The following is a 144,179-nucleotide window of genomic DNA, read 5'->3' on the forward strand; positions in this document are numbered from 1 at the left end:
GAAGTTTTCCAGCAGCCGGTCTGTGCATCTGTTGTTGTTGGCCTTGCATGGTGAAAAGATCCCTGAGAGGATTAATTTGCTCTTTCTTCTAATGAGCAGTTGGACAGCCATACCTGCCCTGTCGCTACTCCTCTGAGGATATAGGCATCAAAACAGGATGTGTTATGCTATACATCAACAGGCAATGTACAGAGGAGAGAAACACATGAGAAAATAGAGTATTGCCATCGCCACAAAATGTTTATTGACATGTTTTATCTGTATATAAAAACTACTTTAAAATGACAACTGGTTTCAATCAACACCAGCATGTAAATGTTATTGTAAAAAGGTTCAATCTACAAGTCAAAAAGTAACAAAACTAATGTATTGAGATGTTTTGGGTCAGTAATACAATAATAAAAGACCGATACATGAATCAGCCTAGCTTTGAGAAAGTAGGATAATTCAATTACGCCATTTTTACATTACTTCACATCAATCACTTAATAATCATGACAGCTACATGTTTATGTTTTTTTTAAGATGCTACAAAATCCTAACAATCATGTTCACCATCAATCCACAGGAGGGCAGCAGATAGATTTTGCTAATTCAAGTCTGCTCACAGTCCTGGCAGACCGTGAGGTGTTTTTAGCCATCTTGTTTCAATTGTGTGGACATCCAGCAGCTGCAGCACTGCTGGACTGAAACAGACAGCAGACGGATTAATTGAAAATGACAGCAAAAGCTTAGTAATGCTTTTTTTCTTATCCCGCTCATGTGAGAGACTGACCCAGCAACCTGAGTGTGGATTAAGGATGATTGAACTGAAAATCACATGCTCACTACAACCTCAGAACCTGGGGTCTCAGAGGCCAAGGACACGAAATGTCTTTAAATAAACGTGAAGTTACACTTGGTGCACAAAGGTCTGTGTTTACTCTTTAGGATAAATCATCCATGAGAGTCACAAACTGGATGGTGAACATATTATAATAATATATTCAATCAATATTCAGTGAGTGGTAGCATCTGTTTGAATGTTATGTTTCTGGAGAAAAACATACATACATTTACATTTGGGACCACTGGGACACTATGAATTCCAAACAAAGTACTACAGTAAATGACCAGCCATAAATCATCTACAGTACATCAACTTTTAGAGAACATAGCTCAGACTGTGTTTAAAACGCAGCCGTGTTGGGAATTATGTTTATGTAGATTCGACACATCTGGTGCACAGATTTCCAGATGTTTGGGAGACATCTCGCCAGTTAGTTTTCATGCTACAAGTGGACCTAATTAAGTTTAGTTGTGTGGGATCAAGTCAGGTAATTTTTAAAGAATTGCATTTTATTGTACATGAGCTCTGAGTCAATGGCAGATATTTAGAATGAAATATAGAATAGATCAAATAAAAATATAAAATAGAATGAAATGAATAAAATATCGAAGAAATGAAGACATAAAATAATGTATTATTATTTCGCCAAAAACTGGCTTAAGTAGTAAACTACCAAAAGCTCCACAGCTTTTTCATTTTCCTTCTGCATAAATCTGAATATTTCATTAGATTGTAGATAATGTATCTTGTTTTCACATCACTGATCAGCGGTGGTGATGATTCCTGCTTGTGTATATCTACTAAAGCATGATATAATATACCGTAGCTATCAAATGTATGATCATGCTATGGGTGTTATTCATTTTAGTGCTGGTTCAAATACTGTTGAAGGTTTTATATCACAGAAAGCACTGTGGCATGACTTGTAGCATTATTGAGGACTATATTTTTTTACAGAGAGGTTTTTGTCTGGATTTACAGACCCTTCACTGCTTCCACTGGTATTCCACAGAGGTACAACTCTGGCGAGATCACATATTTTTTTAAAACATGCACCTGATAGAGTGCATGAACATAAGCTTAGAGAGGAAATCTCTGCTTCATTTGGTATGCTGCAAGAAATCTCAGATCTTGTCAAGAGAGAACCACATCATGGACTAGGAAGAGTCCTCTCACATCTGAATGTTATAGAAAGTAAAAGTAGGTATCACTGCTGGAGAGATTAGAGACTACAGAAATTTTAAAATGCATATTAAGAGGGCATACCAAGTACCCAAAACCTGGGATGTCCTAAAAAAAAAAGCTGCATGACATCACCGGGAAGTCAGCAACTTGCCAGTACCAACATACCCGACCACCTGGTGAAGCACATCGCGCTACCACTGGTGATGCTTGTGAGGCACCTGATGAAGAAATAAGAACTTCAGCATTGGACGATTCTATAAAACTCTGCATTGTATTCACTGCCAAGGTTTTTTTGGTTTTTTTGTTACATCCGCAGCCAACATTTTTCACAATATGGCAGCTACAGTATAGTTAAGTTCAGGCAACTTAGGGTTGGGGAAAAACCAGACCGGGGGAATGTTAATTGCAGGTCTGTGGCGGGACACAACTTCGGTCTCTGGTGCGAAAGTTGGACTACTACCAGCCCCACAACCACATGCGTACATTCTACATTTGCACTAAATGTTGGCCCTGGATGCAAGTCATGAGGCACGGATCCCTCTAATGTGAGCATAATTCCTTGGATATCGTTGGACTGTGCAAAAAAGGAAGCGGAGCAATGCTGAAACAGATAAATATTCCCATATATAACGTGAGAAATCGTTCACAAACTGAGATGACCTTTTCTAACTAATGGTTGTCCTTTTAGCTGAGAGAGAAAGATAAATATGCAGAGGTTCCCAGGATAGAACAAAGAACAAACAGGAGAAAGATGGCAAAGATCAGACAGGAAAAAAAAGGACAAAAGAGTAAACAGGTCTTAGGCTATATTTTAAGAACTCAGCTCCAAGTTGGCTTCAGTTATTGTTACTGCTGACACAATAGTCTCTTCTTTTCTGTGTCTTCTTCTCTCCCTGTCAGGGGTCTTTGGGAAGAAAATAGAAAAAAAAAAAAAAAAAAACTGAGGACACTTTGTTGGCCCTAAACGTTCAGTTTTTACTGCATTCATCTGATCCAAGTATCTGTTACCAAAACATGATGGGTGAGAAAAAATCCCTGTAAAGAGACACAGGCCTGTTTCCCTCTGTGTGTCTTTATTGGAGGCGGAAAGTTTGATCACATACACAATTTCAAAAGGTTGGAGGGTCATCTGATCCTCTGTGTGTGTGTGTGGGGTAGTGGGGGGTCCTAAATGCCTTGGGGCAAAAGTATCATAGGCACCAACTCACCCCAGGGGCCAAACCTCTCCAGCCTTTGGACAAAGTGTCCCGCCTCAACTATATTTGATTTCAAGGGGCCAATGTTTGAACTGATGGGTTCTGGACAGGAAGAGAAAATAATATACAGTAGTGATGTGGTGGGACACATACTGGGATCTATTTTCTCACTCAGCTCAGTTCTCTTATCAGATCAAGGACATGCATATCAAGAAAAGGCTTAAAGCAAAAGAGGAATTGAAAGTTTGTGAAAGATGTGTAAGCCTCATGAGACATCGTTACAGGGTCCTCTCTGACTCAGACATTTGTTCACCACTTGAAAGGATTGGCAATGCTTTTTTTTTTATTGTGAGGCACTTTGTGATGTCTGCTCTTGAAAAGTGCAGTATAAATAAACTTATTATTGTTATTATTATTAGGCCTATTATTTTTTATTATTATTAGATATGGATTTTTAAGTTCACTGATCTTAGGGCAGTTTCAAGAGGTGCAAAGAATGGATGAAAGTAGCTAAATGTAAAAATTTCAAGTATACCTTATTATTTTTTAAGTGATTTGTTTATCTTGTAAACAAGAGCTGACGTTGGATTTTTTTCCCCATGTACTATGGAAATAAATTTTACAACTCAGTTGAAATGGAAAACAGTGGCTGCCAGGGTTGCTCTCTAGAGAATGGGTGCTTGAGATTTTACAAACAAAGATGTCTGTAGCCATATGAGGAAATGGCACTGAATAATACAGGCAATTTACATCAAGTATGTTTCATATAGGGAAACATTCCAAGTGGATGACATAAACATTCATGGAAAAATCTTGGTGTGTGTGTGACAGCAGAGTCCTCTGTCAAACTGTGTTTTCCACGAATTCATATCACCCTTCGGCACTAAAATGCTGGGCAGTGACAATGAATCAATGCCGCAGGGCATCAGTCGTGGGAAGTGAGCCGATCCGCAGATATAGTGCCTTGCAGAGAACGGCAGACTATATCACAAACCCTTATTGTGGCCACTTTTGCTGACGTACATCCTCTGACACTGAGATCACTCCGAAACCAATGACTATCTTGATTTCATAATCAAATTACACAATACATCACACGACTGTTCCAACATCAACAATAACAACTGATATTTTAAAAAGCATAGTTATTTGGATTGAGTTCCTGCCTTCTAGGCAACCATTTTTTAATCCTTAAAGACATGTTTTTATATTTCCACAAAAACGTTCAATAATCTCATTAAAATTCTTAAAATTACACCTACTCCTTCGCCCTCATTAAAAATTCCAGAATCTATGAATATGCAAATATTTTTAACTTCAAAAGTTTGACAGCTGGATACAAAATGTCTGCTACTTCATTGAAAAGTCCATTTTCAGTGTATGTGCACTGGAGGTTTTCAGTTTTCCACATCACACTTGTGTAAGTTGCATACTGGACAATGATTTGCTTCAAACTGGTTATGATATCACAAATCACGCTCATAGATACACCCCTTTAAAAGGGAAACGTCAGTATTTTTCAACCTGGACCCTGATTTCCCATCTTTTTGTGTCTAAGAACTAATGAACAATTTTTGAAATTGGTCCAGTATTGAACGAGAGCGCTGCCGCCAGCAGCCATGAAACGGGCTGCAATATAATCCCGCAATTGCGCCCCGTCAATGTACGTCCACTAAAAGTGCTTGTTTTTACCGCTGACAGGCTCAGATTGATATCATAATTGTCTGACAACACAGTGAAAAGGATTCCTACAGAGAAATACAATGTTTTTCTTTACTTTCATTTTTTATTCTGTCTAGCCAAGTTTCACTCAAGGGGGAGTCTCGTTCTGAAATTTTGCAAGAGGTGAGTTGTTGCCAGAAGACGACGGTGGAAACATGAGTGACAGTTGGAGAGAGGAGTGCTGGGAAGAGTTTGTTGTGTTGGAGTACAAAAAGCATAGCTGAGTGTCATCTAAAAGATTTTCAAAGTCATGGCTGAATATTTAGGAGATTATTTAGCAACAACTCAACACAGCCACTATCATTACTTCAGTCAGGTGGTCAAAGTGTCAGCATTTGAAAAGCATTGCCTTCATGAGCTATGAAAACAAACATAGAAGGAAAAAAAGTATATAATATAAATGCTGTGAAGGAAAATGTGACATTGTTTTTTTCTTAAAAAGTTTATGGCATTACTATATGGTGGTAACAAAAAATTAGAAGTGGCAAATTGTCCATAACGGTAGTTTAACTGTCTTAAGTTCTCTGTACGTTCATATTTATATCATAGCAAAATAAATGAAAACCAATGACTTTGTGGAGGGTAGGATATCAGTTTAAAATGTATTGTATGCTTTAGAAAAAGGTAGTAATATAAAAAGTAATGTTAAGTATATGCAAATTGTAGTTCATGGGGATAAATTGCACAAAACCAGCACAGCCTTTGAAGTAATAACAGTGGCACTCAGGTAAACACGCTGGGAAGCAAAGTCCATGTACGCAGACAAATTGTATACTGCTCTAAAGTGAAAGCTTATAACTGAAGTAAACAACATCAGAGTTGATACTAAACATTTAAATTTTAAGCATTTAGCCTTCAGTGAATACGCAGCGCTGTTGAGGAAAAACACGAGAGGAGAGGTAAACACTCACAGGAAGAAGTGAAAATACTGTTCTAGTGTGACAGCTCCAACCATCAGCGCTGTGACAACCGTGGTATATGAGAGATCATCTGTCAGTAGTCAGTCCTCACAGAGCAACACAACCTCCCACCAACCTCACACAGACTGAACCCTTTGTAAACAAACACTAACTAGTGAGAATAGGTCCCTCGATCATCATCATCATCATCATCGCACAGCTGTAAACACAGATGTGCCGAGAATCATGTCATGTAACAGAGAGAGACAAAGCTCGACAGTGAGTACAGTAGAGTCTGAACACATCACACATGCAACAACTGGAGTGGTCTATATATAATGGGAAACAGTGGAGAATTAAATACGTATCAGGTGCAAATATGGATTCAGATTAACATCGTTAGTTGAGAACATTAAGCTGCCGAGTCAGTAAAGACTCACATGTAATTACATAGAATGGCGATGTGACATTTTTTGAATTCTTTTGCTCTATAAGAAATTTAATCCGACGCAGAAATGGTCTTTTCTGTCACAGACAACACAGTCATTGTCCTCAGGAGTTGGGGAGCCTTTTCCTGAAAGGCTATCTGCGCGGTGGCCTCGGGGGTAATCTGGACTGGGTGCAGCGGAGGTCACAGGGCACATGCTTAGCCTGGTTTTGGCTGGTGGTCTGAGCATAGATCCTTCAGATCACTACTTCAGTCAGGTGCTCAATTTGCTTGAGATAATCTGACAAAAGAGCTTACATACATTTCAGAGGTTGTGGTTTTTTTTTTTGCCCCAGTATTTTTGTTTCAGGAAGAACAGGCCACCGCTGACTGTGAGACTCAGTTTCAGATCAATGGCTGAACTGAAACCAGATTAAACAACCCGAGGTCAAGAGTCAAACACAGAGTCTACTCACATGCACATTGAAATTGTAATAGGTCTGTCACTTTTTTTAAAATCAAGTTTAAACAAATTCAAACTAACACATACTGTTAATATGTTGAAATTCATTTGTATGCACCCCACGCAGCCTTTACTAAAATACGCTGTAATTGCAGTCACACCAGATTTTGCTCCCCATTCATTTCCATGAGGAACCAGGCAGGAGGGACACATCAAGTCTCAGATGAGGACTGAGAGCTTCTGAAAGTGTTGATATCTTTAAAAGGAAATTTAAAACCTCTCTTTAGCCTGGCTTGTTATTATAATGTTTTATGGCCACTGGTGATTTTATTTTTTTATCATTTATTTCATTGTATTCATGATTGAAAATGTTTTTTCCCCCCTTTATCCATTTCATCTGGTATTTATTTTATTTCATTTTAGGGTCTATTTTGTTTTATTACATTTTCATCATTTTTATTCCACATGTGCATTAGTCTCAAATTGTTTTACTGTTTACACACAACCAGCAGTGCTGAAAGCGAAAGTGACACTGCTGTCGGCTCCTGAAAAGGCAGCAGCCTGGAAAGTGGAAGTGTGGTTTAAATATAAAATGTTCAACAAATCATGGTAGCATGTAAGCATTGGAAGAAGAAAATAATAGCAAAAGGGTTCAATACAAAAAAATTATTTTACTATATTTCACCAAACTGAGTACAAACAGAGCTAGAAATCACATCTACAGCTTATTGTAAGTCCAAACAACAAAGTCCAAACTGCAATTAATAATAAAGGCTTTTCTGGATTTTATCATATTGTCATGACTATCCTGCAATACTGTGATATAATTTTAAAGCAATATTATCCACTTGTACCATGTTCTCTTCATTCACATCCACTGCTTCTCTTAAGTGACAAGTTAACATTACACAGCAGTTACATTTCACAAAGTCAGGAAACAGATGGACACTGCTGGAGTATAAAACCTATAGCACTTACACAATACTACACAAATTTGTAATTCAAATTGATGATTACCGATCAAATATTTAATGAAATCTGGTTGGAATTTTGAATAATCAGTGACAACCCTACACTTTATAAGGATTTAGGATGTGCACTGATGAATATTCAGATTAAATGTTAAAAAATTCACACCCAAGATGCCTGAGAGAGTTGAAAAATATCGCCTGAATAATGAGGCTGGTAAACATCTTATTACATTCAATTTACATTTTTATGGATTCACAACTATATATATATATATATATATATATATATATATATATATATATATATATATATATATATATATATATACACACACCTCATTTGGGATGTTTGCAAGTTAGCATCCTAAATTATGTGCAGCACATCCATCGTTGACCAGGAAAGATAATGTTGGCTGACCTGCGATACATCTCGCTCTATGTCTCTGTGGTAATCAAATCTGAATGTTTCATAGAATGAAGATTAAGCCCTTACTTCCTGCTCAATTCCACAAAGTCAGCTGTCTCTTCAAACGCTGGGTCTGAGTTGATGCGGCTGATGAAGGCCAGATGTGCATCGCCACAGCACATTTTCTTTCTTCGGAGAAATTGAGAGTTACAGTGTTGCCTTACAAAACAGACAAACTGATCTGTGTTCCTCCGTGAAATACCGTTCATGTCACTGGTAGTTCTCACTGTATTAAGCAACACCTTGGTTAGATTTTGGAAGGGATGTGTTGGTTTAATACCACACGTATATTATTATTATTTTTTATCATTACTGGTTTCTATTTCTTTACCAGGAACTTCTCATATCATGAAGGATATTTTTCTCTTTTTGGCTCAACCTCCTGCTTTACTTAGAATTGAACACTGTCAGCAACCAAGGTTTCTTCAGACAAATCAAGCTAAAGACTTTTGGACCAGAAATATACAAATAATGGGACTCAAGCTATTAAATCCTCGTTTATTTCTACTTTACTTTAGAGGTTGAAATAAGAGAAAAGATCACCTCACATCCCCCTTAAGATCCCCACTGGAGCTACTGTAAACATGAGCCCTAATGCTCTTCCTGTCATCTACTGTGTGTACAGCCAATAGCTTATCCCCCCCCCAATAAGACAGAGCATGACTGGTCTGCATCCCATTATATATGAACAGATCTGGATGCTCAAATTACATTGATTATAAGATGAAGTAATGACGTACAGTATACCATCCTGACCTTCAGTCAACATCACAGTTACTGGAATAAGAAAGGCTCATAAAACCCACATAGGCCTAGTTTCCCATAGTCTAGAACTGTCTGCGTGCCACTGCCACATTAAAATTTCAAAACTGCTTTGTGCTTACACAACATGCTATAATACCAAAAATAACAATAAAATAACCTTCTGGGTATTTTTTTTCCTCGGGTGACCTGCTTGGTTAAATAAAGTGCAGAAGAAAAGTTTCTGTGAGCTACAATCTGAACACACAGATCTACAAATGTGTAGCTTATGTTTCCTCCTTAGTTATCCTATCTATTCCCGACCACATCTAAAGATGTCCAGAGTCTGTGATAAACAGCAGAGGAGTCTGGTTTAAGTGACTAAATGGGCTCCTGCAAATGAGTTTTACAGGAGATCAGTGGGAGGCCAGGACTCAAATCCCCAAAGCCATGTAGTGCCAAAGCAGGAAGAAGCCACTGATGTAATTTGTCTCTCATGGGTGTCTGGTCAATCAGATTCCCTGAAGATGGGCCTGGACTGTAACGTTCATGGTTGACAAATTGAGTCTAGTTCATTCTGTAGGACAAAAAGGAGCTGCGAGAAGGCTCCTACTAGCTAAAAAAATATCAGAAAACCAGAAGGCAGCTTTTCAAAACATGACCATGACCACTCTTAAAAATACTCGCCATGCCATGAAGAGTTCAGAGCAATAATCAAAGCCAGAGAGTAATCCTCGTGTAATATGGTAAGCAGATTTTGCTTCCATATGTTCTTATTAAGATCCAGATGTGCGAGGCTGGTAGTGACATAAATACGAACACACTCAAGTCCTTATTTTGGGAAAAAAAAAAAAAAACCTCAACCATTATCTAATTTATGAAGAGAACGGGGGTAAAAGAAACTTAAAACACAGACTCTCCAGTGACCTTGTGAGAGAGGAGAGAGAAAGGACACATAGATCCATACAAACACTCTCACAGCCACATATGTACTTTTTCCACACCTGGATTAGTTTATGCTGTCTCACCTCTAAACTCAAATCTTTTCTTGAAACATTAGCAGTATTCACACACACACACTCTTTCTCTCAGTGCTTCAAACATGGATACACTCTGTAACTCTATCTGCCAAAGTGTTGGCGTTGACAATTACGTCAGTTTAAAAAAAGGTGAACAATTTCACCAGTTTACCATCTGGGGAAACAAACACCTCTAATGACTCTGAGGAGAGATGTTAATGAATGAATGAATGCTGAAATTCCTGGATAGCAAGATATCTTACATAAGATTTTATTCCAGCATTATAGTTCACAAGTTCACCAGCGCTGACTCTTGTCATGCAAAACTGACGGAAAAGTTCGGATCTGTGAAATTAACTCCTCTGAGAAGGTGATCTCATAAACATCTGCCTCTGCGAAACCCAAATCAGAACAGACTAAACATTTTTGAGATAACAATACTTTTGGGAAATCGTAAAGAACAGAAAACATTTTTTTGTCTGGCATTTGTGTATTTTTTATGTATTACATCACAGAATATGGCTCTTCTTGCAACTACACAATCTAATAAAGGCCACTTGTAGGGTTTACAGAGCTGGATTATAAAGTAAACACTAGCAATGTTCAGTTATGTTTAGTTCAGTTGTATCAAGTATGCTTCAATCAGCAATAACATAAACTAAAAACAGTTAAGATGGGACTTTATTTATTCTTCCCAAAGGAAAATTTTCGAGCCATTGCAAAAGGAGAGGATGCAGCAACATGACGTAATTAAATTAGCTTCAGTCAAACCTCAAACGAGGGAAAACCATGTGGAAAACATAATGGAAAAGTGGCGTTTCTGTTTGTTTCATGCATCAGTTTGAGGAACATTACGGTCTCCTGATTGTTCCACACAGATCTGATGTTTACATCAACTGCTATTTTTCATCTCTTTAGTAGAGCAGAAGCTTGAGTAGCATTTATGTCACATGTTTCATGTACGCCATGATTTATTCGCCAAGGGTGTTTCCATTGCACTTTAGTGATTTTTCTTTTAATTGATACAACTTTTCCAACCTTTTTGCTATATCTGCACTTTTTTTTTTAAAACTCTCCAACATTTCCATTCAGGTTTTTTATGTGCAAATTGAAAATGCACATAAAAACAAGTGAATGGAACCACAGTAGTGTTACTGATATATGGAGTATAAATGGAAAAAAAGAATAAACTCTCACTATTACAGATATTGTATTACATTAGATTACATTCATTTTGCAGATGCTTTTGTCTAAAGCAACTTACATTAGAGATAGAAGTTAACAGCATGGATGGAGCTTGAGAGAGAAATAAAGAAAGCAAATTAACACCAGAATAAAACTAAATCTACATTATATCCTGTTTATAGTCCAGCAGTCCAACTGATAATGATAACTTGCTTTCTTCTGTTTTTTCAAGTGGACCCACAGTAGCAGCTATGACAGCGTTAGTAGTATTTGTGTCATTCACATAAAAATGACATGAATCAAAATTTACTGGTGGCTTTCAAAGGGGCAGGCACTAGGACCTGCAGCACTCCGCAGTTGGACAGAGCCTGCAGTCTCTGGGACGCTTCTCACTTACTTTCAGAACAATTTTCAAACAAGTGCAAGACTCTGAAAGAACTGTTTGGGATAATTGACAAAGAATTTGTTCTTCCGCTATTTGGCATCCTGAGGAATTGGACACAAACTGGAATATATTTCGGAAATCCTCGGGAGTCTTACGTCAGCGGAGAGAAGAGAGAAGCTTTTGCAGAGGTAGAGGACTATTTTACTTTCATCTATTCTGCTTGAATATACAGTAACTTACTACTGTGCAAAATGAAAAGCAACAAAATAGTTTTAACATGTTTTGCATAAACCAATTTACGGACAAAGGAAAGGATGCTTGTTTAGAATGATGAACAGTTTTAGATGTGCAGCTTTTAAGTTAAACTAAAACCTCTGTTGACAAAGGTGAAGAAAAGTATTCAGCAAGGTAAACTTTCACATGTAGCACTTTGACATTTTTTGTATTTCTTGCTTCTGTATTTTATGATGTTACTTGCTGAGGATTTTAAAGAAATTGCTGTATTTCAGACTACTAGTAAGGGTTCTGTGTTGCAGATTAGGTGGAAGATCAGACCCAACAGGGAACTGATCATCTCCTCCATCCCCTCAGAAACTGTTGAAGCTTAGCCTCAGGCTCATCAGGTTACAATAGCACTTATCAGTCCTGCACTAGTGTTCTTGGGCTAGGTAATATTCTCAATGCATTCCTTCAGAGTTCTTGTATTTGTGTGGTATTTGGAGTTGGAAATGTGGAGCTTATAGCTGCAGGGTAGTTTTCTCAAATTTTGCCACAGAGTTAAAACAAATTATTGCATTCTTTACATAATAGCAGGTGATTATACTTGCTGTGCTATTGTGATAAAAGCTACTTTTTCCATTCTTTGTATAAGAGTCATTTTAGAATTGAAATTCAAACAGACTTTACATATATGTATGGTTTACACATGCACACTTTTGATGATATCTTGATGAACTAATTTATACTTTCCTGGACTGAAAATCACTCAGACTTTTTCCAGGTGTTTGCTGAGGTGTAGTGTTACATGGTTTATATTAGTGTTTATATATTGAACATCATCATCCTCTTGGCACAGTATGAATAGAGAGTGGGTCTGTATTTCAGCTAGATAATAAATGAGGGAACAGAGCAACTAATTTATATACTAAACCATATGGTTGTAACCAGCTGGAATGAAAAATAAACTCTCTAAAGCTCTATGAACAGTGAGGCTTCTCTTCATTCAGACAAAAGAGCCAGTAGTCAGTTTACAATGACAAAGAGAGTGATGAAGTCAGAGTGATGAAATCAGAGGGGGGGTGGGCTGTAGGTAGGATGTTGGTCTCAGTGCTTGATTAAGGTATTTTGATTAGCAGCAAATAACAAAAGCCGATTTAACAAACTTTTCCTCAATGCATCTCTGATGGTATCTTGAGTTGGTCAGAAGTTTTTTTTCTTATCTACTAAATGTTCATTTTTATCAATGGCAGCCACATTTCAAGGCTAATTTTACACTCTGCTACGAGGGGTGGTGGAGTTTCTAGTCATTTAGTCTTTTGATATATTTCTGAACTGGCAACCACTTGTTCTGTGCAGTTGGATCCTCTGTGCTGCCTTCAAAGGGAACTTGAAGGTGTGTTTTTTGTCATGGGAACTTAAGACCACACTATGCTTGGTGGTTGTGGTTAAATGCTACATGCACACTTGCTCTTTTTTTCCACCAATGGTGGTTTTCATGTTTTCTGAATTTAAACCAAGACAAAGAAAACTGTAGACAACCAAGCTAACTACCCTCCACCGGCTGCACATGTGAAAACTAAACTTTTCTGTAAACTTCTACACTTACCACTTTATAAATTATGAACACCACAACAGTGAGTTAGTTATATGAAGTCTTCTTATCAACTCAGTAAATGCAACCACATTCCTCATTGAACTCAAATAAAAGTGAATTTGTAGGGAGCCAAAGTACATGCCTGAACCTTCCAAACGAAGGTACTAATCAGGATCTTCGGAAGGTGTTTTCCCAACTTGTCCTCATCTGGCACGTCTGTCTGAATTTACAGTTGTGAGAATTCCCTCTCCTTCTTGTTGAATAATTGAGCCTGATGATTATTGATTATTTCCATAATTGATAACCTCTATTGGATTATTTTTTTCAATTAATTGATCGACTGTTAAATCTATAAAATGATAAAAAAGTGAAAATGTCCATCACATGTTCCCAGAGTCGAAGGTGAAGTGTTCAAATTGCTGGTTAGTCCAACCCAAAATATTTAATTTATAATTATATAAAACACAGAAAGCAGCACATCTGCATATCTGAGAAGCTGAAACTGAGGTGAGAATGTTTGTCATTTTTTGTTGAGAAATTACCATAAAAATTTCCCGTAAATTAATTTTCTGTTAGTCGACTAATTAATTAATCAAATGAATCTTTCAGCACTACTCCAAACCTTCCTCTCCTTGATCCAAAGATAACAGGAGTGCTTCCCAGCAAAAATGATGAATTTGTATCTACAGTTAACTATAAGTGACTAAACAATAATTATCAGCTAGACCAAATATTGCAGCCTTATCATTCATCAAAATTTACATTATACACATACTTGGAGTTGTTTGTTCCATGTTGCCAAAACTATTATTATTACTTGAATGTGAGAGAAATATTTAAATAGCAACTGCCACCTCTTGTCTGACCCAAAAACCTTTTTATATGACTGGAATCTAAAGGAAAAAGACAAGATGTAACTATTCCACAATTTTAGATCTGTTCACAAGTCAATTGTGAACAAACTGCAATGTGTTCAAATTTTGGATGAATGTGGATCTCACTTTTTTTCTTGTCCATTATTCTTACAGTCTTTTTCTATCTTTTGTGGTATGCAGTGCAACAATGTTTATCATTGGAGTTTTTCTGCAAACCAGCTGTTATTCCTCATTACTCAACAATCGGTTCCACAGGTGGACGAACGAGGGAACAGACCAAACTCATATTCTTAGGTTACAGATGCGGTATGGTCCATATGAGTAGAACCAGGGTGTTACGGCTTGCCTAAAACGAACCTGTTATTGCAAAGAAACATCTGTCAGTGGACAGCTAACACCTCTTCCAAACAAGCTACACAATGTCCATCATAGAGACTGTTATAGACATGACTAGAAATACCGCCTCACAGTTGTATGCCTCTACCAACCAGTCAAGTTGCAGTTTACACCCACATCTGTCCAGACTCATATAATATTTGTAGTGAAGACTTTGAAGGAGTTTTATAAGGTGTATTAAGTGCATTTTCCTTGTATGTCTTCATATGTTTGGCCAATAAAGCTGATTTAGATAAGTTGTAGCCATGACAGTAGACAATGCTTCTGATATCAATGTTGCTGCAAAGAAGCTACAAAACTTGGATGCTTCACACACATCTTCAACCTGGCAGCACAGGTGATCTAAACAATCATAACAGTTTCAAGGTGGCCACCCAAGATTAGTGTCACCAATTCAGTTTCCGACCAGATGTGAAATGTGGTCACAATCTCGCCTTCTGTCCCTGAGTTATGGAGTTGAATAATGGCCAGAAGAGTGTTTTTGCTGAACATTATGATGTCACAGTGAAATTGACCTTTGAACTTTTGGATATAAAATGTCATCACTTGATCATTTTATCATATCAGACATTTGTGTGAAACCTTGTCATAATTAGCATATGAATTCTTGAGTTATGGCCAAAAACGTGTTTTATGAGGTCACAGTGACCTTTTGACCTTTGACCACTAAATTCTAATCAGTTCATCCTTGAGTCCAAGTGGACATTTGTGCCACACGTAATGAAATTCCCTCCAAGTGTTCCTGAGATATCGCGTTCAACGTGAGGTCACAGTCACCTTGACCTTTGACCACCAAAATCTAACCAGTTCATCCTTGTGCCAAATTTTGGTGAAATTCCCTCAAGGCGTCCCTAAGATATCGCGTTCATGAAAGAATGGGACAGATGGACGGATAACCCGAAAACACAATGCCTCAAGCCATGGCTGTTGCCAGCAGTCATGCTGATTTTTGTTACGACTGTTCTTCCTGTTTCTGATAGTGACCTGGCTATTTCTCTTCAGCTTTCTTGCTAGGGAGTGGACCTCATTACAGATCCAAAAACTCATTCTTTCATTTACATTTGGCACCTGATACATGCAGTTTATAACTTTTTGACCAAACATAACACTTGTGCAGCCAAATCATAGTAAAACTTTACTACTAGGCCCTCTATGTGCCATGATTCTTGTTCCCCTTTTGCTGGATTCCCAGCAGAAAAATGTGCATCACAATTACACACTTCATTTACAAAGCAACTGAAAAGCAGAGTAAAGCAGGCTCTTATCTGTTAGAGTAAAAATAGGGATGTATAGTTATACAGTTACAGTTTTGTTATAGTATCCCCAACAGAGTTTTATGGGGAGCAGCTGAGGAGTACATTGGCATAAGTAACTGTGAAGAATGAGTGAAAGAATTTACAGACTGATTATTTTCATACATACATATGAACATCTGGCCAATCACTGTGAAAAATGGAAGAACTGCAGGTTAAAACATTAAATAGCACAAACTATACATAACTATTTATAGATGACTGTTTCTTACCATGTTTACATGTAATAATACAAAAGATGAATATTATAATATATATAATTATAATTTTCCTTTTATCCTGGCCCCCAAAAGAGCAAGACTGTAATTGCCTACAATTAGAGAAGCTTGTGTTATTCCCCTTCACTCACTGGTGTCAAACCTGATTAACTAACCTTCATATATAATCGCCTCAGCATCTATCCTACCACGCCGACATGTCCCATCATCTCTTGCAGCCTCAGGCACAGTAGGAAGATGGTACCCATTTACAAAACACAGAGAGATTAACATATGATACTGTTAAAACCTATTCAAAACAGCAGACAATGTTATCTCTCTTAACAATTATTTTACTGCCAGGAGCACCTGCCTCTGAAATCACAGTTGATATTACAACTTATTATGTACACCACCAGTTGACATTCATAACTGAAGACAACAGACAACTGAATACCACATGGAAACAGCATCAAATGAGCAGCAGAAATACAACAGGCCTGTGCCTGTGAATGAACTGTATTGCCTCTCTCCAATCAAGAGTACCTCTTCATCTCCAAGTGAAAGTTACAGCAAGGCCACACACACAGTGTGTGAACTGTGACTCACTCCCCTCGTTCAGCACGCAAACTGACACTCAAGCCAGGAACCCAACTTCTGCACTTTCAGACACAGTCTACTTTCCATTAAAAAACAGGTTCACATTTTTTCAAGTCTGTCTTAAAACAACAGTCAAGTGCCCATATGAAGACTGAAACAGGTTTTTCTTTCTGTAATCAATCCTCCTGTTTATACTGAACATTAGAAAATCCAAATGTCTTACAATTTAAGTGATAGGGGACAAAATCCAAAGTCCTTGTTTTGAGCAAAAATGTATTTAAAAGTTGCACAAGGCTTCAACTGTCTGAGATAGTCAAATAAAGTGAATATCTTCCACAGTTTTTTAGTAAAAAAAATTCCCTCTTTGTGTCTTGACAGGCAGTGTTTTCCTGATGAGCAGCAGTGGAAAGACTCACAAAAAGAGGGACTTTGGCACTAAAAAGTACTGAAACTTTGAAAGATATTGAATTGATTGACGGCTAAATCCTCATACTAGCTCCAAATAAAACTTTAGATATATTTTGGCACGAAAGGAGGACTGGATTTTGTCCCCCATCACTTGCAAGTGCATAATGAAGGGATCTCTTAAGGGTCAGTGGGACCAGGAGGAATGATTATAGCAAGAAAAACATGTGTCAGTGTTCATTTGGGTACCTGGCTGTTGTTTTAGGACAGACCTGAATTGTGAACCTGTGCTTTAAAGCCATTTTGAGAAGGGAAACTTGGTTTTTCAAATGACTCCTGTTACTTTTTTCATTTGAATACAGAAAGTGTTTTAACTCGGCATGTTTATCCAAATTTGTATTCTCTCACTGTCAGCTGCACTTTTTCAAGCTTGTAATTTATTTGCCTGACTCATCATAGATATAAAATATATACTAATTGTTTAAGGAGTCTTCATTTTGAATGGAGCCACTGAAAACAAATACGGCAAAAGCCCAGATGACCGTTAAAAGTTACAGGATACAAACAGTCAAATTTGCTTGAGACAGAACATCAGACACAGCACCACATATGTATTTTTTATAGACACACCATCGTTTCTGTGGTGTTACTTTATTTACCCTCCATAACAACAGGGGCGAATTTATTTGGAGAAGGTGTAACCATAACATAAGATACGGAAAATTGCAGTAACTGAAACAAAGGCTGCAGTAAAAGAGCCACAAAGGTGTCAGAGTGAAGTGAGGAGCTGTTTGATTGGCCATAAAAATACAGATATATGACAAGAGACTTTAAACAATCAATTTGGAAGGCGTTAACCCCAAAATGTCAAAGTAAAGACGAAAACAAAGCCAGACAGGGAAATGGGAGTCCCTTTTTCAGAAGGTAGCAAAACAATAGTGATAGATCAGACCAACTTGGACTGTCTTGCACTTTAAGATTTGAATTATTCTGGCGATGGAGCCTTTCGTGGCATTTGACAAGAGTCCAAAGATAATGTTTGGTGCTTTTTCTACAAATGTGACCTTTCATCTGTAAAAACTTGCATTGTGCTGTTTTGCATTGAGTGGTTTTCATTTGGTCAAAACCAGGATACAGAGAAAACCACAGTTTTTAAGACACTTGGGTGACACACACAAGAAAAGTCACCACAAGCACAACAGAAAACAATTCAATATCTTCAAAAACAACATATGGACCTCAGGCTTGTTCTAATACCAAGAATCTATTGTGGATCATGTTTTCTGACTAACATAGCCATTTTAAAGCCAACATGCAATCTGAGACTGTTTGACCTGGAGTTCCTTAGAAACATAGCTCAGAGATACAAACAGCTATAAAGTGTAAACAGTTTCAACAGTGTAAACAGATGAGTCCTCTTATTTCTAGGGCAAAATAGTTGAATGTAAAAGATGTCTCTGACACTACATTTTTAAAAAAGGATCGGCGTGATTGTTGTTATGACACTGATAGACTTAAGATCAGCCAAGTGTGGACACAGGAGGATGTAAAAGTCTGGCCAAATAATTTCCTTGAGTGAACAGAGAAATCAAAGCAACCATTCTGTCCAATTGTTGAAAACCGTATCTGATCTGGCATCTGCTGTTGTAATGTCCTCCAATAACTGAATTGGCTATAATGCCCTATAAAAAAAATAAAAAAATCAGAGGGGTTACAATTATTATCAGCAGGAGAACCTGAAGCAGCTCTGGGTCACCAAGGCTGTTTTAACTCGTAAGTGGACCAGAGTTAATTCACAAGTAGGCTTGATGAAAACATACGGTTCATCTCAGGCTACTCAGGTCTGCCAAAGTTTCGAGCAAGCTGCACAAACCAAACTTCCGCTGCATTGTTGAGTGTGTGCCACTGGATGATGAAAACAGGACAAGATATTATTGTTACTGTTGTAAGACTTTAGTTAACCAATTTGGAGTACTTGAATGGAGCCTGTTTCTCCAATGAGTCTATTGGGTATAGTTACATTAGAGAGAGTGGGGTCAGCTGTGTTTCCTCAGCACAGTAAGACCAAACACAGACAGTGAGTAATCAAACTGCCTTTTTACCATTTGCCATTCTCATGCGGTTGTTTCTGTCATAGTCAGTGATTATATGTTATGTCTTTGGATTGGGGCAATATAGTATAAAGTACACTTTATGACACATTCTTTCTGTAGCTGGTTTTTACTTATCTTTGATGTTGAATTGATTAAAAGCACTTTCTATGTCTGCTGTATGACCATTCTGAGCAACAGGAAGTAAGTCCTAAGTCTTCTTGTGGGAACTGTTCAGCTTGTAAATACTAAATCACAAAGCTACATTATAAATTCTTCAGATTGTGCAGGGTCCTGTCTGAGATAACTTTGAAGTTTCTATCAGTTGCATCACTAAAAAGTTTTAGATGAAAAGTTCAGTCTTTGGTGCTTGCTGATGGACTGGTCCTCCCCTATTTGTTCTTTGGCTGTTTGGTTCTAGTTTGGACCTGATGTGGTATTTGGGTCTAATCGCCAGGCAGATTTTCACACATCTGCCTTAAATCACAACTGACTGCCAGTAGAGGCCCCGTTTCTTTACCAAAGGTCATATTGTGTTTGAAACAGTTCCTCACATAGCTGTCTGATAACAGTAACCCAGAAAATTGCCTCAACTAGATGCAACAGGACAGCAGTTAGGAAAAATGGGAAATTATGTGTGTCAATTGCATGCTATTATCCTTCTTAACTCGTTTCCTTTGAATTAGTTGCCAAAAGACAAAAAAAGACATTTCACTTCACTACAACTCGTGGACAAGCTGAGGCAGGTATGCAAAGGTGGAAACCTTAAATATGTTGCATATGTGTCCTTAAGTGTTGCATGTTCAATGTTCACATTTGTGTTGGAGCAAACCATTCAATATCACATGTAAGCATGTGTGAGATAACTGCATATAAAAAGTTATTAGATTAAGACATATTTATGTGCTGTGTTACATTTAATTGTATCCGTAGTAGCCTTAAAAACTGGCCTTAAAAATAATTTTCCTGTTTCCATCCAGTCAGTTCTTTATGACCAAAGAAAATAAATGCGGCAAAATTCAAATTCACATCACGTTAAGTTAGACTGATGCTCTGGCATAATGCTATTATTTCTAAAACTTACTCAAAAATTGCAAATAATTTTTCTCAATGAGGATTTAATGGGACATTTACTGACCTCATCCTGAACCAGCGCCTGTGTTACATTTTAGCAGTTTATCTCAGGTTTCCCAGTAATTTCTGGTCAAAATGGCATGCTTGACAACTGAAGATAAATAACCATATCTCAGTGATGGATCGACTTCTCTGCAATTTATCTTTCGCACTAAGTCATGACTATGTCTTATTGTCTTTAGCCCATTGTCAGCTATGACCTGCTGCTGTTTCTGCTGTGCTGTGTTGTGTGTGGGTGTGCTGAGGTCTTTGTCAAACAGACTTAAATTTAAATACACTGAGAGCAGCCTCATGCAAGATCTGTATTCTGAGAGAACACCATTTCTCCAAGGGGAGTATCAATGAGAGAACAGGAACTGAACTGTCATTCACCTTTTTGTCCAATCCTCACTGTGTGTTTTAAACTAGAGCTGCAAAAATTAGTCGATTAGACAATGAACAGAAACTGTATTGGCAACTATTTTGACGATGAAATAGTCATTTTTTCAATTTAAAATGTCAAATCTTCTTAAATGTGAGGTTTTGATGCTTTTTTGTCGTACATGATAGTAAACTGAATATTCTTGGTTTTTGGGCTTCTGCAAGACATTTTAAGATAACACTTTCTGCTCTGGAAACCCTTCCTTTGTTTAGTAGTAAATCAGAATATAGATGCACACACGCCGTGTGGGTACTTAAAAAAAATGTCCGAAATCCCATACTATAATGCTACTTAGTATGCTGAAAGTATGTGAGATTTTTTAGTATGTCTAAAACCTTATTATGAAACCAATAGTGAGTGAAGTGCATCCTATTCCTGGGGAAATGGTATAGTACGCAAGCACTGGACATTACGCCGGCATAGATATCCCACAATGCAATGCAGTAGTGGTGACAACAACAACAACATAACAGACAATGGCAGGCAGAGACCAAGGCAGCGTAACATCTATAAAACTTCAATTTGAGTAAGGTTTCACTTTGCTAGGCATAATATATTTTATAAATTAGCTCAGATTTTATGGTTGGCACTGGCTACCATGGTTATGTGTCTCCAACTGGCCAGGGGGCTCACCGGAAGTGACGTGATAATTACAGCTCAGACTACTGTTTATTCAAACAAAAGTATGTTGAACAATAGTACACATATTGGGTATGTAGTGAGTAGTATGTGATTTCGGTAACGCAGTAACTTTCTTGTGGCTTTTCTTCATTTTAACACTACCTCTTCCTGTGCACCTTCTCTATGTGGCTTGTATAAAAAATAGACTCAGGGAGGAATATACTGCCTAGTTGCCATAGCAACAAAATTATGCTCAATTTACCTCTGTCTGAAAACACTATTATTCCTGCGTCTTCCTGCCTCTCCTTGTGAAATCACCACAGCAGAGTTGCATGCATGGTTAATTGATGGATTCCCATCCATTAATTAAGATGTAAGTGGCTCAAGAAACAGGACATTACTTCTGCAGAAATGCTTTGCCAGTAACAAAGTCTAATTATAGTGGCAAGCAGCAATAGCAATTTACTCACAAACATGGATGAATGGGGGAAAAAATCATTTAAAGATGCAGTGTGTAGAATTCAGTGGCATCTAGCAGAACGGACTTGGTTGAAATGGAATATAATATTCATAAGTATGTTTTAATTAGTGTGTAATCACCTGAAAATAAGAACCAGACTAGAATGAGCTCTCTATATCTAGATAGGAAGCAGGTCCTCTTCCACGGAGCCTGCCATGTTGCACCACCATGTTTCTCCAGTAGCCCAGAGCGGACAAACCAAACACTGGCTCTTCAGTTGGTTGTACTGCATTTTGTTATGTCGCAGACACCGTCATATTTTGTTGTTATGATTGGGTAGTGTTACCAACATCGCCATGGAGATTGTAGTTTTGACTGAACTTCCTTATTGATATTTTGTCTGTCACTTACTTGTAAAGTTCCTGTTTAATTAGTCCCGGTCGGGATGATATAGGCTAATGTAACTAAACAAGCTGGCTGGAGGATAGCGTCTGGTTACCATGGAGACGACTGAAACCTTTCGTCTGAGGCTTAAATTGAAAACTTTGTGCAACTCTTTAATTTCTGTTGAGCGATACTCATCAAAAGTTTAGAGCAACCCGCCATAAATCAGCCTTTAGTCTGCTTCACTGTGAATAAGATTGGAAAAGTCTGCAAAGTTGCAGTTTGGTAAATTGTCGTTCATGGGAAGTCATATTTTTGTCAAAAGGCCAAAAGAAGAAAAGAAAAAGAATATAAAGAAGCTAAACTACATAGTACATTTAACCATGCTGAAAATATTTATGTTTAAATTGTTTTAAAACCTGCCATGTGAAAAATATATTTTCCAATAATTCCTATCATGAAATCAGTACAAAATTGAACATCTCTCATTTCAAGATAAATTGATACATTTTTCCACAAGTCATCTACCACATGTCCTCTGTCTAGCAAAGTAATTTAACATAGATTACATAAATATTGCCTTAATTATGACAGGAAATGTAGCATTTATGGTTAAAATTTTGTGTTAAAAGGTTACATTTTGATGAATTTTCTCACTAAACAGAATAATAACTTAATTAGAGCTGCAAAGATTAGTCAATCCACAAAACTATTTTGATAGTAGAGTAATTTTTCAAGCAAAAATGCCAAACATTTGATGGTCCCAGGCTCTCAAATGTAAGAATTTTCTGCTACTCCTTGCTCTTACATTATAGTGAACTATAATACAACTACAAAACTAGATATTCTCAGATGTTACATTGGGCTTTAGGAAATTGTGATGGGCATTTTTCACTGAAGTTTTACAGACCAAGCAATTAATCAAGAAAATAACCATCAGATTAATCAATGATGAAAATAATCGTCAGTTCCAACCCTAAACTTAATATGTTTTAAATAATCAAAGTTTTGGACTTCATCATTTCCACTAGGTTCCAGTTTATGAAATATTCTTCTTAGTTGGACCTATGTATTGGTAAAACCCTCAAAACTATAAGATCTGATTCTGTAAAATGAGTGATTCTGTAATTATTTTCTAAAGTTTGAATATTTGCTACAATACAACCATGCGCAAAACTATCCCATTATTTGAGTACATGTTTTGTACTTTTTCATTTATGATGCAGTTTTAGAGGGAAGTAAATAGAGGAAAGTAAACAAGAAAGCAAGCTTAAAAAACATTCAAGTGTATCATTATCAGGGTAAAGACAAAATATATTTTATCGATGTCTAAGTTTAACTGTGGCTGTCATTCCAGGAGCCTTTGAGTTTGACGGTTTAAATTGAGCACAAAGATTCAACCCGGTGAGCAGTTCTGCACGAATGACCACAGCAACGTAATCAGCAGCTTGTCATTCAAAGCCTGTTGCTTTCAGATAAAGTCACCTGCACCTCCCTTCCTCTTTGAATGAGAGCCAGCCCCAGTCTATCAGGTTACAGGAGGGACTGTGTGACTTTTACCATATGAATGAAGCCACTGCCATTTTTTCAGACGGAGGTAGATTGTTCCTGGTCTGCAGACTGGATTGTGTGCCACCCCAGGCTGGGGTGTCAGTCAACCCAGACGGGGTTCATTAAGCTGACTCCATTAGAGCTAATGAGTTGTAGGTCAGCGGTTGTGGGTGGCCTCTCCATTCATGACTAACAGACCACATAACTGACTGGCTTGCTGATTCAGTTAAATCACACTGACAAAAGGAAAACAACTATTTTGCTTGCTTTCAATGCATACCTGAATCCATGTGAGCCTCAAACTACTCAGCAACAAGAAATGTTAGTCAAGTTAAATCTTGATCACATAATGACAATAAATACACATATAAAGTTGATGTATAGGCTCTGCCCTCGTCAGTCTCTGCAAGAAAACACCAAGCTCAGCAACAGAAATTCAGGAATGATGTTAACAAATTCTCCCTGAGGGAAACTTGGACTCAGAGCCAACAAGTGGATGCTGAGGCAAGAGCTACAGCAGACTTTTACAGTGGAGACAGCATTACAAAGTAGGGCTGCAACTAACAAATATTTTAATTATCAGTTCATCTGCCGATTATATTCAAGATTCACTGATGAATCATTTGGCCAATAAAATACCAGAAAAGAGAGAAGAATTCTCATTACAATTTCCCAAAGTGCAAGATAATGTATTCGTATTGCTTGTTTTGTTTTTTTAAACCAACAATCCAAAAAACATATTCTGTTTACTATCATCGGAAACAAAAAAGGAACAAATTTTCACATTTGAGATGCAATTCGAGTTGTCTGCCTGAACTTGTGCACAGACTTTGCCCATTTCAGTCAGCTAACTTATATAAAGCAGATTTATAGTATGAAGACAGGTTAAAAAGGATAGGCTCACAATTTTCAAGTCTGTCTAAAGACAACAGTCAGGTGCCCATGTGAACAGTGAAAGCAGTTTTCCTCACAGTTAACATTCCTTCTGTTCATACTGGCTATTAAAAAATCCCCTTAAAATGTGCTTTCAATGTAAGTGATGGGGGGCAAACTCCAGTGTATCCACACAGTTATTTTATACAAAAATGTATTTAAAAGTTTATCTGAAACTTAAATGAAGCTTCAGCCGTCTGAGTTATTCATATGAAGTGGATATCTGCCACATCAACAGTCTTTTTAGCATCAAATTCCCTTTGTGTTTCCTCGGACAGTGTTTCCCTGTTGAGCTGTGGTGGGAGGATAGAAACAAAAGGAGGGACTTTGGCACTAAAAAGACTGTAATGTTGAAAGATATCTACTTGATTTGACTAATTTGAAAGGCTAAAACTTCATATTAGTTTCAGATAAACTTTTAAAAACATTTTTGCACAGAAGGAGGACTGTGGATTTTGGCCACCATCACTTACATTGTAAGTGCATTATGAAGGGATCTTCTCATGGTCAGTATGAACAGGAGGAATGATTATGGCAAGAAAAACCTGTTTCAATGTTCATTTGGGCATCTGACTGTTGTTTTAAGACAGACTTGTGTTCACCAAATTGTGAACCCATCCTTTAGGAATTGAGGCATCTACCTCATCATTTCCTGGCAACACTGATGGTGAATTTCACACCAAAAACCAGACACAGAGGCAGACACCAGACAATACATGAAATCTACTATAGGAAAATGAATATACAAATATTATATCTCTTGCTAGGCACCGCAGAATTTTTTTTTAATTGGTGCAATTTGGTGCAGTCTGGCCATGGCTTTTTATCCCTGGCAAAGACATCTATTTATGCATGAAAAGTATAAAGTAAAACATTTAGTGATTACTAGTGATGAAGGAGTCCTATTTCTCTCCTTACTGAACAAAAAACTTGGAGGCCTTTACTTATTTTAACTATCCAGCTATATTTTAGAATAAAAACACAAATATCTGTATTTATTATCTTCATCAACTTTAAAGGCAACTCGTATCGATACTCCTTATCAGTTTGATTCTTTATCACTACTATTATCGGTTCTTTTTCATTAATACATAATTGCTTTTTAAAAAATATATTATTTTAAAAAAGAATACATTCAGAACAGGGTTAGAATTTATTCATATTTTAAATAGCAGCAACAGAAATGTTTACAACAGCAAAGTCACTATATAAACTCAATAATATCTCACTGTAAACAAATCTAACATGTCATTAAAATGTATAATATTCCTGACATGACAATACTGAGTGAAGTTTAGAAAGAGTGAGGAACACAGACATGAGTCAGTATCAGTCATTCCTCCTGTCCTGTCCTCCTCCCTATGATGCTGACCTGATTCATTGGGAGGGGCTGGTTTGCCTCAGCCGGCAGCTGAGTTTACAAGAATCTGCCAAATTTTAAGACACGTTGCAAACTAAGCTAAACAGTTAGACTACATACAAACAGCTTTTGTTTTAGCTTGTTCGTAACTATTCCCTAGTAGACGAGCTAACGTGCTGGTGGATGAGAGACTGCAGACAGAGCAGATTGAAATAGGTTACCACTTTTCTATATGTTTATCCGTGTTTGAACAGGTGGTTTGATAAAGTACTGGCTTTTGACACGCAAAGGTTTTATTGCACTTACACTAACGAGCGTAGTTGTCGTCAACTCGAGTTATTTTCACTTCACTTGTGGTATGCTGTTCACTGACTTCGCTCCGTGTGTGTATGTGTGTGTGTGTTTGTGTGTGTGCGCACGTGTGTGTGGAGGAGCTCAGCCCAGACACAGAGCGCAGAGGAGAGGCTGCAGCCTGATAATAAATTACACAAAAACATTAAAAAGTACCAATAAAAGAACCGGTAACATCAGAGCTTATCAATACTACTACTATAATTTAGCCCCAGGGCCTGTTTAATACCGGGTTTCCCTACAGAGAAATAAGGGCATATTAAATAAAATGTCCATATATTGATTATTTTGGAGTAAATAAGATATAAATCGATGCATATACAACTGCGGGAAGCTAGAACAAATGTTTATGTCTGGAACAACGAGTGTCTCTTTCCTTTGCCGTTTAATCGTATACAAAGCGAGAAGCAGAAATGCGATGGCAAAGTAAAATCTATGGACAGACAGTTTTACGGTTGGAAGAGGACAGACATCCTTTAATTCTATGCAAGAAGCCTAGTTTGAATTTTAATTTTTGAGGCAAACGTTGAATATGAATCTTGAATGATACTACCCTAAATGCCTAAGTATTTGTATGACTCAGCAAGAGTAATGTGGGTTCCATTTAAAGTTTTAATGGCAGGATAGTCAGAGTCACTGGTGGAGGTGGAGAATACCATCTACTTGGTCTTTTCTGCATTTAAAACTAGTTTGCGATTAAGGAGTGATAATCGGAAAGCCTCAAAGGCAGACTGAAGATGAGTCATGTGAACAGATTAAGGGGGCACTTTGATGAAGAATATATGGGTCAAGATGATCTGCACCAGTGTCTTTGCATGTTTTTAATCTAAGCAGAGTTTACCAAACTAAAAGAAAATTTGCAGAGAAGCTAAGGCTTTGGGGACTCCCTCTGCTGGACAGATATGGTAATTGTCTACAGTTGAATCTGCAGACGTGTAAATAAAAGACCAGAGGAGAGGAAATGGTGATTAAAAGCTTCAACCTTCAACTTACACATAATAAAATCACAACTCATGCCTTGAGGTAGATTGAAGAAGATTGTTTCTTCTGATGAAATGTTTGATAGCTTTGATAAGCAGCAAAATTAAGCTTCAGGTATGGCAGAACAGGAGTCCAATCAGCTTCATGAAAGCCCACTCAAACATGAATATTCATTTCTGTCAACACTAAATAAATGAACAGCATAAAGATACCACTGACCAGCAACAGCCAAAGAAAACTAAGCTCAGGCACCAATGCTAATACTGCATACTGTAACTGACAGCATCAGAATAGCAGAAAGTAGCAGACAGTAGACGCCAAAACATTAACCACAAACAGATGAGCGGAACAGTCAGTAGACCAGCAGACTGGGAGGCCTCTTGGCGCAAATTGCAAAGCACACAAACACCAACTGAGCAGAGCCAAAGCAAAACACAACTCACGTTAAGCATGTTAGAAAAACCAGCAAACTTAGCTTGATAAAGCGAAGGTTTGATCCTCGGCATCTGAGCGATCGCCCCAAAACTCTGCTTGTCCGGCTGGAAGTGCAGTTTGAAGCCGACAGTTGATAAGACCAACGCTCGAGAATGGAATCACCGAATACAACGCCATTATTACTTCATAAAGGACACGACAGCTGTTAGCAGGTGAGCTAACTAGCATATGAAATGCTACATGAGCAACGGTTAAAGCTGCATCAGTTTGTAAACTAGTTAAGCTAAAAAAAAAAAAAAGGGGGGGGGTTGTACATTTATTTGAAAGTCTACTGAATACTTTAACAAAACTACAGGTTAACATTAAGACAATTTGTGAAAGAATAATTATGAATTATTTGAACTTCGTTTCTGAGGAATCAATCAGTTGGTATGAAGTCAGTTTGGTGGTGATGGTTTTAAAAACTATGATACCCATGAGCCTTTGCCGCCGTTGCTACGGACACCAAACTAGAGGCAAGGCAAGTTTATTTGTATAGCAAAATGCTTTACATAAAATATAAAAGGCATCAAGACAATGTAAAAGCACACAAGACAATATAAAAAGACATTTAAATACAATTAAGAAGTGTTAAATAAAAATCAGCTAAAATAGAATAAGAGATCAAACAGAGTAAAAGTTGCAGGTGCAGTGTAAGATATTAAAGAAAAGCCTCAAAGTTGATTTAATAAAAGGCAGTGGCAAACAGAGCAGCCATGATTTAAAACAACTGAGAGTTGGAGTCTGCAGTTTTCTGGGGTTTGTTCCAGATATGTGGAGCATAGAAACTGAACACTGCTTCTCCATGTTTGGTTTTGACTCAAGGGACAGAAAGCAGACCTGCCCAAAATGACCTAAGAGGTCTGGATGGTTCATAACGTAGCAGAAGATCAGAAATGTATTTTGGCCTAAACCATTCAGTGCTATATAAGCCAGCAGTAGTATTTTAAATCCATTCTTTGACAGAAAGGAAGCCCATGTAAAGATCCGAGAACTGGAGTGATGATCCAATTTCTTCATTTTAGTGAGGACAGCAGCCTTCTGAATCAGCTACAGCTGTCTGATTGATTTTTTAGGGAGACCTGTAAAGACCGTCACAGTAGACAAGTCTACTGAAAATAAATGCATGGACAAGTTTTTCCAAATCCTGCTGAGACATACTTTAAGTCCTTTGCTTCTTGATATGCTCGTCAGGTGATAGTAGACTGACTTTGTAGTTGTCTTAATATGGCTGTTGAAATTCAAGTCTGAGTCCATGACTACACTGAGATTTCTAGCTTGGTTTGTGGTTTTTAACATTATCAGTTAAAACTGAGTACTGACTTGTAATCGTTCTTCCTTAGCTCCGAAACAGTTACTTAAGTTTTGTCTTGGTTTAATTGATGAAAATTCTGACACATCCAGTCACTGATTTGTTCAATGCAGTTACTCAGCGCTCGTATTGGACCATAGTCCCCTGGTGATATGGTTATGTAAATTTGTGTGTCGTCTGCATAATTATGGTAACATATTTTGTTGTTTTCCATAATCTGAGCTAGTAGGAGTACGTAGATGTTGAACAGAAGAAGTCCCAGAATGGAGCCTTGGGGAACTCCACAGGTCATTTTTGTCCGCTCAGATGTGTAATTACCTATAGACCATGTCAAATGCAACACTGAGATCCAATAATACTAATACTGAAATTCTGTCACTGTCTATGTTTAAGTGGATGTCATTGAACACTTTCACAAGAGCAGTCTCAGTACTGTGGTGTGGTCAAATCCTGACTGGAAGACATCAAAACAGTTGTTTATTGCCAAGAAGTTGTTCAGCTGTTGAAAAACAGCTTCTTCAATGATTTTCCTTAAAAACGGGAGGTTTGATATGGGCTTATAATTGTTCATTAGTGACATGTCTAGATTGTTTTTTTTTAAGAGTAGCTTGATGCGAGAGGTGCGAATCAAAGCTGTAGCGCTAGCAAATCATGTAGCATAGCATTTTGTCATTGCGAAATGGCAAAATAAACACCATTGTGGCTAAATTCATGCAATATTGAATCAGAATCTCAACATGAATTTATTTATAAATGTTTGTGGCTTCTGATACGTGTTCACTTTGCTTTTACAAGGACTTAATTAGATAAAACATTCCACTATGGTAAACTGTCAAAAAGAAGTTTACTCAATATGAAACATTATAAGTTTGTTTTGTTTGTTGTATGATTATTATGTTTTTGTCCTTGTTTGTCTGTTGGTTTGATTGTGTTTTGTTATTGCATGTTTTAAACGGTCTTGCCTGACTCAAATATCTGCCGTCTTAACTTTTTTCCCCTTAGAGGACCACAATGGAAATAAGCGTTTAGCTTTATTGTGTTTTTTATCCTCGTTAATTTAATGTATGTCAGGACTGAGTGACTTCAGTCTTGTATGTACTTTTATTGTTGTCAAATAAATCTATCTTTTTAGTTATCAATCTATCTAAATCTAAAAAATAAAGATTAAGAGTACAATACACTATACATAAATAGCATCTACCAATTGTATTGAGACACAAATAATTAATAAGTACAGCACATTTAACACAAAAAATTGAAACAGAGTGCGTTTACATGTGCACTAGTATCCCAGTTTTGAGTCTTATCCTGGTTTTGATATACATATCATAACCAGGATACTAGTGTGTATGTAAACACTCACTGACAAATTGCATTTGAAGGTGTTGTGTCTGCAGATAGTGTTAGCAGCATGAAATACAATTATTATAGTTACTTGTAGGAAAAACAAAAGTATAGTTTTTACTTCCTTAGCTTTTGTCCCAAATAAAAGGGGGCAGTTTGACCCCAGAACATCCTGAATTATTGGAAATGGATTTTATTGGACATTTTCCACAGGGATTTTGTCCATGCTGACTTGATTATAATCTCCTGCAGTGTTATCATTGGCACACTGTGCTGCAAACATCCTGGCCAACATTATTCCAACTGTGTTTTATTGGGTTAGGTCTGGGAAGTGTCAAGCCTTTTTTAAGAAGCCAAAGTCAAATCAAAACAAACATGACAACATAACACTGTCTGCTCCATGATATGGCAAATTGTCCTGCTGAAAGCGTATAATAATTATTTCCATTGGGGCTTAGGTGTGCCAAGAAACACTTCCCTTACTGTTCCTCCATTACCATCATCTGACCAAGCAACATTTTCCACTCTAGTCGTCAGGTGGTGCTGATCACAGTCACCACATTGCTTCATCTGTCCAGCATGGTCTTGTGCTGCTGTAACCCATCTGCTTCAAGGCTCAATGAGTTGTGCGATCTAAGATGCCCCAGTGCACACTAATGTTGTACAGCAGTATTATGTGCATATTTGTAGCCCACCTAGTAGCTTGAATGAATGTTGCCATTCTGCCCGCACCACAGGACGAGACTGCTGACTGCATGTTTCTTAACCACTGAGTAGCTGTTACAGCTGTGTGTCAAGGGCCAAAATCATTTACTCCAAATAACAGAGACATTTGTTTTCTATTAACATGATCACTTTTTTATGATATACTAGTCAAGTCAAGTGAACTTTATTTATATAGTGCCAAATCACAACAGAATTTATCTCATGGCACATAGAGCAGGTCTAGACCGTAGTCTTTAATTTACAGAGACTCAGCATTCTCCCATGAACAAGCACTGGGCAACAGCAGTAAGGAACAACTCCCCTTTAATGGGAAGAAACCTCGTGCAGAACCAGGCCATAAGTGTGCGGCCATCTACCTTGAACGGTTGGGTTGAGAGAGAAAGAGGGAGGGGGGAAAGCGGTGAGAGAGAGACACAGAGAAGCACAACAACAAAAATAATAATAATAGAAATATGACTAACAATAAAAATAGCAGGCATGGGCACCAAGCACGACCACGGCAGCAGGCGGTCTGCAACCACGACCCATGGAAGCCCACGATCCATAACCAGACGGTCCACAACCGTGATCCATAGAAACCTGCAAGATGAGAAAGCACAAAAACTCTGTGGAAGAAGCCAAATTAGTAACATGCATTGATGGTACATGAATGCGTACACATTAAGAGGGGGATGAGAAGAGAGGCTCAGTGCATCATGGGAAGTCCCCTGGCAGTCTAGACCTATAGCAGCATACTAGGGGCTGGTCCAAGGCAAGCCTGGCCAGCCCTAAATTTAAGCTTTATCAAAAAGGAAAATTTTAGGCGTACTCTTAAACATAGAGAGGGTGCCTGCCTCCCGGACCGAAACTGGAAGATGGTTTCACAGGAGCGGAGCCTGACAGTTGAAGGCTCTGCCTCCCATTCTACTTTTGGAGACTCTAAGAACCACAAGTAAGTCTGCATTCTGGGAGTGCAGTGTTGTAGCGGGGTAATAGGGTACTACAAGCTCTTTAAGATATGATGGTGCCTGACCATTAAGGGCTTTGTGGGTGAGGAGAAGGATATTAAATTCTATTCTGGATTTTACAAGGAGCCAGTGCAGAGAAATGGGAGAAATGTGATCTATTTTCCCAGTTTTTGTCAGTACATGTCCAGCTGCATTCTGGACCAGCTGGAGAGTCTTTAGCGACTTGTTAGGGCAGCCTGATAATAAAGAACTGCAATAATCCAGCCTAGAAGTAACAAATGTGTGGACTAGTTTTTCTATATCTTTTTGAGACAGGATCTGCCTGATTTTTTTTTGCAATGTTATGTAGGTGAAAAAAAAATCAGTCCTTGAAATTTGTTTTTTGTTGGAGTTAAAGGACATATCCTGATCAAAGATAACTCCCAGATCCCTTACGGTGGTGCTGGAGGCCAGGGTAATGCCATCTAGAGTAGCTATATCATTAGATAATGTGTTTCTAAGGTGTTTAGGGCCAAGCACAATAACTTCAGTTTTGTCTGAGTTTAGTAGCAGAAAATTGTTATCCAGGTATTTATGTCCTTAAGGCATGCTTGGAGTTTAGATAACTGATTGGTTTCATCTGGTTTCATTGATAAATATAACTTGGTATCATCTGCATAACAATGAAAATTTGTTTCCAAAAAATGTTACCTAAAGGAAGCATATATATGGTGAACAGTATTGGTCCAAGCAGAAAATCTTGTGGAACTCTGTGTCTAACTTTTGCATGCATGGAGGATTCATTGTTATTGTGTATAGAATTAAATCAATCTGATAAATAGGACTTAAACCAGCTTACTGCAGTTCCTTTAATGCTCTGGCATTACAGAGGGCCTTCCTATATGTTTTAAGACTATTTTGCCAGACTAAGCGAGATTCTTCCAGTTTGATGAAACACCATATCCTTTCAAATTTCCGCAATGTTTGCTTTAATTTGCGGGTTTGGGAGTTGTACCATGGAGATAACTCTTTTTATCTACTTTTTTAAAGGGGCGATGGAGTCAAGTGTCATTGACAGTGAGCCTGCAGCAATATCAACAAGATTATCAATCCCAAATTGTTGTATTGAGACATGGCATTGAATTCAATGCTGATTGAATCACTTCCTTAAATTTAGCTACAGCACTATCAGATAGACATGTAGTGAAGACATTTTTGTCTAATGGCATGTAGTCCAGTAATTGGTATTCAAAAGTTATTACGTAATGGTCTGAAAATAGGATTTTATGGAAAAACTATTAAATATTCAATGTTGATGCCATATGTCAGAACAAGGTTGAGGGTGTGGTTAAAACAGTGGTTATTTACACTCTGAGAGAAACCAATTGAGTCTTATAATGAGATTAACATAGTGCTAAGACTATCATTATTGACATCCACATGAATATTAAAGGCACCTACTATAATCACTTCATCTGTAGTATAGACTAAGTTTGATAAAAACTCTGAGAATTCAGATAAAAAATCAGAATACAGGCCAGGAGGACGGTGCACTATAACAAATAGAATTGGCCGTAGGTCTAAGAACAAGGTTTTCAAATTAGTTACAATTAAGTTTAGGTCTAGAGTTGATAATTAGGTTTGAGTTGAATAAAGTTGCAACTCCATCTCCTCGGCCAGTGTCTCGAGGAATGTGAGTATTAATACGACTGGGGGGAGTGGATTCATTTAGGCACATAATCTTCATGACACAGCCAGGTTTCAGTAAGACAAAATAAATTAATATGATTAGATTGTTTAGTAGTACAGCTTTAGATGACAGAGATCTAATGTTTAGGAGTCCACATTTAATTCTTCTAATTTGTTGTACTATTGCAGTGATGGCGTTAATTTTTATTAGATTTTTATGTATAACTCCTCTTCTGTTTATTTTAGATGTAACTGATTTAAGTGGTTGGGGGACAGACACAGTCTATTTGGTTTTGGGTGGGTAACCGCTCTAATGGAAGTGCAGAGAAGCGTGTAGGACTGCAACTCTGCCTCCTAGTCTCATCTCTGAGTTATCATGCTTTTGGTCTACTAATAAACTCATATTACTCATATTACTCACTATATACTCAGCCATTTCTAGACATGGGAGCAGCTGGGGGGTAGGAGCTACACTACTGGGGGCTGGCTAACTACAATAGATAATGATTTGTTTTCCATGGTGCGTAGCTGCGTTTCCAGTTCACTGAGCCCCAACACTGCAAATAAACTACATTTATTACATGTACCATTATCACTAAAAGCGGCAGAGGAATAGCTGAACATATAACACACAGAGCAAGAGAGAGCAGGAGAGCGAGAGAGAGATAAGCTACTGCTGACTGCTAAGCTAAGTTAGCTGCAAAGCTAACTGCTGAGCTAAAAGAAAGTCGCCAAAAGAAGGAGAAAGCTAAGAGTGCTTGAGCAGAACTAGTGTAAGTTTAAATGTACAGCGGGTAATTATCCACAGTAATGAAGAATTTAGCAAAATTAACTGAGTTGAGAGCAGCAAAAACACTATCAGTGACACAGTCGGCAACCGGAAATGAGACAATACGCTTACTGCATCACGACTAAATAATTATGAACAGCATCAACATGAAGAAAAATGATTGCATTATTATTACGTTTTAACTTAAAGCTCAAATATTCACATCTTGTCATTTTTCCAAATCTCCCACTGTACTCCTCATCAAGAAAGAAAAGAAAAGAGAATGGCTCAACCTGCCATCTGCTTTTTAAAATCAGCCCTGAAAAGGTGGGGCCAATGCTGACATAGGGTCGACCATTTGAGAGTTCTCTACATCATGAAATTTAAATGGTAGAATATAAACTCCCACCTCCCCCAGCCCCCACCCTTGAGTGTGAGTCTGTGAAACTGCCCTAGCTCATTTTCAAATATATGCTGATGCAGAAATATTTCCCCCAGCAGGTCAAGTGCTGCTGTTAGCTCCTGAGGCTAAAACTGTCTTCATGTGAAAATTATTATTATTATTATTATTATTATTATTATTATTAGTAGTAGTAGTAGTAGTAGTAGTAGTAGTAGTAGTAGTAGTAGTAGTAGTAGTAGTAATAGTAGTAGTAGTAGTAGTATCATTCTCTGGCCAGGGGATGTCACTGAGCAACTCCTGCTGTCCTGCCTAACACATCCACGCCCCACTCCCCCTCTCAGCCTTTTGCCCACTTTTTTGCATTTTTCTGAAATATGTAGTGGGTAATACGTTTTAATATACATATAGCTAATATATACATCTAAAATATTATATATTCACCTACCTCATTTTAAGAATGTGCAATACATATTTAATCACATTTGTCTAGATTTGTTTTATTCATGGTCTCTTAGGTCTCTGTATTGCCTGTAGTCACTGAATCACATCAACATTTACATGAATATCACCTTGAATGTGACACTTCTTGTCCATTTTTGTCCAGTCTAGCATTTAGTGACACAATAATTGAGCCTCTCAAACCTGTTTATTTTTGTATCAAGTTAATGTCTTGAGATTTAGTAATAAATTTAAGTGAATCAGCTGTATAAGGTACTGTGGCCAGAGAAATAATTGACCTTTGTTCTTTTGTCATACACTAGTACAAAATATACAGTAATATAGTAGATCATACTAGTAATTTAATAAATAAATAGATAAAACAATCCTAACTCAAGGTCCGCTGTATATGATTTCCTCTTGTATTGAGTTCACATATCTTCATGATAACTGAGCAAACTCCATCCACCGATGAAGACCATGTGATATGGCTGAAAGCTTCAGAAACAGCGAGTAAATGAAACTTGAGTCTGTATGGTATCTAAGGTCAAGGATGAACTTTGATGCTCAAAATATATTGTGTATCTTTCCCCATGTATGTACATACAAATAGCTTCAGACACATATAGTACATGTACTGTTTTGCTCTTATGTCCATTTAAATATACTTCAGCATTGTCAGACAACAAATGTAGCATGAATACACAACTGGAATAGACTTCTTGTTAGTTTTACATCAGTGTTAATCCAGCAAATAATTGCCTTGCATTCTGCAGAAAAGAAGAATGATTGTTATGATAGACACACACTGAGGCTGAGAGGATGTTTTCAGTGTATGTAGTGGGGTCACAAGACACAAACACAGCATGACCTTTTTCTTAAACAGTCTGTCCTGTTGTTAGAAGGTCACAGGTTTAAATCTCTTGACAGCCAAAGACCACTCTTGTCGAGGTGCTATAAACACATGAACACTTCCCGTGCCAGAGTACATTCTTTACAGCAGTACACCACCGTCATTTAGATTTACAGCCCATTTACTTAGCTTATAGCTTACGTTCCTGTCATTTTGCAAGCATGCCATATCCTGTTCAGTGTTTCTTCAGCCATGATTGAAAGTCATTTTAAAGATACCCTTATTAAAAAAGCATATATCAACATGGCAATCAAACTTGTGAGCAAGACGTTTTCAGGGATTATTTGTCTGTTTAGAGACTTCATTTTCTTTCTGTGGGTGTCAGCCGATTGACACAAAGCAAAGTATAACATGACGCATAGTCCGCTCACATGAAAACATTCACCTCAGGGAAACTTGAGCGCAGAGGCACAACAATGAGATAAAATGTCAAAACAAAATTAAAGCTTCTGGTTAACTGTGATGGATTGTCTAGCTGGACTGGTGGCTGAATTTCACACTGTACAAAAATGAATTATAGTGCGATAAATGTCTGCTGTATATTGTTATATTGACTCATGTATTCATTACTGAATTGATACCCTGTACTGAATATATATCCCACCACACACACACACATACACACACACACACACACACCCAAAGGACCACAATGGAAATAAGCTCTCTGGCTTTATTGTGTTTTATCCTTTTGACAACTACTGTTCAAAGATATGATGCCTCCTGGTTGAGGCTGTGCATATATTATTTATTTATTTATGTCGTGTATATATTTTATATTGTCAATAAAGAATTTCAATCAAATCAATCAATCAGTCAATTCTCCTGAAGGTGGGAAATCAATCCTGAAAATTTAAAAGAGAGAGGCAAAGCAGACAGTATCCTGACTTGAGAAAATATTTTGTAATGTTTACACCTCTTTAACCCCGCTGGTGTGGCTTCATATGCAAAATACCAAACTCTTAAATTTTCTTGTTTCTACTTGCTCCTAAATATTCTCCTGAACTTAATCTCCTAAAATATCCGGCAATATATCTGTCTGTTAAGGCACAGTAGAGTTTAAATCAACAGCATCAGCAACAAAACTGTCAAAGCAATATATATCCAAGAATGCTGACATTATTTACTATTAAACTCTACATGTTTCCACTGTAGATAATCTACATTATGCAGGTCTGCTTCTTTATTTCGGTATGTTCACTATGTGAGTATCTGGTGAGCGGGAATAACATATTAACTTTCTCTTCCCGCATCAGTCTCACAAAGAATGTGTTTACAGTGGGTTTACGAGCCTGGTGAGACACTTTCTCTGCTTCAACAGGGCTGAGGAGTGGAGGCAGAGGAAGGCAGAGGTGTGCTGGATGGGGGCCACAGCCAGGCCTGATGGCAGGAGCCCAGAACACAGTACGCTCTAATCACGTCCTCTAGGTGCCTCCGAGGTGCTACAGTTCCCCTGAGGAGACACTGAAAAGGTACTGAGATGGATGGATGAGAGACCCCCCCCTAAAAAAAGAAGAGCATAAAAAGTATATCTCCTACTGATAGATGTAGCAGCATGTAGACCAATCAGTGTGTTGAGAATACCCTTAATTCCTCCTCATTCAGTCATGTTTAAGATTGTGTTTGCACACTACTGTACGTCATAACATCCTAAAGTGTGACAAAATTTTTAGGTCAGTAGAAACTTGAATTGGTTGAGTTCATATTAGCATACGTAGAAATTACAGTAATGCTCGAGAAGTTATTTTTCTGCAACATAAGAGTTTTTTTTTTGGAGGAAATGACGCTTTTCACGTACAGCTTCTTCAAGCTCACTCATCATGATAAGCCAACTTGAACAGCGATGTGTCCAGCGCTATACTTCCTTTAACATGGTAACAAAGCTCAGTTCACAGTGTCAGCCGCATTGCACACAGAATAGTCATCAATATAATATAAAACAAAAACAATAATAATCACAGTATTTGTAGTTTGGCAGAGGAAGCTGCTATTTAGACCTTATTGCAGAAGGCACTACATCTGCTCTGTTGTCTGGTAGTAAATAAACTCTTTATACTGTAGTAAGGAAGTTTCAAGTCAAGTCAGTTTTTTTTGTACAGCAATACAACATCCTCTATCCTTAGAACCTCAATTCGGATAAGGAACCTCCCCCCCCATTCCCCCACTGCCCCCACCCCCCACCCCCCCAAAAAAAACACTTAAACGGGGAAAAAAATGAAGAAACCTCAGGAAGAGCAACAGAGGAGGGATCCCTGTTCCAAGACAGACTGACATGCAATAGATAAGGTAGATAAAACTACCTTATCAGACCATTTGCTTATATGTAACACATTTTTGATTTGGCCTTGTCTTTTCCAGGTAACTCCTCATCTATCCCACTTGTCAACAGACCTTTTTAACAGTAATTATTTTGACTTGTAACAACAGGAAAGCACTGATCTAACAACATTTAGATGTTCCAGTAGTGAGCCAACCTGTCATTGTTGTTATTAATTACGCCTGTTATTAATCTCCCGCTGTGACATATGAAAATATCAGCTGACAGTTTTTACGCACCTAATCCTTCAGTAGAGCTCTATAACGACCGCTTTGCACACATACTGTTTGAGATGCATGTCCTATAAAGTGTGCTTCAGATAGCAGCGTCAGCATCAGTTTTTTTATGACAACTTTGTATAAGTGACCATAATTGTCAGCCTCGCATTAATGATTTTGTTGTGTTGTTGTGTTTAAGACCCTTTTACTTCCTGCTAAAAAAAAAAAAAAGAGATGTTGCCACTGGGGAGGCAGTGTGCTCATTCAAAGGTTTTTTTTCTTTTGTAACATTTTCATCACCCTGGGGTTGATTTCAAAATCTTATGAGCTTTTCCCACTGTACAAATGTTTCCTGTTTTATGTTGTGATATCAACTGTAGATTCATGTGTCCTACAGCAGTTAAACAAATTAGCACCTAATAGTCTCCTTCCAATCTCCTCTGTGGTGGTCTTATCTGTTCATAGCAATTATAATAATCATCTTAAAATTGAGCTTTCATGGGTTTTTTTTTCATGTCTAAATGCTTTATCTCACAAAGAAGGAGAGAGCAGAGAGGTGAGGTGTGAGGACAAACACTAAGCTAAATTGGACGGACTTCACAAGGGTTTATTGTGTAATCATATCTCACATTATGTACCTCTGTATAGGCTATGATTTCTCTTTTGATTTGTTGTGCCAACATTTTTAACCCATGATCATTCACACTGACACCTGAGGCAAACACAGCTCATAATAAACCAACCTGACGGAGCCTGCTAGCAGCGTCGTCTCAGGTGTTAACATGCCTGTGATTCCTTTTGTTCTGTGTTAAATACAGTACACAGGCTGCTAATTTATGCAAGCCAGCGAGGTTCAGATGTTGTGTTGTGTGTTCTGATGTGTGGAGTTTGATGTGCGATGTCACAACAGTGTCTGATCTATTCTTATACCTGACACTCTCGGCTCATGTTTTCATGGATATCCTGTAAGATCTGCAGTATTTATGTATATCATATTCTTCACTGGTCCAAAGGGAACTCAGCTCTGTTTCTGGGGAGTTGTACTATTTTTTCCTGCAAAACCACAGATGAGCTCATTAATTTCTTTTTCGTGCCTCTGAAAACAGTTTGAGGATTATATTAAACTGCAAATTTAGCTGAGCTCGCCTCAAATTGCGAAAAGTGTTTGGGCTCATAAAGCAATCTCCAAAAATTGATGTCTAACTAAACTATATATTATAATTCACAAATAGTCACAGTTCAAGTTGCAATTTATTCATCCATAAAAATGTGGGAATTACAGCTTCAAAAGACCCATTTTCAAAGTAGCATTAAAATGTTTTAATTTAGATGAAATTTAGATAAGAGTTTACATCCTTCATACAAATCTCTCTGTCCTCCATAATCCTGCAGACAGCCGCTCATAATACACGGACGCCACTGTCCTCTCTGTGGATATTATTAAGTTAATAATTTCACAATTAACCACTAAATTAGATATCAAACATTCAATCACTTCCTGTTTACACAAACAAATAAAAATTAATTGAGCCTCTCTGGCAGTGCTCAATATCCTGCCTCCTTCAGTAGGGTTGGCAGACTCTAACTTTTAACCCTAACCTCAAAGGTAGAATCTGCGATCCAAATGATTAGACCTTTAATCATCTAGAATGTAAACATAACCATTTAATTTGTGCAGCTTGTGCAATTGGGAAACATCCTTGGAGGAAGCACTGTAGATCAAGAAATTCCTGTAAATCTTCTGTAAAACTATATACTGTATGTCACACAGGAATCTTTTCATGTACTGTACTTGTGAAAACTGTTAATGCAAGTCCATTAAACCCTTAGTGTAAAGGAATGTGTGTTTTTGCACTTTAAAGAGGAGCTGCTACATGCATGCACCTAATTTAGGTTGATCACAGCTCAACATGTTGTACCATGAAACTGCAAACGGAAAATGGAGAGTATCCCCAAACCAGAGTAAAGCTCCCAAGAATTTATTGGTATGAAACGAGACACACGAGAATTTTTCCTTTACTGAATCTGTTCTCCTGCACTTGGCCTAAATACAGGATGGTATGTGCACATGTACCTTTCTGTTCCTCACAACTGCATCAGGAACATAAAAAGGTATCCAGGATTTTATCTAACTGTGCAGGAAGTAGGACAATTTTCCGGTAGAATTCCCTCAAAATAGAACATTCCTTTAAATGTGTGATAAATACAGCATGTAACATACCAGAGCAAGGCCTTATCAGCATGTGAATAAAGAATATATCTGCACTAACAGGAGTGTTTTCTGTGGTTGTTGACTCCCTCAGGTTGTGTGCCCATGAGGTCGTCTATGCTGGTCCTGTTCCTCTTCTTCAGTGCCCGGGCTATGGCCGCCATCAGAGGGGACTCGTGTGCAGCCACGACAGCACAGCAGCAGGATCCAGGCATCAACCCCAACATCATCCCCACAGTGGACCCCAAACTTTTCACCAAGCGCCGCTACCTCTCACCCAGGGTGCTCTTCAGCGCTCAGCCCCCTGATGCAGAGCCGGCAGGTTCACAAGGTGCCGGCAGGAGGACCCGCAGGGCAGCGGGGAAGCCTCAGCACCGCGGGGTGTACTCAGTGTGTGAGAGCGTCAGCGTCTGGGTGGGTAACAAGACCAAGGCCACAGACATCTCAGGCAACGAGGTGACAGTGCTACCAGACGTGAACATCAACAACGTCAACAAGAAGCAGTACTTCTTTGAGACGACATGTCACAGCGCCCGCTCAGGCAACTCGGGCTGTTTGGGAATCGATGCGAGACACTGGAACTCTTACTGCACCAACTCACACACTTTTGTACGAGCGCTGACTTCCTTTAAGAACCTGGTGGCTTGGAGGCTCATACGCATCAACGTGGCCTGTGTGTGCGTACTCAGCCGCAAGTCATGGCGACAGTAAAGACTTTACCTGCACATCACATCAGACTTACACACTCAAAAGGTCAAATACAAAACATACTGTACACACTCATACATGTCACACAGACATACTCATGCTAACGTGCAGAAAGTTATGACTTTCTCTGCATAACTTTATCACCAAAGACTTCTCACCCTCTGCACAAAGTAAATTATTGGTATAGGTCAAAGTATCAGGACTGCATGTACAGTATATAGACCAGGCCTGGGTCAAATAGTATCTGCAGCTGGTTTATAGCTTCAGTTTTATCTGTTTGGAGTACCAAACATTGAGCTGCTGTCACTTAACATCCGTCTATCTTCGCTGTGGTTTATGACAGGTTCAGTTTGCAGAGGTTTAGATGTTGGACCTGATTGCTTTTTCAAACAAGACAAGAATTTACCTTACATCTACATATTATCAATACTATACATTTAAGAAATACTTATATTCTACACAGTGATATGTTATTCTGGAAAAAGCATATATTATTTTTTTAGTCCTTAATATCTCCAGTACCAATCACCACGTGAAACAACAACAGTGTAATATATTTATTATAAATAAGGATTGATAATATGGATTGAATAATGGGAAACTGGCGACAATGGAAACAAGAAAACCACATTGACATAAAAGATGCATGAAAAGTCACTCCTACAAAATAAATGCCAGCTTTATTCAAACATAAAGAATGCAAAAAAAAGGAAAAAAGAAAGTGAAGTCACATCCTACCAAATGTTGAAATCATATTCAAATAATAGGCTAAGACGAATTCTCTTCTGAACTATATTATACATTTTTCATCATGAGCCAACATATTTTGTACAATCTCAACGCATGTAGTGAAGGGACCTCTGCAGGTCTCTTAAAGTTGAGAGAGTTTTTAAGTTGTAAGAAATTTGATAAATAGCATTCTAACATTTGCGTGTAGGAGTAAAAGTAGAGGGTTTTTATCTTTCACTTCGCTATACACTGGTGATTCAGACTCAGACAGAAAATGGTAATTAAGGAAACTGCTTTCAGCTGTCTGATTTTCCATGATCACTAACTGCTATGGAAAGATTTCAGAAATACCACTGGAACAATATACAGTGTGTGCTTTATCATTTATAGTCCAGTTATACTTTGCTTTTGGACCCTACTGTATATATATATATAATATTTCCTAATACTGGCTAAATTGGTGACAAACTGACCTCATGTCTGCAGGTACTGGACTTGTGCTGCTCCATAAAGAGCAGACGTGACACCTTGTTACTGTAAATGTAATTTACACTGTAATGTAATCAGACATTTGCCTTTGTGGGATCATGTGAGGTGAAAAACTCATACTTTCATATATTAATGAAATGATTTGAGCTGTAGAAATTTGCCTTCACACTAAATTTTATGACTAAACCTTCATTAAACCTCTGCAGCAGGTTTAAGTTAAATCTCAGATACAATGACCTCCAGTGCCATTTAGATGATTTCTACAGGATACAGCAGCTGGATTTTGACTAATAAACCACAGATTCAGAGGACACAGTAATGGGATTTAAGAGGCCATATGATTTTGTTGAAGACAGTACAGGTTTAAACCTGTCTTAAACCTTAAACCGCAGCTTAAGCGACAGAGCAAGAGAGAACACTATCATAATTGTCGTATTTTTCTCCCTCAGATTATTTTGCCCTGTAGCACAACTCACTCTAAGTAGTCTGACGCAACCCAGGCTCTTTGGAAGTACAATTTGACCCAGGTCTGATATAAACAAAACTTTTGTTAAAACGTTGTTATTGATATTGTTATTTATTAAACACTCACATACTTGCACTTTGTGTTTTATGATCTTTATTGTATGCAGAGAGCATGCATGTTGTTCCTATCCAGCTCAGATTGAGTAACACTATGACATAAATCTTTTTAGGCCAAGATGGAAAAATGAAGAAACCCACATGGCTTCATTTCACTGCCAGTAATTTGCTGTTGTGGCTTTGTGTTGGGTTTTTCCTCCTGCTCTTCATTCTATAGTAAATATGAAACTACAGAAAAAAGGCGAGCAATAATAACACAAATAAGACCGTTATTCCATTGTTCATCATTCAGGCTGCAGCTGATATTATCATGGCTTCTCATTTTCTTTGTTTTGGCAGTGACATTTCAGAGTAGTCAGTCAGCCCACACTACAAATTGCACTGGAGGCATACCATCAGTATCAGTTGTAATTTTTTTAGGCTAATAGCCCGTTTTTCTATTGCAGCAGACGTGTAAGATGTCTGTGAGCTCAGAGAGTTTGGAGAAATGGGAACAGACACGAAGAGGAGCTGCTGAGATTATGTTTCTGGGAAACTGGCAATGTAAGAATAATATTCCCATTGAGCTGTCTACCTGTCAACTGTAAATATGAATTTTCAGAGCCAACTTCTTAATTTTACTACTGACTCGTGTTAACCAGGTCCACCTCACTGCCTCCAACTGAAACGCAGCACTGCCATCTAAAGGTTGAAGGCAGGAACATGTCTAATATGTCTTCAAATAAAACTTGTCAAGATCTCTGCTGCTCACATATTGAATCACATGTTAGCATAAAACCAACAGAAATAGTTTACACTTCAGGTCAGGCATCATGAGGAGGTTTTTATTGATGGTTGTTATACCTACAAATTCAAAAAGCAGCACTAAAACTTCATGAATTTTCATGAAATGTTAGTTTATTGCTCCTACAACATTGCATTTTCATCATTACAAAACACTATTTTACAAGAAAACGTAACATAATGCTCAGTAAACTGCATTAACATTGGCTCATAAGAAAGGCCAGAGGCTGGTGACTGTGTCTGCTACGCATGTGTCATGCTTAGTTCACAGTTCAGGTGATCTACTTGGACAAATGAGTACTTTGTTTTGTTTATCACTTCTTTATTGAACCAAATTATAAAACAAGACATACATTTGTGAAAACACACAGCCTGTGTGGGTGCGAGATACATATGGAGAAACACTTCATCTAGTTACAATTGTCCCTTTAAAAAAAATCTCATTTTATCTCAACCCAGATTATATGTTTTCATATATCTTTATTATGACAATACACTGCAAAACAGCATCATTGTTTACATTCCCATACCTTGGCTATGGTTTGCATTAGATTTAGACCTATTTTTTGTGTCTATGTAATATGTGAAACCAAAAGTCTGACTTTCAACTTTGAGAACGAGGTTTGGTATCAAGTAAGTACATGTAAATTTGCATATAGGCTATATTTTGTCAAAATTATAAACTCCTCTTGACATAATTGCGAATAATAATAATAATAATAATAATAATAATAATAATAGGCCTATAGTGTATATATTTTCTAATGTGCAAGAATAATGACATCACTAATATTTAGAACAGATAAAATTACCATTGTAAGCAAAAATAATGAATTGAGCATGAAAGTTCATTCTTGACCTTGGAAATAGTGGTTTGACCAAAAAAAATAACTTACAAAGACTGTGAGATGCGGTTGAAAGCTCCAGAAAAAGCAAGCAAGAGGACCTTGAGTTAAGATTATTTTCGTGCCAAAGAATAATGAAAGTATAAAACCAAAGTACACGCAACTATAAAATAAGGAAATGAATTCTTAAAAAGATTAAATATATATATGCAAAGTAAACGTTAAAATAAAGGCAAACATAACTAGAAATACTGACAATAAACCAGAAAAGACAACAACAAAGCAACTTCCTTCCCTCATTTAAACTTTTGTACACAAATGCAGCACAAAACCAGTGTCTACTTGCTTTTCTCATCTTGTCCACTAGATGGAGACAATGATGAGCGCAGACACTTCTGTGTGTCTGTCCTGTCCTGTTCATTTCTTTGTCCTCTTGGTGATGCTGCATGCCACATACAAATATATGCTTCTATTTTTCAGATGTTAATACAAACTGTACAGACACTAAAGACAATTCACTCACAGTTCCTGTGTTTCATGTTAGTCCACCACTATGTTTCATAACCCGACATGTCTTTTGCCACTTTGATGGTTCTTCTGATCTGATTAACATGTCCTCATATCACCACATTGTCTCCCTTCACCTATGATGTGTCTCGGATCATAAGGATGACTCACAGTTGCACCATATGGAGATCAGGTTACATTATTGCACCAGATTTACATATCAAGCACTGATGGGGGGGGGGACTGGGGAACTGTGGAAGGATAATGGGATTTTGACTCCATTATACACTGAGGATATGGTTTCAGTTTGGGTGTACTTCCACTGTGATAATTACAGCTCTGAATTCAGGACAGGATTGGATGACAAAACTGATACTAGATTAACATTGATTCAGTTCAATGACCGCATTCATTGTTACATGGAAGCTATTAATCATTTGTAATTCAGCTCATGATTAAACTCCTCAATTTATACTATCTCTCTATCTATCTATCTATCTATCTATCTATCTATCTATCTATCTATCTATCTATCTACTGTCATAAAGGAATCCTTTCATATTTCTGCAGTTTTTCGTTGTTATCTGAAAATAGAGGAAGTAGGCAGTGATGTGATGTGTCTCATGATCCACCCAGACTGATCCTCGCTGATACCCTGGCGGACAAACACGGTGTCGCTGTTTCCCTCCCACATCAGTGCAGCGAACAAAGGCAGCACAAACATGAGAAGCTTGAATGTGAGAGCGGGTGAACCCGGGCTGACCCCCTCCGGCCTGCGGAGAAGACACACAGAGGAGCTTTGGTGACGCTCCTTGCTTGATGTGATCCTCATTCACATGTACTGGCTTTCTGTCAGTGTGCCAACGCAACACCACAACACATGCATGTATACACGTCTGAATTATAGTAATCATGAAACAAATATAGGAAAGTAAAATGGACTTATAAACACAGAAACAAAAAGAATACAGAGGTTCACAAAAAAAGAATAGGCTGCAACTCTGCTACTCAGAGTGCCATAATTAAAAGTTTAAGGTTGATTTCTCGCTACATTTTATTGGAATATACACTGTATTATTATATATTTCAATATCAATATATATTTCAATTTACTTTTAGGCAAACCAAAAAAAACTGACTAAAGATTCTGCAAAGCCCCTGAAGTACTTAAAAATTGTATTTTTTATCTTGTACACACAGTTATTAATCATTTGCACAAGATCTATAACATGATTATTACCTCACTGATGTGGGATGTAAATATATGCTTATGTATGATACGTGTGCAAATGTGCTCACAAGTTATTACCTTGTTCCAAACATGATAACAAGAACAGATCTGTGAGGATGTTATTTACATCTGTATCAACTTCCATGGTAATCCATCCAATAGTGTCATGAACGGGCTCAGAGGCAGCGACAAAAAAGGAAATCACACATGAATAAAGCTTCTAAAATAGCATTTATTGTCAACTTAAAACACAATAATGTTCGTCAGCTAAGTCAGTAATGAATGCAATGTGTGGATGAGCAAAGTATGTGTTGTGTGCAAACAAAACAAAACCCTAATCCATCTGGCTGGTGGAGGCCTGGGAGGAAGAAAAGAGCAAGAGGTTAACAAAGAAGCAGCCTAAATAGGCTGTGGCCAAAACTACCCAGGTGCAGGTAATTTCCTGATTTCCTTTCAAATCCCAGACACTGGCTCCTGAGCCAGGAAACCAAAGCAACCTCTTACAAAAAAAGGCAAAGAGAGGAACATCACAATAAAGATATAATGAAACACTGCCATCCCCAGAGCCACGAGGCTAATATGTAAAGATGTCGTTGTTCAGGACTTGTGGGCTCCGTAGGATTCAGTAAAAGTTTTTGAGACTAAATCTAAAAGCTTTAGATCTTCATGATGTGAAATATATTCTTGAGACAATATGTAACATTTAACTAAATAATAATAATAATGAATTTTATTTATAGAGTGCTTTTCAAGACGCTGCACAGAAGAAAAAATCTATTATAAAATACAGTAACAGCAAGAGAACACACTAAAAGTACATTAAGTAAAATAAATATAAAATAGTTAAAACACGTTACAGACTATTTTTTGTGTCTGGTCAAAACTCTTCAGTCAGAGGGTAGGAAGGCTCATGACCTCTGTATGTGTAAAATCATGGCGACTTCTTTTAACTGTTTAAAAGTCTGGGACTTCCCGTAATCTCAGGTCACTGTGTTTCAGGTGCGACTGTACACAAGACTCCATGTTTCCATAATAAACACTAATGCCAGTAAGTGTGATGAAGGGCGATATGCAGATTAAAAGTGGCTTTGTGAGAAAAGATTACTGAGTTGATAAACTCTTCTCCAACTTAGTGAAAGCCAAAATGTCCCTGGCTGCTGAGAAGATGTGAATTTGGGTAAAAGTGTTTTGTTCACTCTTACAGTGAATCCCAAAGAGAGTCAGTCTAACAGTTCAACTTCATTATATTTACTCATAGCACAAAGAAGTGGGAGAAACAAACAGATGGCAGATTTATATACCAGTTTTACATCTTCCACCCACAGAGATAGTTACATAATTTGATAGTTTGTCATATCTGCAGCCACATTTATTTTTACAAGGGAGGTTTTTTGAACAAAGTGTGATCAAACAGGATGTAACTTGGCATTTAAAAAAAAAAAATCTTTGACAGGAATCGTTTTATAAATATGTCCTTATTATCACTGTGCGCACCTCCAGGATGTCACACTCACAAATGAACCTGTTTCTCAGGGGACTTCCCAGAGGCTTCTTCAGGGGCCCCAGATCGTCCCTGAACCCCACCTTGGGGCACACACACACACACACACACACACACACACACACACACACACACACACACACACACACACAAACACACACACACACACATATCAGCTCATGGTCACTTTTGGGGACATTACATAGACTTGCATTAATTTCCTGGAAACTAACCTTAACCCTAACCTTAACCTCTGACCCAAAAATCAGCTTTTTCCCAATTGAGGTCACGACTTTTGTCCCAAATTGGACAAGCCGTCCCTAATTAACTGGTCCTAAGTCTGAAATTTGTCCCCAAAAGTAGCCTATGACAGACCAAACACACACACACACACACACACACACACGCACACACACACACACACACACACCACACGTATACATATATACGCAAACGCACACATAGAAACACACACACAACGATGGGCGGCGCGAGACAGCGTGCAGCCAGCTTGTGCAGCTTGTGCGCATGTCTTCATATGTGGATGGATGGTTGTGTAGCGGTGCAGCTCTCATCATTACATGCTTGATGTCCAGCTGGAAGAAGAAGAAGCGAGGATTTGCAGAATATTCGCATCCAGAGGGCATCGCGCTTCAGATCGGAGATATCGACAAATCAGGTGACATCATGAGCAAAGTGCAGGGAGGGATGAAATGCGTGAAATATCTGCTTTTCGTCTTCAACTTCATCTTTTGGGTAAGTCAAGCTCCACAAGCAAATAAACATGCAGTCATTTTACCCAAATCTACTGAACAGTCTGGTCATCTTTATTTGTATTTTTTGTTGTTGTTTTTTTGTCAGAGGAGGATTATCAAGCTTTGTTTTCATATGGAGAACCTGTCAGTGTTCTTGCAGTGTTTACATGTTAAACATAGAAGAAACAGTCTGTCTCTTGGTTTTGTTTGACAGGGTTTTTAATCAACCTGCTTTCAATATTCCCTGGAGTTGGGACTGATAATATAACCGTGCAGACTGCCTCTATCCACCTGCTCTGTGCACACAACTCTGACTCTTTACTGTCTCTCCAAATTCTCACACAAATCCTGAATTGTATTATCACTCTTCTTCTTTTCATTCAAGTCAACTAAGTAATTTATAAAGTACTGAAAGCATCTTCTATCTATGAAATGTTTTTATTAATTAATAGTTCATCACAAAGGAGCCTTTAAACCACTGAACCTTTGAACACTCATGTGATTAATGTAATATTTAGTGTATGGTGGTCATACAGCAGCACACACATCAGACCTGCAGTGTGTTGCAACTTTTCCAACACACCCACCCTGTTTAGATTCTCTCTTACGATTTGGCATTGTGCTGTGACTTTCCTACTGCAGGTCTGAGGGTGTTTTTCTTTTCCTTTTTGCAGACAGCGTTAATCTGTTTTAGGTACATCATGGAGGTTTTTGTTTTCGTCTGTTATGCTACATCAGGGGTTGCTCAGATAAGGTTGCGTGTGACTCCGTCTGGCGGCAGAAGCAACTGTGGAATCACTTTCGATTTGCTGTGCGGAGACTTCATCATCTGACATTATATGGATGTTATGTCGGGTCTTGTTGTTATTTGTCCAGACGATGGTGTGAACATTTGGTAAAAATATGCATATGCCAAATTACTTTGCCAATGCTCTCACCTATGTTTGTAGGATCTGCTACTGCATACACGCATAGTTTTGAATTTAACATGATAAATGAAAAATTGGTGGTTGGGCTACAAAAAAAGGGGGAAAAAAAGATTATTTTCATTAACATGTTGGAAAATAGTGAAAAGTCCAAAGAGAAATCTTCAAATCACTACTTTTTGACCAACAGCCCAAAATCAAAAGATATTAACATCAAACTATCACATAAGACAAAGAAAAGCGCTCAAGAAGTTGTGTAGTATTTGGCATATTTCCATGAAAAATTACTTCAGCAATTGCTGATTTATCATTAATCAAAATAGTTGAGTTATTTTCCTTTGATTGAGTAATTGATTAACTGACTATTTCAGCTCTAGATGCTGTTACAGACTCATGTAACTGTCTCTGATGGGCACTGATGTTCTATTGCTAAATGATACAGTATATATGAGTTTAAGCGGCTGCGTTGGCTCATCGGTGCTCTGTAAGACGATCACTTGTGTCCAAAGTAGTGTCACCCAAACAGACAGCATCCTCTTTGTTCAGGAGTTTTGGGACTGAAAGCAGAGCTGTTGTGGTCCGAGCCAAAAGGGGCGTACAGTACGCTGTCATTTTGGGGTGCAGAGCCAACAAGCAGCCAATGCCAACGTTGAGTTACATCACCAAGGCACTGTGAGGCTGGCACAGCCTGTGGCTGAAATGCACCATGGGAGATAGACTACTGATGCTGATGCTGATGGTGATGCTGGCGTTCAGACATGATACTTTGATGGGCCATATGGAAACACGAGTTGCTGTTTCAAAGTGTTCTGTCATTTTTTTACTTTCGCTGTAGTTTCCTGCCAGCAGATTCTTGCCTTCTTGGGGCTTGATGAGTAGAAAGAAGAGGCTTCATAGACTAAACAGGTTTTGTTATAGATGTGTTCAAAGAATTTCAGGCTTTTTTTGAGTTTAGAGTTAAAAGTTTAAAGTGTTTTTTTTTCACCAGCACCTGCAAATTCATCACCAGAGCTCACGACTCTGGCACTATAAGATAAAGATGATAGATATGAGTTGTCATCATCTAACCTGTTCATTGTTTTTTCACTTTTAGATGTGTTGTAAATGTTGAAAAACTGAACTTCTGTTCTGCACAATATAAAAATTGTCATAAGACAAATGATTCTTTAGTAAATCTGTACACATTTAGTATTAAAAGCCCTCATCTGTCTCTCAATTAAATATAACGCTGGCGGTTTAAACCAAATAATGCTCTTTAGGTAGGTCCAGAAGGTCGGGAGGATTAACTTTCTCATGGTGACACTTCGGTTTCAATCGATGGTCTATTTCTGGTCAAGTTCATCTAGGGAGCAATGATCCTTTCAATGAACTCATGAAGCACATCACACCTCACATCTTGTTTTTAACTTAGGTTATACTTCAACATATGGTATTTCCACTAAAAATGACTTGGATCCTTGTCTTATACAGAGAGAATAGCTGACTTAATTTAATGGAAACAAATGTTCTTTTGGCAGTCAGTCTTCCAGTCTATGATCCATTTGAGAGTCTGAACAAATCTAACACTGTCGGATTCTTTAAAAAACCTTTAGTCGCTCAAGAGGTGAATGCATTAACATTTCTGGCGGCAGTTTGTTTAGAATGAACAGAAAGAAAGCCAGGCAGTGAGCATCAATAGCCACTTTACTGATGAGACAAAGAGAGGAGAAGAGCGCCACCTGCAGAATCTTAATCAACAGAAGAAAAAAAAAACATGACAGGCTGAGAAGTGATTTCTGAGAAAACGCACCAAAACATGAGAGATTTTATCACCAAAGACACTATTTAAAGCCTAAAAACAGGGAACACATGTCAAGTAATGTGTGTATTGTTATTCTAACATTATTATTATTATCCTCTAGATGTGTTCTGACATGATTTTATGTTGATCATTCCTCAGCTGTCAGGCTTGTTGGTGCTGGCTGTGGGACTTTGGCTCAGGTTTGACCCACAAACGGTGGAGCTCTTGACAGGTGACAAAGCCCCCGACACCTTCTTCATAGGTAAGTAACCGTTTCTGCAACACCTCACTTACATCTACAGAACATGAAATATGACTCAAGATAACTGAGTTGAGTGTAGCTATTTATTTTCTTGTGATAATTTTTGGTGATTACGTTAATGCAACTAATGATATGTGGAGGAAGCAAGTCAGTGTGAATTTTGTTTGCCAGATAACTAACGATTATTTTCATTATCGATAAATTTGTCCATTATTTTCTCGATTAATCGTTTGGTCCGTAAAATGTCAGTAAAAGGCAGGAAATGCCAATCACTGTTTTCTAAAGCGCAAGGTGATATACCTCAAATATCTAGTTTTATCCCAACCAAAAGTCCACAACCCAAAGATATTCAGTTTACCATCATAGAGGTTTAAGGGAACCAGAAAATATTCATATTTAAGAGGCTGGAACCAGAGAGTTTGGTCATTTTTTTCTTAAAAAAATATTCAACATAATTAATCAAGTATCAAAATGGTTGCAGATTAATTTTCTGTCAATCAACTCATTGTTGCAGCTTTAAACAACAGTTCAACATCTGGAAACACTTTACTTTAAAAGTACCCCTATTTAGAGGCCGTACATAAACATTTAATAAATGGCCACACACTATATTGTAGTTATACTGTATAAGTACAATATACTTATATAGTAATATAAGATATAAGTGTTTATTAATGTACTTGTAAATAAGTATAACTCCTCCTGTGGGCATCTACATGTGGAGGCTATATAGTAAAATACAGTTGTAATAATATAAAAGTCTTCATAGAATGTCTTTATATGAGCTTATAACTACATTATAGTGTCTTATAAACCACTTATAAAATGTTGAACTCTTCTTATAAATGCTAAAAACACAGTTTGATATAACAAGTGTAAAGTGTGAAAAGTGTGATGACGATGATAAATCAGTCTCAAAGAATTATTTCACTTTCAGGGGTAAAATAAAACTAATTTGAGTGTAAAACAAATTATCTGTCCTTTAATCAGTCTCCTTTTCAGAGTACACAGGCCAGCGGCAGACTTCACGCCCGCTGACATCAGGTTTTATGATTTAATAGTCATTTTACAAGCCCTTGTTAACTTCCCGGGAGGATTCCCCTCCGCCATCTTACTGCAGACCCGCTCAGGGGCCGCAGGTGTGAACGAGAGCTGATGAACGGTTAACAGCCACATTTTACCCTCGATGCACTGTGATGTTTCATTGCTCCTTTTGCACAAAGCAGGATGGAAGCTCACGTTTCCGAGAGGTTTTACTCATCACTTATACCCTCAATTATCAAGTCTGCCTAGGGGCAGAAGTTTTCCATTTTAAAACCGCAGATCCCGCCCCCTCGCTCCGCACGTGATCTGTGGTGCTACACGGTGAAAGAGGACATGTCAATTGATTATCGAAAGGCACCATTAGTGTTAGTGCTGGGGTTATAGAGAGAATTGCTTGTGTTTAAAAAACATTGATTTGATCTTCATTTCCCTGGAATAACACAAATCGATCAATCAGACATGCCCAAGCGGTGACACATTGACAAATAGAGCCATCATCTGATTAATGAACAGCTCCGTCTCTGAATTTACAGCATCTTATTAGTTTGCAGCACTTTGGGCTAAGGTGGCTTTTGATCAATATTGAAAGAGTTGATTGCAAAGATCCCAATAAAACACACAGAAGACAATTAAAACGTACAATAGACGAGACAAACACCCCTCAGTGTTCAGTAGTGTTGTAGTACTCCCTACAATAGGCCCTCTCTCGCTCGATCTCGCTCTCTCTCTCTCTCTCTCTCTGTGGGCGCAGATGATTAGAATGAAGCCTATTCTTGTTACTCCCGTTTAGACCATGACCTAAAATGGTGACTTCACTTCATCAGCTCTCTGCTATGCTTTCATGGAACTGGCTGCCTCCCTCAGGAGAGAAGGAGCAGGCTGGGTGGGGCAGGTGACAGGAGTTTTTCCTGAAGACGCTGACAAAAAAAAAAAAAAAAGAGAGAGAGAGATGTTTCATACAGTAGCTTGTGGAAATATGAGGAGAAAGGCAGAGAGAGATCACAGGGGAAGTCTAAGAGTTATTTTTTAGCCTTTCAAATGAGGTAAAAGTCTGATGAAGAATAAGATCTGTTTGTCAAGTGGGAGAGAAATGTAAATGTTACAGGAAATACAAAACAGAACATATGCAGGACATTAATGCCGTCATACACAGTAGGAGAGAAGTATTATGCAGCTAAAATATACTTATGTTCTCACAGTTATCTGTTCATGCAAACCGCTGCAGGTGTGATACATTTAATTTAGTTTAGTTTAATTTGACATGCAAATATTGTGCAGCTCCTCTGTTAAAGTCAACCTCTGTCACACATATTTTTAATGTGTACGTTTACTCAAGTACTGGACCTTATTGTACTTTATAGCACTTCAGTTGTGTATTTCTTACTTTTTTCATCTACTCCGCTACATTTCAGAAGCAAATATTGCACTTTTCACTCCCACTACGTTTATGGGACTGTTTCTTTGCCGTCACTTCCTGGAGTCTTGGCTGGTTGCCCGGCAACCTCACAGCAGGGACGACAACAAGACTTTCAGGAGGTGACCTCTGCTGGCATGGAAGTAGTTATCTTTAGTGATCTTTAGAGGTGCCTGTAGGAAGGTGTTGTTACCTTTGGACAGAGCCAGGCTAGCTGTTTCCATCTGTTTCCTGTCTTTGTACTAAGCTAAGCTAACTGTAGCTTCGTATTTACTGTAAAGACATGAGCGTGATAGCAATATTCTCATCTAACACACAGCAAGAAAGCAAATAAGCAGATTTCTGAAGATTTAAAGACAAATTTAAATACAAATCATACATACAATTACATAAATTTTTCCAGCTACAACATTAAAATGCTTTTTACTCATTAATGCATCAGTAATAATAATTCAATAACTTGTAATAAAACACTGAAAGTTGACACGCTACATAATGGGAAGTACATTTTGCTGTTAATACTTCTGTACTTTAACTTAAGTAAAATTTTGAATGCAGGTATTTTTTTATCTCTACATATACTTAAATAAAAGATCTGATTCTGAATATTTCCTGCACATCAGTTGATGTAGCCGTGAGCAGCCTTTTATTTTTTTGGCAGCAACAGTCTCATAGTTGTCCGTTTATCTACATATCTGGAAGATCCCGCATGAAGATCGATCACAGTGGAACCATAGCAACAAAGTAAATACCACGAGGAGCTGCCTGAGCAGAACCGTGGCCGCTTACATGCACCTAGAGCAGAGAGACTAAACAGAGTGATACCATAACAAGGCAAAGTGTCGGCATTCCCTGTGGGTGATTCACTTTCCATCCTGTCACCTTTGTTGCCCCGTGCGCAAGCGGGTAAACAGCCGTAATGTGCACACGTGCAAAAGTTACAGACAGAAAGAAACATTTGTATTTCTAACTGATACCTGCTACCAGCTTTAACAAGGAGGAAGTATACTCCTCCAGGTTCCACTCAGAGGAAGTGCTTCAGTAAAAACATCACTGCTGGGCTCAGTTCAGTGTAGACATTTTGTATACACAGTAGAAGCTGTCTTGGCTCATTATATTTTCCATTGCTAACCCAGACACTATTTGAAGCAGTGCATCCCTCACTTCCAGTTCCCTGCAGCCCCGCGGTCTATTCGCCGTGGATGGCCCTGTCTTTACCTCCCCTTTTGTTCAACAGCAGGAAAACAACAGCTTGCATCCCCTCCCATGTGGATTAATTAAATTGCTGCAGTGGTTGCTGTCTATGTCACTGATTAGGCCCTTAGCATGGACCTCGGGGACGGGGGCTGGTGTATAGTTACAGTGTAGAGGGCTCGGTAGCGAGGGCTGGGAGCAGGGGAGGTGACGACATACTCGCTTGTAGGGAGCCGGGAGGTTGAGGGTTGTAGTCAGATTCTGCAGGAATCAGAGCCCTGAAAATTTGATTTGGCTTTTTACCAGACAGATGGCATCTGTTTTACTGCTTTACCCTGCAGGACCATGAATGCATAAAGTCTGAGTAACTGGAGATAACACCAATGTATCAAAAAAGTAAGCTGAAGGCCTTGTTTCTCATAGACTCAAACAGGTGTAGATGGGGAGGAATTGCAGCTATTTGCAGCTGTGCAGTGTTTTGTTTAACGCTCTGACAGAGATGGCTACTGCAGGTATTTATTATCAGTGGTTTCACATATTAGACTGTCTCAACAATCCCTGAGCCATCTCAGAATCAATACTTTTGAAGAGATTTATGTGTCTTTGTGTTATTTTTAACTCAGACACAGTGGCCACTACATTACAGATGCAGCTCACGCACCAATTTCTAATTTGACGGATTAAATATTATAACAATAAGCCAAACAAACAAAAAACGTTTGTAGCTGTACCAAGTTATGTCAGAAATTTGTTGAATTTCAGACGTCTTTCATCTCCACTCAAAGCTTCAATTCACAAGCGGCTGCACTAAAGCGGCACGCTGATAATCAGACTGAATGGTGGGAAGCGGTTCAGAGGTTTTAGGCTACTATAAAGGATTTTCCACCTACACGTTTCTGCTGGTAGTGAAACACAACAACAGTCCTTTTATTAAATTCTGCTTCAACAAAGAGCTGAAAGCACTTGGATCATGCTGCCATCCTCAGTTGAAGCTCTGAACTGCAGTCATGTGACAGAGAGAGAGAAACACTATAATTAGATTCTAGTCTTTTCCCATTTAGCAGCATTTCCTAGTGCTAATCTATCTGTTTCTGTTTCTCTCTCTCTTGCTCTCTCTCCACAGCTGTGTACATCCTTCTCGGTGCAGGAGGGTTAATGATGATCGTCGGGTTCTTTGGTTGTTTCGGGGCTGTACGTGAGTCTCAGTGTCTACTTGCATCGGTGAGTTGAGGTGTTCAAAGGTGCTGTGTCTCCTCTCGGGACATTATTTGTGCACTGCAGTGTTGTGTTTTGATGTTCGTTTAGTGGCATTTTAAAGATACATTTAGCACAAATATGAATTCTTACCTATAAGTCTTTTTCACAGGCCTGTAATTTCTGAAAAAAAATACATTTCCAAGATGTTTCGTGGAAAGAATTATGTAATTTTTTTGCTCATTATTGGAGAAATACTGTTCACACTTCCAATTATTTTCTAGTGTAACCAAGAATCTTTTAGTCAGTGGAGAGCAGGTCAGCTGAACATGCAAAAATGTTAAATTTGTTTGTAGAGAAGCAGACAACTCAATAAATATGGAGAATAATGTTTACAGTTATAAATTAATAATGAATTAATATTTTCTTGTGTTTAAAGTAAAGTTTTTATTTCAGGGATATTCTATTTTTCTGTAATTAGTACCAAAACTCAATATATTTATTTCCAGGAAACTTCCTAGGAAATGATTAGGTCATTGACAAAACAATTGTTTTGGTGACATTGTTTTGTAAACTGCTGTTTTCAAGTCATTTGTCAACAATTATAATAATAAATTATAATCTCGTCTATGAGGGCATATTTTATATTATTACAACTGTGTTTTACTATATTGTCATTCCATTATCACTTATGATTGCCCACAGGCGGACTTACAGTAGTTCACAAATACTTTAATCAACACTTATATCCACTAAAAACTACATTATAGTGTGTTACAAACTATTTATTAAATGTTTATATACTGTTTATAAATTCTAAATAGTGGGACAAAGTAACATGTTTCCATCTTTTCTTTATGAAAGATCTTTTTGAATGCAGTAATAAGACTTTTTCCTGTTCTGCAGTTCTTCGCCTGCCTCCTGATCATCTTCGGTGCAGAGATTGCCGCTGGCGTGTTTGGATTCATAAACAAGGAACAGGTGCAGCACTTGAGTTATTTATATTTTTTTTGATGAATCAAAAAGCAATCTACTCGATTTACAAAAACTCACTTAAGTAACCATTTTTTTTGTTTTATGTCTTATCAATAACAGATCGTTGAGGAAGTCCAAAAGTTTTATAGCAGCTCCATCACTGACGTCTCTGATGCGAACGTCACTGCGATAGCATTCGTTTATCACAGAACTGTGAGTAAAACTGGGCTTGTGTTTAGTTGCCTCCTTCGTGTGTTGGCTACAGGTAATGTCATCTGTGTGTTTTGTTTTACATTTACAGCTGAACTGCTGTGGAGGTTCGACACCAGAAACTTCTGCTCCTCTGTGTACAGAAGCTCCAGAGGACACTCAGGTAAACCTGCCTGCTGTAACACTTTACACCCACATGGTGGCAGTAAAGGTTCATTTTAAAATTACAAGATGTGCTGCAATTTAGTGTTAATTAACACAAGTGTCACTGATGTAAAATAACTCACAGCAGGGTTGTGTACCTGTAATTATCAATATGAATGCTGTGCTGTTGTTTTATTTGTTTTAGGACTGTCTGACTGCAATAACAGACTTCTTTAATGAAAGGCTGCACATCATTGGATACACTGGGATTGGTATTGCAGGAGTAATGGTAAGAATTCACAAAATATATTAAGTTTACACCTCATAAACCCAACATAATCATTCCTCTGTCAGTCCCCATAGATGTTTTAACATGTCTCACAATGTGTCTGTTTCAGATCATCGGAATGATCTTCAGTATGGTCCTGTGTTGTGCCATCAGGAACAACAGGGAGGTTATATAGTAGGTGGTGAGATGACCTCCCCCACTGCCACCCTGACCAGCAGGCCCACTACAAGCTCACTGAACCCTTCATAATCAACCCGTCTTAATAAGAAGGGAAACACCAAAGTTACATTTCAAAGCCATTTCTCATAGTCCAGACTGATCTGTTGGGGAGGTTCACTGAATAGCACAAAAAGAGAAAGAAGTACAACAAATCCCACGGGCCACATTCAACACGATACGCTGGATTGTCATCGTCACACCTTCCCCTCGACTCCACCAGCACTGAAACACTAATTTATTTCTGTTCTTTTCCATAACACATGCTTCTGCTTTTGGCACAACTCTGTGACATTCCTCTGTTTTTAACGTCCTTTTGTTACACTGCTGGCGCTCCAGAGGCTACAACACAGTACATGAAGCCTTCTTAGACACAGGAATGTTGTAACTGAGGAGTATTTCTGTAAATATGGACACCTATTTTATGCATCTGCCGTTAACATTATTTATTCTGTGCCCTCTCTTGCTCTTTTTATGTCATTTATAGGCCTAATGCCAATCATACTTTGTGTGCTTAAATGTTTTGAGGACTAGCCTGACTGCAGAATACATTTCCATTATGTGCCTATTTAGTCACACAGTCAAGCCTCTCAGCTACTCTCCTACTTATCTATTCCTTGTGATTTGAAGATGTTCATAAATACTGTGCTTGTTCCCTGCCACCACTTTCAAGTATTTATACTTTAAAGCACAATAGAGGAAATGTAGATATGATATCAACCCAAAGGGTTAGGAAAGGTCTGATGATAAACTGCCACTCTGTAAATCTCTAAATTCATCTAAAAGGTCACGAGTAACTCGACGTCCTGAGCTCTTCTGGAGCATGTGTGAACTGTAACAGTAAGCTAGTTTGCATTTTGTGTGAATTATTGTGGATGTAAATTTTGTTGGTGTGCCAATAAGATGTGAATTATAGAATAATATAGTTTATGTCACACTGTTAACCATAATAAAAAAATATCGGGTGCTTTTATTGAGATGTTTGACTGGTTTCTGTTTCCTGCCTTTCAAGTGTGTGTGAATCGCAGGATTGTTTCTTGTAAAGGTGTCAAAGAGCAGCAGTTTCACTTATGTAAATTTTGTGGTTGGTGAGTTTCCTGAACACGTAGGCTCTGTGCAGGCTCGACAACAAGATATGGCAGACGTGCAAAGTAGCAACACAGTGCTGCACCACCAGTGCATATGCAAAAAACTAAATTTTGTTATGTGACACTCAAGATGAGGCGAACTTACAGACACACTGAGCAACTACATCTGCCGTCTGTAAGCATATGTAAATATCTAAACTGAGTTTATGTGGACAAGCACATTATCCAGCATGCAATACCATCAGGGATGCATCTGATCAGTCTTTAAATTTATTCTGCAGCATGACGATGTCCCCAAACATACAGCTAGAGTCATAAAGAAACTAAGCGACAAGAAGAACAAGGAGTCCTGCAGCAGATGGTTTGGTCTCCACAGAGCCCTGATCTCAACATCATGGAGTCAGTCTGGGATCACATGAAGAGACAGAAACAACTGAGACACCTAAACCCACAGAAGAACTGTGACAAGTTCTCCAAGATGAAGGAACATCTAAACTGCCAAGTAACTTGAAAAACTGTGTGCAGGTGTACCGAGGAGAACTCATGCTGTTTTAAAGGCAAAGCTGCTCACTACAAATATTGACTGCATTTAGGTTTTTTCTCTTTATTGAACCTTTGAAGTTAACTGATGAATAAAAACTATTTATAACATTATTTTTGAAAGCGTCCTCACTTTACTTTTAGTGCCTAAAACATTTACACAGTACTGCATGTAAACCTGCATCAATACATCTCAAGTTTTTGCAGATATTAAGATACAAAGACACAAAATCATATGTGACATTCAGCACAGGGTCAACTCACTTACAGACACACTGAGCAACTCCATCTACATCGGCCACAAGATGTGCTTGAAAGCTTCAAAAACACCTGCAGGTGCACATTTAAACACAGGATTTATTATTGTAGTCAAGAATGGATTGAATGGGTGAACAGTCGGATGGTGGATGATTTTCCTATACAAAGGAAATATTAAAATATTACAAGTAGGTTATGTCATTAATGCATTAACAATCTGGCATTTCTCTTCTCCTTACTTAACATAGGACTAAGCACAGGAATCTGTTAAACTTTCATGTATTATTTCACGATATATCAACCAAATAGAATATTATAATGGTGAAAAGTCCATATTGAAACACTTTGTTCTGCATGCAGGGGCTTGGAGGGAAAAAAAAGGGAGGTACAGGCCTGCAGGGCAGAGTTGTATAACATTGTGGGAGGGTCTAATCAGGACTGACAGGCTGTGCTAAGGCAGGTGGGTGCAGGCTTATGTAACACTGACTTCTGTATGAATGTACAGTTGTCAAACTGGAATTTTCCTTGATAACTTACCAAAAATATAAAGCACATTGTTAATATCAAAAAGCTCTGATTATAGAAATTGACATTTCTGCTCCAGTACATTTTAAAAACTGTTGCTCCTGCCTGTTACAGACTGTGTGCCGTCGTCTCAGCTGTAGTGTTGTAGACAAGTTATAACAGTGTCTGTGACAAAATGGCAGCCAAACATAGTTCATTTCCGCCATTTGTGGTTGTGTTTAATATCATCCTTCATGCAGTGTCTCTTATTGTGCAGTCAATAAATCCAGTCACACAGAATGAGTGCATTGCAAATTTTAATGTATATATATACATATATACACACTGTATGTACAAAAAGCCATCACAAAAAACAAAGTATGGTAACAGTCATTTTTCACATGCTCACAGTAACGGTAATAATGTTTTTTTTTTTTGGCCGAGAGCTTTGCTTCTCCAGAATCAGACAGAAATGTCAGTCTGCTCTGTTAAGGCATAAACCAAAGACGGCTGATAATTAGGAGTCAAATCAGAAAAGTATGCATATGTAAATATCTTAACTGAGGTTATGTGGACAAACACATACATATATATCTATATAATGTGCATGAATGCATCTCAAGTTTTTGCAGATATTAGGATACAAAGAATGTGGTTCACAGCTAAACAACTGTAGGGCTAATATCAAGTATCTATCAGGACACTGTTCATGGTTTAGTAAACCGTATGGTCCCATTTCAGTAGGAAGGTTCATGATCAGTAAAATTAAACATGTACACTCAGTTATTGCTGAAAATGTATGTAAAAAAAAAAAAAAATAGATCCCTTTGAAATAAATGGTGTAAATTGGGCCCAAATGTACACCCTCACTTGAAACATTTGTTCCAACTTGAGGGTTTTGTAACATGAGACAGCTTGGAAAAGAAAGAAACACATACAAAAAAAAAACAAAAAAACTGCAAACTACTGCATTCAGCAAGTCAAAAATAAAACTGTAGCATACACATACAAAATAATGTGAAAAGGGATAGCATGGAAGAGAAAACAAAAACAGGTCTGTCTCTTAGATGGAGTGATTCCCAGCTCCCCTCCCTCACAGAGGGAAACACAGCAGGACTGTCTAGGGACAAAGAAAGAATAACACTGCAACTCTGAGTCCCTCAACCCAGTAAGGCTAATAGCTTCAACTGCAAAACGTTGGCAGTAGCCTTCTGAATAAGCCACAAAAGTGTTTAAGTGCAACACAGCTTTCAGACCATACAGAAGATGGTAGGTGATAGTCTTCAAACCCGGAAGCCTTTCTGACTGGTCAGACCAGACTGTCTCATTTCTTTTTTTTCTTCTTCTTCTTCTTCTTCTTTTTTTTCTGCTGTAAACTGATGTATGTAGCTGCCACTTGTTCCATCCATTTACACTCAGAATGTCACATGTATATCCAGCCAGCACGTCGAAGTGGTCTCATGCTGACAGGAGGCTTAGAGGTGAGTTGTCCAGGATATATTCTCCAACACCAACAAAGTACATAACCTGCGCGATGCCAAACAGAGGTGCGATGACCAGAGCTCGGCAGCCGGCGCCTTTCAGGAAGGCAGAGGGTCCCTCCTTCTGCATTATTTTACTGTGGAGACACAGCGGGATGGGTTTATTTATACACGTATTTATTTAGGCACACAAAGAGGAGAAAAAAAAAAAAAGCCATTATGTAACACAGTGAATGACTCGACTATCTCACCTTATACAATCCACAACTCCTTTGTAAGACTCCTCACTGGACCCTTTGTTCAGTGACTGCAGTCTCGTCTTCACCACTGGAGAGAAAGGAAATAACAGTTAGACAATACTCCAGATACATCACAGTGTTGCTGCTCATACAACAAAACACATCATGGCTCTCAACACTCACCATCACATGGGTTCACAGCCACTGCAGCGGTAGATCCAGCTGCACAGCCTGAGAGGAAAGCCCAGTAGAAGGGTGAGGACTCCTCAGGACTGGGTTTGCCTAGGCGGTTCAGGTTGGCAAACAACGGGAAGTAGATGACAGAAAAGGGAACGTCCCTGAAATAAATCAAACACAAAATGTTTCAGACTGGAAACCTGATACAAAGTAAACAGTCGTAACAAGTTCACATCTGCTTCCTCTTGAACAGGGAATTAAAAAAAAAAAAAGTACCTCATCAGTGTTGCTCCCAGACCTTTGTAGAGCCCCTGGATGCCCTGAGTGTGGAGAAGTTCCTTTGCTATCTGTGTAGCTGACACAGCTCGAGGTGGTGTGACCACCGTGCCGGAGTTGTAGGAGCGGCTGAGCATGGTGTTGGTGGCCACAAGCTTGGTGGGAGACATCATGACTGGCTTTTGCTGCTGAGCCGCTTTGGACAAAAGACAAAATATATAAATATACACACAATGGATATGAGTAAAATGTGCCACCATTTCTAAATCCTACTCGAGATGTTACAAACACATTATTATGCATAAGAGAGTCAACATAAACTGTAATCTTCTTACCAAGTCTGCCGGCATCCTGTAGCTGTATCTTCAGCATTTCCATTGGGGTGGTGACAATGACTTGGCACATACCAGCACCACAACCAGCCAGCATCTCTTTAACCACTGTCAGGCCCTTTCTGATAAGAGATAAGAGAAATATTATGCAACGCAACTGACGAGATACTGTATTTTCATGAGATTATTCCATAAGGAGGATTATTGCTTACCCATCTTTGGCAAGGTGATGGCGGAACAAGTCATTAGCAGCCAGCTTGATTGCCTTCTCAGGGGTAACCAGGGTCAAATTTACAGCAGCACCTGAAGAAAAAAAAACCACACACAGTTACCACTGAAGCCACAATCAAGTTTTCATTTAGCACATGTACAAAACATTCCCCGCCGTTATCATTACAACATTAGAATGTCCACTGTATAGCTAACGTACACAAAAGACAAGTCAAAAGCTTCAGTCGTAATGATGAAGGGGGATTACATCGAGAAATTACATTTAAAACATGTTTCAGAGGGAAAATGAGAAACAAGCAAAACATAAGACAAGGAAAAGAAATCAGGAGGTTAATGAATGTCCAGAGTGGAATGCAAACATCAAGTCTATGAAGTGAGTTATTTTATGATCACAGGGTCCACTATGTGTGGAGAAAATTTCAAGAAAGGAAATCTGTGTGTCTAGAGGAGGGCTACCAGTCAGTAAGTAGGTTAATGACAACAAACAGACGACAGATGACAGAGGAGATGTTAGTGAAAGAACAGACCGAATCCTTGATTATGTACTGTGTTCACAAACTTTAGGTCAACTTTAAAAATTAATCTGTGAGACTGTTTACATTTCAGTTAAACATCCTATTATAAAAGTTCTCCACAGATTCATTTACAAGATCAACCAAAGTCAGCAAAAGGCACAATCCATAGTCTAGAAACTGAGGATCCACAACGAAATTGACAGGACAGTATAGAGACAGCCAAGAAGTTATTGACGAGTAGTCAAAATACAGAACGAATAGATGGCAAAACAAAAACAGTGTGCCTATAGTTTTAAGTAGAGCAATATTGTAAGAACCATTTAATGATTTGCCTCCAGCGTGGCTGCGCCTTATCGGCTAGCCTTCAATATCCCAGGGGGACCCAAGTCTGTAATATGAAAAACACAGATGCAAACAAACAGCATTCCTCACACAAGCAGAGACCCACACTAAAGGCCTCCATTTTCCTCACATTAAGATTCTACTACTTCTTTTCTACATTGCAATAAATGAACTGATAATGAAAACAGTACATTTTTCAGTTTTCATACACTGCATGTAGGCTACTAAAACCGTCTATACATAGAAGAGGTAAAAGTAGTAAAAACCACTTAACAGCTTTGGCCACTTCTCTTTTTTTATAACTCATCACCATATTTCTAAGTAAATCAAGCACCAACAACACACTGTATCTGAACGCTCAGTAAAGACTAGGTGCACCCAGTAGTTATATCACTGTTCTACCTCACCAGAGAAAAATCTTACCCCCCCCTCCTACATTTAATCCTTTTGTAGCACTTCTATATGTTCTAGCCCGCTGGTTATTATATTCAGATGTGTATAAATCTTACCTCTGTACATTCCAAAGTAGCCCTCTGATCGAACTGTTTTGACAAGGCAGTCCATCCTACAGAAAACACAGCAAAGAAAAACATTATCAGTAAGGCTAATTTAAAAAAAGGAGTGGAGCAAAGAAACAAATATTTACTTAATTATTTAAACCCACTAACAACTTAACGAGAATGTGGGTTAGGGAATAGTGACTGCTCTAAGGAAACATAGGCTCCACTTGATAAATGGGAATCTCCACCCTTCAAAGGTATTTTTAAAAGGTGTTTGGCCCATCTCACTGGAGAGGAGTGAGGAAGCTGAACACTAGTCATGACCCATCAAGTCAGGAATGTCACTCATTATCCTACTCACTCAGATGTATGTTGTGTGTGTGGGATTAGTAAGAATAGAACTGGATTTTACAGGGGACGTAGTGGGTGTAATGACGAGAGAATGAGTGTGTCGTGTAAGACTAAAAATACTCACATGCTCTTGTAGACCTGCTGACCTCGTCTCTGATTCTGCAACCTGGTCTTTGCCAAGTCAATGGGGAACACACAAGTAACACCAACGATGCCAGCGATACCGCCGTTAATGAGCTTGGCTGGGAGACTGAAAGGAGTCGACAAAAAGGAAAACAAACACTCAGTTATGAAAATCAACCCTTAACATTGTGAACAATAAATGGTTAAAAATAAGATGAAGGTAGGAATATAATTCTCTGTTGTAAATTAAATATCTTTGATGTTTGGATTGTTGGTCAGCCAAAACAAGCAATTTGAGGAAAAATGTAATGGACATTTTCTCCATTTGTTAATTGATAGTGAAAATAAGTTATGGTTGCAGCCCCTAGCTGTGGTGTTGAGGTGCCAAATGCCAACTGGGGCAACTAACAACTTGTTCCATTATCGGTTAACCTGCCACTTATTTTTTTTGCTTAATCATTCAGTCAGTGAAAAATGTCAATCACGATTTCCTAAAGGTTAGGGTAACTTCTCTAAATGTCTTGTTTAGTACAATCAACAGCTCTAAATTATATAAAAACAGTGAAAAGGAGCAAATCCTCACAACTGAGAAGCTGTAACAGAGTAATATAGAATAGCTACCAATTAATTTTCTGTTTATCAACTAACTGTTTCAGCTCTTGTGCCACCAATGAAAGTTTACATCTGTCCACTTATACTATATGGAGAAATATAACAATATATGATATATGACACTCACCTGATCTGCTGCTGAGACATGATGACTTTGAAGTAAGGACAGGAAATGTCACTAAGAAACGAAGAAATGTGTAGGTCCAAGTGTTCTTCAGTCAATGAATAGATTCCTAGACAGATATGAAAGGTTGGAGTTACTTAAGAATATATATATGTAAAGGCGGGTTCCTGGTTGTTCACAGATTGGGTGTATCTAGCAGCTTATCCCCACCCACAGCACAGGCTTTGGCTTATCTTTGTGCCTCAGAGTCACGGGACCGTGATGCAGCAGGATGACTGACACTTGCAATCTGAGTAGTACAACCGGTGGGCGTGTTATAGCTCACATACCGGAACACCATAAATGGGCATTACCGCCTTTCATACATTCTTCATACTGATAAAGAGCTAAATTTCCAAGTAACATGCGAGCAGCCGGTGCCCCAAATCAAGCATCACTTTGCCGTAAGAGTGTTTTAAGGAGATAATGCAAAATCAACGAGAAAGAGCTTTTGTTCCTCTTGTAGCAAAACGCAAACCCTTTATTTCATTTGAAGCAAAAGTCCAGCATTAAGCATCTTCCGTCACAGAAAACTAAGGTTTTGGGTTTAAAGTTACGGATAGAAATAAGGAGGGAAAGCGTTGTTTCTTAACGGTTAACAGACGTTGCTTTCACTTCTATACTTAACTTAACGGTTGGTTAGCTACGTGAGCTAAGCTATCAATTCAGAACAATACCGTCCATGAGAACGAAACAAACCGGCTATAAAGGACAACTTTGTGACTTTAAAAACCCATAATTGCATAATTGGAAATCATTTTACTCACCTCAAGATTCTCTTGTAGTGGTTCTTTTAGTTCGTTTCGTGCCGTTTAGTTGAGTTCCGTAGCGTCCGTCTTGCCGGTTGTGTCTGTTAATATAGCTACGAGTAAGGCAGACTGGAAATTTCCATTCAGTTTTAACCGGGGGACTTACCCGAATTTACGCTGCCATTGGATTTAAACCAATCACCGCTTTGCAAATTTTCATACGAGAGGTTCATTGGCTAGTTTGACCGCCCCTCCTCTTTCATTGGGCGGCAGACCGATCAATCAAACTGTTCCACCAATCAAACGGCTACAAAGATGGTAAAGGGTGTAAGATGAAAGAAACTATTGTTAGACGAATAATTCTGTCATTTCTTAATGATTAAAAGTAAAATGACACAAATGCGTAAAGTTAAACATCTATATTAGGGTTTTACTATGAGACATTAGCCTAAGGTCGGTGAAGGGGTCAGGGCTCATGTCCCAATACGATCTTGAGGTTAAGATGATCTTGGTCTCATTCTAAGTCTATAAGCTAAGATCATAATGGCATTAAGATCACTTTGGATCAAGCAGGGAAATGACATCATTCTACTCTACTCTATTCTATTCTATTCTGGTGCACATAGGTTGGTGCTACGTTATACTTCTACTCCATGAGCACAGCTAGACGGTGCTGTGTAGTAGTTTTATGTATTTTATGAAGGATGTAGGCCATGCATGACTACAAACCACACATGGCATACACTGCAAGCCAATTTCCCTGTGGGGCAATAATAATAATAATAATAATAATAATAATAATAATAATAATAATAATAATAATGATAATAAAGTTAATCTCCACTACATTGTAGAGAGAATAGGTGTTTTGCAGATTAATATTTCACACACAAAACATATTGTCAGTTTATAAAATATGACCCAACAGTTTGCAAGATTATTAAAATTAGCTCCCTATTGACCAGTTATAACAATAACATGCTGCTTGCATCAGCCATGATATAAAAATAATACAAAATTATCATATATATAGTAGTTCTGGTAGGGGCAATTTCTCTGCAGTGCAAATACTTTTATTTTTGATACTGATAATACTTTCATTAAAATAGGATAAATTACAGACAGTTTCTAAATTGTGCTAGTGCTACTTTTACTGAAGTGAAGTATCCGAATATTTCTTCCATACTTGTTGGTACTTGTTTCTTCATTCTTCAATAAAATAAACGTGGGTGGGGAAGTTGATGAGTTTCGCCCTTCTCTCATTACCTAATGCTGAAATGCCCACTGTTGAGGTAACCTTACTCTGAACTGCTGGACCGCCACTGTGATTGTCCAGGGCAGGTACTCACAGATATGATTGTGTGCAACAGTGTGTACATAAAGCACATTTTTTGATGAAAACGAGCCTTCATGCTCATTGGAGATAATGCACCAGCTAAATAAAAGTAAAAAAAGGTGTATTGAAGTGGTAAAACATCGACAAACATCGTCCATCTCTTGTTTCAGTTAAACCAGTAACAAAAGGTAGCCTATTGAATTTCACAAAGGGATTTTCCTGGGTTTAGAAAATTCTAATGAATGCGTTGCAATCACAGGTGCTCTTGTTGGCACAGGAACTGGTTTATCTGACATGTTGGTACAAGGCAAGGCATCCAGAACCTGTATATTTTTCTGCTGATGTATGACTGAAGCTGAAAAGTAATTGTGGATGGTTGTCAGGTTATTCTGTGTATCGTATTCATGTTTAATGTCAGATTGCCAAACATCTAGTCATCCAGTTTTCTGAAAATAGCTGAAGCAGGGCCAGAAATCAGATAATCAGGGATCATATCAACATTCACTGTAAACCCTGATGCCAAACAAGGAGCAGTCACACGGATGGATTCTCCAGTGCTTACACGGATGGTCTGTTTTGTAAATAGTTTGGACAATTTTGCAAATTTACTATAAGCTGCATGATAATAAGCTGTTTGTATGCTGTATGTTGATCAGAAAAACTTGCAAAATTGATAATGAAGAACATGAACATATATCGAACATATGGGTGTCTTATGTTTACATTTTTAAGTCAATTGAGTATTTCTAACATTGAAACCAGGTGTTACTATGGCTGGTTACACACATTATATTTATGTCCTATTTTTAGAGTAGAGTAAAGCTTTAAATGATGTAAGTGATGAGGGCCAAAATTCACAGTGTGTCAACACAGTCATTTTGGCTAAAATGCATTTAAAAGTTGATCTGAAGCTTATATGAGGCTTCAGCAGCCTGAGTTAGTCATATCAAGTGGATATCTGCCACATGTGCAGTATTTTTAGCATCAAATTCCCTCCTTGTGTTTCCTCGGACAGTGTTTCCCAGTTGAGCTGCGGTGGAAGTATAGTAACAAGAAGAGGGACTAAAGACTGTAACGTTGAAAGATATCTACTCGATTTGACTAATTTGGATGGCTGAAGTTTCATATTAGCTGCAAGTAAACTTTTAAATACATTTTTGCACAGAAGGAGGCTTGTGGATTACTTACATTGTAAGTGCATTATGAAGGAATTTTCTAATTGGCCAGTATGAACAAGAGAAATGATTATAGCAAGAAAAACCTGTTTCACCAGACTTCAATATCCCTGAGGGCCGATTTGGCTTACAGTCAGTAGCACAGATACAAAAGAAGGAATTAAAGTACACAGGATAATACCAACTTTGCTGTTGTCGTTGTCATTTGTCACCTAAACCATCATAAAAGGGCACTGAAGCCTGAAAACGCCAATATTATCTAAGGAGCCAATCACTGATGGAATAAAAACACTCATATATCTGTTTGTGTTGCCTCCAGGAGGTAAAACCTCCGGTCTGATGGAAGCAGATTAAACTCACTATGTAAAGGCTGCTGGGGGTGCAGTAAGACAACCTGGGCTTTCTGTGTGGCTCTAACTTGATACAAATGACAAAGATCATTACAATGAACACTAGTGACTTTACGGCACACATTCACAATTTTTGCCAACATGTTTTTGTTTTGTAGACTGAGGTTACCAAATCAGCAAATGTTAAAAGTGACTAAATAAAAGAAGTCACAAAAAGGGGGACTTTGGCAATAAAAAGACTGTAACATTGAAAGATATCTACTTGATTGGACTAATTTGGACAGCTGAAACTTTTAAATACACTTTTGCAGAGAAGGAGACTTGTAGATTACTTTCAATAGTGATTTGAAAACATTAAAATTTCTGTGAAAATTTCAGAATTTCCTTAAGAAGAACAATCTTTGATTTTCCTTTTTATAAATAAAACCGTGTTGGCATCAAAGTTTGTCATCCGAGATGGCTCTTAAATATTTGTACTGCTTTTATATTTCTGTTTTCTCTTGTGCGCATACAATCCAGCAATTATAGTAAACTGAAATAAGCACAAATATATAAAAAAGGACCATCTGTAACAATGCAAATGTGTTAAAACAGCACCTATGCGCCATTGGTTGTGGTGCAGCCACAGAAAAAACAAAAAATCTTCACATTTTTTTCTAGTTGAATAAACACAACACAAACAAAACTGTATGGATTGTTTGAATGAAAGAGTGATTGGTATGTGCACCACATAGCTGCCTCTCTCGGAGTGCTGATGGAGGCAAATTCCATTTCATCCACTGCTTTATCCATTATAGTATTAGGGTTTTCAAAACACCACCACACAGGGAATTTCAGCCGGGCAATTCAAACCATTGTGCCATATCTGTCCGATAGTTTGATGAGTCAAATCAGGTCAGCTGTGAAAATAAAGTTTTTTCTGCATAATTTACCCCCCAGTTAAGTGTAATTACAGGTACAATAAAGCCAAACGGGACCATATCGTCAAACTGCACTCAGGACATGTTTTTGAACATCCATAACATGAAAAAATCACTATTACTACAATCAGCAGTTTACCTACACCTGAAAGATAAGAGACACTCTTTTGAGGACAACAACGTATATATTTTGGGAGGACAGATGGTTTGAAAGAGGAGTGAAGGAGGCCATCTATTTTAGCGTAGAGAAACCATCACTCAACAGAGAAGAAGGTCTACAACACCACTTATCCTCCGACTACAATGCCGTCCTTTCATCCCTTCCCAGGAGACTTAACAACCATTCACATGACAACTCCGACGAGTGTCATTTACACTTGGCCTCATGTGACTCCAACGACTGACAGCCAGGAACACTAACAAACCAAGTGGTATCAATGACCTTGATAACGACCCCACAAGGGTTAAATACCTGGGATTCCCCGACAGTCAATTAGAACTAGACTCACAGGTCAGTCTCTAAACGCTTTGGGAGGTGGAGATCTCTGATTGTCTGGTATCGCCAGACTAGTTAGAACTGAAGAGTTCCCTTGGATAATACTCCACCATCTTGTCAACTTACTGTTGGCAAGGTTAAACAGAGTGTCAGGTTGTCAGAAGTTGTACAAGCTTTCTAAAGGCTATAGTGGCTCAAGAGCATAAGTCTTGTCTGTCAGCACATTATGAACTGGTTTTCCATTGATATTTCCCACATACAGTTAACTGGTACTCATTCCATGTCTGACCCAAAAACCACACCTCACTTGAAAGTTGCATCAAGGTTTGTAATTTTATGAATTGTGTTAGGCGTCAGTGGCTCACAGGCACAGGTTGATATGGGGAGTAATGCAGATGGTGATGAGTTCCTAAATTGTTTGTTAAAAAGGTGAGAAGCTGTTAAGAGCTCCAGAACCAACAACACACACAATACAAGAACTGAGCCTGGGCTTATTTCATCTGACAAAATACTTTTTTATTGACATGAAGGCAGTTTGACACACACTAACAGAAGAATGCTGTGATATCCAGCAGTGACAGACTATAAGGTGACGAGAGAGCGATGTCACGGAGATCCACATGATGATGGACTTATCATACATTCTCCTACTCTCAACTGCTGTGCTATTAATAAGCCCCAGCTGTCTCCACAAATTCCCCTTTGTGAATGACAAACTACACACATAACTTGAGACAGAATTACTCAACAGTTAAACTCACACTGTAAGTTTGGTGAGTCTTCTGCGTGACCTGTGACTAGTATTTGTGTACACTTTTAGAAGGAATGTGTTGAAAATGTACACATTTACTGTGTACTACTGTCTTTTACATGTTGTGTCCATTTTAAACTGAGCTGTTTTACACATAGTTATCTGTATATTTAATATAAACACAGACTGTGTATTTGTTAATTCCGCCCAACACAATGTTTTATATTAGTGGGTTTAATTAACATTATGCGTGTATCTGTGTGTCAGCTTTGCTGTCAGTTTCTCCCCCCCCACTTACACAAGAAGGGTCACGACTTAAAAACCTTCTACCTGTGGTGCCAGGTTGGGAGTAAGAGTAAGAAAAAAATGTCTTGTTGATTAACTGTATTAATACTGAAAATATCTCTTTACTACCATTAAAAGGCTAAAAAAAAGAAAAAAAAGTACAGCATATATATACACATAATAGTGTTGGTTTTCAGGTTTTGTTTTTAACACAGTGTGTGTAGCAAAGGTCAGCACAAAATGTGTTTGTATTACACATCTACACTTACGCTTCTTTGTAAATGTAATTTACAGCATCACAAAATCAAAATCAACACAAACGTTGTCCCCAAACCCATTTATGTGTTCAAATTTGACACAGTTTGTGTTCATTTTAATGCATCTTATCTAAAGGTGTGGTTCATCATCCTCACTGATAATCCATTTCACAAGAAGAAGTTTATCAGCAATCACATGCCTTCCAGAAAGACTGTTGAGGCAAATATAGTATGTTCGAGGTGACATTGTGGAGTGTCATGGAATTGTGTTTGTTATGTGGTAAACAGAAAGCTACGGGACAACATGTGATTAAGTGAAGCACAGCTTAGTCAGAGAGCTATTTAGAGGCTTTAGCTTTAATTGAGTTGCTTTCAGAGTATCTCTTTCAGAGTAATAAGTCTGGGAGTCACACTCACATGAGTGTAGAGGTGGATAAATAATGACGCTGACAAAAATACATACCAGGATCAACCCCCTTTGTAAACTGAGAAGCAGAGCTGCAGCACACACACGTTGGGCAACAAAGGGACAATAAAACCGGCTGGTACAATAGGTAACAGTACAGGCAGTACACACATCACTGTCTCCATCACAAGCTAAAGGATGTCATTTGTCTTTCCTCAAAACATTCATGAATCACTCAGTTCCAGTTTGGTAATTGCAACAAACATGATGAGAACAGTAAAAGAATCAGAAGGGGATGACGTAGTTGCTTTGGCCAGGGTATGGGTAGATACGTCTAACTGGTTTGGTACATCTAGCTCCGTCCACACTGGTCCTGTGGGCGCACTCATCGCTGTCAGTCCTGCAGGCACCACAGTGGCAGCTGAGGGCCACAGGGTAGGTGAAGACAGGGTTGGCGTTGATAGGACAGCCGGGCAGTATGGCTGTGCGGTACTCCACCTTGTCATAGGTACAACCTTTCTGGATGAGGAAGCGCGGGCCGAGTATATCCCTCATATTGCTGTCCTGGTTACCAAACAAACACAGGAGTGACAGAACATTAATGATCTCATTCACATTTCGTGAGCTCATAACACGTCATTAAGGGCGCTTGTTTCCAAAATGTTTCCAAAATAGTCATTTTTATGACTTACCTGATGTCAAACATAACCATGAACTTTTTTTTTGATAAATGTGCGTCATGTGCTTACCGAAGGGACAATATCTTAAAATGTTAATGTTCTATGTTTGTAATGGATGACGGGGTCAAATTTTGGTCAAATGTTAGTTGTTATTTTCAACAACACAATTTTAAACTTTCTGTTGAAGATTATATTTTGAATGAAAAAAAACCCCTAAATTATTGTAGTTTCCTGATAAACTCTCTAAAAGTTAATAAAAACAAAAATAGTATATGCACAATGAAATACTGTAACTACATTTAAAAATATATATTTTCATGTTTTTACAACTCAATCTGACTTTGTTCTATTTTTATTTATTTCATATAATTGTGTTAAAAGTATTTTATTCTTTTTTTATTCTTTATTATCCTCATCTTTTCTGTTTTTTTATTTCATATGATTTGACTGTTCCCTCAATTTACACAGTTTAACACTTTGGTTATGATAAAATGGAACTTGACTGTTTGGCTTAACTAAGTTTTTTGAAGGAAAAACACCTCCCAGCCAATCAGAATGTAGAACTTTTCTATCTTTTCTTTTTCTGTATGATGATTTTTTCTCGTGTTCTCTTTTTACCTGAAGAGATTAATGACCCTCTGTTCTTCTAAAGGACATACATACCCTCGAGTAGCAAAATCCCATGCAAATAGTGGTGTTGATTGCCACACAGAAATCACACTCTGGCTTCTCCACATACAGGGTGAAATCAGTGGGTAAACACATGGGAACAGCTGGGCTGAACAGCAGAAAAAGGAGCCAGCAGGTGAACACTGCAGTATCAGTCATGTTAAGCAATGTTATTTCTTTCCAATCAATTTGAGACCTGCATAAAGAACAAAGACAAATTGACAACAGATAAGAGAGAATCAAATGTTTGGTATGTTAACTTAAATATGCTGTCACACTGCGTGTAAAAGTCACCTGCTTGAGAGATGTGGGCTTCTGCAGGCCTGATGATGCTGTGACTCTGAGCATCCCTGCTGAACAGTATTTATATGAACATTTTATAATCCACCTTGCTGTTATCTTCAATCTGTGATGAAATGGAAGCACTCAGCTTTTAGTCAATTATGTTGATGGCATGAATTAATGATTTCCTTCATGAACAAAGTCCATGCAATAACCAAGGAAATTGACGCAATGGACTCTGCACCAGCTGAAATCTCTGTGCAACTCTGTTGCTGAGTCCGTCCGAAATCTAAAACAGTGACCACTAGATGTCACACACGCCCAAAAGCTTATTTTGTGCTTGAAAGAATGCAGAAGAACCACTTAAATTTTAACCAAGTTTTACCATCTCTTCCAAAACAAACCCTAACCCTGTCTCTGCACACTTGTTTGTAATGCAAAATATTTCAGTGCACTTCCTGAATGTGCATGCATAAGCGATGCTTTGTGAATTGTGGGTTAAAAACACCAAAGAACAGTCAGCAATGTGCACAAGTCAATCAACAAATTGTCACAGCCCAAATTTATGCAGAACATAAGTAGAAAACATTCAGAGCAAGTTTATCTAACCTGTTTTCACAGTAAGACATTCATCTCTAAAACAGCCAGTATTCTGTCTCATAAGGAATAGAGACATGACTACAATATTTCACCCGACGCTTCCAGTTCCAGTTTTGTTTAATAATTGTCGAGGATAGTCAAAGTCTCTCCCACACATTAAGTCATAATTGTGACACATGTGATTGTTTTTTTATATCAGTACTATGATGCCCCCTCTATTTATACTTTATTGGTATTCTCGTGCTGTACCTTAGATAAGGATTATCTCATCTTATCCTATAAAACAGTGAACAGATCAAAGCTCTTCTTTATCATTTAATCCTCATCTAATAACAATCATCTTTTATTATGCACATGACTAACTAGCTAATATACTGTACATTATCATTCTCTATTAGTGAACAAATCTATCAGTACATAGGATGAATGTTCATGAAGAATATTACGATACAGTGAAAAACATAGTCAGTGTCATGTAAGTTCACTCAATGTCCATTTTAGCTACTCACTCCTTCTTCACACCTCTTACTTACCTTTACAAACATTAACAGTATCTGCCATTTTACATTAACTTTGTAAGAATTACTGGACCCGATCCTCTCACAAAGAGTGACTCAAATTAAACCAACCATAAAATCTCCTTTCATTAGATAACTAACATTACAAGTAATCACACTTAATATCCATTGTAGTGACATAAATGTCTGTGACAGTAGCTTTGTTGTCAGTTTCTTTCTCACCTGCAGTGTTGTTGTTTTATTACTGTAGTAGTCACATTTTCCCCATGACCTATGACCTATGTTTTTAAGTTTGAAATGACAGGTTTCTCTATGCATCACTGGACTGATGGTCCAAAACATGGAAGTGCTGTGTGACACATTAAATGATGTGAGTAGCAGGAGCAGTGACCATACCTTAAAGATTTAGATTTAGATAAAGATTTAACCTACCCCACCTCCTGAAATTCCTAACATTACCAATAACTACTGAGTAACCTGGAGATTTACAATGACCACTTGTGAACATGTTGCGATGTTGATTCACCTCAGGTACACCTCAGGATCATTGTCCTTTTAAGTCATTGAAATTATGGCTGACTTCAGTACTTTGTGTCCTTGATGGATTATTAACTCAAGTGAACTAATCTTTATAGTCTGCTGAAAGCATCAGAGTGGAGAAGACTCCTGCCAAGCTCAGTTATCTATATGTTCATCAGAAGAAGCAGCTTTAATGGTAGTTGGATTGGCAAAGCAGCACACAACAGAGGACTAACACCCTGAAGCCTTTGGATTTTTCTATTCTTTGTTGAAGGTTTGAAGGGAAACTTTTAATATGAATGCAGCTGAATATGTCTGACAGTTGACAGTGTCTGAAATGCTGAAATACATTTGTCTTTAGTGAGTATTTTTGCTCTTGGTGTTGGTATACGTACAACTGGACTTGAGGACAATTTCAAGATAATTTAGAGGGAAGAACATTAAACATTTGCGAGATTGCATAATACAGAAATCCAGCTAAATATAAGCAATCTTAACTACAGCTCAAAGAGAACTGTTAGGGCAAGGAAGCTTCTTCTGCTGAACTAACCATGACTGGTACAGGTGGTCAAGTGGCCACGTTCTCTGTGTGGGATTATGTGGTGTTTGCTGGAATAATTTTGGCGGCTGCTGGAGTTGGCCTTTTCCAGGCCATCCGGGGCCGTAAGGAGACCAGCAGCGCTGAGTTCTTGTTGGGTGGACGGCAAATGACAGCTGTGCCAGTTGCCATGTCGCTCACTGCCAGCTTCATGTCTGGCATCACAGTCATCGGCACACCTGCTGAGGCCTACCTTTATGGAACTGCCTTCTGGCTCTTCGGCTTCTCCTACACCATCATGTCTGTTATCACTGCAGAGATCTTTGTCCCCCTTTTCTACCGACTGGGGATCACCAGTGCCTATGAGGTAAGGAGATGTTGCACACTTTAAATTATTATAATGGTACGAAGTCTGGCAGACAGGTATGGCAGGAATAAACTTAAAATGTACAGAAAACGTACTGCTACAGAAATGCAGTACTTTTAAAAGTTAAAAGTTGACTAATGATTCATCCACTACAGTTGGCAACAGTGCTGGTTTAAAATGACCTGGGGGTTGATAGCTATCAAACAGCCTTTGATCAATGGTACAGAACTACAGTATCCAACTATACCAGTATCCAAGAAATAAAAATAAAGAATAAAAGACCTGCAATATTTTGTAAACATGGATGTAAACTAAGCTACAGTATGTGAACCAAGTGATCAGTTAATGATGTGACTATGTGGGATTCCATTTCATTTCTAGTACCTGGAGATGCGTTTCAGTCGGCCCATTCGGTTGATCGGGACATCGATGTACATTGTGCAGACGGTAGGCAACTTAAACATGATTTTATTAAAAAGAGAGGAATGTTCTATTCACTTTTGTATTTAGATAGTGAAAAACAAAAATACGAAACCATGGAGAATGGAACAAACACCCATATTAATATGGTAAACAGCACCTGTCTTTTTCCTCGTTGACTTTATGTAAAATAAAACCAGTTCCCACAATCCATTCATATTAATCACATGCTTGTTGTGTTTCCATCTAATCAACTAATGGTGGCATCTTTTATCAGGTCCTGTACACAGGTTTGGTCATCTATGCTCCAGCTCTTGCACTAAATCAAAGTGAGTCAAAACACAAAAAAATCTCACAAAATAGGAGAAGACAAGGTTTTTTCTTTTAAAGTTTGAAGCCTTAAACTCTAACTTAGTACTGCAACCTGGTGATAGTGTGTCACACCTAATTTCCTTACAATTATCTGTTCTGTCCTGATAATAGGGTTTATATACTACCCATAGAGTTGTTAAAGGAGTTGTTTTTGTCATAAAAGAGGGATAATTTTCATCTATAAATTATAACAGAGTTTTCTTTCTTGTTATTCAGTCACTGGACTTGATCTATGGGGAGTGCTGGTGGCTACAGGAGCAGTGTGCATCGTCTACTGCACTTTGGTTGGTACTGTGCATTTCAAAATGAACTGAATTAATGATTTGTGCACCAAACAAACAGTATACAAGAGTATCCAAGTATGTTTGTTGGTCAAACTAAAAACAGTCTGGTTTATTATGGTTGATATGACCAATTTCATACTTTTATATTACGCACCTTTTTGGTTTATAGTCTATAAGACTGATTTTGGTGGATCTGTGCAAGTTACTCTTTTCATAATGATGTCTAATTGTACACATTTTAACATTACTGCAACTAGCACTAAATTGGAAATAGTTTAGAAAGTGTTTGCATTGCTAAGCTAACAAGCATTTTGTTTCAGGGTGGCCTGAAAGCAGTAATCTGGACAGATGTGATGCAGATGGTGGTCATGCTGGCAGGTTTTGTGGCTGTTATAGCTAGAGGAGCTGTACTGCAGGGAGGCCTGACGAAGATTTGGGAAGACTCCCGCCAAGGAGGCAGACTCGAGGCGTTTGAGTAAGCACACAAGCAGACTTTTGTCAAACAGTATTTGTTGTTACTTTTAAACTGATTACACTACCAGATGGTTGGGGCTTCCTGAATCAGAACAATTCAATTAGTGTCTTTTGCAAACAGAGGAAGGCAAATTAGATCAACTTTCCTATAATTGTTTACTGTAACTCTTAATTGCTTATGTATCCAAGAGAGGAAACCTCACTGGAAACTGAATGTCAATACTGGAAAGATTACATCATCAGAATTTCATACTGATATGTCCGCATACATTACATTCAGTATTTTTTTTTTCTTTTATAACAGTTTTGACCCAGATCCACTGAGGCGACATACTTTCTGGACCATTCTTATTGGTGGGAGCGTAATGTGGGTGTCTATCTATTCAATCAACCAGTCCCAGGTGCAGCGCTACATCTCCTGCAAAACCTTGGGGCACGCCAAAATGTGAGTGTTCCTGCATGCAAAGCAAATTGTATGTCATTGGCTGAGCGTAAGGGTTCGTGCGCTGACAAGTCTTCTTTCATCTTTCAGGTCTTTGTATGTGAACATGGTTGGCTTGTGGGTAACTGTGAGTCTGGCTGTATTTTCTGGCCTCACCATGTTCTCCATTTACAAGAACTGTGACCCACTTGCAAATGGTGATATAGGTACTCTTGACCAGGTAACTGCACCTTGTGACTGTCTCATAACTCATCATCACGTGGGTGTCATGCTATTCATTATGTAATGAACATTATGTTAAGCAGTAAAAATGTTTTTTATTTGTGAACCAGATGCTTCCCTACCTTGTAATGGACATTCTGGCAGCCTACCCAGGAATCCCTGGCTTGTTTGTGGCTGCTGCATATAGTGGGACCCTGAGGTGAGGCCTGAAAACAAACAAACAAGGAAATATTTATTTATTTTTACATCAGAGTAAGAAATGCTGCACTAGATAAGGTGTACAAGTAGATAAGCTATGATGGAAAAAGAATGAGCTGGCAATACCTCTATTATGTCGTTTCCAGAGAAAAATTCCATGTCACTGACTGAACAACAAATTAGTACTGCGTTGACATTTTGTGCCATTTTTAATCAACAATGCAACAAACTACCATCTGCATGCTAGCTGAAACTACTCTCATCTTTGATTTAATGTGTCTTTTAAATGTATCGGTCTTTCTGCTCTGACTAAAAGCTTACTGTTGTCTATTTTTCAGCACTGTGTCTTCCAGCATCAATGCCCTAGTCGCTGTCACTGTGGAAGACTTTATTATGCCTATATGGAAAAACCTCACAGAGAAACAAGTGACCTGGCTGAACATGGGCCTGAGTAAGTCATGTAAAAAAAATACTTTCAAGGTAGTAATGATCAACCATTAGAAAAGAAAAAGGTAAAGAGTGAGTGAAGCATTATTCATTAAAAGGATTTCTAGAATACAGGAGAAAATACCACTGATAATTTAGTCGTAATTTAGTACTTGTACTCTGATCATGAATTCCACTATAATCTTCATGTATGACCCTATAAACCCCAGGCACCTTGAAGCTCACAAGATACCAGTAGGCACAAAGATAAGCATTATCTTATCTTGTTTGTCTTAGCAGATAAATGTTACCGGTTCCACTGTTCGAGGTTCATAATGATTAGAAATATGGAAAAATCAAAAGCTTGATTAGATAGCTAGATCATTCAGCCTTTAATAGAACCTAACAGTAATTAGAGGTACTGGATGACAACTAAATAGTTATAATATGCTTTAGTGGCGAAATGTTTCCATATACAGACTTAACAGGACTCACTGCACGCACAGTGGTTAAGGCTACAATAAATGACAGTATTTCATCAGCCAGATTCACTGAGATAATCCTGCACAGGCAAGACCATGCAGGTTCCAGAGGCTTCTTTTGGGAGGGTGAGATCAAGGGTGTAGCTCTACTATCTCATTATGTGTGAAAAGAATGCAGGAAAGACAATTAACCTGCCTCTTCATGTAAAATAGAAACTGTTTTATTTTGGATTGGCAGGTTATCTGTACAAAGGGACACAATGATCCTGTTCATTACTGTGCACTTATGCTGTAGGTGTTAATTAGAGCAGTCATTTGTGGGATGGAATCAGAAAGAAAGCAAGAGGCTCGAAATGTATTTTTAAAATAAATTAAGCCCTAGAAGTACTATTCTCCTTTATAAAAAAATGAACTCTTTTTACAGCTAACACTAAAAAGGCACATTGATGACAAAACTTTAATATGTATGACCCAGGTGTGACTTTGTTTTGAACTCTTGTCGAAAAAATGCAGCTTATCTGTCCTTGAGTATGCACTCATTGAGTTTGATCAATTATTTTATTTTAATCATTTCAAACAAGGTGTATTCTTCGGTGCCCTGTGTATTGGGATGGCCGGAGTTGCCTCAATGATGGGAAGCGTTCTGCAGGTAAACCTCTCCAATACTTTGCATGAACTCTCACTCAGCCATTTATTGCTCTACAGCACCACCATGAGCTGAATATCAAAAACTACAAGCCTCCTGACATTTCTTTGTTTCCAGGCAGCTCTGTCCGTATTTGGTATGATCAGTGGGCCTCTTCTCGGTCTTTACCTATTAGGCATGCTCTTTCGCACATCAAATTCAATAGTGAGTATCTCCTATTACTGGCACATTCACTAGCACAACTGTACCCTCTCAGAACACACAGAAACTTTGCTAAAACAAACAAACAAACAAAAAAAAAAAAACACGTGACACATCCAGGAAGCATTTGACTGTTCTCATATTTACTTTGCAGGGAGGACTTGTGGGAATGATCATTGGTCTGGTGTTGACTCTGTGGGTGGGGATTGGAGCCCAGCTTTACCCACCAACAGCTGAAAAGACAGTCCCTCTCCCAGTCAGCACTGCAGGCTGCAACAACACAATGGGCCAGAACTACACCACAACAGCTCCCTGGACCAGTCCAGTGACCCAGCAGCCCGAGTGAGTTATATTACATTTAAGGTCCATCTGCGGTTACTCAAGCACATGATATGGCCACAGTAAATAGGAATACTCATTAGCATTTTAATATACCAAATGTATGCAACAGGTGCTACAGTGATACTTCATGGGCCAATTATATACTCACATTGGTGTAAAAAGTGTAGGATAACAGGGGGGCTGAATACTGATATAACTCCCTGTGTGTATCAGATTCAGGCCAGATCTAGCAGACTCCTGGTACTCTCTGTCATACCTCTACTTCTCTCTGTTGGGCACACTGACCACAATGGTGTTTGGCCTCCTGGTGAGCATGATGACAGGTAAGACATCTTTCTTCTAACCTCCACTTCCACTGCACAGACACATTAATGTTTGTATGGTCTATTATTATGTTAGTAAGTATTCCATGAAACAAGATATTGAAGTTATTTCTTTGTAGGTGGTTGCAAGCAAGAGAAGCTAAACTCAGATCTGTTTGTGAAGAAGAGAGACCTGGTCTGTTTCAGGTGGTGCAGCAAATCAGAGGTAGAGATCAAACCTTTTGTTAGATAATTAGTAACAAAGTAAGGACATTTTATTAATTGAACTGCACAAGATTTTAACACGAGTTATTAATAATGTTTTACTTAATGTTCTCAACCCATTACAGGAATCAGACACCAAAGGAAAGGCTACATCAGACTTTCAAATGGATGCTGACAAGTCAAGATTACCAGACTCTGATGTAACAAGTAAAGATGTTGAAAAAGCTACCAAACTGTAATGCTGCTATATCAATACACTGTGTCAGTTTTGGAGACATATTTAATGTAAATATTAAAAAAAAAAAAAAAAAAAAAAAGAATACACAAATGACAAGGCATAATTTTTCTGCTGCTACAACCCTGCGGTGCGTTTGATTCACAAAAACACATAACTGAAACTCGATTATGTGCATATTTATGTTGGTATTTATGTTATGCATTATGTTGGCAAATACACAATTACTTAGACTGGGCTTAAAAACTAGCTATAAGGCTTGGTAAAACTAAAACTGAACTTACAATAGTCATAATTCAATTCAATTTAATTTAATTTATATAGCGCCAAATCACAACAGAAGTTATCTCGGGGCACTTTTCATACAGAGCAGGTCTAGTCCGTACTCTTTATTTTACAAAGACCCAACATTCCCCCATGAGCAAGCAAGGAAGAACTCCCCATTAATGGAAAGAAACCTCAAGCAGAACCGGGCTCTAGGTGGGCGGCCATCTGCCTTGACCGGTTGGGATGAGTGAATAAGGAGGGAGGGGGAGAGCAGAGAGAGAGAGACACAGAGAAGCATAATAACAACAACAATAACAATAACAACTATAATAATAATAGAAATATGACCTTTAATTTAACCGAGATGTTACAGCTATTGTAGTCTTAATCATCTCAATAGGGAACAAGGTGTTTAAAATAGCTCGAGGTCACCACATCTTTTGCTCCACACTGATTGAGCTGCTCCCATTTCCTGTTTTGTAGGGATGTGGCAACACTGTTTTACTTTTATTGCCCTTTGTTCAATTGTTCTCCCTGAAAACGGCTACTAGCTCTGTAATCTACCTGAACATTGCCCTTGTCCATTTCATGCTGACATAGACGGGCATATTGGAACATCGTGTTTGTTATTTTGCAATAAGAGTAAGATGTATGATGGTGTAATTTTTTTTGTAGGAACAAGGACATTTTTGTTTTTGGATGTTTGTTTATTCTCTAGTTATTTTTGTAGAAAATGTTGCTTACTTTATGAACTGCCTATACAAATTACTCACAAATTATTGTTAATAAATATTTTGTACCAAGTTCAACCGTGTTGACTGAAAACACATGAACATAACATACAAATTCAACAGAGAAAACCTTAGTGGGTCCATGTTTATGTGAGAGAGAATACAGAAGAGTGAGGCCAATACAAATACATTTACTGTATATTTAGTGCTCTGGGAACGGTGTTTCTCCTTTACTTCAGGCTGTAAATTTTGTTTGAACTGGCCGAACGGAGAGAAAAAGAAAGAGAGAGAGAGATTGAGCTTTGCTCTAGGTAATAACTTTGTCCTTTGTCTCCATGGCAACATACAATAGAGGAAGTTAACAAAGCACTGACCTACCCACTTTTACCTGGCACTATCCAGCGAGACAATCCCTTAGCTGTTCCAGGTTTGCAGGAAGTGGAGAGTCAGTCGTAAAATGGAGACATGCTCACTGCCAGGGAGGTGATCTGAGACAATTTTCACTCATACGGACAAAACAAGGTAATCTGGATTTTTTAAAATCACAATCTACAGCAATGAAGTCTACAAAACCAAGTAAATTGTTAATCACGTTTCGGACTTATATAAGCTTTCAAATGAAAAAGAGATTACAAATGTTTCCATCGACATAACGCCGCAAGATCACAGGGTAGGCAGGCAATAATTATGTAATGTTTTAGTGTCTACAAAGTTGTTTCCTTTTGTAAATATGCTGGTGTAATCTTTGAAAATACATCACATATGACCTCCTTATAATGGGTACAGTGTTTAGGGAATAACTTTGACTGCCTAATATTATCTCGGCCTTACAGAGCAAACTCAGACTTTAGTGAACATTATTAAGATAAGGGAAAGATAAATTCATGTCTTTACCAGTACAGTGTTGACAGTGTTCATTTTATACACACTCATATTTGACAAGTTTTTGCGTCCCATGCTTTGTTTCCCAGCACAGGACTTAATGGCCATGGATACCATCTTTGCTACTCTGGCTTGTTGCCTTCTGGCTCCTTCTTTTGCTATGGCACAAACTGAAAAGGGGAATTTGAGTTTGACTCTCACAGCTACAGTAACAACCCCTGACTTAAATTTGACACACATCACTACAACGGTAACATCCAACTCGACTGTGCACGCAACTGTTACTTCAGACTTGACTGACGACACAGCATTTACCAGCATGCCCCCAGACAATGAAACATTCACCACGACCACGACAGTAACAACTGAGAGTACCAACCACAGCGAGACTTCTCAGTCTACAACTATCATGAGTCCTCTAACAAACGGTACATCACTGACGACCACAACACCTGGCACTCAAACGCCAACATTTACTGCGCTGACAACGCCAGCAAACCAGACCACAGTAGATTACATAAGTACATCTGATACTGCATTAATCACAACTGCAAATTCATCTACCACTGTCAATGCAACCTCAGATCAAACATACAGCACCTCACAAGGTAAGGCAAGGATCCATGTTTTTAAGTGCAGTTTTATTACAGATTTGATTGCTCATTGTATGTTTTTATCTGACTTTTTTTTCCCGCTGTGCCACTAGGTTCGGGACTCAACATTCCAGAAAAGAATATGACAGTTCTCTTCAGTGTTGTACTTGGAGTGTTTGCTTTCGCATTGGTTATATTCATTTTTCACAGATGTAAACATAAAACCCAGTACTTGCATCAACCTCTAAACAACACCAATGACGCGGGTAAGACGTTCCCCATTCATCATATAATTAATATAGACTATTTTGTTTATTATTAGCAATTATAAATACCTATTTAATTTTCAACAGATGCATTTGCAGCAGCCGACGACACACTTGTAATTTCTGGAGGACTTTATGATGGCCATCCAATCTACGACAACGTACCGCCTGCCCCTGTAAACCAATCTCAATTCCGGCTTGAGTTCCTTCATTAAGGAGAGAGAGTCACCGCGCTTTGAGAAATCACCTTTGATGCTTGATAGGCATGGATGAAACCAATTTTCCTCATCCAATAATACTACATTTTCAAGACTGAAATTTCACCCTTGTGAATTTTTAATTCTAAATGAGAAGCAAAAGGCAAAGAGGAAATGAAAATCATGACGGGCAGAACATTCAAACAAGGACAATGTTGAGGAATTTGAACATTACTTTTACTCATATCACTGTCAATAGTAAGTCATGGTAACACAGAAGTAGATAGTAACACATAGCAACTACACCTGTTACCATACAGCCAATATAAACTTGTGCAGAATGAATGAGATTTCATATGAACGCCAGTAAAGATAAATTATTCAATACAACTCTAGCAAGAGATTCTTTTTCAAAGTACTTAAAAGCAATGAGGATGACTTGACAGTCACTTAAAAACTACCTCAACAAACCAAACAAACTAGCTAAATTTGAAACACCCACATTTGATTGTTCTTAACAATACTGCTGATCTGATCCATAACAATACTTTCTATGCATGTTAAGAAAATTTGCCTGTTATTATTATTATTATTATTATTATTATTATTACCATCAATCTGATTTGGATAGACAGTGCTATATATGCATGTTAAAGTTAGAATATGAACATCTAAAGCTGTCTAATAGGGTTATAATCACTGGTTATCTGACCTGTCACAGTGCTATTTATGCAAAGATTTTCTCATTAGTCTTCTTCTTTTTTTTGTCACAGCCAGTAACAGCAGTCCAACCAGCATCCCTCATTCTTTTCATTGCAGCTAGCTTCAAGGAGTTCCCTGGTGACTTATGACTGACAGGGCTCTGGATATGAAAAAATGTTGATCAAGTTTTTAAAGTGAAAAAAAATTGATATCACAACTATTGTCTTTTGTTCATTAATAAAATGCATTAACATTATTTTCAGTTAGCATTACACCACTATGATCATATTACCTTTTTGAACATGTTGCGTTTGGAATGTGGAGCAGAAAAACTGGGTGCAGGTGCATCTGCAAAGGTCTGTCAAATAGAGAAGCAAATGGTCAAATATATTATTCTGGCAATCTTGCACTAATGGTTAAATTAAATTCAAAAAACCAAATTAATCATCAATGTAAAAATGCTACTCACCAAAAGATCATTTTGATCAGAGCTGTCAGACTTGGGGTCAAGCTGAATGGCGCTCTTCCCCCAGCATGCTGCCTTTTCAGCAAAAGGGGGTGTCCTTATTCTGTAGGACTGCAAGAGAATTCAAAGAGTAAATGTCAGCAAAAGTCCCTAATTTCACTCACTTTGGAGATGTCTGAATGATACTCTATATTACTTTGATCTTTGATGTTCCGCCAACCCTGTTTGTAATACTTTTCGGGGTTTTCAGGTCTTCATTGAGAATTTCCTGAGAAGCAAAGTTAATGTTAGTCAGAGTTAATGAATGCTAAAATATAAGACAGACTCATATAGAATAAATTCTTTGTTATAGTGGTATCTATCTTCATGGCTGTTGTCTACCTTGGTCTTTGGTGTTGTTCCACATGATGTTCTGATGGATTCAGTGCCAGATTCCTTAACCACAGAAGACATAAAATGTTACAGAACAGTTTAGACTGATATTATTCAGTAGTAGCATATAGCAGAGGTTTTCAAAATCTGACACTGTGAGTTCCTCTCAGACAAAGGTGAGATGGCTTCCCCACATGAAAAAGTTAATATTATGGATTTTGTCTATTATTATTCATTGTTCCTTGTCTTGCTTCAATTTTGGGGATAATCATGCTATCAGAACTGCATTTCCCATAATGCTTTGGAGGATGTAAACAGTAAATATAATGTAATGTTACCATAACTTCAGCGAGTTAGCTGTGGGCTACAACTTAAGCCCCATATTTTTAGCCTATATTTGTTTACATTATGGCAAACTGCCACTACTAAAAGTCAAAGCCGGATTAGCTGTTATCAGTTCCTGCTTGCAATGTACCCATGAATGTACAGACAACTATCACTGGATTTCTTTGATACTAACGAAAATTTAAAAAACATGATGATTCTCAGGCACATTATAGGGCGTGTCCTTTTTTTATGATTTCTGAGCAGATTTATGGATGTTTATTCGTCATGCACGTCACAGATGATATCCTCAAGAAGTGTACGTCACACTGGGCCTCATGCAAGAACATTTTCACATTTTTATCCTAAAACTGTCTTACTTTTTTCTGTGAGGTTTGCTAATATGAATGTTCCAAGTCAGATTCAACAAACTGTCTTAACCGCCTGAATTTGTTGTAAATTGCCTGTTTCCGCCTGATGAATGTCATCTGTTCATGAGTAGGTGCGTGAGATGTGATCATTAGTATAATCAACGCCCCTAAAATTGCCATATACAGTAAGGCTCCATGTTCTGCCCCGTTTGTGGGCGAGTTTCATTCACAAAAAAGTTCCTAGAGTCAAAACACTGCTTCAAGTCCTGCTATCAGAAATCAGAAGACAAAAACATAAAAAATGTATGAGTGTTAGTAGTAGAGGACCCAAAACAATTAGAAAATATGAGTCGAGCTGCTAATGACGTGTCATCAGATCACTGTACTGTGACAGAAATAAAGAGGCAATGCTTTGACATGAAGTAAGATGCTAAAAAACGTCTTTCTAAAGCAAAGCACACCATCAGTAATGTGAAAGGAGGTCATGTGACAGTCACAGACATATTAGACAAGAGAATATTATAGTCTAAAGGTGATGCTACACTGTCAGCTGCAACACAAGATGATATTGGACAGAGACCTGCAGAGAGACAACGAGACAGCTGTCAGAGTGAGAGATGTTTCCTAGCAACTACTGAAATGTAGTTGCTAGGAAAAGTTGCTGCGCAAAAATATGTCAACAGAAATTATAAAATCTAAAAAACCTTTCAGTAAATTGGCAGCTATGATGATGATAATATAGTAAACAGAATATTAATTTTGCATCAAGTCTGTTTTAGTTATATATTTATTTTTTGTTAATTTCAGAATCATATTTAAAGTTCATATTAATTCAGATTAAGGAATTATAATTGTATGTCAAACAGGTGTTTTGCCCTGTGAAGAAAGACAGAGATGATCTATTCATGACACGTATGACAGGTCTGTATTTGTAAATTTCATTCGTATCTAAGAGAAAATTCTAAGTTAGAGAAAATAAATGAATGCCACAAATGTTCTTAAATCACTTCTACGTGCATCTTAAGAACAAATCTGTTTGTACGAGTGGTTCTTGCATGAAGCCCACTAAATCAACAAATATGTGTACGTATCATGTCTTTGTGTTCATGTTTGGCAGAGTTATGACTCAAAGATAGAGTATGAGTTTTGACACAATTGTGGCTCAAGTCTGAAGTCCCTCCCTCTGCATCCACCTTAAACTCCCTTCTGCACCCCTGAGGAGACGCCTCACAGTTTGAAAACCTCTGGCCTTTAATGACATGTTCACATCAAGTTCATGAAGTATTTGCGACACCCTTAACATACAGTGCATACACAGCCTTTGCATGCGCACACATTAATGCTTTCCAAATCCACTTCTTTTTTTTTTTTTACCACATACTGTTTGGGTGAAAGGTGGACAGTATGTTTAAATCCAAAAGTTAAAGATTGTTAAAAGGTTAAAAGTTGGCATCCATGATAGAATAATGGTCTAAAAAGGTGAGGGAGTACAGGATGTCTATAGTATTTTACTTACCCCCCTCCTGAACATAAAAATGCTAATTAAAATCCCAGTAATATCGCATAATAATACAAAACAGACTATTACTTGATAAACTTCATAATTCAATTTTAACACACCTCAACAATTAAAACAGTGCCTGATATGACACACTTTGCTTTAAGCTATCAAAAAGCTTTTTGGTAGAACAAACTTACAGCCTTTTTCATAACTGCAGTACTTCCAGTATCTTTGTGGTAGGAGGGCGTTTTCATGGTCTCAGAGAAGTCAAACATGTGTTTCTTTGAAGAGTTTTCTTTGGGAGTCTCTGAACATCTTCCTTGCTTATGGCTGAAGGCAGGTGACTAGAATTTTAAAGAATAATTATCGATTAAGTACAAGTTTATCTCACAATTCACCATTTCATCAGTGGTCCTCTATTTGCTGATGTAAAAATCTTGTACCTGCTTGTTACTTGCTTCTGACAGCTGAATGATTTTCACTGATGAAATCTCTTTCCTCAAATCAGTTAGCTCCTTCTGTAGATTTTCCTAACATCAAAGAAAAGTGCTTCTCAAAGACTGAACTGTCTCTCAAAATGTAAAGTACGACCTGTTTCAGCAAAAAGCCAAAAATAAACTATAATTGATTCCAACGAGCATACCTTCTCTGTCTTTTCTGTCATCAGCTGTTTCTTCAGCTGATCATTTTCTGTCTTATGGTTCAAGACGTCCACCTCCTGATTTCAATTTTGTTTTGTTAATGTTAGAATATAATTGATTCATTTTAATTGTTATTAAAAGGTAGTGAATGTTAATTCTGAATTTTCTATCATACCAGTGATTTCTTATGAGCAACTGCCTTCATCTCTTTCTTCTTGTTCTCATCAAGCTCCGCATCCTTCTCTTCAACCATCCGGTCATAGTGGCTCTGGTAATGACAAAGTCAGGTTATTATAGCATTCAACGTTCAATATAGCATGTTTGGATTCACAGTTGTTCTGTCTATCACCACTTCTGAACAGCAAAACATATACTTGACCTTACCTTGTGTTTTTCCATCAGTGCGACCATATCTGCTATCTTGTGCTGACACTTGAGTTCTGCATCTTCCTTGTTCTTGATGGCCTCTGCTGCTGTTAATCTGAGCTTTTGTACCTTTAAGACAAGGTGTATTCATTAATGCTTTATTCTGAGGACCTAAAAATGAGGCAGATAACATCACATTACATAAGGAACCTCATTCTCAAGCTCTAATGCAAAGGTTGATTTGGACTCAAGATCCTTAAGCAATTTTTGATGTTCTTCCTCGTTCAGTCTTTTAAGGTTCTGGGACTCCTCGTGAAGACCGCTGATCTAAAGACAAAAACAGGTATGTGCATTACACAGGTTTATACTTAACAGTTTCAATGTTTAATACCAATATTAAGAACTACAGAGAAAAACATCACAGTACCACATTTTCAAGTTGACTGGATTTCACAATCTCCTTTGCTATTTGTTTCTTAAGCATTTTGTTCTGAAAATATACAAGTGAATCGTTAAACTGCGTTGAAAAAATAACAGTGTGATTCAATGTATTCCATGTATTGTATATCTATAATTTCAGAGTCATCACAAACCTCTTTCTGGTATTCCTCCTGGGCTTTAAGTTTAGTTTCAAATTTTCTCCTGAGATTGCACAGCTAAAAAAAAACAAACAAACAATTTCTCATCAGTTCCAGAAAACAACAAAAACTAATAATAGCACCTTTCAATCACCTTTGCCTCCACAGCTTTGATCGTTTTTTCTTTTTCTGTAATTTCCTCCTGGAAATGCTCACACTATACATAAGAAACAAAGAAATCATCATTTAACATTTAATAGAACAGTATACATTTATGGACTCTTTGTGTTTCCAATAATTGCAACTGAGGTTTAGTTGGCATGCTTACATTTTCTTCAATTTTCTTCTGCAAAGTCTCAGTCTCTTGATATCTCCCCTGGATGTTGGTTTTAATTGAGTTCACTTCCTCTCTATTTAATAAAAATATGCACATTTAAATCTCAAAAACTACACAATGTTAAAAATCTTTAGGTCTCTAAAATGCAAACTGACCGTAAACATTTGTTTTCCTCTTCCAGTCTTTGAATTTCTCTTGTGAGCTTGTGAGCCTTCTCCTCACTCACCTAATCAGCCAAAACAGTTTTCAGAGCTCATCATTCATATGATACAACAAGTAAAAAACATAAAAATCTGACAACTAATGCGAACAACCACTGTATACATGAAAACTGTCTATCACACTGGATTGAATAGCTCAGACCTTCATGTTTGCTTCAATAGCTTTCACATTAGAGGATCCACTCTCAAATAGCTGTTCGATGGCCTTCTTCTCAGACTGCAGCTCATTAAAGTTGGCTAATAGCTCCTCGTACTTTACTCTTAAAAACGACATACATTAAACCTTAGACATTCAGAATATGTGTTTGATATAATACTCCATACGCTAGTATTATTGAATGGCTGGCTATTTAAAAACTCACTCGTGCTGTGAGAGGTCTTTCCTCAGTCGCTCCATCTGAAAAGTGTATTCTTCATTTTTCTTCATTTCACTGGACAAGTGTCCCTCCAGCTCCTGCACTTTGATCTGAGGGTATTATAAAAACACATAATGCAGTGAACCTAAGTACTGTACCTCAGTATCGTCAGTTATTTTTCATTACAAAAACTATTTCTCAGGAACAATTTCCAGATTTAATAAAATGTGATGAGTGTAGCAATAAAATGAAAATCATGTAAAAACCTCAGTTGTATTGAACTCCTCCTTTAAATCCTCATGTGCCGTTTCAGCAGTTTCACAAGCTTTCTTAAGTTGCTCATTTTCAGCAAAGGCAATCTCTGCTTCACTCTGTATCGATTAAAAAAAAGAAGTTACTGTTCAGGTATTAGTGTTAGACTATTAAATACATCCCTTCCCCTCCTGAGATTATCTATTTGTATCACCTTAATTAGCTGGGCTTCTTCGGTTTTTCTTGAAAGCTCAGCTTTGAGTTCCTCCACTCTGACCTCAAGGACATCCATCTTGTCCTTCAGGGCCTCCATGGATTTTGATGCTTTGTCCTAAGAACAACAATAACATACTGTGAGTGTCTTCAAGTCATCTGCTGTAGTGTATGGACAACAATGAATGCTAAAAAAAGCAAAGACTACAATAAATAATTAAAAAATACTTCACCAGTTCATTTTCAAGGATTTTGATCTGCCCATTCTTTTTTGCACTTTGCTCTGTGGCCTCTCCTGTTGAGTAAACATTTTCTTTCCGCTTAGAAGAGCATCAAATTCAAAATCTAAAAACCTGTTTCACCCAGTGAGACTTACCTAAAAGTATGTTTTTCCTTTCAAGTTCCTCGTTGTTTGCCATGAATTTATCCTCACATTCCTTAACCCTTAAAATGAGTCGTAAGAGAGATACAATGACTTGAGATAAAAATGATATTTGGTCTGGAAAATGCATCGAAATTTGAGGAGTACCTCTGTATTTCTAAGGCCAGTGAATTCTGTAGCTCCTGAATGGTTGTCTGAATCTCCTCCAGCTTCTTTGCTTGTTGATCTTTAACTCTGCTGAGCTCCTGCAAGCTTAAATCTTTGCTTTGGATGATCTGTGCATGTTCTTCTTTACTCTGTTTCAGCATTGCAGCAATGGCTTCCTGACTTGTCTTTGAGGGAAAGATAACATTTCAGTCAAATCAGACATTGCACAACAGAGCCCTGTTTAGGTGAAAATAACAAGAATCTCAACACGCTCACCTCAGTTTCTGTACAGCGCTGCTCTGCAGTGTGCAGTTTTTGAAGGAGGGATTCCTGTTCAGCTTTTGAGCTTTTGAGAAGTTCATGTTGTTGATCTGGAAAAGTATTAAATATTTGATATGCCTTTGGTATCCTCCTAATTAACACTACTCACTGAACTTATGTACAATATATTCGAGAAAAAATGAAACATTACAATTACATTTTATAATTTCATGGTAAGGTCTATTTATGTTATCTTCATAAACAGTTATCCCAGAATACTGAGGCATTGTACACATAAAACATAAGAAATGTTATAACATGGATAGATTGGGTATTTAATTCTGAGTTCAGGTATTTAATTGCGTGCCAATGTTTCAGTCAAGGTTGTTGTAAAATATAAAATAAAGGCAAGCCTGAGAAACTAGTTTAAGGCTCCAAATGTTAACTTAATTAAACTAAACTGCTTACCAGATAAGTATTAGATAATCATTGTCACTTTGTAAACCTAACTGGTCATAGAACATTTGCATTATTTTTGTTACAATGGCTTGTTGCTTCTCTCTCCCTCTCTTTTAAAGGGAATGTTTACCAAAACATTGTTGATACTGAGTGTAATCGTGATCTTACCTGTTTCCTTTTGGAGTTGTCTGCATTGGTCTTGAGTCTCATGGAGGTCACGCAGGATTTTTTGTAGTTCATTGACATTATCCTTCAGTTTTGTTTGAAGCATCACAACCTGTGGGATCAGTGTCAATCATTAGGCTGTTTGTTTCAAAAATGGTGGTTACATTAAGTTCCCAGATAAATTTATTGGAAGATTTTTTTTACTAACCTCTTCCTGTTTTATGCTGTATTCTTGATGATATTTATCTTTTAGATCTTCCAATTGCTGCAAGTCCCCTTTGACTGGGAAAATAAAACCGTTAATTTTCTTCCTGGTGGACATGTTCTCTTGCTTGTCAATCTATCAATAATTCACCCAATGTCATTTAGGGAAGATTTTATATATTATAAATTAACTGATTTCTGATTATTTTTTTCCCCAGAATTGGTGAAAAGTTAGTCATTATCTAAAGAAAATATACCTTTCAGCATCTCTTGTTGATCAACTTCTGCTTGAACACGAAGGCTTTCGAATGCTGCAATCAGTTTCTACAGAAAAAAAAAGTTGTAAATCAACCATCAAAATTTATGTCCTACTGTTTTACTAATCCTGGGCATATTTATGATGTATATGTAGAGATGTTTTACCTGAATACTCTCACTATTTTCCATTAGGAGGTGATGTGTTTCCTCTCTTTCAGATTCAACTGCAAAATGTAAAACATGCAGTTATGTATTATTGTTTTTGGCACCTGAATAATGAGCTTGGTTGAGACACTGTATATGGGTAGAAAGATTTAACACATTTTTTACTTACATAAATGCATTTTCTCAGCTGACCGCTGAAAGGTATCTTTGAGTATATTACACAAATTCCGTGTTGCATTGTTTCTGTATTTAAAATTGGAATTTTGAAAGCAAGAGATTTACATTTAAATCTTATTACCTTATTTATCTTATTGTGTCCATTATCTGACTTTTAACATATTCTAAACAAAACCCATACCTGTTCTTCAAATCCTCATTTTCACTTATCTGTTCCTCTAGCTTTATACTGAGACTTTCATTTCCAAACTGAAAAGAAGGAACACACACAATACAGTATATATAGCAACATACAGTAGATGCCAAGGGATGTTAGATTATTTCTTACTCTCTATCATCAGTAATCCTTTCATAAAAATACTGTAAATAGAGAGAGAGACAAAGACAGAAAACCTGACACTGAGGAACACACCTGCAGTTCTTGAATGGCTTTGCGCTGAGTTTCAATTGTTCTTTTGTTTTCTTGGAGTTTCCTTTCCCTTTGCACTGTGTCAGAGTCAGCTTTGACTTTCCAACACTTGATTTTATCAACTTCATCAAACAGCTTAGAATAAAGCTGTCCTGGATTGCAATTATTCTGGATAATATTCACAATGATAGGAAGTAAACTGACATACCTCAGAATAAACATGTTGCAAAGGCCAAGTCTTTTCATTCATGCCTCACATCTTATACAACAGAAATATTACCTCCTCTTTTTCCATTGGTGGCACCACCTTCATCTGGGGAAAATCTTTAAGAGGAGAGACAATAATATATATAATAATAATTCATTTATAATAACATTCATGATACTTGCCAACTTCTTGTGTTGAAATTATGTAGCCAGTGTTTCTTGATATAAAGTACCTTGTCTGGTTGGTTTAGTTGGTGCAACCATACTTGTATTGGGGAAAGGCATGTTTTGCTCTTTGTCAAAACATTTACTGTAACCCTAAGGGAAAACAGCAATTAGGCTTGAGTCAACACATGTTTTAATGCTTATTGTCTCTTTGGCCACAACTGCCTCTGAAAACAATGTCCCGAGTATACATGCACATGTTTAAGAGTTTTATTGCTGGTTAAAAAAAAAAAAAGTTAGCAAATTATTGTCCTGGGGGACTTTTTCAGTGATACATGGTTAGCTTTAGCATCACAGTTCTTTTCCCATAACTTTTACGTATTGGCTCATTTACAGTAACTTACTTGCTGTAACGTATTCATGAATTCACCACAGTTCTCAACAATTTCCTGAGGTCTAACAGCAGATACCTGACCGTTATTCACCCTGGGAGGCACCAACAGTTTGAAGTTAAAACCCCGGTCTCTCTCCATCCTGAAATGGCAGCAAAGATACAGCTCCTGTGGTCAAAAACTGTTGACTAAACTGTCATGCTTTGACAGTGTAAAAGGCATTTTAGCTTAAGAAAACCTTTACATCATTTCCGTTAACACTAGTAGCCGTTGGTTAAGATTAAGACAGGGAGGTTAACTGATTATTTTGCTGAAATTAGCTAATTTAGCAAATTAACTGGTGCCAGTTGACGTTATCTAATTTATACAAAAAGTTAGCTACCTGGCAAAAACATAACGTTGTTAAACCGTTATTTTGGCGAACAATAGCCGAATTGTTACCTACCTTTAATGTTAATGTTAAATATTAATGTTAACGTTACCTTAATATGACCCAAACTAAGAATTCACTTAAAGCTGGTTAAAACGTTAGCGTCAACTGTTGACGATTTTAAACCAACGACCGTTTGCGTGCGCGAGCAAGAATTCCTAACTAACGGTTTATTTAAAATTTAACTGGTGTTAAATGGCATCAGTTATCATCCATCATCAGACAACTAATAGCTTAACTCTATCATCGGACACACAGTGGATGCTAATTCCTGCTTTCCGTGGAAAATGAACACGTATAATATATCCGCTTATGTTAAATTCATATGTAACATTAAATTAATTCGTAAAAAAAAAAAAAAACTGTGGAAATTAATCAGTGTATTTAGGCTACATATTTGCCCATCAGATTAATGCGTAAATGTGCTACCAATTGCAGCTACTTCTATAACACTAGTATGTTAATATTTGTTAGATGGTCATTTTTTATACAGATTGCTGCTCTTTGTCCGATAATGGACCTACGGGTTGACGAAGCTGCCCACTTTGATATCTGTGGGCTTGTTACCAGTTTCAAATGTGTTCACAAGTCATCATTGAGTGAAATAAATATGCTGCAGACTATGTGATAGAAGGTTCAGACAGACCATGGAGCCAAAAAAAAAAAAAAAAAAAAAATCCATATAATCTTAAATAAATTATGAAAACACATGAACAAGTACCAGAGTCATGAGATGGTCTCATTAAACTCACACTGAGCCTCCTTCTACCTCCTTTTTGGTTGGGTTCATATGAACAGGGTATGCATTATGCATGCCAAAATGAAATGAAAACATGTGCAATCCTCTGTGTCCCTGCATCTCTGTACAGATCTAATTTCTGAAAATTCTCAGATGAAAAAGGCACAAGGAGCCTAAACAAGCTGTTCTATACAGAGCATTGCTTCAGATTTTTTTTTTTTTTTTTTGGTGGGCGGTCTGCAGGTTTGTTACATTGATACAGAGGAGGAGGTTGGATGTGGATGATGCATACAGTTTATAATCCCATAAGAACTTTAGTCTTGCCTTGATAATACCAATGTCATTATTTTTATTAGCTGCATTGCCATCCACATTACAGCATCAGGATCACACAGCATCTCAGACTAAGACTAGTGTGCATGTCAAAAGAGTGTCAAATGAGTCAAAAACACTCACCAATTACTGACTGATCCAGGCTATCTCAAAAAAGGTGTTACTCCCCACCTTTGTTTTCTGAATAGCTTTCTACAAATTTGTTGTTATTATTATCATGGTAAGAGATACACCCATAAGACTATTCTTCTGCACTTTGATTTATTTATATGGCAAAAGAAACAGTCTCTTGATTAGTGCTGAAATGCTGCTTTCTAAATTATGAGCAGGCCTACAGCACCAAGAGAAGTGCTGGCTCTGCTTGCTGAATGGCATTCTGTTTAATGAGAACTGCAGTCATTCACTTATCTGTATCTCTGAAACCATCAGAAACACATTATCAGTGTCGCACATATTAAGAATACAATGTTCAGCTAGTGAAAAATAATATCAGAGATTAATATTGTTCAGACATTATGCAATAAAGACTGTATTGTATGATGAGGCCTATTATTTATTCATTTTTATTTGACTGTTATTACATTGACAAGTGCATAATTGACTTCTATAATATACCAAATGGCACAAATGAGATCTAATAAAGAACTTCCTCCTGCTTAATAAAGGGTAAATGACATGATTGTAGTTTGGTGTAATTTCTGAGAAATAATAGTGTCAGGGCATCTCTAAAGAATTACATTTTTTTCTGATTTCAGATTTATGAGGAACACAGAATACAACAAACTTTCATATTCTTTTCAAATGACAGTTTATTTGACTTTCTGAAGTAACTTGCAGTCAGTGGCACATTTTCCTATCATGTGAATACACAAAATAATACAGCAAGGTTTTAATGCCCCATTACATCTACAATTCCCATCATCAACCATCAAAAATGGACCAGCAAAACATGTTTAAAAGAAAAATTAAGAATTAGTATGAATATATTTGTGGAATAAACAAAGTAATAGTGGCACCAAAGATGTTTTCAAACCCTCATTAACAGTACAATGCTTTCAGGACCTTGTAAACAGGAAAAGGTCTTTACAGTGTTTGAGGGGTGGGATGGCAAACAAAGTGAGGTGAATAATGCAATTATGCTCTTTCACAAAGAATGTTTGCAGTCTCTTTTAATATATAAAGCTCTGCACTGCTCATGTTCCCTCTTGAAAATGAACTTTAATTATCTGATGGTACACGTTAGAAGGTTAGAACACTATAATATGCAGCAGGAAAGTTAGAGAAGTTATAATGATACCATCTGAAATTAAAAATATCATAACATGCTATTAATATGAGTGACATTAAAGGCCATTGCAAACTTGAATAGTTTACCAAACACATATACCAGTCCCTGTAAGAACATTAGAGGTATTTTATGTGGCTTGTTCATAAGAGTACAAATATCTCCCATTGAAGTGCATGTGAGGTTAGAAGTGATTTTTCTTGTGGTCTTGAAAACAGTACATTATAAAACAGAAGAAGAATCAGAAGTTGTAAATGAGTCTGTTCTGTTTCACTCAAGCATCTATTTTTCAAGAATAAACATCTCACAGGAAACATTAAATTGAACAGAAATGCAATTTCACAGAGGTCAGGAAATTAGACAGTGTCTTCTGTGTTCTTAGCCTCTGCCACCTCCTTGTCCCAGTGGGGCTTTTCTCTAACTCCCACCCTGGCCTTCCTCTCCTCTTCTTTTTTCTCTTTGTCCAACAGACGATAGTTGATTCCCATTCCTATAAACAGGAAAACACTGGAGACGATGAGGAGGATCCCACAGCTCTGGTATGTGTACTTATAATCATGGTAGATATCTTTGAACTTCCCTGTGAAGACAAAAAGAGTCACTGTCAATCACTGTCAACATTCAGCTGTGGAAAGAGACACAAAAATACGCGAGTAATAGTGTCAGTGAACTTGGAAATTCATATAGTGGGTAAGAGACTTACCAAGCAAAGGGGGCCCCAACAACACAGGACCACACTCCACAATTGTGACCAGCCCGACAGCACTGGAGAAGCGTTGGGTTCCCACCAGGTCCATCAAAGTCTCAAACAGTACTGAGCTCAACCAGCCAAAAGCAAAGCCAAAGAAGATGGCATAAATCACAAAACCTTTATAGTCTACTGATACTGGTGCGAAGATGTGGCACAATCCATTGTACAGTACAGAGGCAGCAAAGAAGTACTGCACTCTGGGTCGGATACATTTGGTGTTGGCCACAGCACCCATTGCAGGCCGGGCAACCATGTCAACAAAAGCTAGCACAGACAGTAAGAAAGCTGCTTTCTCTTTAGGGATATCTTTACTCTTTGCATAATTACTGAGGAACACCAGCGGTGTAAAAAGGCCGAAAAACATGATAATATTGCCACAAATATAGAGCAAAAAGCCACGGTGTTTGAACAAAGAGAGGTCAATGAAGCTGTTAATGATCTGCGATGCGGTCCTCCTCTCTGTAGACCTTTCCACGGGTTTGGGTTTTGGTCCTATAGGCCGCATGAGGGAACCAGCAACACAGCAATTGAAGAGCAGGCCACCCAGGATCAGGAAACTTCCTCTCCAGCCAAACTTTTCAAAGAGCCAGGTGTTTATAGGAGCCAGGGTGGAGAGAAAGACAGGACTTCCAGCCATAGCAATCCCATTAGCAATAGGCCGTTTCTTGTAGAAATACTTTCCAATCATAGTGAGGGCAGGGTTAAGGTTGAAGGCCAATCCTAAACCTAAAAGAATCAATTGAAATAGTGTAAGTGTATCTGATTCTATGAAGATATGAGTTGAAAAAGAAAGATCTGAGCATAAAAACAGTGCTTGGAGAATCAAAGTGTTTTTATTTTTTAAGAACACTAGATGGCAACATTGTGCAGTGAAAAATAGGTGAGTCATGACCAAAACTTAAAAATATAGAAAGTTACCTCCAACCACACCAATACAAAAGTACAGTGCTTGAACTGTATGGCAGAAAGAGGCAGCAATAAGACCAAATCCAGACAGGCATCCTCCCGCCATCATAACAGGACGACTCCCGTATTTATTAACCAGGATACTGCTGATTGGACCTGAGGAGCAAAGAACAATGCACAGACAGACACACATACATATTATAATTATTAACAGACAGGCATTTGGATCCAGTCATCAAGGCACAGTTCTATATTTGGCCACCAGAGGGCTCCAGTGGCACAGCTGTGGCACAGCAAGTTCAAACAACTTCTGCAATCATTTTTGTCAGTGCTGCACTGCAGTAGATGTGTTCTCATGCCATTAATAATGCGATCTGTCAGAAAAACCATGAAAGCTGTAATGAAATAATCATTTATTTGGTTCAGAGATTCATAAAAATTGACAGAGGAATAATTTGTTTGTGGATTCTTCTTAAATGGACTCTAAATGCATTTGAAAGATTATTGGAAGAACTCAGTTCAGACACGTGGGCGAGTGTATTAGTGTGTGTGTGTGTTTTGGAGGGTTGTACGTGCTGGTGCATGTATGGGGTTAAAATACCAACTTGTATGTCCTTTCCAACATTTTTTTTGCAATTTTGGCACCTGGTGCACAGGCTCCAATGAAGGAGTGATTGAATGAGGTAACAGTAATTCATCTTATTAATATGCATGTATCTTGGATTCAACATCAATTGAAAGAAACCACTATGACATGTAAACAAATGACTAAAATGAAAGGAGGGCTCAGGTCGCAAAACTCCATCTCCATCTACGGCTTATAACAACCGGCTTAAATGAGTATGAGGATCCACACGGAAGACACTTCTGCCTCCCTGCCAATTGCCTGCACTACCCAATGAACCTAAATAGAAACTGACAGTTTTTGTTTAGAGGTTGTCCAGACTCATTTGCCAGCATGGTGCAAGACAAAGGGTTTTTAAATTGTAATGCAGGCAGTCTCCACACTAACAATGAGTTCTTTCCTTCCGCATTGCAGGGAGAGTTGCTTAGGATAAAAAGGTTGGAGACAAACCAATGTAGAATATTATGAATGTAATGAATCAAAAATTGAAGTAGTACAGAGGTACGCAACAGTGGGTTGTTAATGAACTTCTCCTGCTGATGTGCTCAGAATGTTTAACATACAGACGATAACAAACTCTGTCACAGCACTGACAAATATTTCCTCACTTATTTTCAATTACCATGCATAGCTTGCTTTCATCTGTGTGTATATTTACATCTAAACATCTGCATTAATTAACAGCATTATGCAGGAACATGCTTATTGAGTCCACTGTGGCTCTTAGGTTGTTAGATTTCACTTTTATGGCCACGGAAAAAAGGTGTGAGGTAAATCCACAGGCACTTAGATCCATTGTGTGCCACTACTGATGTGTCTTAAAAACATCCTCTTAGTGTAACCTAGTGGCCTTTAAAAGATGCTTGTACATTGCATGCCATTTTGAAGCTACTTGTTAAGGGAATGTGTTGCTGAACAATAAGCAGCATTGATTGCTTGATGGGAAACACGGTACAGTAATGAGGGCTTAAGTTGGACGTGAACTTTTGCTCGCCTTTGACATGTAATACTGTTGAAGTAAACAGCAGACATCTGGTAACTTGCTTTTACAGAATGTATGTAGCAAAAATATAATATAAAGGTAAGTTTAGATGCAATATATGCAATCCTAGCCTAGCAAAACAAAAAACAACAACAAAAAAACACCTTCAGTTTATAGTTAGCAGATCGTGCAAATCTGGTATAAAGTAGTTTCATATGGTGTAGTATTTCCACTCTACATCAGTTTGGTACACTAAACACTACACTATACGTCCCACAAACTTCACTGAGATTATAAAAAGTTGCCTGTGTCATCATTTTACCAGTTTATCACACATTAGAGTAAAGAGAACTGCAGTGTTTTGATTTCAGAGACAGACATTCTTGAGGGACGAGTGGAGCTCCTTTGAACTCTGCTCTCCCCGTGTCGAATATCACACACATGAACAAAGGCTTATCATCACCTGCCTGGCCAGACCTGTATGACATCACCCAGCGTCTCATTCATCTCATCAGTGCAGGAACACAACCAAACCTCTGGTGGCCTTCCACTCACAAAGCACAAGGGAAAACAATCAACGGGTATACAAGTCTAAAGCCCATTCATGTGCTCTGGAGATAGATAATGTTGCACTTTTACAAACAACACCTCAATAGAGGAGTAACAGTATTATTTTATCCCAGTATGAAATGTTTGATTCAAGGTGCACTATAATACTGAGAGTCTTTGGCCTCTTTGTGGACAAATCAAGGTTGCAGAGCTACATTGTAAGTATGCATTTGAGCAAAAAGCAATGGATTGGCTTTTAACTGAACACTGCAGGAATAAATCTTTTACAGTTGTGCTGAAAGCCAGAAATTGATTCAATTTATAAATCTTCTTGATGTGTTATATGTGAAGCGTTAACAAACCCATGCTTGGCAGGTTGTATTTTCGGTCGTAGCTCACCTCCGCCGTACATGACTGCTAACATGATGGAAGAGATCCAGGACACCTGGCTGCTGGTCACGTTGAAGATCACCTCAATCTCTTTGAAGAAGACAGTGATGGACTTGGGGAATGCATAGGAAAAGCCAATGGAGATGAAGGCCCCAATCACCACCATCCATCCCCAGCCACCCTCAGGTGGAGTGTAGCCTTGAGGACCACCGACAGCAGGCGCCATTTTCGCTCACAAAACTCTTCAATTTCAACACGTTATACAAATATGAGGACCTGTTCAGGAGAGAACACAACAGCATACAGCTTATTTCATTATTTGTTAGTATTTCTTGAAAGAATTTTTTCAGCGTTGCTCTTCATGTGCCAGAGTAACCTGGTTGGACATGTTTTTGTTTTAAAACTCTTCACTTATTGATTGGTCATAAAATAGCAAGGTTGTCAGAAAGCTAACTGCAATGTTTGGTTCACTTTGATGGCTCTTTTCACTTGAACTTGTTTTATCTTCAGCTTTGAAACATTTGTCAACAGTTCTGAACAGTTTGGTATCAAATGAAAAACATCAGCAACAGTTTAATGTAGTATTAACAGTCATCTTCCCACATACAGCCTTGTAAGTAGCCTTGCAAATTGTCATACAGTACAGCATTTTACCAACTGAATTGGACACTAAAAGGAGGGATTACAAAATGACTTAATACCTTTAAATGTAGAAAGTAAAAGCAAGTAAAAGTGTGACCTTTCTTACTGGTTGGGTAAAAACCTGGGGCTTTTCTGTGGCACCCGCATGCCTACATGCTCACCCTTGAACTTTCCATGATGGCAAAAAAGTGATCTGTGCTTTAACTGTGATTCATTTTCAAACATCAATGTCCATTTTCAAATTAATTCACTTATCTAATTCCTCTATTTATTTAGGTATTGATTCATTTTAACGTGTTACATTTCCATTCTTAATGAATTGCTTAATAACTCATTAGGTCCTCCAAGTACAAGAATATATCAGAATATATGGTATACTTCATATTGACCATTGACAATGACCATTAATGTGGGAAGATAAGTTAGGAAGGTTTCTCATGTACAAGTTTGATACAAAGCTGTTCAGAGAGCTGCTGATGTCAAATGTTTCAGAGCCGAGGACAAAACATTCAAGAGTACAACAAATAACAAAATCTGCAGTGCGTAACGATGTAAGTGTAACCCTTTTACCCTTTAATTCTACAATTGAAACCATATCTTTATCTTTCTAAATTCCAGCAAGTACTTGTCACATCTTTTGAACTTTTTTTTTATTTTGCCCCTATGAAGAAGATATCCATGTTAAACACCATCTGACAGGATTGATTTTCATCTTTTTCCATCTGTCTTGTGCCCTTTGACCTCTGTTTTCATGAGTCTCATCTTCAGGTCTAACTGACCAAACTGGCCTTTGCACTCTCTGTTAGCAGTAGGCCTCTTGCTTGTCTTACTATAAATTCACCATCAGAATACAGTACATGCTTTGACGTACCCAAATGCCTCTGAGTACCTCTGGTTTGCAGATACCTCATGTGTGTTTTGAAAGAAAACAGATTTGTCAAAAAATATTTCCCAAACTAGGTAACAGCGTTTAAGATTAAAGATGCTATTTCTGGAGTGTCTTTGCTTTGAATTGCACTCTGCATGTTTTCACTGAGCTCCCACCCGCTGGTCTCACACAGTCTCACTTTACAAGTGATGAATAAGAGTCCATCTGCAGAGTCAAACAACTTACTGTATTGTTTACACAGGGGAGACTATTCAGAGAGAACATCGATCAGACCATGAACACATTGAATTCACACTGCTCAATAGCTCCGAGCTATGCTCAAGACAAGAGTGGGTGATGATATAGTGTTTTTCAGCCAAGCAGGACTTGATTTGGTTGATGAATTGGTTTAGTGCTCTGAAAACTTATTGGATAAGCCAGTTGTGTGCAGCAGGTAGTGAATATTTAATGTGTTAAAGAACTTTTGTTATTGAGCTGGGATTTTAGCTGCTGCTATGCAGCTGTAAATGTGCCTCCTTCCTTATTATACTAATGCAATAGGTAATGGAAGAGAAATCAGAAGTCATGTCTCTTATTTATTCATACAAACTTAAGGGTCACTTGGAATAATTAAACAGTGACCAGTTGGGTGTAACAAATTAAATTTGCATATAGATAACACGTTCATGTTTCACATTGGATGATCAAGGATTTGTCAGTGTGTCTGCTGAGAGTACATTAACTCCAGACAATGAGGCATGTTTGCTGTGTCAAACTTTTACTTTTACTTAAACACCATCATCGGGAGGAGGCAGTGATGTTAACAGGTGTACCTGCTCATTGTTTAGTAATTTAATAGTGTCACAGGCCTACACATTGGTGATTTGTGAGATGGACCAACACATATCAACACTTAACAACTTACATTGTTCAGAAAAAGGTTTATGTCTACTGATGACAAAGACTATGTTAGGGAAATAGTTTGGAAAATGTGTTTATCTGCTTTCTTTCCAAAAGTGAGTAAAGAAGCTCAATATCAATCTGTGCATCATATATGGAACAGCTGTGGTTAGCCTAGCTTCGCATAAAGACTGGAGGTAGAGGTAAACTGCTAGTCCAGCTTTGTCTGAAGTCCAGAAATATGAGATGCAATCTTCTCACCTCACCCTTGGAAATAAAATAACTGAGCTTATTTCCTACTATGTTGAACTATTCCCGGTAATTGGTTTGCTCGTAAATGATCCTTGTTTTTTATACTTTATTTGATTTTATATGTATTTAACATTATTAGGTTCATTAGAATTGTCACTTTCTTGAAGTTAAGCAGCATTTTGTTTTGCCAATGTAAATATCATTGAAGTCCACGTATACTTACAGATCACCAGTACTGGTGACACCATGATGTTATTTAGCAATCAGCTGGTACACCTGTGAGCTGATGTTGATTTTAAAGTACAATTGACAGCATGTAACAGCAAACATTCCTCTGCCACTGTTTGGAGTAACTTTACTTGTATGGGCCTTGAATATCAATCGAAGTATTTGTTTTTTTAATGCCAATTTTACTTCAGTCAGCCAACTCATGTGGAGTAGATTATGTACAGCTTTAGTGTTTGGCGTCTAAGCTCTGACCTCGTCACTCCCCACAAGGAAACATTGATCTTGCACAGCAGGGAGTGGGGAGCAACAATACTAACTTACTTACTTTGATGATATAAAAAGGGGGTGTGACGTCATGATTGACAGCTGTGACAGCCGCTCTCAAACCTCTGTCAGGTGGTGGGGCAGCTGAGGGGGCATGTCATCCCGCTGCCCGACTCTACTGCGCAGACTCCAAATGACGTCACACAAGCAAGATGGCAGCGCCCAGAAAGAAGATAATTTGGCTTCGCTTTTGCATAGCGGTAGGACGTTGAGACTCGTCGTCCATATTTATATACAGTCAATACTCAGAGCCTACAGGTGGATGCTGATGTGAAGGTGGGGCTTTTGAAATGCTATATGAACAGCAGCGGCGACAGCGCCATAGCGGCAAGCACGCATTTGAGCAGTGTGGTAGTAGGTACATAGCAAAGTGTGAGAAGAGCACTGATGGCTTAAATGCGCCACCATGATTGTAAGGGTTGGATATATGTTACAATTGGGGGCAGTATAGTGTGTGAGTGGGATGGCAGCTCGAGTTGGGCTGCCTGAACTAGCTTGCAGGCGTCGCTTCATTTGTTATGAGTGTTGTTTAATGTATAAAAGTATAAATGTGATTTTTGTCACAGTTATGAAATTATAGTCATGTTTCATAAATAGTAGAGGCCAATGTTTTGGATTTCCCTTTATACCTGTCACCTTTCCCTCTTTGAAAACTTGGGGTCTACACAATCACAAGAAAGGTTGCTTGAAGGATATTCACTGTCTGAAAATAACCACTACACATCGACCAGGCAGCCTCTCAAATACAACAGTATGCTGGGGAAATGTGTGCTGGTGTTGGGCTGGAAGAGACAGGGTTGTATTTTTAAGGAATGAAAAAATTCAGTGGTTGACATTAGATGAGGAATGGGGGAACGAGTAAAGGTAGACAGGGCTCCAGATAAAATGGCAAAAACTGCAGAAATAATGAATAAAACTTATCATTTCATACTAATGATTGATCGCTTGGCTCGAAAATGGAGAGAAAAGTATCAAACAATTCAGTGAAAACTGCAGAGTTGATTCACTTAAGCCAGGTAAGAAAATAAAATAAGTAGACAAACTGGCAGAGGCATCAACGCTAAGCCCCTCATGCTGGAAAGGTCTAAATAAAGCAGTCAAAGTGGGCGGCCTGAAAGTGCCACTTGACAACACACACATACCAGCACAAAGCAGGGTGGGCTCTGCAGAGGACATCAGGACAGACACAACAGGATTTGGTATCGCTGCAGGAAGAGTACAAGGCTGAATCTTCTTTGGAATTAATTTGCATAGCATGGGTGAGTTAGTCAGAGCACCGGGAAGACCCTGAGTTTGGTATGTAAAGTAATAACACCCTGTTATTGGACTGAACCAGAGTTAGCAGAAGGGCAACTGAGACAAAGCACTTGTCCTTATAGGCTGGAAATATCATCCATGTGCTGCATTCAGGGCCCTGCTTCTATAGATGCTCTCTAAGGCCAATATTCCTTCTCATAAGTGTGTTGAATTCAGATTTATTGTTTGTGTGATAGTAAAAATGGATGGTGAAGTTGGTAAGAATCGCAACAAAAGTAGCTGGAATAATGTTGAATGAACATGAGGTTTTACATCTTTAACTAAATTCATGTGCTTCAAGCAATAGAGTATTCATTCATTCTCCCTGCAGCCACGCTTTGGGCCTCTTATGACCCCAGGTTTCTAATACCACTTACTAGATCTGGTGATTTTGTCTTATTAAATATAGATGAGAATCACATATTAAATATTTGCTGAGGGAAATTGCACATAATAGGTATTGTTGTAAAACTGACAAAGCAATAAATTTTTCATGAAAATCTAGCTGAAAATAGACTACTAATGCAAGTAATTATTTTTAAAGTGATGTCTGGCAAATGTTAAATGTTCATAGCGTCTTACCTTGGCAGGAGCTCTCCAACGGGGCCAGATGAGCTCTGCAGATAAACAGAAGTCTCGGAGGCACGTTAACACAGTGCACACATCATTGAGTAGGACTGAGGGTCTTGGAATATATATGAAATATAAAAAAAAAAATTACTGCATATGTTTCACAGATACTCTAGAAGTGATCTGTGGGTCTATATCCAGTGTGACAGTCCAAAACTTGCCAGTGGCACCTCGGTCTCAGACTTCATCTATTTCCACTGACTGAAAGCGAAGTTGAAAAGTTGACTTCATTCAGTGCCCAGATCAAACAGCTGGATGATCTGGACACTATGGTGCTAAATGGTGAGGTCAGTCAAGTTCTTATTGGCTGTGGGAGGTTTAGTGCCGTGCCCCTACAATGCTTTCTCCACCCCTCTGTCATGTGCTCCACTCACACACATGGTTAGAGTAATTCACTACCCAGCCTTATAGTATGTGTGACCCAAGAGGATATCGAATAATGTCTGCACACTAAGAGATAAGATGCTTTCTGAGATGCTGGTTTCCTGCATTAGCTGATTTATCAGTGCTATTCAATTGAATATTGGAAGTTGTGAGTATAGGAAATCCGGTTTACTTAAACAACAGACATTGTTTACCTCAACCACCTGAAAGAATCATTTTTTAACACTTGAAAGGTCAGATCAGGTTGAGCCTTTCTCCTTAACTCCCTGAGGAGCGATTAATGGGTCTGTAATCAGTGCTTGGGAAAGGAAAAGGCAGGGTTAAGCTACAGGTTATTCAAACAACATGTACTTGCAAACTGCCGTCAAACTTTTGACACCCTTGAAACATTATTTCTCTTGGTTTTGTCGTTTTATGTTGTTCCCCTCATTTTTTCCCCGCTCCAATAAGAACTTTTATCGCTTTTCAAACAGAGGATGCAATTGAGCACCACCTACAATTAAATGTTTTCTCCTGGATTGACATTTATTATAAAGTACACAGTGCAAAGAATGGAAATGGATTAGAGACAAAGGCATTCCTATATGCACGCATGCACGCACGCATACGCATGTAAGCATGTGCGGTATGCATGAAATCTACAGTTTCCCCACAAACGTTGCCTACATGCTTAAAAATTCTAAACACAGGTAGTTTTTGTGAAAGCTCTTACTGCATTTTTTTTCTGCATGCACAGTCACTGTTAGCTGCCATTTCTGCTTTCAATCTGAAAAGGACTCCACTGCTTCTGTCAGATTAAACTATATCACCACAGCATGCCTCTCTCTTGTTTCTCTGATTGTATCTTTTGTGTGAACTGTGAGGGTCTGTACAATCTGAGCCTCTCTGTCTCTATCTCCGTCTCCCTCTGCAATCCCTCTGAGGAAATAATAACATTTTCTGACATGTAGCTGATCAGTGGAGGTACAGAACCTGCTCGCTTTATCAGCGTATTCACTTTCAGTGAGCCAAATCTCAACTGAAAGACTCAGGGAGGGTCAATGACATCATCCTCTCTCCCATCCCAGAATATCTGGGTGTCTGTGGCCTACGTGTCAGACCTGTTGTTGCCCTGGGAGTTAATTGTTCTAATCCTATTGTATGAGCAGTCAGGAACCAGAGAAGTTTCTGACCAAGGGGACATGCTTGGTCAGGGGCCAGATGAATAAAACAGTGTGTACACACAAAGCCAGAAATATGCATACGCATTCTTTTCGTCATATTTATAAAGTCGTGCGTATGCATGCTTCTGTTTTATACATCTCAGTCATTGAGGAACTGGGCGTATGTGAAAAAGTCTCATTTCCACTCCCACAATTAGCCATAAATGGATGAAAATCCGTACGTGCGCATCGTACTGTTTTGTAAATCTCAGTCATTGAGGAAATGGGCGCACGTGTGCGAGACTCATTTCTGCTCCCACAATCAGCCATAAATGGATGAAGACATACCCTGAAAAAGAAAGAAGAAGTGCAGTTTCACCAATTGTGTTGCACCAGCAAAGTTCTCCAACAGCAGAACCACTGTCATTATGCGTGACCATTACACACGGCTGTGCGGCTCTTTATGTCATTAATTCATTACTTGGACCTGTAAACCATCATTGGCAGTGATATCTCAGAGATGTAATCAATGATTAGTTTGTAGTGCTCATATCTAAACCAACTTTACAAGGTGTGACACAGCTAAGGATAAAATAGATAAATGTTAAGAGCAAAATAAAATGTTGACTCCTAACTGGAAGAATAATAAAATTAATCACACTAAAGTAATTAATCAATCTTACTTTATAAATGCGCCTGCACAATCAGTGCAGCTGTTATCAACCAAAACAAACAATGTTTACTAAAAGATTCCGTCCCTCACTTTATTTCATCTCCACCTCATCACATCACCTTCAGATCACTTTAGAAAAACATGCATATGCCTGGTCTGAAGAATGATGCACACATTTTCACCACACAATTAGCCTCATTCACAAGCAGTGTGTATGCATAAATCTGTGCTTAAACCGTGCGTACAAACGTTTTAAGCACAAATCTGGGATTCATATTGTTTTTACCTGAATTTGTTCTTACTCTGCGAACAAACTGTCTTAGACCATATGTACGCACAAATCAGAAACATCCAACGGTCTTAAAAAATGATATAGTCAATATTTACTAAATGTAAACAGAATATTAGTACCACAATTATTTTAAAAAAATGACTGGGCCTAAATATACAACATCTAAAAGTGTGAAATTGCTGATAATACACAATTTATTTACTAATTATAAGTTAATAGCTAAGACATTGTAATCCATAAATCATAATCATGTATGTAATGAATTTATTAATATATTAAAATTTTCCTGTTCCCACTTTTAGATGACAATAGCTTATATATCAGAGTTTCCATATGGGAATGTGAGACTGATTAATTTCCCCCATCAGATTTGGCCGTCATATCGGCAGCCGTTTAACCAGCAGCCTGTTCAGTGTCCTCACAGTCTGACACTTCAATAGTGGCACAGGGAGGGGCGCTCTGCTTTCATGGCCTGTTGTAGACAGAGATGAAACAGGATACGCACTTGGCGCAGCAGTGGAGATTTATTTAGATAAATTCCACAGATCTACACATTTACCAACTTTTTATTTTGTTACGGACATACTGTGTGGTCGACGTGCAACAGATATGAAGGCTGTATACAGGATTCACAATCAGGCTCCAAACGGTTGTGCCAATGACATGTTTACCAGGCAAATCTGCTTTTTCTGGCCTCTACTTCTGAAACTATTGTTTGCATTTCACTAGCAGTAAAGATTTCCTACATTTTTATCATCATGGCCCTCTTTGCAAAGAGTGACAGTTCTCTCCACTGCTGCACTGATCCAACAGAGCTTTTCTTATATAGAGAAATGGGAGTGTGGTAGTATGCTAATTACCAATAGTGGAAACGAGCCTGTCAATTTATAATGATTAAGATTCACTAACATACGCATGGTGGTAAGAACAAAATTGGCAAAATTTCTAAGAATTGAAGGAGAAATAGTTAAAATTGATGGTCTTAACATTAACCTATCATATCATTGAGTTATCAAGGATACTTTGGTGTTTTTGTGTTGAGAAATGTTAAAGATATCATTAAAGAAGATTATGAAAATAAAATGCACATTTTTCACTAGAAATGATATCAAAATACATTTTAATGCTGAAACTATCTTAAAATATTGCATTTTCCACTGAAAATAAGATCAATGGCAGCCTTTTTTTTATGCAGAAACTTAGCAGTCACGTGACAGCACATGCCTGATAGCAGGCCTTCTGCACCCACTGGGATCCATCAGCATTGGCTCATTGAAATACATGGGTGATAACAGCCTCCTGAACCTACTAGTAAGTTAGTAGGCCCCTACTAGCCCATATATTTGGGACAGATGTGTGATAACGCCTATTCAAAAGGCTGATAACAGTCAAATTGGATGAATTGCCATCATGGTCCCCCAAGGATGAAGCCTATACTGATTAAGGTGATGATTTCCCTCTACTGCCACCTTGATGTTGACATTTTTAGTCTTTGATGACATGTCGTAACAATTATTGGATGGATCGCCATCACTGACTTTTCCCTTAGCTCCACCATGAGGTTAAATTCGTTATTGTAATGACATATTGTTTTTTTGTTGACCCCTTACTTTTTCACCTAGCAGTCAAAAATTTAATTTGTCCAATAATTTGGTCATAATAGTTATGACCAAATACCCGCAGAACTAATTACATCCCATCAGCATTAGCTGTACTTTGTGTTTGTTGCTAATCAGCTCATGTTAACATGCTAACATGCTAAAGAACAGCCTCATAGCATGGCTGTACACTCTTAGTCTTGTGTACTCATGCTAGCTTGGTTTGGTTCATGGCTCAGTGGCTGGGAAATACTGCCGTAAAATACCTTATAGCATTTTTAGAGGGATTACAACTGATTAACTCAGCTATGTGAAACACAGCTCCTATGCAGTATAATAAGCTGCAGTGCTACAGTGCTTTAGCCTCCATTCTCAATCAAAATAGGACATTCTTAGTCAACATGCACCACCAGTGTTCTTTGTTCATTACTGTGATTGATTTCCAAGGAGCTGCCTTGTTTTCAAATGCAACGCTTTGCTGTATACTATACCCCACCTCAGTGAGTGTACAGCATGTACTTCTTTTTACTCAGATATAACAAAAGAAATGTGATCTGCCATATAACAAAAGCATGAGGTGTAACATAAAGTTATTTTAGAAAAACAACACCAGCAGTGTAACCAGGAACCAGATAAACATTGCACCACCTCCGGCTTCAACTAGACTGAATGTAATTGCTCCATGGCCTACAGGATTGACACTCACAGGTCAAAAGTCAGTGGCAATTACCTTTTGCCCAGGCAGGGTGGTACAGATGAAAGTGAAGTAAATCCTGGCTCGCTGGACCGAGAGAGAACGGGGTCTTCATATGGGTCATCGTGAGGGCTGAATGTTGTAAAAGCCAATTAGCTCACACATACAAGTAGGGAAACATCTATTCCATTTAGTGGCTGAGCTAGAGATTTCACCTAAAAAAGGCCCTATTGCACCCCTGCCTCAAGCACACATACACATACAGTTTTCCCCCTCAGGACAGAAAAGCCTTTTTTTTTATTTGCTGCTGTGGACTGAGACCAGACAATACAGTCACTGTGACTCTAACACAGAAAGTGACTGAAGCTCTGTCCAGCTCCAGCTTTGACAGCGATGCATCATTTGCTCAAGAAAGCAATTAGGGGACATTAGTCTGAATCAGGCGGCAACCTTCGGGGCTGAAAGCTGAAGCCAATGACTGCAGTTCCCCGAATGGCCACTTGAGGCTGGCTCCAAAAGCGAGTCAATCCTCATAGACCCCCATATTAAAATGCCCAACTTTAGCAGAAGTAAACATGTTTACAGCCTGGTACAAAAAATGGTTTTGGTCTCTACAGCTGATTTCCCTGTTCATGACAATTGTACGGAGGGGGGTTATAACTCACCCATTTAAATTTTATTCTGTTAATGCATAATTGCATAATTAAGGACGTGGCCGCTTTGCGTGACAGGTCACCAGGTCGCTTGTTTCAGCAACCAGGCTTCATTTAATTTGACCCGCCTCAGCTTCACCTCTTTGCCCATTTTGGATAAGCCAGGAGTTAGGCGGAGTCAGGCACTGCCAAGATGGCAACAGCCAGAACCGCCCACTTTGAGCTTCAAAACCACTCTTCAGAAACCGATGGGTGACGTCACAATGGCTACATCCATATTTTTTTATGGTCTGAACGGCTTACTAAAGGATGTAATGCATTTATAAGACCCTTGAGACTCGAGGAAACACACTCTTCACACTCTGCACTTAATTATCCTGGAGGTGTGGCACCTGAACTAGGGTCATATACAAAACTAAGGTTACATATTTTTTTGAGTACCAACTCAAGTATCAAGTGTCAAAAACTGTCAAGTACCATAACTTGACGCTGAAGCTGATGCTGAAATACCTGAAAATGCAATGTCAAAAGTCATTACAGTATCAGTACTGAAAGGTATCATACTACTGACATAAAAAAATGAAACCCAGCCTGATACAGAACCTGATTTCCAATTATTCATCTTCATCTTCAAACTTTGAATTTTATGTCAAAAGCCTGATGTCCATTGCAATTATAAAATGATCCGGATCATGTATTCCTATAACTGACGACTGTGTCAACAGTTACAACAGCCAGCTATTTTCTACTATACACCTGAGTGCATTAATGCCATTACACAGTTTAATCTTTCTAATTTGCACCGTGTTGTTTGGCTAAACACAAGGGTGACTGTGCATCCTAATGTGAGCAAAAAGACCAGCATGCAGGTCCTGTGCCAGGGCCTCTGGATCATGCACTGAAGGCATTTTATTAAATTACAAAGCATTTTGGAGAGCTGTTTGAATGCATTGTTACATGTCACAGTGTATTTCAATGTTATCGCACCCGTTTTGAGACACATATGGAACACAGTGATATACACCAGTGGGTGCCACAAAAAGAGGCCAGTGAAAGGATCGGAAACTACAACTCTAAAGAGGTTTCTGATAAACACCTCAGTCACACAAGCTTTGTTTTGATCTTTTGTTTTGTTTACAAGCCTCCTCCCCTTCCATCAAACACACACACAAACAAACACACACATGCTGTATACTCTCTGTCTTCTGGAGCACTTCAAGCACTCCTTTGTGCTGTCAGTATCCGGCAACACAATGCCTCCTGCCATAAAGGCTTCAACCTCGGTCCACTATAAGTTGTGTTGAACCAAGGGCATGTGTACTGCCCTAGACAGATTTTCTCTTGCTCTGGACAGGTCTGTACACCTGTCATGCTTGCACAGTTTTCCTGTGCTCCCATAGGAGAGAGGATGCTTCCAACCTCAAATATAATCTGCCTTTCCATTTTGGGATGTTGTGGACACTGGTTAAGAAAACTAAAAAACAAAATTCCTTTTAATTCCAATTTAGCTGGTTGTTTTGTTTTCCCTACATGTGCCTATAGGGATTCAGTAATGATCAAGCTCACAAAACCCTTTAATAAACACATTGGGTAAGATTCATCATGCATAGTTTTCAGGACATAAGCAGGGTTTTCTTTCTTTTGGGTAGGATAATGTAAGAACACATATTTTTACACATTACACAAAAATCAGCAATATTAATGTTTCTGCTTTGACAGACTATTATTTTAACAGGATCAACAAAACACAGTCAGATAGAGGGATGCATGAATTCATTCTTCAGTCTGGCCAGTTAAACATAATTTCATAAAACATATTTTTACATGAATAAAATTCCCCTCTTTCTAACCTAAATCCCACAACAAAGAACATGTATGTTAGTTATTAAGTGTTTTAGCCTCAGTATGTTCTTTGCTTTAGGTCTTTGTTGTATTATCTTCAATATTCTCTGTTTTTGCTCAGTTTTATCTATAACTGTCTCCTGCAGCTCCAACAACCCATTTTTTTTTCTATGGGGATCATTAGAGATTCAGCTAATCTAAAATAATGTAATCTAACACACAAAGCAAGCACACAGAATTTATTCAGTTCTGGAGAAATAAAAAAAAAAGTTAAAGATCCCTCCAGACCCGATATGGCTTTCCCACAAAAAAAAGTTAATTGCCTCGTTAAAAAATCTTAAAATAACATCTACTCCTTCTCATTGAAAATCAAGAAAAATCTATGAGTATGCAAATATTTTTAATTCCAAAAGTTTAACTGCTGGATACAAGATGTGTGTTAATTTCATGTTGGACCACAATTTGCCTCCAAACCAGTTGTCACAAATGTCACAAATCATGCTTGTAGGCCAACGCCTTAAACCCAGATATAAGGCGAGCACAGAGAAACTTTCGTCCTTCAGCAGATGAATGTGAAAACAGTCTTCCAATGTCAAACTCTGCATAGTGAAGCTCAAACATCCAAGACACATTTTTGACTGGAGGGGGACTTTAAGATGAGTTAAAGACAGGTCTTTTCTTCTTCTGCGGGGAGTGTACAGTACAGCCTAGTGGAGATTTGTCACACATCAAACACTCAGCAGAGCAGGTTCCTGTGTAAACAGATGAGGTACCTATGGCAGGGCATGTTCCGCCATCACAGGGGTCCCATTGTTTGAAGAAGGAGCATTTTAGGAAATGATGTGAGGACCCCTGCTATAGATGGTCAGTGATGTAGACTGAACAAGTGAGAAAGGGCAACAAAGTCCCTTTTAAGTTTAGCTTCCTGCTCCTTTCTAGACTGCAGTTAAAGTATTGGCTTTTGTCCATAAACAATAACAACACATTCTAACTGTATCATATATCATTTTAAAGTATGAATAACTGCCACATTGGAAACTGTTGTCACAGCATTGGTTGTTTGATCAAACAATCTATGTATGAATTTTCCTGACAAGGACCTCTTGTGGCTGTGTGAACAATGATTGTTGTCTCTCAGAGGCAAATGCAGAAGTAGCATGACGTTGTTATATGATGTTGATGTAAAACCTCACAAGGAGGAGGTGCACAAATCCTCAGTCAACAATCTATATTGGTTTTATTCAAACATGACCACAATGTTTCCATCACCTTAAAAAAATCAAGTAGTGTTCGTTGCCTGAACGTATCCAAACAGAGGTAACAGATCAGAAGATCAGAAAATGCTCACATGTGTTTTGAACGACTAATGAACAAAGTTGTCCTGAAGATTGTGGCACTTGTTCAGAAAATGGTCACATCAGTCCTTTTGGAAGGCAATGACAAACAATTTGTTTTGTCATTTAGGTTGCAGGACTTATTGGAGCATACAGATCTGAGACAATTAGCCATTTAATTAGTTGATCAACAAAAACTTAAAAGTTAATTTTGATGATCAATTAATTGTTTAAGTCCTTTATCAAGCAAACATGTCACTTATTCACTGATTTGCTGCTTTTTATATTGCTGCAAATTCAACATCTGGGTTTTTCAAAAAACAAGAAACCTGAAGACATCACCTTGGGCTCAGAGAAATTGTGATGGACATTTTTTAGAGTACACAATTATAAATATAATCAATGTAATCAAAACATCTCTGAGGCATCATATATATTTAAGAGACAGTTGAATGCCTTTAGGCTTTAATAGTATTTATAACCCCAGTGTTTCCTTGACTTGGAGCTGTTTTGAGTTGTGAACATGTTCTTTCCCCTCTAACCCCTGTGGTGCTGCAGGAAGGTGGTTGTAGTCATTAACGTATCTGAAATACAATTGGAGAAAAGGGGCTGAGGGGTGGAGGCACGAGGGCTGGAGAGCAGGATTCGAGGTAGGCAGGCAGTAACAGGAGAGCTGTTCTGCTACTTTGTCCAACAGCACGGAGAGCTGACCTTGAGGGGAATGGGGAAAATTGACAGGGGGGAGAGCGGTAACAAGGGCCAGCTATATATCAGGGAGGCAATTTGGAGCGGTTTATCCGATGAGGGTCAATTCCTGCTGCAGTACCATAGATCAGAGTTTTCAAGCCTGAGCATGCCTTCATGGGAAGAGGCTAGGATAGATCCATTTTTGAATGACTGAGCCGCTGATCAAGCCCCAGCAAATCACTCACACAAAACACAGAAGAGTGGGGTAATCATCAGGATTTGTGATGCAGGAAAATGTGTATCAGCAGATTTATCTCCTGCTATTTGTGGCCTTGACGCTCTGGCTCTGGTCCAAATCAAATCTTTTTTAAGAGGCAATTTCGCAATGTTCCCTTCAATTATTTTACATATCAAGGACATGGAACAGGTTATTATCTAGAGGATACAGGCATTAATGTTATTATTATTGCCGGCGATAAAAATGAATACCCTCATTTATGACCAAAGCATATTCCTCCTCTGTATAGAAAAGATATCAAAGATCAGTACTAAATCTGTCAACATGTTACGGTGCGATGCCAAGAGAGGGTAATTTTACAGATGCCTTTACTCTGTGTCTGACCTTTTCTATTACTGCTTCTATTTTGGATCACTGTCTCTCTGCACCTCTGAGACTGGACAGATGGCAGGTCTATTGAGTGATAAAATTTGAGAGACAAGAGCACTGTTACACCACGAGACTCTTTGGCTCAGGCCCTGGCTTCAGTCTCGGCTGGAACGAGCACATAACTCCACCCCAACATTTGAATTTCCCTTCATTATCTTCCCCTCCTGCGTGACCAACAGACTGAGCCCAGCTCAGATGCTCTGCAGTTTTCACAGAGTGGCAAGTTAATAAAATGTAGATGGTGAGTTATACAGGGCATCCGCATGGATATTGTTCAACACTGAATGGAATGCTGTGCAGGAGATGAGATTTTTCTAATATTAAATAGTTATAGCAAGTAAATGTGAGAAATGTAATAATATATTAATGAGTGAGGACATCTTGTGGACAAATATTATTATGCAACATGTTGAAGTTTCAGATGCAAAACTTGACAAGAGGCCTAAAAATGCTTTAAAAATAAGGAGAAAATTCTATCTCAAATGTTATTTTAATCTTCCGAAAGCTTCCTTTTTTTTCTACATGCAATGGGTATGGTGGCATAACTTGGTCCTTCATCCTCTCACTAAAATCCTGAAGCAAACTGCTAAAATGCAAGTCTTTAAAAAATTTATACCAGAATATAAACAATTAGCCCTTCCTTTAAATAGGTTATGGTCATGAGACTTATCACACATATTATTATTATATTATATTATTATAGACTTATCACAATAGATATCAGCTGGCAGTTAGCATGGTCAAATGGCATTGTTTCATCTGGATCATTATCTGTTTGCTCTAATGGCAAGCCAGGGATTTGTATGCCAATGGTATGGGAATGTCTAAAGGTGAAAGACCTAATTTGTGAAACTCTTTCAACCATTGTTGGTGTTTTAATTCCCTTGCTGCCAAAAGTTTTGCTGCTGAATGATAGCACCAATTTAGAGCTATCACTACCACAAAAGCAACTGTGGCTATAGCTGGTCTCACAGCAGCTAAACCAGTTGATAAAACTACATTATCCAAGTGGGAATAGTTACTTTTCTTGAAATTAGTGTCTCTTATAGGTTCCGCAGGAAAAATGCATGGCACTAAAATCTAGGGAGCTGCATTGATGAAGATCAGATCAAACCTGCTTGGGGCCACAAGTATTAATTTGATTTAACAATTTCTTAAAGGATACTCATACTTAAAGGAATTTTGCTTTGTATTATTGTTTTTATGCTTTATATTTATTTGTATTTCTGCCATATATGCCATGTGTCTGAACATATTGATAGCCCCCTGCACAAATTGTGAACAAACGTTGCAAGTTGATATCACCTATCATCCATCTATCTATCATATAGAGGATGAGAAGGAGATAAGCTACTGCATGTTCCATTTTCTTTAAAGATACAAACCAATAAAAAAATCATCATAAAAAAGGAGAAAAATCTGAGAAATGCAAATTTTCTTAAAAATACAGTACTGCATGGCCACATTTTACATTTCCCAGCAGCTATTTTAGTAGTGAAGTGCCCATCTAAGAGCTGTACAGTTTTAAACTGTTCTATCTTATTATAATTCAAATCTCATCATTGCGTGACTGCTTGGGTCAATGACTCATTCATTCTAGTTAGGTGTTGGTTTCAACTGCATCCATTAGTGTCTGTGCAATGCCATGGCTCTGTCGCAAGAATTTATCCAGGGTTTAGTAAATCCATTTATCCATTAATTCATAACTATAACGCTTTGTCAGCTTGAGGACCAAAGTGTATACATTGGACTAATACCTAATGAAAGCACAACAAAACAGAATCAGGGCCAGAAATGGTTGGATGAGCCAGGTACATTACCGTAGAGATCATGAGAGAATATTTATGCAATGTGGTTCAAGCTAGTTGGTTCCCTGCTGATAGTCTACAGGATTTTCACTGTATGCCATCATAAGGCAGATATACTACACAGTCGACAATACATTTTCGCATCTTATCTTCGCTCTGCTCATTTTCCGCTTGAGGAAGTTGGGAAAATTGACTTAGAATTGCTCCATGCAAAGTAGCTGTACTTTCCACTCACATGGTTAGACACAGGGCATCAGAGTGTGGCGCAGGTATGCATGGTTTTCAATAAGGCTCCGTCCCACAACACAAGGGACCCAGAGTGTCCGCGCTTGCAAATAAAAACCATCAGCACTCACGCTCTCATTAATGTACTGAAGTGTGTGGAGGAATTTAAGATGCAGCCTCTTTCCCGTGGAGACACATAAAAAATGCTGTGTATGCCCGAGTAAAATAATGGATTATGCAGCCAAAGCGCTCCTTGGGCTCCGTCTGAAACACAATTTGTTGACTAGTTAGAAAGGATGACACAGTTGTTTAAGGTTGTCTTTTTCTTATACATGTGGGTGTAGTTCTTTGGATTTAAAACCATCTAGATATATACAACAAATTCCCTCATTGGACTTTATTTTAACAGCCCACTCTTTGCACCCTTTACTGCAGCAGACAGCATAATAATTTGATTGAAACCCTGAATGCTTCAACACACTACTGTAACAATACAAACTGTATGTAAAGGTTCCTTCAGCAGTGTGTGTGCTTGTCCTCTTAAGCTAACAACTGGTAATGTGCAACACGGCCACATCCATCATAATAATTTCACATTTTTCAGAGAATAAAAATGGTAATGTTGAGACAAACAGAGTAAACAAAGTTCTGAGGAAGTGAAGAAGCCTGTAATACAATTGCATTTGCATTTCATACATCTGTTTCCATGACAGGTACATACAATCCTTTATTTCTGCCTTACAGAGCTTTCTCTGAATGCTAATTCTGCCTTGCCATCAGAGGCTTTGTCAGGAAAGGTATGTAGGCCTGGACTGCCTGAAAAGCTCCTAATGAATAATTAATTGGTGTCACTGCAGTTAGGGCATAATTTACACCACCATTTCACAGTGATTTTGTTAAGAACTGGAAGCTGGTTGGCCAGTCAAGTTGGAGTCCATGCAATATTCATCAGAGAAAAGATGCATGGGACAACAGCTCATAGCCTGAGGATTTATTTGGAAGCAAGCCTAGGTCAAAACCTAGTATATGGCTGGACTATGTATGAAATGCTAGAGGGCTTTTAATTTGAAACAATGGATGCAGGACGGGCTTTGACTGAAGCCAATTTGACATAGAGCCTTTCTCAAAACCACATACTTCAAGTTCACACTTGTGTACTTGGTAGTTCGGACTTGGCAAGTTTGACTCAGTAGTATAAATGTCAGAGGATGGGAAGATGCAGTATGAAGATGCAGCTCAGCTTCAACACAACTACTCGACTGTACTGTTGCAACTCAAAGCTCCACTGACACTTTTTTTCTCACAAAAAAATAACCTCACTGACAGAGAGATGCAGTAAATAATGTTATTCAGTCTGTAATGTAGCTATAATAAAAATCCAAACTGTTATGTAGCTTAATAGAATAAAACGAAATTTAATATAGACTGATATGTTCACCTTAATACATTTATATTCATTGAAATATGGCGGTATCTGTACATATAGAGCCGTAGAGGCAGTGCTGTTGTTTTGTCCAGTAACTCAGACAAACTAATGTGGCAGCTACAATTATTAGATTTCATCCGTGAGGCCAACATTGATCTTCCAAAAGGAATTATATTATATATCAAAATGCTATGGAGACATTAGAGCCAGCAGTAAATTACCAAAGAGCTGCACAGATCAGTAACTTCATCACTCAGTCAGTCAGTCAGTCACGTACATTCGTGTTTGTAGGGCTGGCCCCACTGTTGCGGTCCAGCCAAAAAAAAAGCAATGACATCAACAAATGCCACCCTCTTATAAAAGCCTGGCACGCTTCACAGCTTCTCCAGCCTGTGTGTGGTGGATTTGTGGCAACCTTTTTGTAGGAGGCCAAATGGCTTAAGAGGAGCTGTTCTCATACCTCATAATGCCACGGTGGCCTCCAGGGAATAAGGTAGCAGAATGGCAGCGCAGGGCAGGAGAACAGTGAATGCACCACCATGCACGCTGGCACATACTGTATGAGTCTATAAGTTACCCAAAAAATGTTTCTACATTCAGAACTGGAATGCTATTACTACTACTGATAATAATTCATCCCCAATCACCAAAATATAAAGACTCAAAGAACCTATTTAGTCAATCAGCTTCTTACTATAAATGATAGTGTCCTACATGAGCACACAAGTTTCTGCCAGAGTCGGAATAGTTTTAGTTATTTTACATAACAAATTTGTGTCTTCTCTGTTCTGAGAACAGTTCAAACAGTTCTGATAAAGCAGAAAAACTGAACAAACTGAATCTTTAACTATTAAAAGGAAAATGTTGACTGTTGCTTATTTAATCATGAATATGTACATACATGAAAACATAAAATACTATGTTATGTTTTAGGACAACAATCAGGTTTACTTGAGTAATTGTGCAGCCGAACTCTTTTAAATATGAGCTGTTTGGTTTTGGTTGATGGCACAACACATCAGGTAGAATTTTAAAAACAGTTTTTTATGGTCTACTGACCAAATTGGTTCACTGTAAATGTCACTGTTCATATTTTAGACGTTAACAAGCACAAGGTGAATATATTGGGCATACACTCAACATCTGACCCTAAGGTTTTCCTAATAGGATTACACCCTCATAAACATAATCGAAAGATGTTGCTGCTGTTGATCTTTGTTTACATATATGTAGATATATGCTGATTAAGCCTATCACCACTAGATAAATCTCTCTGTATTTCACAGTATACCAGAGTTTTTAAGCTGTTGTCGGGTTTGACATTCTTGCACTGGCTGATTGAATGCGAGTGGTTAGCTCTCTGCTAACTTGAAGGGAGATAAAATAATTTAATCGTGCGGCTTTCCTAGACTTTCCAAATGTTATCGGACCGAATGGATCAAATTCTGATAGTGAAACGAGTCATTTCACAGGGGTTGTGTGATGCTAAAAACAAATTATCCGCTGTTTTACAGTCGCAACAGTAGTGATGGAGTAGGATATGGTGGAGGCTATGATGTAAGCACTTGTCAACAGTGTTTTTGTAAGTACTCTCACTGCCAGAAGGAAGAGACAAAAGTCGAGCACTCCAGCTTTAAGGATTGTCTCCCCCTGGTGCATAATTAAGGCTTTTTACAGATTCTCTCATGCATCATTTTGTCATTGTACATGCAGTATCTTCCTATTGCACATTTGTCAAAATGTGTATTACTTTAAGACCAATTCTGTGTGTTTTTAAGTCTATGGGGAATATTTTGGGATTCTCTGGTTTTTCTTTTTTTTTTGGTATCTTGTGATTATGGAGCCTCATTAAATACTTGTCCTGAACTATATAAATACAATAAATCATGCTGGGAAATACTAACACTAATAATACCTACTACAACTTCAATAAATCTAAATTTAATGTTGCATTCTCTGCCAAAACAAGCTTTAATTTCCTTGTGTGGTCTGAGATCAATACAATTTATCTCATCTTATGGAGTGAAATAGATTCCCCAAAGTTTTGTCAAAATCAGATCAGCAGGATTCATTTAATCAAAAGCTGCTCTCTAAATTTTCATTGATGAATTAAAATCCAGATGTTATTTTTTGAGACAAGCAAATACAGCTTCATGACTGACTTGTTCTGGTGAACTAGCCAAACCCTTCACACAGGAAATACCACAGAATGAAACAATGTTTTAATGCAGTGAACATCTGTATGCAGGCAGGAAAGGTGTGTAGGCAGGAAGGATGAAATATTCATCAGTTGCTGTCTTTTGACAATGAAGCTACATGACAATGGTCTCACTTTCAAATGTCTGAGGTGCACAAATCCAAAAGGGAACTTACCTTACATAATTTCTGCTTGTTTCATTCAGTGCTCGAGTGCCAAAGTGAAGTAGACACTTGAAATTCAACAGCACAATTAAATGAGAGGTTAGTGAATCACCATGATAAAAAACACTGCCCTTGAAAAAGGCTCACCTACAGAAAAAAAAATACATTGTATGTAAATATGGGAAAAGCTCCCCATCAATATTTAATTTTCTGGCAATGTAGCACAGAAGATAAAAATAATGCTTCCTTCAAGTGAGGACCTCCTTATGAAATCGGGGTAAAAGCTATTCTGTGTTATCAGATTTCCTATGAAGCCCGGCACTTCTTTTGAATTGCATCATCTTTTATTTAAATGTCAAGATCTGGCTTTCTGGTGCTGGTGTTAGATGATGACTCGAGCTTTTCACAGCTTGCTGAGATCAGGTAGATGAGGTGCACCAGAGAATTGGATTTGATTGAACTTGGAACACAAAAGGTCATTGTAAAAAAAAAAAATGCAGATTTTATACATTTGTTATATGAATGCTTTTTGTTTTCTCTGTTTGATATACCATACTGGGGATTGTTTCCTTCCAGCAATAAAAATTCACTCTGACCTTAAATCCATTCAATATCTGACATCTGTCAACAAACAGGATCATTTTAAATCCAGAACTAATCTCTACTATCAGTTTCTAAAAACAATGACAGGTATCACACATTGCCTCAGTGTTTATGGTCTCGCAAATCAATTTTGAAAGGTCAGATTAATATAAACAGTTCACATGCAGAAAGAAACAAACTGAGAATAATTTGTGAGATAAACTGTGGTAGCCTGTCTGTCTGTTAGCAACTTGATGCTAACTCCAAAAACAACAACAACAACACAAACAAAAACAAAAATCAAGCATGAAAGCTGATTTTTGACATTGGAAATAGTAAACAATCCCAACTCAAAGTCTACTTACCAGCTTTTTTGGACAGCTTTCAAACATATCACATGGTCTTTATCAGCAGATGGAAGTTTACTCAGTTGCCCTGGAGATGGATCCATAGCTGGTGTCATTTCATCCGTAGCACTTTTAGGACTCCATGACAACAGATAAAGACCAACAAAAACAAACAAACATAAGAACAATGCCTGTACAGAATTACACTCAAAAAGTCCCAACCTCTCTTTTGAACAACAAAGTTATTTTTAAAATTTTTACATAGTTGTGGTCTTTAGTAGATAATTTCTCTTCTTATTATTTATTTTTTTTATTTTTATAAACACTGTTCATTTAAGTGGCTTGAATAGAAGTAGGTTTAAAGGATCCTATTTTTTTTTTTTCATTTATCTGATTCAAATGAGACATTCTGAAAAAAGGTGAAGAGACTCTCAGGAGTGTCACTATGAGTCATGAACATATGATAACAAAGGCATGAGTATCCTGCACTTGTCTACTCATGTAAACCAATAATACCATCATTTCTTGAACAAAGAGAAAAATGTCAAGAGTACCAGCGAGTATATACTGTATATTCAGCCTTCCTTTGTAATGCAACTCCACAACACACAAAAAAAGATGTACTTCTGGCATTTCAAACCAGGAGCAGATTGAAGATGATCTGATGGTGGCCTGCGCTCTCATGTCAACATGAGTCAATAATTCACTGGTTTGACTGAAAAGAAGAGATCCACAGGGATGATTGTAATAAGTGCTTCTGCCTCAACTGCATTACCTTACCACATAAGGGATGTTTTTGTTAAAAATGCCCTTTTTGATGCTTTTAAAATGTCTTTTTTGGATGGTTTGAGAGGAAACTGGAGGCGATTACAGTCTCTCCAACCTTCCTAAAAATGTATAAACTATGAAACTGCTGTTATCTTTGCAACAAATGAGTGTGGAAAAAAACTACATTGCATTTGAGACCATTGTGATAAATGTGCTGCCATCTACAATGCAATCTTTTATCTCATGGCTTTGTTTTAGGAGCAAAAACCCTTTAATTAAAAGGTCTTGTGCTGATGTGAGATGTCAGTGCTGATGCAAAACTTGCATATTTTTTTGCAGAGTCCAGGACAAACAATACAAATGTTCCTTGCTTGATACTTCTGCTACTACTTCAAGAAAGTTGTTTCTCTACAAATCACAAACGTTGACAAGCGTACAACAGTAATGGCTTTGCTTAATAAGGATGACTGTTGGGATCATATATGAGGTAGTTTATGGACTGAAAAAATAAATGGGTCCACTACGCGGCGTACTGAAAGTTAATGTGTTGTTCATTAAAGGGACCAATAGATCATGAGATGTTTGCTGGTATGCACACATGCAGATGGGATTTTATGAGAAGGGAAAACTCAGTAAAGTCAGTGTATTATTCATTAAAGCTTCACCTAGGTAGGATTTTCATGTAAACATGCACCAATATCACATGGATGTGAATGGTGACACCACACATTTAACCTATTTTATCTATATTAGAGCGGCAACGATTAGCTGATAAATTGCTTTGTCGTTGATTGACAGAAAATGAACTGGCAACTATTTTTATAATTGAATAATTGTTTTAATCATCTGTTTAGCAAAAATGCCAAGTATTTGCCTCTCAAATGTGATCATTTGAAGCTTTTCTCTGTGATACTTGCAAATAAACTGAATGTCTTTGGATTTTTGGTTGCTGATCAGACAAAACAAGCTATTTGAAGACGTCACCATTGGCATTTTTCACAATTTACTGAAATGATTTAATGATTAATTGAGAAAACAACTTGCAATTCACGTCAAATGAGGTCAAATGAGGTCAAATGATTCTTTCTTCAGCTCTGTCACAGTTCTTCCTACAATTGATACAACATTACCATCATTTGTCACTGGCCCCATGCTGCCTCTTTCTCTTGGACAACCCACTTGTGAAATTGCCAAATTAAACATTTTGGTTTGGCAGACTATTTAGCCGGACTTAAACCTCATTGTCTGTGAGATTTGTGTGCTTTTCCTGCTTACTTGCTCCAGTTTTCACTAGTCTTTAAAAAGGGATGTTGTTTATGTTGATTTGTTGTTTAATAATGATAATAGTTCCCTAATAGTTTTATTTTTACTTTTATTACACAGTGTTATCACTACAGTGTTACTCATAACATCACATGTGATTACTGCGTGTATCATTGAGACGAACAAAAAAGTTGTGCATTAATATGCACGTCAAGTATTATGGCTACAAGACTTGAAATATATCCAGAAATGTGTTTGCACCCCAAAAGAGTTTTAATATATGCTTAGGCTGCTGTTTCCTGTATATACTCTGTCCCATGTGCTCAGAAACAAGAATTCTAGTTTTCATGTAGGAAAAACTGGTCTCGGCTCTCATTATCAAACTTTCAATACAAGAGGGTGAGGGGATTTGACATGATTGGCAATGATTTCTTTAACTGAACTGATGTAAGGGTATCAAGGGTGTTGTATAGATTGTAAATCCCCCTAAGATGAGTTTGTGATTTTGGGCTATAAAAATAAAACTGACTCCCATTGATAATCTATGAAAACTGATTCTACACCAGTCTCCATGTGTGTCCTGAACACACTGCAGAAAAATGCAGAAAAACACTGAAAAAGAAAATGCTTTCTAAGACAAAACAGGCCTTCATCCAAATTGGCGTATGTTGACATATTTTTTCATTTGCATCAGTAAATTTGAAGATCCAACAGCCAAACTGAACAAATGTTTTATTATTTAGACTGTGGTGACATCACAGTCACAGACTCAATTAAATTTAAATTTAGGTTTTAAAAACCATTCAAGTAATTCTTCATCATGTCCCCACATCGCCTCTTCTCTGCAATGCAGTTTGTGACAGTTTGAGAAATGATCATTTGATTTGGACATTCAGTTTTTCATTGAGTATATCCAGAATTTTGCATATGTAAACATGAGTTTAAAATCCTTTTAAGTTTTGTTTGACTAACATGATGCCAGCACAAGTAAACTTAAACATGCATATGATATCCAGTTATGTTTTGCTAAACCGCAGTGAGATGAAACCATTATTATATGTGAGTGTAACATCACCACACTGGAGTGTTGTAGGCAGGGTGATGATGGCGGCAGTCATGGTGAAGGTGATGATGTTGACACAAGTAGGTGTTGTCATACAGACATCTCATTAGGCCAGACCGACACAAAGGCACCCGAGGTGCGACATATTTTTAGGACAAGTGATTCGGTCTGTAAGGTGGTTATTGGCGAAAGCCAGTGTAGTCTGAATTAGATATTGATCCTCTCAGGATAACAGTGTGGAGCAGGTAGTAACTGCTGAACTGTGCCTCATTTCATTGAGAGCGAGCACAAGGAGAACCTTGGAGAAATTCACACAGTCACTTGAGTACTTGAGTTCAACAGCTTTATTCTGACACTGAACAACTGAAATCGCTCATCAAAATCCAGTGTGTCAAACTCAATATCTCAAAAATCAATACTAAATGATTAACTGGAGAAAGAAAAAAAACTTAGGATTGACTACTGGTTTCCTGCATTGACCTTCTATTTATAAGGCATTCTGTATAGCACAACTATCTGTGCTTTAACTCTAAACTTAAAAGGGTTTTTTATATTTTTGGATAGACCAAAAGAGTGTTGGTCTGATCTGATCTGGTCTGATCTGGTCTGGTTCAGAGGGAAAGTTCAGAATTCAGCACATGATCTTTGATTGATAATTGATTACTTGAGAGAACGGTGACTTACACTTGGATCTGCAGTATTGAGCTTGCAGTGAAAAAAATATGTTGTTCTGTCTTGTAGATAGTGAGATTACAGAAGAAGTTAACAGGAGATTGACAAGTCTACAATAAATTAATTATTTAATTGATCACATTTACTATTAAATTACAAGGCACCTGCTAAATTAACATCTGACTTTGATGGCATTTCTGTTTTTTATGCATCAAGCTATAGAAAGATGTTTTGCAACTACTGATTATTTGCAATGGTGAAAAATGCCATTACAAAACTTTGATCTTCAAATAGTTTGTTTTGTTAAACCAATGATACAAAAGCCAAATATATTCACTTTAATATGACATAAGATAATGGAAAGCAGGAAATTGACGAAGCTGAAGGCAAAGAATGTTCTGCATTTTCGTTTAAAAAATAATTTAAATGACTAATTTATTATAATAATAATTGTTGAATCAACTAATTATTTCAGCTCTAATGTATTTTATTTGTCGAAAGCAGCAGAGGACCTTGAATTAAACCTTAGTGAACACCCAGCACAAGAGGAATGAAAACGATAAAAATGTGTTGAGGGACAAAGACCTGCCAGTGAGGTACAGTGTGTATGAACACTGTGCCTGCGGTGTCAACCCATTTTTTTGTCAAGTAAAATGGAACGATCAGCTGTATCAAAGGCAGTACTAAGATCAAGAGGGATTAAAATAGAGCAATCCTTAACACTGGCAGCCAGTGGTAGATCATTAGTGAGTTTATGGGCAGCTGTTTTGGTGCTGTGAAGGGCTTTATAGTCAGACTGATTAAAAAAAAGTAGATACTTAAGGGGAAACGACTTTTTCTAAAACCTTGAATAAAAGACAGTTTTGAAGTAGGTCTAAATGGTTGAGGTGGGTATGAAGTAGGCTTGTAAGCTTATCACAATAAGTCTTTCCATTTGACAGAAATGAATTATGACAGTAAAGGCTTCTGCACACCTTCAGTTTCTTGTAGACAGGTGCATAGGATGAAATAAGTGAAATTATGATAATATTACCCTGAGATTTACCATTAGCCTAATATTATAATTATTGTTTTTATGGAAGAGATGATTTTGGATAAATTGATTTTAACTTTAATTACATTGTTCAATGTTTGTATATAAGATGATGTAGTTGCTGTCCATTATAGACTGTGGAATGTCAAGGTGCCTTTTAATAGGCTGAATACTTACAGACTGTGGGGCTGATTGACTCATAGTTCATGGTCCTTGATTGACCTCACCTGAGCAGATGTTGGCTAAGGCCCGAAATGTTGTATCTCTAATAAAGTAAAGGACAATGTGTGGGAGTTTGCTCATCTCTTGCCTGCAGAAATGAATTAAAAACTAGAAAGGAGGGATGAGAAAAACATCCAAATATTGTTTCAGACCTGCCACTATTAAGGCATTTTGTCAGCATCCTTCAATAACCAAAATGTATTAAAACAAACCTGTAGTTTATGTAGAAATATTTATTTCTTGTAGCATTTCAAAGTATTTTAGCATCTTTATGCTGCAGATGGCTGACTGCCACAAACATCCCCACCCCACCCAAAGTCACACACACACACACACACACACACACACACACACACACACACACACACACACACACACACACACACACACATACAGCACATATGTCTTTTCTCCACTGTGTTGATACATTATGAATGAGTCAAGGAACAAAAAAAAAGTTTTGGTATTAGATATTTATGAATATAGGAACTCTGACAAATGTTTGAACCAGTTGCAATCAAAGTGAAACAAATCAGCAATACAAAATGGAAAAAAAAAAAATTGTGTGCCCATAATCATAATATCAATTAATCACCAAAATTAAACTTGAGTACAGTCTGGCAAAAACACCAGCCACCCTGTAATAATTGTTTTTGTTTGTTTGTTTTACTTAAAAATCCAGGAGAAATTGAAAATCCCATGGGCACTATAGTCTATCAAGCAGGTCTTTCATGGCCTGTCACACAAGACTTTCTGAAGGGGCCTGTGCGACTGAGATACAGCACAATCCAGCAGACTGCAGCTCCTTGGCTCTGGTAAGTTTATATAAGACATGTTGCCAACAGATAGAGATTGATGATAGCATCTGATGCAATTTACTACATGTCCAGGGTTGCTGGTTCACATTCTGTGGTTAATGGCGAAAGTACAGGTTGCTAAGAAAATCTCCTTGAATCTGTCAGCTGGAATTGAACTCTGAGCTTAAACAGCAAAGCCTGTGGATTGGATTTCTTGTTTATCTGCAAATGCAGATAGGAAAATTCATAGGATTTGTGTAGTGTGTAAATCACTACTGTACTGGGTGTAGGGTACTTCAGATAATTATGCTTACAGGTTAGAAAACATTGAACAGAAGTAAACAGTATTTGCATGAAACATAACTAACAGTCATCATATGACTGGGTATTACAGAAATGAAGAGTTGTATTTTAAGAACTAGTATCAGCTGCTTCCAACTAAACACACTCACAAGAACAATAAGCGGAACTATCTGTTTTCCAATACAATCAATGTGGCTGGCTTTCCCATTTAGAAGAGGGAGTGTCCACAGACTGGACTTTGTTGAGGAAATGAATCATTAAAATGTGAAAAATTACCATGTTAACTAGATTAGGCAGGGCAACTTATCAAGTAATCTCTTGATAGGGCATCTGGATGGTGTGATGGATTGTGTGCTGTCTTTTTTTTCAGTGAAATGTATTCTTAATTGCTCATTGCAATTACGCATTGCCACAAAAAAGGCAAATTAGTAGATGTTCTGTTTCCCCAAAGATATTTTTATTTGAATTTGTTTTCAGGCTCCCAGCAGTGTGAGCCGCTCTTTATGCATATCAGATGTAGTATAGAGATTAAAAAAAACCACAGAGACCCTGAAGTGCCATGCAGGTTTTTATATTGTAAAAAAAACCCTCCAAATTTATATTGATAAATGAGCTGATATATTGTCTGACATTAGCTTATTATTATTATTATTATTATTATTATTATTATTATTATTATTATTATTATTATTATTATTGTTAACTTTATTTGCATAAAACAATAACAATATTAATCAAAATAGGAACATAGGTCATACAATAGATAAAAACAAACAAACAAACAAACAAACAATTAAAAACAGATGGAACTTTACAGAAAACACAAAGTGGTCCCAAACTCCTGAACAGCAGTGCGTAAGGAGTGATTCATATAAAGGCCTGTCTGTAAAAGTGTGTTTTTAGAAGGGATTTAAAAGATGAAACTGATTTAGCTAGCCTAACTTCCTCAGGCAGGTCATTCCACAGTCTAGGTGCCTTAATAGAGGAAGTACAGTCACCTTTAGTCTTGAGCCTCGACTGTGGAACAGCCAAAAGGGCTGAGGATCGTTGACTACGTTCTGGCTTATAGGAGGTTAACGGGTCAGCAATATAGTTTATCTAGGGGCTATACCTTGCCTTAAAAACAATCAGTAAAATCTTGAAATCAATACTAAATCTAAGTGGTAACCAGTGCAGATGTGCTAAGATTGGGATAATATTGTCTCTACATTTGGTGCCAGTTAAAATCCAGCTGTGGCATTTTGAATAAGCTGAAGACGTGAGAGTGATTTTGACTGAGGCAGGACTACAAAGAGTTGAAATACTCAAGGCGAGATGAAATAAAAGCATGAATTACCTTCTCTAAATCAGCATAAGATGAAACTGATTTGACTTTTGATATATTCTTCAACTGAAGGAAGCCAGACTGCACAACTCTCTTTACCTGCCCCTCAAAAGTCAGATCAAGTTTCAAGTTTCTGGCCACAAGCTTTATATTAGATTATAAGTCAGTGACATCATGTAATTTAAGATTTCTTGAGTTTGGCTGCCTGAGTTTTAATTTTAATTTTGTTTTCATTGAACTGCAGAAAGTTGTTGGACATCCAATACTTAATGTTCTCGAGACATTTTCTGAGAGTGTTAAAGCAATTGGGATTATTATGTCTTATAAGTAGATATAACTGTGCATCATCAGCATAAACTGTGAAAAGAAACATAATGCTTACAAATTATATGACCAAGTGGAAGCATGTAGAGGGAGAAGAGGATGGGGCCAAGAAAAGAGCCCTGTGGAACCCCACAAGTGATGAAAACTTACCTATACTGTGGCAGAGAAAGTTCTATTGGATAATAGGATTTAAACCAGCTCAATGTTAAGTCTGAGATACCTACCCAATATTCAAGGCCCTCAAATAAAATAGTATGATCTACGGTGTCGAGTGCTGCACTCAGATCTAGAAGGATTAAAACTGAGCATTCTCCTGCATCTGCTACAAGGAGGATTGGCTACTTTGAAAAGGGCTGTTTCTCTACGGTGTAGTGCCCTAAAACCTGACTGGAATTTTTTTTTTAAATATTATGATTTAGGTAAGATATTGATTGGGTAAAAACAGTTTTTTCTAAAACTTTTGATAAAAATCGAAGCTTGGAGATGGGTCTAAAGTTAATGAGATTAGACAGATCAAGGCTGGGTTTTTTAAGGAGAGGCTGAACTACTGCATGCTTAAAGCAAGAAGGAAAAGTAGCTGTGGCCAGAGAACTGCTGACAATAGACAGGATGCTACACTTGAAATGATTTAGTTGTTTGAAATAGTAATTCTGAATTGTCTATACTAAGTCAATAGTACATCTAAAGTAAATCATCAAGTACTCTGTACAGGTTTTATTAGTAACTTAAACTCAAGTGCAAGGATACTACACTAAATAAGCATTTGTTAGTACAGCATACAATAACTATTCCACTTAGTTTTTTTTTAAGGCAATCAATTTGCATGCTTTTTTTAAAGTAAGGTTAATTAATTAGAATTTACAATGTAGGACCTACAGCGTCAAAGACATATTTTAGAAATTTTGTTGGAACAACATCATAAAAGCAGTAAAACAAGCTAAAAATTCCTCACACTTCTCTGTGGAGGCTTCAAGGCTGTGGTTGAGAGAGGGGCTAATGACAGAATATATGCCTTGGAACAGAACCTCAGAGTTGTGACAGTTTTTAATATAAGGTGTGAGAAAAATGCAGCTTTTGCATACTTAACCATCCTCTGATATGTGAGCATTCAATTTCTCAAAATATCGAGATAGAAGATTTGAAATTTATTAGCCTTCCACATCACCCCAGTTCTTAAATCTCTACACTGGTTGCCAATAAGCCACAGAATTGATTTTAAAGTCTTATTACTTATTTATAAATCTCTACATGGAGTTGGCCCTAAATATAGGACTGATATGCTTTAGCAATATAGCCCTATGAAACCTCTTAGATCACTAGGGAGTGGACTGCCAGTGGTGCCCAGGGCAAACTCTAAACAAGGAGAAGCGGCTTTTAGTCATTATGCAGCACAGCACTGCCTGATGGTCTGAGAAATGCCTCAAACCTCACAGCTTTCAAATCCAGACTGAAAACCTTATTGTTCTCAAGTGCTTTTAACTAAATGTCTTTAAAACTCAAGGCCTTATTATTATTGTATTACTATTATTTTTTAATTGTTTTGTTTTTATTCTTTTAAATATATATTTTTTTATTTTTATCTCTCTATATATTTTATTTAGCTCTTTTTCAGTTGTGTTATTTTAACTTTGTATTGTGTTGCCTTAGTTCTCTGTACAGCACCTTGAATCTATCTCTGTGTATGAAACGTGGTTTATAAATAAAACTTCCTTGCGTTCTATTTACACTCGGCTTTTCTATTATAAAGGCCTGAGTTTTATCATTGAACCACGGAAGCACTCGAGGTTTTGACCTCCTATTTGACCTCCTTATAGCAGATGTATTGCATTGCCAAAGATATATTTAGGGGTAATATAAAATAGTTTTTCCACTTGTAAGCATGGACAAATGTCTTTTTCAACTGTAAAATGTCTCTTCTAGCACATATCTTTGTCAAAATTCTTCAAAAGAATAGTTCAACATCTTGCTGAAGTGAGAGGCTGCGGAAAAGGTCAGTATGAATAAAATAAGGAGTTTTTTGAACTGCAAATCATGCAGAGATGTTCCAGTAGATCCCCAGATTAAAAATACAGACCTTGAAATGTGCTTAATATGTCCTCTTTAAGATACAGTAGCCCGTTAGCTTTGTCTTGTCTTTACTGTGAGGTTGCCAGGCAACCAGGAGAGACTCCAGGAAGTCCACTCAACTGTGCCCAGCCAAGAAATCGTCCAGCACATAACCTCTGTCTTCATGCTAAGCTAAGCTAACTGGCTGCTGGCTGTAGTTTCATATTTGCTGTACAGCTGACCCTCTAATCTAACTTTCGGCGAGAAAGTGAAAAAAAAAACAAGTTTAAGGGCTCCTTATCACAAAGATGTTTATGTGCTTACACCATATGTATGTAAAAATATCAAAATCTGACAAAACTATCCAGTATTGTTGTTTTGCACAACATGTGTCCTTCTGACTTTTTCAGATAACTCATGATATTGAATCCGTCCTTTGTTGGAGACTGCATTTGATGTGAATGCCAAAGGTTGCAACTGTGTGGTCAGGAAATGTTGTTTGACAAGAAACAAGCGGAAAATCATGTAAGCTCTCCCCCAAGACACCATCCATGTACTGACATGTGTGTTGGAGAGCGACGAGAGATTTTAGATTTCAATGACGATAAAACCTGAAAGAGCTAAAGATTGAATCAGAAAGAGTGTGTGAAAATTTGTGACTGTGTGTAGGGACTGAATGAAAGAAGAAAATGGTGTAGAGATAACCGGTGTGTGTCTTTGTGTGTGTGTGTGTGTGCCTGTGGCTGCTCCTGTGAGTGGAAGACTCTGGTTCTTAAATGCCACTTATTTTAGGTGCATTAATTTAATGTCAGTCCTAGTTTCTGAAAATGAGAATGAATTATGCTGACCTCCTCCTAAGTGAATTAACATGGGTGATTGTGGATGTAATTGCTAATTAGCATGACTCACTGGTTCTACTGTCTCACAGGTGGATCATTTGCACTCTCACAGGGTTTTTAAAAGTGAGGAAACCTCTTGAATGACGCCACTGGAGTAATACCAACTTTCCCTAAATGTGAGAGTCACCATTCCTCTTTTTTGGACATAACTTCAATGGAAAGAAAAATGACTCATGATGATCAACGCCGTGCACAAAAGTATAGTAGGTCTATTCCAGACAGAGCATATGATTTAATTCATATCCCAAAAGGTTAAGGGAATCATTTTTATTTTGATGGCATGGCCTACACGCTATTTTTCTTCATATTTGGCAGCACACATTATCTCCAATGCCATTAAATACTTCAGAGACAATAGCATAATGGGAGACACAAGCAAGCCTCTTGCCCCTTGACCTCATGATCTCATAAAAAAGCCAAAAGGAAAAAGCTCCAAGATCCACTGCTCTTACTGTAACCCTTTAAAGGGGTTGATGTAGGTGAGCACCTTTGTTTACTCAAATCAAAATCCAATACAACACCCTGGCAGGTTCTCTCTAGTTTTTTGCTTCCCCAGCACTCAGCCGCGGCACACGGATGACCTTGACTTTTCATTAGGTTATTAACCTTTTGGGAGGTGAGCTATGAGGAAGAGGTGGGCATGGTGTCCCCGGAGGCTGTGTTGCAACACTACCAGATAAAAGCGAGAACAGAGGAGATGTAGAGTGAGAGGGGTGGATGAGAGGGGAACAGGTAAGGCAGGTGTTTCTGACAAATGGAAAACAACAGATGTTTAGAAAGTCTCGTAGTGTTGAATCTCAGTATCACTGCCTGAATGCATAAAGCCTAAAACTATCCCTCATAGAGGAATGAAAAACAACATATGTGCTATTTTGTCTGGATAAATATTAGTATCGTATATCACTGGTTGGATATCAGTCTTGTACGGGAGCTCCTGTCTGGCTTTTAATGCAGAAAGGACACTTTACCAGGAGGTCTAGCTGTACTTTGTCAAGTCTTCATCCCAATTTATATCAACTCTGAGATACAGAATGGGACACACAAACTCTCATGAGGGCCAAATGACAGAGCAACAGGTGGTGTTCTCAGCTTGACAGAACAAGCTAATAACTAAAATAATTAACACAACAAATTAACAAATCTCATGAAAAGTCCAAAATCAACAATGTGTTAGTTGGCCTATTTAAATGTTGTTAAATGTTCTTTCCCACCCTGTCTGTGGTCCTCAGCCCCAATATCATTGGTTCCTATTGAAGTGGTAAATCTTCAAAAACAGGTCACTAGTATATAGTTTAAAAAAAAAAAGACCAAGTAATTTCTTAAAACAGCCGGGCACTGTAGTTTTTAGCAAATTTTACTCAGACAGGAATTAATATTGCATTAGTTGGGGACTATTTTTAGCCACAGACTAATACACATTTGGTGTTCACAGACAATACTTGTCTATAGGATCAATTTAATATTGGTCTTAGACTTTTCATGGGATTTCTTGATAAATTTATTAAAATAAAAAAATGAAATTAAAACAATCAATGAAATGTGGTTGATTAAATGGTAACAATGTAAAATGTAATCTAGACACCCAAAAAACATTCACTTTTCTAACAAATTTGGTTCGAGGACACCAAGACATCTTTGAACCTATAAACCACCAAATAAGTGCTAACTGATATGTGTAAATTCTGACTTAAAACCCATTTTTTCTATTTTTGAATGTCACAATATCACTCTGCTCTTACTAGGGCTGGGTATAGGTACTCGATACCTTTAAGGTATCGACCGAAATAACCCAGTACCAATTAGAATCAAAACTTCTCCAGTGAAACAATCCCTGCATTCACCCAGATATGGAAAAAAATAACTATTTGTATGGTTTTGCTTGCAGCCAATCACTGCAAGCATTCTTTGATATAATAATGCCGCATGTGATTGGTCTACTACTGCAGCATCTACAACCATACAATCTGTGGTGATAATACTTCAAGGTACAGTTTTGTACAGTTATTTAATAAATATTTCAATAATTTGAACACTTTCAAAATGTATTTTCACTTTCACATGATGGATATTGAATGAAGTAGAAAAAAAAGGTACTGAATGAAGTACTCGATTGGTATCAGTATCACTTTAAGGGTACTGGCATTGGTACTGGTATCATAATTTTTTAAATGATACCCAGCCCTAGTGTTTACATCATTTGCATCTGGCACCACTGCTTCCTGCAAAGTCTGATCCAAGGTAGGCAAAGACCCAACAGTTTAAAGTCTAGATTCAACAGTCATCCCTGGACTGGCCAGATGATGTACCCAGTGAGTGAAATGTGGCAAATACAGTTCTTGATAAATGGAGGTAACCCCAAGTGAGACTACATCCCTATGAGCTAAACTGACAGTGTAAGTAATGGGAAGCACGTTCAACCTGTTTTGAATGTGAAGGAAGGTCGGGAAAACTGCATGCCACTTTTTATGTGTGTGTGTGTGTGTGTGTGTGTGTGTATTCAATGGTGTGATTCAAATATACCCTGAGGTATCTTTGTCAATCCTAGAGAAGAAGAAAAAAACAAAAAAATGCATTCAAAACACACCCCAAACTCATTACAAAATCCTGCTTTACACTCACCATGTGAAGACATACAATAGTGAAAGTCAGCAGTGATCCATAAATCCACAACAAAAGACTATTCATAATCATTTAACCTTCATGCCCAATTTCATGCATATATATAAAAAAAAACTTGACTCTTTTCTTTTGACTCTACACCTGTATTACGTGCACACCGGCTCCCGTGGAGCTTCAGGGAGCAACAAAGGAGAGTTCCACATTAAATAAAAAATGAGCAAAGCGAGGGAAGTTTCATTATTCATCTCACATTGGCATGCCCAACTCCCCAGCTTCCCGAAGGGAACACTATGAAATTTCAATTGGCATCATTCTATGTGTTGAGTTTTAATGTCAATATCGCAGACAGTCTTCAACAGCCTCGCAGCCTCCCTTCTGACTCCAACAAGAAACTTCAAAGGAGCACTTCTCTGAATCCCTCAGTCTTGCATTAAAAATGTTAACCTTGGAGACATGCTAACTACCCGGCCGTGTATGTTGCCGAATTCCAATGAAGATTCTGATCATTCAAGACAAGGAAGAAAAGAGGAGTCAACCATGCCCTGCCTGTCCGTCTGTCCATCTTTCCACCTGACCATCAGTCTGCTTCCCCCCTTGAATCTACAACTTACACACCTTCATGTCCCCTTCATTCTTAGAAAGACTGCTGAATCAAGGGCATCTCTTAAAAATGAAAAGCGTAAGATGAAACACTGCTGACATTTACTGTAAGAAATCAGCAGAGACATGCACTAAGCTCATGTTCACATATTGTGATGCATATAGGCAACTGGAATAAGAAAGAGATCCTTAATAGATGTAGTCTGAAGGCAAAAAAAGCAACAAAAACAACAACATAGCAAAGCTGAGCTGGTTCTTTTGGGGCTTGTGTGACTGCTGCTCACTTAGCCTCAGGTGTGGAGTTCTAATGGTTGGCAGGGAGGACTCTGCCTGCGTGCCAATGTGCCTGCAATGTTGCCAGAGCTTTTGAGGTAGTATCAGAGGTACACTGGCAGGAATATTTGTGCAGGTGCTGTAGTTACACTTTGGTATATTACATAGTGAATGACATGCTATCCTCCAGCAACATCAAATGACAAGACATAGAACCCCAAAAGACAGAAATAAAACTTTTAGAAAATCCTGTTAATTCAGTATTCGTTGTTTTTTATAATCTCACCAATATGTATTAAGGCTACAACAAACTATTTATTAATCGGTGGATTATTTTCTCAATTAATGGATTAGTTGTTTGGTGAAAAATGTTGATCACTGATTCCCAAAGCCCAGAATTACATCCTCAAATGTGCTTCTTTTGTCCTGATCAACAGTCCACAACCCAAAGATATTCAGTTTTCTATCATTAAGGACTAAAGAAACCAGAAAATATTCACATTTGAGAAGCTGGAATCAGAGAATTTCAAAAAATGACTCAAAATGATTATTCCATTATCAAAATATTTGGCAATTAATTTAACATTTGGCAACTAATCAATTAATAGACTAACCTAGCTCTAGCTCTATTATGTAATGTCTAAAGCTCCTGCACACAGTCCCTGTCGATGCTCTAATGTTGACCTGAGAGGGAGCAGTCACGTCTATGTATGATTGGGAACTGTCTTGACACAAAGTTTATCTACTGTATACATTGTAGCTACTCAGCTACACAAAAAACAAAATAACAAAATGCATATTATTATTTGCAAATGCTGCAGTATTTGATCCCAGTATGATCACTGTACATACAGCTATCCAGGATCTAATTATCAGTGTGATGCCCTCAGGGTTTAGCTGTAGTAAGCTGTAATGTCATGAATTATTCATCACTTTAAAGACAGTAAATAATGTCAATTCTAGGAAGTAGAGTTTAACCACTAACAGTTCAGTAACAGTGGTTAAAAGAGCTGACATTGTGAAAAAGTTATGTGCTTTGTTGGAAATATTTATATTAAAGATATCTGGGGGGAGGGTGAATTATACAACAAGCCAAAATTCACTTTTTTTCTTCTTGTATCTTCAGAGACCTACAGTTCGTGGAACTGACAGACTTTGCCCCATCTGCTATAGCTGATGAAGGGCCCAGTAGTTGTAAATAAAAATCTGGATGTCAGTCTGCCCTCATTTCATTTGAATTAAAATCCTCGCAAAGGGAGAAAATAAAAATCCTCTTTCCCCTTTTGCCCTAACTCAATATGTGGAGAGGTTCGAATAATCCTTATAAAGTTCATCTCATGCAGCTGGGAATTTCAAGAAAAGCATTTATACATAATGCGAGCTGTCCATCTGATAGACCTGTAAGGAATAGATAGTCATCATCATCGCCACACATTTGGAACACCCACACAGTCTCTCAATCGTCTCATTTAGAGAGGGCATGAATGGGAAGGAAAATGACATTAGTGAGATAGGTAATCTGTTTCTGGAGAGGAATCAAAGATCATAATTGGATTTTCTTCAAGGCTGCTCAAAGCTTTTCAGAGACTCAGCCCACTATCATATTAATGATTGTAAGCCGACTGAGCTTGAGAGTGAGCTTGGTGAAAAATAGCCTCCTCTACAGGTGCCCTCCTATAACTTAAGATAGATTGTGGCGTGTGTAGGAAACACTCTCAAGATTTTTTACAGTTTGAATGGATTCATAATAAATACATTGGGTATTGTGTAAATGAGGAGAAAGAAGTGGGAAGAGATGGAGGAGAAAATATATTATACCACAAAGTGCAAAACAAAATGCGATTATTCTTATGAACAATGAAAGCTGTGCCACAAAAGAAAAACAGATTTCACATTTGGCAGCATGGAGGAACATCACTGGTTGTATCATATATGAAGACCCTGAGAAGTTAACACCTATACTATAGAAGAAGCTGACTCTTCAAATCCTCTTCTTCAGAATACACACTGCTAACGAGCTTCACTTTACCTCTAACATGCGTTGAAAGGCTCGCAGCAGGAGCTCTTCACAGAACATCCAGTTTTAGTATAAAGAATAATTTAGTAATCTGGTTACATGCTGACACTGACAGCCATTTTAATCAAGCTGCTGGATGACATGAAAATGTATTAGTCACAATAGAAAGATATGTCGTTCCTGCTCAATTGACCCTTTTTGGGTATTATGTCTGTCCGAAATTCTTTTTTTCTTTTTGCTGTGAAGCACTAATGAACAGTCCACACTTTGCCCAACATTAATAATTTATTGTAGCACTTTTTTATATATTGTTGCATTTTAAACTAGAGTTCTTGTCTTTCCCTGAGGTGTAATACCTTTGCATGTCTTACACAAACACACAAAATTTCATGTACATATACTTTAAGCTGTTATTATTATTAAGGATATGGCTGGATATTTTCTATATTTTTCTTATTTTCAACAAATCTCATGTGCAGAGCCAAACCAACAATGAATTTATCTACTTACAAGTATTGTGTATGTATCCAAAGCCTGATATATCTTATTCCTTTGTGCCGTAGACCTCTGTTGTTGTCCAAAAACTACTAAAAACACATCAGAGAACCACATGATTGCACTGTGTGACATGTTGCTTCACCACAAAGAATTTTAGTTTGTTTAGAAGCAGCTCCAAAGACGAATAACAGAGATCATTTTTTCAGTCTCTGGAGATTAGTTCCGTATAAGGCAAACATCACTGTGCATGTGTGGGAACGTGGTTCCGTTTACAGTGGTTTCGCCAGCTCTGTACTGAAGTTCTTTGAGAAATTTACATTATAGCACAATGTCAAGAGGTTTTGCCATGTAGCACAACAAGCTAGCAAAGCTCTGTAAACAGAACATTGTTCCTGTGCATACACAGTGGCATCTGCCTTACACAGAACTACTCTCGGGAGACTGAAAAACATGCAGGTTTTTAGTCTTTAGAGCTCTTTCTAAACAAACTAACATCCCCAAACTCTTCCTGGTGAAGGAACATGTCACCCAGTGCAACTGTATGGCTCACTGACATGTTTTAAATCGTTTTTGGACAACTGAGGTCTATGGCACAGAGGAATACAATATATCAGGCTTTCGATACATACACAATACTTGTAAGTAGGATCAGTTCAATGTTTGTTTGCCTCTGCACATGAGATTTGTTGACAATAGCAAAAAAGTAGAAAAATCTCAAGCCATTTCCTTCAAACTGAATGAAATGGATTCAAACATGTGTGGCCATCACTGGAAGCAGGACAGGATCATGTGTGTATATTGATTGAATCTCAATATTGATGTTCTGCTGATTTCAGTCCATGACTCTTTCATTGTCCTTCACCTTCCCTTAAGACCAAATCTCAGCACAAATATGCTAAATTCTGTTTGCAAATGATTACATTTCTCAACATGTAACTATCAGCCAATCGCTCATTTACAAGTATTTTGTAAAGGTCTTATGGATGATGTGCTTTTGTAACAGGAGGGTGTATCAAGCTGTATCTAGTCTTCTGATGTCTAAGCAGATGGTGGTTCTGCAGTTATGGAAGAAGGTAGCTATAATCTAAAGTGCTACCAATCTGAAGTGCTTTGGAATTTGCTGTAATGGTGCAACACATGGAGCACTATTACAGCAATGTTATTTCTCACACAGTTGTTGTCTCTGAAAACGTGTCGTTTATTATAATTGTACACTGGGCCTCTGAATCAAACTCAGAGTGTTAGCGGTGTATATTTAGGAGATAACAATCCAAAGACATATCAATCTTAGAAACCTGGTGAGCATTTTTTCTCCTTCTGCTTCTCCTTCTGTATAAAACTGTCAAATCAAGAGTGGCGCAGTTTGATTTGGCAGTCTCCACTAATGTGAAATGAGTGGGAAGTTGTTTAAAAAAAATGGGGCTTTTCTTCTAATTCATTGTCTTTTTTTTCCCACTTGAGCTGAACTCACATTGGCTGTTGGCAGAACAGTTCTCTGATTTCACTCTTGCCAAATCTTGGAAGAGATCACCTTATGTAAGCCTGCCTGGCCAGACCGGACATGACGAAATCAAACACTTTTTGTTGTAGTTTGGCTCAGACTGGTGTCAAGTCTTCAGGGTCTATAAGTGCTTGGAGAGAAGGAATGAGTCATCGTCTGAAAGTGAATTTTAAAAAGAGGATCGAGCTGATGACAAGAAAAAAAACAAGGAGATAAAAGAAATTTCCTTCTAGTTGTGGCTGTTGGGTAAAATGCCTATTTGCCAAAAAATTATGAGACGGGAACCTTTAGACACACGCTCATTTGCTTTCTTTAGAAGAGTTAGATGAGAAGATCACTCCCACTGTCATGTCTGTGTGGTAACTATGGAGCTGGAGCCAGGAGGTGATTACCAGCATGAAGGCTGGAAGCAGGAAGAAACAACTAGCCTGCATGTTGTTTGTTTAATCCAAATACTAATGTGAAAACATCTGTGGATTTAGGGTGAGTTATGTGCTCTAACTATTTTGTGATGAACAACAGTTTATCCATCTACCCAGTACATCACTGTGACAACAAGACTCACTACAGGAAGTCACTTTGCTCTGTTGTTCACCAAGAAATACGCAGAGCATCTAACTCTCAGTAAAAACTATTCCTATAACATTTGCAGTTTAGGTGGGTTTTAGTGGTTTGCATAGCAGGATTGTACAAGACCCAAGTAGAGAGATGTGGTGTAAAAGCAAGCACAAAGGCCGTAATGAAAAGCTAAGTCAACATCCTTGCTGCTCTGCACAGCACAGGTAAGTTAGACCATCTGGTTCCTTTTTGAGATTTAGAAGAGTATCCAAGATTTATATATCAATTTATGGTATCCATTGATTCTAGGAGTCATTTAGTTATATAATTTTTGGTGTTATTTACATTTTGTTGCACCATGTTTTCCTTAAAACTTCCTGGTGCATTTCAAGATTTCCAGCATTTTGCGGAATAACATGATGACACGCCTATAGACCATTTTTTGGCATTTAAATCTGGGTTACATTAGGAAACAGCAGAGGAAGAGATTTTCCACAGGGCTCACTCAAAATGAAATCAGGCTTAAAAAAACAAGTGACAATATGATATATCTGCCCTTCTTGCCAAACCAGGTTAAAGTTTCACAATTACTTTGAGATCAAAAGAGGGTTTTTAGAGGTGAAATAATCAAAGACTTTGGGAGGACTGGTTAGATGAGAGTCTGAGTCTACATTTCATTTCAATAAGACTCTTATAATTAAAATATAAAAACACTTAAATGTCTTTGATTTCAAAGC

General features: G+C 37.9%; 7 protein-coding genes across 14 annotated transcripts; 3 read left to right on the forward strand and 4 right to left on the reverse strand.

Annotated features, from left to right (window-relative positions):
* The first annotated feature begins 11,478 nt into the window (after window positions 1-11,478).
* ngfb (nerve growth factor b (beta polypeptide)) lies at window positions 11,479-43,638 on the forward strand. Of its 3 annotated transcripts, none has more exons than XM_067586716.1 (3): window positions 11,482-11,676; window positions 37,689-37,839; window positions 41,206-43,638. In XM_067586716.1, the coding sequence occupies exon 3, from the start codon at window positions 41,217-41,219 to the stop codon at window positions 41,820-41,822; it is 606 nt and encodes a 201-aa protein (XP_067442817.1). In that variant the 5' UTR covers window positions 11,482-11,676; window positions 37,689-37,839; window positions 41,206-41,216; the 3' UTR covers window positions 41,823-43,638. The 3 variants fall into 3 exon arrangements, with proteins under 3 accessions (XP_067442819.1, XP_067442817.1, XP_067442818.1); XM_067586717.1 differs by lacking the exon at window positions 11,482-11,676 and adding an exon at window positions 26,577-28,020; XM_067586718.1 differs by lacking the exon at window positions 37,689-37,839 and having other exon boundaries at window positions 11,479-11,676.
* Window positions 43,639-49,007: 5,369 nt separating this feature from the next.
* tspan2a (tetraspanin 2a) lies at window positions 49,008-59,862 on the forward strand. Its single transcript, XM_067586722.1, has 8 exons — window positions 49,008-49,242; window positions 52,107-52,209; window positions 56,985-57,082; window positions 57,962-58,036; window positions 58,151-58,243; window positions 58,332-58,403; window positions 58,590-58,673; window positions 58,783-59,862. Exons 1-8 carry the CDS (start codon window positions 49,015-49,017, stop codon window positions 58,846-58,848), a joined length of 819 nt encoding a protein of 272 aa, XP_067442823.1. The 5' UTR covers window positions 49,008-49,014; the 3' UTR covers window positions 58,849-59,862.
* A 1,717-nt stretch (window positions 59,863-61,579) lies between these two features.
* On the reverse strand, window positions 61,580-67,537 carry slc25a55a (solute carrier family 25 member 55a). Of its 3 annotated transcripts, XM_067586719.1 has the most exons (10): window positions 67,389-67,537; window positions 66,586-66,691; window positions 65,848-65,973; window positions 65,382-65,437; window positions 63,997-64,087; window positions 63,788-63,906; window positions 63,453-63,648; window positions 63,183-63,337; window positions 63,012-63,087; window positions 61,580-62,897 (listed from the first exon to the last, which is right to left on the reverse strand). In XM_067586719.1, the coding sequence occupies exons 2-10, from the start codon at window positions 66,603-66,605 to the stop codon at window positions 62,738-62,740; spliced, it is 999 nt and encodes a 332-aa protein (XP_067442820.1). In that variant the 5' UTR covers window positions 66,606-66,691; window positions 67,389-67,537; the 3' UTR covers window positions 61,580-62,737. The 3 variants fall into 3 exon arrangements, with proteins under 3 accessions (XP_067442820.1, XP_067442822.1, XP_067442821.1); XM_067586721.1 differs by lacking the exons at window positions 66,586-66,691; window positions 67,389-67,537 and adding an exon at window positions 64,848-64,918 and having other exon boundaries at window positions 65,848-65,933; XM_067586720.1 differs by lacking the exons at window positions 66,586-66,691; window positions 67,389-67,537 and having other exon boundaries at window positions 64,848-65,437; window positions 65,848-65,941.
* Window positions 67,538-72,154: 4,617 nt separating this feature from the next.
* tshba (thyroid stimulating hormone subunit beta a) lies at window positions 72,155-75,971 on the reverse strand. Its single transcript, XM_067586731.1, has 3 exons — window positions 74,990-75,971; window positions 74,690-74,891; window positions 72,155-73,910 (listed from the first exon to the last, which is right to left on the reverse strand). Exons 2-3 carry the CDS (start codon window positions 74,852-74,854, stop codon window positions 73,632-73,634), a joined length of 444 nt encoding a protein of 147 aa, XP_067442832.1. The 5' UTR covers window positions 74,855-74,891; window positions 74,990-75,971; the 3' UTR covers window positions 72,155-73,631.
* Window positions 75,972-76,781: 810 nt separating this feature from the next.
* slc5a8l (solute carrier family 5 member 8, like) lies at window positions 76,782-83,866 on the forward strand. The gene is made up of 15 exons (XM_067586729.1): window positions 76,782-77,519; window positions 77,901-77,966; window positions 78,217-78,268; window positions 78,528-78,595; window positions 78,916-79,070; window positions 79,374-79,514; window positions 79,602-79,731; window positions 79,844-79,932; window positions 80,270-80,382; window positions 81,421-81,488; window positions 81,603-81,689; window positions 81,841-82,028; window positions 82,242-82,351; window positions 82,471-82,556; window positions 82,681-83,866. The coding sequence occupies exons 1-15, from the start codon at window positions 77,166-77,168 to the stop codon at window positions 82,792-82,794; spliced, it is 1,821 nt and encodes a 606-aa protein (XP_067442830.1). The 5' UTR covers window positions 76,782-77,165; the 3' UTR covers window positions 82,795-83,866.
* Window positions 83,867-86,453: 2,587 nt separating this feature from the next.
* Window positions 86,454-96,495, reverse strand: sycp1 (synaptonemal complex protein 1). Of its 4 annotated transcripts, none has more exons than XM_067586725.1 (35): window positions 96,300-96,495; window positions 95,896-95,959; window positions 95,494-95,578; window positions 95,334-95,377; window positions 95,057-95,221; window positions 94,826-94,893; window positions 94,637-94,710; window positions 94,468-94,526; window positions 94,302-94,368; window positions 94,049-94,122; window positions 93,844-93,952; window positions 93,232-93,326; window positions 92,956-93,140; window positions 92,803-92,870; window positions 92,660-92,721; window positions 92,428-92,544; window positions 92,228-92,332; window positions 91,968-92,071; window positions 91,748-91,865; window positions 91,540-91,610; window positions 91,376-91,457; window positions 91,202-91,264; window positions 91,063-91,125; window positions 90,897-90,959; window positions 90,680-90,796; window positions 90,488-90,598; window positions 90,279-90,371; window positions 90,106-90,180; window positions 89,906-89,992; window positions 89,660-89,806; window positions 87,276-87,329; window positions 87,091-87,162; window positions 86,898-87,005; window positions 86,721-86,786; window positions 86,454-86,588 (listed from the first exon to the last, which is right to left on the reverse strand). In XM_067586725.1, exons 2-35 carry the CDS (start codon window positions 95,956-95,958, stop codon window positions 86,454-86,456), a joined length of 3,069 nt encoding a protein of 1,022 aa, XP_067442826.1. In that variant the 5' UTR covers window position 95,959; window positions 96,300-96,495. The 4 variants fall into 4 exon arrangements, with proteins under 4 accessions (XP_067442826.1, XP_067442824.1, XP_067442827.1 ...); XM_067586723.1 differs by having other exon boundaries at window positions 95,830-95,959; XM_067586726.1 differs by having other exon boundaries at window positions 96,263-96,495.
* Window positions 96,496-98,110: 1,615 nt separating this feature from the next.
* slc16a1a (solute carrier family 16 member 1a) lies at window positions 98,111-108,231 on the reverse strand. The gene is made up of 5 exons (XM_067586730.1): window positions 107,900-108,231; window positions 102,817-103,083; window positions 100,274-100,417; window positions 99,308-100,081; window positions 98,111-99,184 (listed from the first exon to the last, which is right to left on the reverse strand). The coding sequence occupies exons 2-5, from the start codon at window positions 103,031-103,033 to the stop codon at window positions 98,961-98,963; spliced, it is 1,359 nt and encodes a 452-aa protein (XP_067442831.1). The 5' UTR covers window positions 103,034-103,083; window positions 107,900-108,231; the 3' UTR covers window positions 98,111-98,960.
* Window positions 108,232-144,179: the final 35,948 nt, after the last annotated feature.

The sequence above is a fragment of the Thunnus thynnus genome, chromosome 4 (genome assembly GCF_963924715.1).
Source record: "Thunnus thynnus chromosome 4, fThuThy2.1, whole genome shotgun sequence".
Taxonomy (NCBI): domain Eukaryota; kingdom Metazoa; phylum Chordata; class Actinopteri; order Scombriformes; family Scombridae; genus Thunnus; species Thunnus thynnus.

What these genes read in the sequence shown, in the direction of transcription:
- ngfb (XM_067586718.1), top strand. Translation starts at nt 41,217, where the DNA reads ATGAGGTCGTCTATGCTGGTCCTGTTCCTCTTCTTCAGTGCCCGGGCT.
- slc5a8l (XM_067586729.1), top strand. Translation starts at nt 77,166, where the DNA reads ATGACTGGTACAGGTGGTCAAGTGGCCACGTTCTCTGTGTGGGATTAT. An exon ending in GGCAGACTCGAGGCGTTTGA is followed by an intron (nt 79,071 to 79,373) that starts GTAAGCACACAA and finishes CTTTTATAACAG; the next exon opens with TTTTGACCCAGATCCACTGA. An exon ending in GCATATAGTGGGACCCTGAG is followed by an intron (nt 79,933 to 80,269) that starts GTGAGGCCTGAA and finishes TCTATTTTTCAG; the next exon opens with CACTGTGTCTTCCAGCATCA.
- slc16a1a (XM_067586730.1), bottom strand. Translation starts at nt 103,033, where the DNA reads ATGGCGCCTGCTGTCGGTGGTCCTCAAGGCTACACTCCACCTGAGGGT. An exon ending in AGCAGTCATGTACGGCGGAG is followed by an intron (nt 100,418 to 102,816) that starts GTGAGCTACGAC and finishes TTTGCTCCTCAG; the next exon opens with GTCCAATCAGCAGTATCCTG. An exon ending in GTTGGGGCCCCCTTTGCTTG is followed by an intron (nt 99,185 to 99,307) that starts GTAAGTCTCTTA and finishes TTGTCTTCACAG; the next exon opens with GGAAGTTCAAAGATATCTAC.
- tshba (XM_067586731.1), bottom strand. Translation starts at nt 74,854, where the DNA reads ATGACTGATACTGCAGTGTTCACCTGCTGGCTCCTTTTTCTGCTGTTC. An exon ending in TGGGATTTTGCTACTCGAGG is followed by an intron (nt 73,911 to 74,689) that starts GTATGTATGTCC and finishes TTTGGTAACCAG; the next exon opens with GACAGCAATATGAGGGATAT.
- tspan2a (XM_067586722.1), top strand. Translation starts at nt 49,015, where the DNA reads ATGTCTTCATATGTGGATGGATGGTTGTGTAGCGGTGCAGCTCTCATC. An exon ending in TCTTCAACTTCATCTTTTGG is followed by an intron (nt 49,243 to 52,106) that starts GTAAGTCAAGCT and finishes ATCATTCCTCAG; the next exon opens with CTGTCAGGCTTGTTGGTGCT. An exon ending in GATTCATAAACAAGGAACAG is followed by an intron (nt 58,037 to 58,150) that starts GTGCAGCACTTG and finishes TATCAATAACAG; the next exon opens with ATCGTTGAGGAAGTCCAAAA.
- slc25a55a (XM_067586719.1), bottom strand. Translation starts at nt 66,605, where the DNA reads ATGTCTCAGCAGCAGATCAG. An exon ending in ACAGGATGCCGGCAGACTTG is followed by an intron (nt 63,649 to 63,787) that starts GTAAGAAGATTA and finishes TTTTGTCCAAAG; the next exon opens with CGGCTCAGCAGCAAAAGCCA. An exon ending in GGCTGTGAACCCATGTGATG is followed by an intron (nt 63,088 to 63,182) that starts GTGAGTGTTGAG and finishes CTTTCTCTCCAG; the next exon opens with TGGTGAAGACGAGACTGCAG.
- sycp1 (XM_067586723.1), bottom strand. Translation starts at nt 95,958, where the DNA reads ATGGAGAGAGACCGGGGTTTTAACTTCAAACTGTTGGTGCCTCCCAGG. An exon ending in ACAACTCCAAAAGGAAACAG is followed by an intron (nt 93,327 to 93,843) that starts GTAAGATCACGA and finishes ATACTTTTCCAG; the next exon opens with ATCAACAACATGAACTTCTC. An exon ending in AGCGCTGTACAGAAACTGAG is followed by an intron (nt 93,141 to 93,231) that starts GTGAGCGTGTTG and finishes TTTCCCTCAAAG; the next exon opens with ACAAGTCAGGAAGCCATTGC.